Consider the following 118,649-nt stretch of genomic DNA (forward strand, 5'->3'; position numbering starts at 1 on the left):
AGCACGAGTGCGGCGAAGTGCACGATGCCACGATCACCGCGGACGCAAGTCGGCGGTCCCATTCCCGTGCCGTGTCGAACTAGACACTCGGTGACGGGGGCGCGCGCGCTAAGCAGTGTTGCCAAGATTCCCCTAGTCCGACGGCGGCGCTACACGCAAGGTGCACCTTGCGAGCCACTGCCTGTGGCCGATCGGCGGTGGTCTCGATACTCGAAGTCTCGAACCTCGACTGTAATACCGTACGGCGTACGAGAGAGCGAGTTGAACGACGTGCACAGCGGCTACACACGGGGAGGCCGGCACCAGCATTGCAGCGCACCGAGCACCACGGCAACGGCACTATCTACGGCGGCGGCGGCGGCGAGGTTGCAATATAGGAAACCACCTGACACGCCCCCACCGTTTTCCCAGTCGTCACAAACTCACAAAGGATCCGCCACTCTCTATAGCTGCATCTTCTAATCAAGCGCGCGCGCGCACGTCACGTACATACGCACACGTACACACATACACACACAGTACACACAGACACCACATACGCATTGGTGCGCACACACACGCGCGCGTGAGACGCACGTATTACATACAATAATATATTATAGTTACAGATACATTTTATTATTATCATTGTTTTTTTTTTTATTTTTTAAATTGTATTTTATTTTCTCTTTTGTACGCCACCGACTGATGTGAATAACTTATTAGCTCGGCGCTTGCTCCTCGCGTACGGCTGGCTGGTGGCGGTGGTGTCCCAAAAGCGGATTTTCGTCAAACAATAATAAATAATAATAATAATATCAATAATAACGCAATATCTTATTACCATTGTTGTTAATTTATTATAAAATCCGCTAAGATTTGTGATTTTGTCAGAATTTCGTTCCGCCGCCAACGTTGTGTTCCGTACGTATAATAATCCGTACGAATATTATTTGTGCCTTTTACATCGCAATCGCGTCAATATGGCGTAGTGCTGCCGTCCGTGTTCGTCTTCGTCGCCGCTGTCGTCGTCAAACCTCCGCCGTTAACGGTATCGTCGTAGGTAGTTCGGTAGGTAGGTAACCGTCGCCACTACCGTGCAGTGTCAGTGCGATATTATAATATAGCTTCAGCAATAATAATTACTATAACGATCATAAAGTTAGGGTATTTTGCCTACTGGAAATTAAATAAACAGTCCAAACGGGGTCTTGCCTTCGTTATTGACGTTATTGTATAGTGCTTTTCCAATTTCAAAAGCTTTGTGTGCTACTAAGTAGATACAAAACGCCAAGTTCGTTGGTGGTGCTTTCGTTACTCGTTAGCGTGACTGAAAAAAATTGTCTCTGTTCCATGACTTCGACGGATTATTTTCCAACGATCCGACAGCGGACATCACCAATTCCAGTTACCTTGTAGCGCACTAACGTCGCTCGTCAAAACAAACATGACCACGTCCATCAGGTCCATCCCGTCTGACAAGGTATGTATTGAGTTTAATTTTTTAGATACCTCTGAAGACATTTAAGACTAAGTAAATTATTAATAGATTTTTTCAATTTGTTTCTTTTCTTAATTGTTTTTAATATCATGAATAGGTTAAAAAACATTGTCTGTTTTATTAGAAAGTATCTGCCAATACATATTATGACAATATTATAATATACAATTTACATGTATGAAATTGGTTTTGTTCATTTACCTATATATGCCATAAAGTTAACTAGATATTTAAATTTTAAGATTTACAATGTAAGTTGTTGTTTGTAAAGTATAATATTTTAGTAGTTAGATTAATTTTAAGAAATCCAGGATGTTTAATATTTTGTAGATTGTGTAAACTAATTTAAAGAGAAAGTACCAGTTCTTTTTTTTTGTTATGTAGGTGTAGAAATTATTTTTTTCTATCATAAGTAAATTAAAACTATATAAATAAACTACTCATTTAGATATATCAATTATTTTTTCTACATTTTAAGTTATTTAAACAAACTAACAATAATAAATATTTTATATATCTATTGTAATTTGTTTTTGATAACTTAAAAGGTAAAAAAAGTACAAATTTTTCTCTTAATAACCTCATTCCATGTTCATTTTAATAAACTTCTTTTGTAGTTAATTATTATAATATTTAGGTAAGCCTATTGACAATATAATAATAATTTGTACAATTTATTTATTCTTATGTTGATGATAACTTGGTATATAATTCAATTTATAAAGAAAAAATCCATCAATTGCTTATTTTATGAGTTTTAGTTATTAATAATTATATTCAAACGTTTAAAATACCCAATTATAAGTAGACATTGTTTTATTATTATTATTATTTTAGGTCATGTTATAATGTACTTAATAATTACTTATTTTGATTGTGGATGGTAAAGACACATCTATGTATGTATCATAAAGCTGCCACATGTAATATTTTCATTGATAAATGATGACACTTTACAGTTATAACAGTTGTGTTGTTTAATGAGGTGTCTATACTGTCCTCGATACTGTTTATCAATTTATTATTACATTATTTATTGGGTACTTATCTAATTAATTTTTACTTTAATTGCATGTTATATAATTATAGGTAATGTAGGTCCCTAATTGTTGCTTATGCAGACATAATGTTGGTTTAGACCTCGAGATAAATGAGAATATATCTTAGACTTTAAATAAGTGGGTTTATTTTGAAAATTATTTTCATAATTAGGCAAGCATTTCTTAGTACATTGTAATATTTTTGTTTTTAAATATTTTTATATATTTTTATAACACATATTATTTATTTTACTACAGGAGCAATAAAATATTTTTGTAATACATAAAACTTAGAATATTTAGTATAAAAATTGTATTTTTGCTACTTGATTTTAAATTAAGCTATTAAAGTATACCTATAGGTAGCTTATAACTAATTAAAAGGTACTATTAGGTGTACCTATATTTTTATAATAACCATCTTGCATAGGTTATTGTTTTTATCAGATTTTGCTTTGTTTTTTTGACTGATTAAACAAGAAAATAGGTATGTAGGTACCCAATTTAATTTAGTACAAAGAATCTGAGTGGACAACGGAGACCGGTTATTTTTCTTATTGAAATATTTTATGAATTATGAAATATGAGGAATGTCAAATTTATTTTTTACTCAACACGGTACATTCACAAATTGTATAAGTGTATAACTAATGTGTGTGTATGTTCTAAAGTAGCGGTTTCCTACCTTTTTGAGTCTATTAGCCAAAAATTGGGTAGGATATTAGTGAATATACCCTTCCCCGAAAAAGCTAGGAATCGCTCGTGTGCCTGGCCTTACATACATGTGTTATTGGGTTATTGGTTATCATAACCCAAATAGACCGATTCATGGTATCATAATAAAATGTAAAAAATATTATATTTTCTCTTTGTACATAATATGTAAATTGATTGTTTGTTCTGTAGAAGACCACAGATAATTGAGAGTACAAATGTATAAATTATTTAAAGTAGTAAAGTAATAATTATAATAATAGGTATAACTGTATAAGTCACATTAAATAAAAATAATTAGTTTAGTCTTTACCCCTCAAAAAATCCTATTCACCCCTTGGGAGGTAATTACTCCCAGGTTGAAAACCACTGTTCTAGAGTTTGTCCTGTATATATAAATATAATTGAAAGTGTTAATGAAAACAATATTTTAAATTGTTTTAATATCTTATATCTAAATATTTTTGTTAGTAACCTACTATACTTGGAAACATATATGTTGTTTATTAGTTAAATTTTTAGGTATCTATTTTATGTTGTATTAAAATATCAACAGGCTGTTGATTGTAAATTATAATCAAATATAAATTCCATTAAACTTTTGTGAAATTAATATATTATTGTCAAAAATTGAGCATTTATTAATATAGTGACAGTTGTGTAAATCGTAATAATTCTGAACTGCTAGCAAGGTTTAATACAATTGTTATATTATAAGACATTTTAAATAGGTAACTTTATTCTTTATAATATTCAAAAATATGATTTATTGTTGTAAAATATTGGTTTAAAATTGGTTGTGATCATGATTTACAATTTACAAATTTACAATGTATCTAGGATTTAGGTACACTATAACTGATAAATAATTTGATTCTAGATTTTAATAAGTCAATCCCAATTCCTAAAAATTTAAATTTCTTTACTCAAACTTTATTACTCTTGTCTGATATATGTGAACATATAATTATATTTTGAGTTTTGGGACTATTTTATATTTAATACTGGCAGGTTAGTTAAATATATTCTTGTATTGGAATTTCAAAATAGTGTTAAGTATGTTGTTATTGATATTTTGTTTTGTTTCCATTTTGACTAGGATTTTGACCATACACTTTTTTTTTTTTTTATTAATTGTTTGTGGCATCAACTGCATGGCTATTAGCCGGCGTTACATATTAAATTTACATTAATTTCTTACATACTTGCTTAATTTCTACTTATTACCTATATTTAAAGATTTACATTTTAATCTAAGTTAGAATATTCAAATCAGTTGACGCAGTACTGTTGAGTTGACGAAATTGAGGAGTTTTCTTGGTCGTCTCAGGAGTGGGTGATAGCATCTCGTATAGTGTCTCAGGTAGTTTTAGTTCAATGCGCCTTTCACTGAATTTATGACATTCTGTCAGTATATGCTTGACTGTAATGATTGTTCCGCACGTCAGGCATGATGCAGGGTCTTCTTTGGCCATGAGATATCTGTGATTATTATGTTGTAATTATTATGATGCGCGTGTGGCCTATTCGTAGGCGGACAAGAATTGCCTCGTTTCTTCTGAACATCTCAAATGATTTGGGCCATGGTAGTATCGTATGTTTTATTTCCCTTAGTTTATTATTATCACATTTCGACCAAAGGTTTTGCCATTCATTCATGTACTTGAATTTGGTTGAGTTTATCAAGTCTCTGTCAGATGTGAGGGGGCATACTTCAAAAGCGGAGGTACCTGTTGTTTCTTTTGCTTTTAGATCAGCTTCTTCGTTACCTTGACCATACACTATAGGTATCATGTATATACAGGGCATGACAGGAAGACCTAACAAATTATATACATTTTGTTCTAACTTCTAATTAATGATTTTTATGTATCATTTTCTTCCGCATACATTACATGTATTATAATAAAATATATAACATTGTAAATTTTTAATAGGTTCTAAAAATAAAGAATTTAAAATCTAATTAAATTTTTTTTGAAAAATTCAAAGTAGTAAATTTGGTTTTTAGAAAACTTTTGATTGTAAAAATATTTATTTAAGTCAAAAATTTTATTTTTTATGAATGTCTACAATTTTTGAAGAAACCCATTAATTTAAAAAGTTTTTACTGTTAAATTCAATACGTAAAATGTTTTCTATGACTGGATCAACTTTAAGTATACAACAAAAATAATGAAATTTAAAAAAAAATTTAGAAAATAAACAACCTATATGACTTAAATAAATATTTTTCATATTAAACATTTTTCTTAAAAACCTATTTAAAAATTTGCTATTTTGAATATTTAAAAAAAAAAATGATTATTTCCAGTACCTATATAAAAATAAAAATAAGAAATATTACATTGTGTGTGTACAAGAGTCAATGGATTATACAAGAAATTATATGTATCGGTATGTATATAATATATTTGTTGAAACAAAAGTTATTTAATTGTTCAGGTCTTCCTATTATATCTGATATACTCGCCTATATATTATATGTAAATATTGTCGGGTATAAAAAATTAAGTACTTGTTTGTTATATACAAATGTAATTACTGATTGGGTAGGTAGATACTTAAAGATAGAGTCATCTTAATTGCATATTAATTATAAGTATATTGATAATTGTAATTAATAGGAGGATTTTTACAACATGTTATTACTCATTAATATAAGTAATGAAAATTTTTTAATTTAAACTTTAACTGTATAGTTATTGTACTTTGTAGTTTGTGTACTTAACTATATATTTATTTTTCAATGATTTTTGTTTTTATTCAAATAGGAGACAATGTAAGTTAGTTTGTACTTACAATGTTATGAACTTTTGATTTTGATTTCTCAAAATGTACATGTTTATAAAATGTTAATTTTCCATAAGTTATTTCACAGGTGTAACATAATTATTATTTATTAATTACTATAATTTGAAAAAAATATGTGGGGTTGCTGCCATAGAAATCCAACTAATTGTATGCTGTATCATATTTAGTAATGCTTGTCAATTTCTAAGTAGAAAAACGTAATATGCATGTAATTGTAACTGTACAGTTTTTACTTTATTTTAACTTTACTAAATAAATACACTATACACAGGTGTCTATTTTGGTTTACCTGATGAGTATTTTATGATATTCAATTTATATGCATTATATTCACCTTGATTGAAATATTATTTTGAGGGACTATTTATATTTAAAGTTAATAAGTATTGTAATATTATATATTATGTTAAATAGATAAATAATATTATCAATCTTATATTATAATGATTTTACTATCAAGTAAAAATTTGGTATCACTTAACACAATGTTTGTTTTCCTCTTTGACTCATATGCAATATAGGTAAAATACTTTCACTAAAAGAGTTTTATTTTTATTTTTGAGTAACTTAAGAATAAAATCACCTATTAAAAAACTAGAAAGTATACCTAATAATATATCGACCTTTAATAAAAAAACTGAAAAATCAACTAGTACCTAGGATAAAATATAAATAATGATTTCAAAATGTTTTCAGAATATAAACAGTGCTTTAAATATATGACATATGAATACATCTTATGTTTAATGGTTAAAAAAATAACAATAAAAAAAAATATATATGTTAAAGAAAACTAATATAATATGATAATATTAGTACATATAAAAAATAAATATATTGATATAATATAAATATTTAATAATAAATAGAGTACATATTATAATATAATTGTATAAACTATATTTTAATACATCCTAAACATTTTGGTAGAAAAAATTTAATTTTAAATTTAGTTTGCTCCCTAATTATTTTTCAATGATTTAATTAATTTAAAGTTTTATTTTACATGACCTCAATATTATATACTATCACTATATTATATAAATATTTCATTTCTAAATTTAATATTTATTGAATTCTGATACATTCAGAGACCGTTGTATGAACTATACATTCAATGATGTATTCAAAACTATAATTGTTCTAAAATATATTGTACCATGCTGTTATCCAGGAGGTTTTACCATTTGTATCTATTATTATTTATTTAACGACCCAGATGCCATTGAAATGTATTATTGTTGTGTAGAATATGTGTTATATTTTAGTGGGTATTTTAGTAACAGTCTGTAAGTTTTATTTGTATATGTTAATATACTGTATACAGTATATTTAAAAATGAACAAATAAAAATAAAAATATTGTGCTTAATTTTAATTAACAATGTATATACTATATAGTATAGACGCAGGTTGTGTATAATATTAAGAATACCTATCAAAATTTTTTTGTAGAATGCAAACATTTGTTATACCTGCAATCAGAAATCATTTTGGATCTTTTGGGATTATGAATCCTTGATTCATTTTCAAATATGATTTTAACTAAAACAAATATTATGCTGATAAATGATAATAGATCCTTGAATTTAATACTTGAATTTGATTAAGTATATTTAAGTATTTAAAGTTTTTTTATTTTATAAACACTAATATTTTATATTTATACTTACAAAGAACAAAAACCATTCAGAATCAGTTTTAAATATTATAATTATTCTCGATGATATTTATACGATCTGTATTTAAGATTTTTATTTCATTTTACGGTAAAGATAAATTAGCACACATTTTACAAGGCTACCAAATAGGTGTAGGTATATTGATTTCTTTTTTTAAAGAAGCCCATTCAATGTCAACGATATTTATGAAAATTTTTATGAACTAGGTTATGTCAGTTACCTAATATACTTTATATTTATAGATAAAAAATAAATATATTTTATTAATTCGTAGGTTAACCGTTTGTATTAAATTTTACGTCGGATTTTTCTCAATACATGTCTGTGTTTTTGTGTCCATTACGATCACATTGGTTACTATAGAAGTTAGAAGTGTAGACTCTTATATAAAAGTTATTTTTGTTAACATTTTTACTGTGGCCTACTTTGTCACATTTTAACAATTTATAGACAAACGTCCAACAGATCAATGTAATATCAATACATTTTTTATACAAAGCTATTAAACATCTATATTATTTTTACTGAAATATTTTCTTGATAATAATTTTTATATCCGTTTTACAAGAAGTTAATCATTATAATAAAAAAAAAAAACGTTAAAATGTAATATTTAATATAAAAAATAATTAGGTAGGTAGCTATATGTGTAATTGTATTAATTATGAATTAAATTAAATTTTTATTTTATTATTCAAGTAAATACAAAATAATTTAAATGAATGGTTCAATTTATTTATTATTTTCTTTTATTATCTTTTGTAGGTAATTTTTAGGTACTCGATATTGATCTACAAAATCCTTTAATCTATTAATAAATCATCTACAATACGTTCATATTTTATATTAAAGTATAATTTTATTTTAGTGGTATTTCATATTAAGTTACATAAATACTTTGTCAAGGAGGCATAATCTATTCAAAATATGTTAAGTATTCTCTTTCCTATTTTTAGAATAATTGAAAAAAAACCTTTTGTTGTCTGCAAGGTGTTTTGTTGACTGCTTGATATCAGCAGTTTTTCCCTTCCTCGCGTCTCTTAGTCTACCACAGAACCGTCAGAATATCGATTGTGCCCTTCACCCGGTGGGTTTCGCTCTTGCTCCCTCTGTTTTGCCTTGGAACTGAGCCCCGGTGACCCATTTCCGACTAGCAGGACCACCCTTTTTGCAACAGACGCATCCTATTTCCATGATTAAGCTACAAACGAATGCTTAAATAATATAATTAAAAACAACTAATAAATTGTATTTATTTTATGAAAAAACTATTCAACTGTATATTTTAAATGTGATGTTCCCTCGAGGTTATTTTTAAGAAATTACCACTCTAAGCGTAGATGACAAGTTTATATTTTATTTTATCAGAGTAAAGGCATGAATTACTAACTACTATGTGGACAGTAAATTATGTTTTGATATTTTTCAAGGTGGATACGATTGCGTCGGACGGGATTGGTCTTAAATGCTAAAATGGAATGATGTCAATATGTTTTACATAAGAAAAAATAAAGGAATAAATCAAAGAATTGAAATATTTATTAAATAAATAACTATGTACTTATCCATTTTATTAAATTTTTAAACTTTAGTCAATTTCAATTTTAGTAATAGTAGGAATTATAGTTTCGGGTGTATTATTACTTATTATGAATAAAATTATGGTATATCTACGAAATTGCTCTTAGAAAATAATAAGAATTGTATTAAAATTTCAATAATTTAATAGAAAATAGTTTAGATACATATAAATGTATTTATTGTAAGGGGATTTATATTCTAGTTTATATACTTAAATGTATTGTTGAAGTAGTTAATGAAAAATAATGTTTGGTTAATGCCTTAATAGTTAGGCCATGCTGTCGTCATTTTTATTTAGTTTTAGGTACGACCGTAGTACGTATAGTACTGCATTGTGATTGTGTGATCATATTTTTGTCTTAAGTATAATAATCTATTTTATTTATTTCATTATACAATATGATGATATTATTAAATATAATATTCTTCACCCAACACACGTACATATATCAATAATTATGTGATGTCCGTACATATTCTCGTCCTTGTTTGTAAACAAAGGCATACATTGAATAGGAGTAGGATGTGAATTTTACTTCCCAGTCTTCGATTGTTTATTTAATTTTGTTCTGACAGTCTGCTAGATCGTGAAATCTTGAGTTCCGATTTTGCGTCTTAACTATATCGACTCTAAGTTGACATTTTTAAATTAAAAAATGGTTTTCAGTTATACGCCAAAGAGCGATAAATTGTCTGTAGATCATAATTTAGTTGTTCTAGTGTCAATAGTTAATGATCTTAACCCTGAAGAATTGTTAAATACTAAGGTTTTTTATATCAAAAATAACTTAACTTAATTAATAAAGAAATTTGTTGGTAATAGACCCTTGCAGATATTTTTAATATTCATTTTTATGTTACAGATAAACCTCAGATTGATTCTTGTCAGCGGTAAAACTAAAGAATTCATATTTAGTCCTAACGACTCGGCGGGCGATATAGCTCAAGCAATTTTTGATAATTGGCCGGAAGGTAAGATTTTTTATATTAGTTAGTAGTATTAAATTTAGTATCTAATGGAAAATTTATATAATTAAAAATACTAAAAATGAATAAAATATTGTAAATCAATTGTATATGAATTAAAAATTAACAATCTACGACATTAAAGTTTTTGATACATCAATATAGTTTGCCGTTAGTGAAAATCGTCGTGAAATAATTTTTAACCTTCAATGGCTATAATAGAGACAATTAAGTAATTACTAATTATATTTTACGGTTTTGTACTAATCCAAAGCAAAGTTGGAGACTTATACCTAACCTTTTCTTTTTTAGTTAACAAATTATCGACATCATTTATAACAAATTAAATGTGTATATTTAATTCTCTCCATCACTTCATCTATTTAAAACAAGGCTTTGCACCCAAATGATTTATTCGGGTTATGGTTTCGGGTGCTTCAAAGAAAAATAGAGGTGTTGTTGTTTCAGGTTTTCTTAATTTTAAAGAATATGGGTTTTGTTTAGCCAGTATATTTATTCGGGTTATGGATTATTTAAAATCGAGTGATATAGCAATTTTGTTGTGCGTAAAGTGTTAAATTTGATTAAGCAAATTATAAAATTATAAACTCAACTTTTCAGTACTAACAACAAAATATTAAATAATAATAAAATAAATTATTGAATAAAATATTAAAATTTGATTTTGAATAAATACATTTATAAATTATTGTTTATTCCTTATAATCAAAATGTTGTAACTTTTTATATAACTTATAAGAGATATACGAAGATCGGTTGCAAATTACAATAAACTTTAGGTTTGAATTAAAATATAAATTATAAATAGATAAATTTAAAGTAGTTTTATTTAACTATTAAAAAGAAGTACAAACAACAATTTATGATAGTGACACCTTAGATTTAGAATTAATATAATTATTTCTTATTATTAGAATATTTTGTAAGATTTGCGGGGTTAGCGACATATGAAAATCACTGGCAATAAGCTTCAGCCCAAAAACTGAATTCTCCATGAAATATACATACAAATTCATAGGGCACTTGAAAATTTAATATTTTTTTATACGGGTTATGGGTTAAAAACCAAAATTTAATTTCGGTTTTGGGTGTTAGGGGTTATATGTCATTAAAATCAATCGGGTTATATAGGTTTACGGTTTTCATCATTTTTTCGGGTTTTTTAAGGGTTTTGGCTGTACGGGCTAAACGGGTGCAAGGCCTTGATTTAAAACATAAATTGTTTTTATCCTTCTAATTTATCTGAACATGATATATTATGTCGATTTTCGTTTTATTTTGTTGTTCGATTTTTTGCACTAGTGATATTCGTTTGCATTAATTCTTGTTTGATACAAAATGTATTTGTAATAGCTACTATCAGTGGCGAAACGACCGTAGTCTTTGAGAAGCGATTGCTTCTTGATTTTTTAAGGTTTGGGGGTGGGTGGGTGCCGTGGCTATAATATATAATAGATGCCTATAGCCGGTAATTCGGTGGTTGGGTGGGTAGGTGTTTAAATTGTAAGTTTGCTTATGGGTTATTTTAGGTTCGTTTCGCCACTGGCTACTATTGCGGATTATTTAAGATTCTAAAGATAACTATAACTCAAAAAGCTTGTACTAGTTATTCTAATAATTAAAAATTAAGAAACTACAATTTGCAAGTTATTGTGTTGTTTATTTAATTAAACTTGTGGATACTTTTTATTAACGTGAAAAAATTTTTTAAGTTTGTTTATAATAATACTTACTGGCTTCAAGGCTATAATTTATAAAAGTTTTGAGCAATATTTTAATTTATAGTAGTAATGGAACCTACCTATTGGAAACAATCAATATAAATAACACATTGTTATTGCTTGTGAGAATGACGTAAGATAAACGATTATTTGCTAAAAACAACACGTTGTATTTACGTCATAAAAATAAATTTTCATTTTTATTACAAATACCTACAAATAAATGTTCTATATTTACATAATAATCATGAGCCAAGTATAATTGAATTTAATGCTTAGTATTTATATTTTTTCTATATTGTACGTGTAAGGAGTTATAAAATATAATTTTAAGTTTTTTGTATAATTTTTAATTTTTTGTACCTATTAAAAATAAGATTGATTTATATTTAGGCGACATTAGTTTGTCGTTGTTTGTTCTTATATTTAAAGTCAAACAATTATATTAGTCTGAATCGTGTGCTTGTTTTTCAGTACAAAATCACTAGTGTTATGTGTTACTGGGTGGGACAATAAAACGGGATTTTATTTTATTAGTCAACATGTAAAAACAGATAATTTTATAGTGAACACTTGTAGGATATTTAATAGTTAATACTTTGTAGTGTGGTAGTTATGCAACTAATACGATGAAGTTTTCATTTATGTAAAATTATTAATATATTTGATCTGAAGTTTTAACATAAGCCCGGAACATAAATAAGTTTTGCTAAATTCAAAATTTATTAAATGAAGCATTATTCAACTAAAAAAAAATATATATATACGTTTTAAAAAATTAAATCATATTAGAATACGTATTTGCTTTCCATTATAAATTACCCTATCCTATTCATGTTTCTCTATAGTTTTATTAGTTATCCTCGGAAAATCATAGTCTCCTTCATCTACTACATATGAGATATAACACATATTTATATCATAAATAATACTTTCTAATATAGAAAATGTATTGCCCATCTTAAGTAAAAAATAATATTGATACATTTTTAGAATTTATAGAAATTTTTTTGAAGTTAGGTATATCTTGTCATTTAACATTGAAGTGAAAGCTTCCTCTTTAAAATTTATCTTTCTGATTGTTGTATTATAGACCATGTAAATGGGCCGATCGATCGGTGACTGAGTTTTTTAAGACTTTCTCTCACTTTGTCTTGCACTTATATATGATGTATCATATAAATAAAAAATAGCGTTTCAATCCAAAACATATCTTTAAATTAAAGAATTATCTATACATACTAAAAGTACATATAAATATAGTTTGGTCTTTACGGATATATATTTAATTTTTAAATTTTCTTTTCAAAATTTGTGAAGGTACTGAAGCCAGATTTTTGAAAAAATGTTCGCACTTTTAACTTTGAAATGTAAGATTATAGTTTTCAAATTGAAAATTATTTTTCCTTACGTTTTTGAAAACCACTGAGAATTTATACTAACATAATAGACGTACAAAAGAAAAACACGTTATTGTAATATAAATACATTCTAAGTTGAGAATTTAAAAGTTAGTACGACTTTTCTAGCATTCACTCCGCTCAAATTTTTTTTTTTTAAATTTAAAATACCTAATCTTTAAAACCTGATCTAGTTAAGGAAAAATTTGAATATAATATGATATTTTCGTACATAATTTTTTAAATATCATCAAGACGTGTCAACATTAGTGGTATAGGTACCTACCAACTATATATGTTACCGTTACATATATATTATTACCGTTAAATTATAAAATCCGTTATTTTATAATTTAACACTGCTAGTACTGCTTTAATTTAATGTTTGCACTAAAACTAAATTAATACTATATCTAATAATTTTATAGAATAACTAGTTAGTTGTCTTATACAATCCCCGATTGAGAATAAAGTTTAAATTTGGAAAAAAAAATGCTCATATTAAAAAATCGTCAAGTAGGTAACCACTTTACCGTACCTCATCATTGATTAGGTCACTGTAATGGGTATATTTAGTATGTTACATTTGAATTCAATGTTAAATTATAGTACAAGATGAAAAATGAGTCCGTCTGAATGAGCGAAGACGGTAAAATCCATTTGTTAATGAAGTTTAATAAAATCTTATTTATTTAAATAAAACATGTTCGTATTTGTTTAAATTTATTTTTTTTTGGAAGGCTCTGTAAATTTTTACCTTTGACAAACTTGATTATATTTTTACCAAAAACTACTTCCAAAGTTGAAAATTGAAACATTTATTCCACCGTTAAAAGTATCATTAAATACAAATATAAATAACACATTGTAAAATCAATATATTCATTGCATCGCTCGATGCTAATGCCCGTAACAATATATATTTAATATAATTTATTTACGACCTTTTAAAAAATTAAGATAATTTATTAACTGACTTTATTTTAAAGTGGATTATCTACTGTTGAATGTTGATGTTGAGTGCATATTGGTGACATTTTGAACTGGACAGTAGGTAGGTACACAATTTTTACGACAAATGCATTAATTTTGTGGTACCTACCTACATTTAATGATACACGTATATTTAAAAAACCTTGACAAAATGACAATTTCCATTTTTATTTTTAAAATAATCTGAATAAAATGTGATACTTAAATATTAGTAATATGTAAAAGTATGCTCGTATTAAAATATAAATATGTTATGGACGCGAATAGAAGTAAAATAGATTTATTATACAATGTATAATAATATGTTATACATATATTTATTGATGCGTATCGACAAGTGTTAAAGTACTATCAGGTATTCTGACTGACGACTGTGTTTATATTGTTTTATTATTATTATTTATTCTTAAATTAATCATAATAAATAAATTATCTAATATGCAATGATAAATTTAAGCGTGGTATCTGTTTTCGATAGCGAAAACGACACATCATAATATCATATGCCGCAAAAATCTAATTTTATCTGAAAAACTTCCTTTGTATAAATTATAACCAAACAAGCATGGGGAATTTATAAAATATCTAATTAGAAATAGACAATACATTTGATGTTTTATAGCCTTAATTTGGTTAATGTAAGTGCCGTCCATATTTTATTATTATTATTATTTTAACATTAAAAATCCCTCGGGGAAGTACGGTAACCACCAGTGGCGTGGCGAACATCTTTCAAACCCTAAGCAAATTATTTATACAATGACCCCCCCCCCCCTCATAAAGGTATATTTTTCGGTATACAAATTTTGAATGTTTGTTCTAGTGCTGAGCAATTGCATTAGGTAAATGTTGTTCACCACGCCACTGGTGACCGTGCTCTGTTGCCAAGTAGACGTCAAATATATAATAGTATTACTCTGTGGTGTCTAGTTACTAGGCGTATCTAGGGGGGGGGGGGCTTGGGGGAGTAACTAAACTCTAGTACCTATACCTTGTCATTGAGCAGGTAACTGCAATGTATGTATTGAATTTGAATCCAATGATACAGCATTGCATAATATGAAAAATGATTCTGATCAAAGGTGGCCACTCAGCCTATGTTACTATTTACTAAATATATTTTATGATATTATTGCAATTAAAGTAATTTATTTTACTATTAGTAATTTAATAGGTTGGATTAATTTTTTCCGAAAATATAACAATTTGTGTATAAAATTTAACAATATATTATATGTAAATGTTTTAAGTTCTTACGAATAATATTTTAAATTACAAAAAATTCTACACTCAAACCATACCGGGAAACCCTCGGCGTCGTCTAAAAAGGAACTGGTGCCGTGACTTGTTATAAATAAAAAAAAAAAGTTCTAGACTCTAGACAGCGTTAATTTTCAGCAAGTGTCACCGATGGGCAATGGGTGATTTCTTAATTATTCAAGATATTCATGTTACTATTATAATATCATATATACTTATTGACTTATTGTGCTATGTTGTATAGATTGTGTATTTCAAATTGTAAAATAATAATAATAAAAAAAAAAATACACAAAATAATTAGAATAATTAATTTTTGTTTAAACATATAATTTCATCAAAATGTAAAAAAAAAAAATATATATTTTAGATTGTTTTGTTTCATTATTAGCTACATTTTATAGAGAACCTTGTGTTAAGTTTTCAAGCTCTTTTCTATACAAATTGCTGAACATGAATGATTGTTTTATAAATTTGTAACTATGTTTAAACTAATTTTAAAAATTTTGTGACTTTGATGAATTTTGCAAAAATTTTAGCTCTAAAATCTAAATGCTTATAAAAATAATTGTGGCCATATGAATACATACATTTTTAAATAGATATAATAACAACTTATGAAGAATCTTAATTTACATTTTAAAGGTTTTTAACGGATCAAATAATTTTTTTATAGACACCTGCAATACCAAAAATTTTCAAAATTTCAAAGTCTATGTTTATAATTATTTATATATATAAATTTATACATAAGCTTCAAACATACAGGGTGATTCTTTTATCAAACAACACTTATATGGCGTTTGTGTGTAAATACCACCTAACATACACCTATAACACACAAACACCACCCAACTTTGGTAGGCTATATCTTGTAAACGGATTAACAAAAAATGAAAATTTAAAGTAAAAATTCATTGAAAAATAGCCTTTTTAGTTAATGAAATTTTAAGTATAGGTTGTCATTTGAAAATCAAAATTTGATAATGGTTAACCTGATAAATATAACGGTAAAAATATTTAAAAAATATATAGTTCTAGAACAAGATGGTTTTAAAATTTTGAAAAAAGTCAATAGTTTTTTAAATAATGAGTGTTGTTTGATAAAATAATCACCTTGTATAGTTAAAATATTTTGGATTAATTAAACTTGTAAAATTTGGTAGTTTCTAAAACTTTACTTTGCATTTTCATTAATAAATAAGCAACCTTGTACCTATTCAATTTTCAAATTTTAAATATGAATATAAATAGTTAAAAAATGTTAAGTACAAAATAATTTGTGAATTTTCGCGATTAAACTCTTTATACTTTTATAAAAAAAATATTATTTTTGACTTTTTTAAATAATAGACTCGTATGTTGTACCTACTTCGTTATATAATTGTATTCTAATGAATTAGTGATATTTTAAATTCTCGTAATAGTAACATTATTAAGATCCATAGTTTCGGTTCTAAATTTTGCGATTGACGTACCTACTTAATTGATATTTGAATTAAAGAAGACGGTATAGATTGTAGTTGTCGTACTCCAGTTGTACCTATATTAATTAATTAGTAATAAAAATAAAACAAGAATATATTTATTTTGTTGCAATTATTATTCTTACTTTCATGAATTTTGAGATTTTTGTTGGAAGAATAATGTAAAGACGTGTCGAAGATTAATATAGTTTTTGTGATAACACTGATATCACTAATTACTTCTATTTTTCATTGTATTTGTCATGTAGTTTAATTATCGCTGTATAACTTAGTAGTATGTATACTATCCGGTACCCCTATAATGATTTAGCTAACTAAAAAAATATTAAAGTTACTGTGATATTGCCACGTGCTCACACGTCTTCTAGTAGTAGACGACTACTACTACTACTAATTATAAATTTTTCGATGACAAACATACTACCTTTAATTAAAAACTTAAAGGTTCTGCTACTATGCCTAAATAAATCTATTTATTCATGCTAATACTATTGTCTATCACTTTATTATAATATTATGTCAATATATTTAAATATTTCATTATGTTTTGTGATGATTACAGATTGGGCGGATGAAGCAGTAGAAAAAGCTGAGATCCTCAGACTGATATATCAGGGTCGTTTTTTACACAGCAATGTTACATTGGGTGCTCTAGGCCTTGTGCCTGCCCGCACCACTGTTATGCATCTTGTACCAAGAGAAACACTACCCGAGCCTAATTCACAAGGTGAGACCATATGATGATTTCCAGTTATTGATAGTGGTATCTCGATGATACCACCACCTACTTTTAAACAAAAACATACATCAACTAAAAATTAAAACAATTGTTTATAATCTACTGAAAAAAAATAAATATTTTATCATGCTTGTGTATTTTTTTGCACATACAATAATTTACAGTTGTTTGATTTTGTGTATTTATATACAATTTTTTTAAATAAACGTTCTAAAGTATTTTAATTTTTAACTTTTCTTTTTCTATAAAAAATGTAAATTTTTTCAGTTGAATCAGCATTTCCCAACCAATGTGCCATAAAGTCTCATTAGGTGTTCCACAAAATATTCTGTTTATTAATACGCTTACATATAATTTTGATAGTTTTTATAACATCTTTAATATTACTAGTAAACCAGTAGTTTTAAGAATTATTGTATTGAATATAAATATTTCTAAAAGGATATAATGTTTCAATTTTTGAAGTAGTTTTGGTTCAGGAAATCATTTTATTTTCCTTTCAAATTTTCATAAATGCTCAATTTAACTCTCTAGATTTATTTAATTTACATTCTAATAAAATAAAACTAAATATACCTAATAATTTTATGTTATTATTTTTTTCTAGATCAAAGACAGAAAAGTAAAGGTGCAAGCAGTAGTTGCTGTTCAGCTGCCTGTTCTATATTATGAATGTGTACTACAATAAAGGAAATTTTGTGTATTTACTATTCAGTAAATTAATTTAAGTATGCTTAAAATGCAACTTTCAAAACAAATTTGTAGTGAGCGGTCTCACCATTTACCCAATAATGAATTGTGACCATTGGTGGGTTAATGTTCTATAGAATTTTTTTTTACTTGTATATTTTCAGGTATCCCCTCCAAATTTTTTTTAATTATTATTATTTTCGTTTTTTATTAACTATATCATAGATAGGTCTAAGGGCAAAAAATATAATTATTATACTTTACATTAGGTAGGTTTATTAATACATCACATATATGACGCGAATATGAACCTGCTTTATTTGTTGGTATTTTAATAAACTGTGTTCAATTTGTAAAAATTAACGCAACTAATTTACTCTACCATGATTATGGATAACCGAACTGTCCTTTATTTTGTATTGTTGCAATTCATAACGAAATCTGTAATCTTAACTATTATATGTTATTTAGATTTGTTCGGTCTTCCTTTAACAAAAAAAAATAAAGAGTTAATAAAAAATAAATAATAAAAATATTTTTATAAAAATATATAATATGTAAACATTTAAAAAATAAATGTTATTGCACGGTATATGATTACTGTTCTACATTTGTCTTTATGATGTATGTTTTGTGTAAATAGTAATATTCATTCGTACATTTAAATCATGTTTTGAATTATATTTTTGGGATGAAAGAAATCAACTTGCAATATCTCAGAGTCGTGCTTTAGTTTGTGCTCATTATTCTTAAACTATATGAAATATAAACTTGATTTTATTGTTGTATGGATATTAATTATATTGGTTGTCTTAAATCATAATGTTTATAAAAATATTATAGTATAATATACACTATTATCAAGTTACTCAAAATATATAAATATGATTTTTTTTTTGCTTCTACTCTTCTGTGATTTTTTCGTTATTATACAATTTTTTTTAGATAATGTAATTGTGTAATATAGTACGTATATACATGTATAATCTCACCTTTTTGATTCTTAATGTAAATTGTGTTTTATTTCTAATCTCCCTATTTTTTTAAACCAAAATTAAATTTAGGATTAGGTGTATATTATTATCGTTGTCGTTGTGTAAAGTATATTAAGAAAAACGAATACATAATTATATATATAAATTATATGATTATTTTAAATATAACGGTATGTATTATTATTATCAATATAGTATTATTTAACTGTTCGTAAATATTTTTATATTTATTTAATCCTTTAAAAAAAAAAAATGTTACTTATTGTCACAACAATCATTAATAGAATTGTACTGTAAAATATCATTAAACTATGTTAAATCATTAGTATAATATTCTCATAAAATAATGACTGATTAGTAAAAATTATTATAATATCTACAAGAGTAGGGAGTCTTTGAATGAAATTTTTTCTAGATGATAATTTAGACTATATTTTATTTGAATAAATTATTATTTAAATTATTTTTTTACAGCTATTCTAATAACAATTTATTTGAATAATTTTCAACTAAAAAATTATTCGATTAATTTTGGTTATTTTGTTTGAGTAAACATGATTGATAATTTAAAAAAATATATATTAAAAACAATAATTTATGGTATATGATAATAAATTGTATTTTATTTAGAATAAATGCAAACATATTATAAATAACATCTTCAATATTACAAAATAATTATTACTGTGGTACAGGTGCATAATACCAGTGGCATCCTTACCTGCATTTTTTTTTTTAGGAGAGGACTAATTTTTAAATTTGTTTTATATTGTATAACCTGACACCTGAACATAATAAAACATATTATTTTAAATTTTAATAATTTTAATAGACAAATAATTTTTATTCATGTTCTTATTTTTAATTGACATGTCATCCAATTTTTAGTTTTCTCATGATAAAAAAAAATTGAGGTTGGGGGTTTGTGTATTTGATTTAGTGTATTATTATATATCATAGACCTTTTACTAGTTTTACTTAATGACCCGCCATCTTCATGTTTTCACCGTGTTAAGATGTGTGGCTCTTTTCGGTTATTGAGTTACTTTGAAATGATACAATATATATCAATATATTTACTGCGTACTTTTTATATCTTTTCTACAGTGCTCGAATTGGGGGGGGGGGGTGCGCAAGGGGACGGAGCTCCCCTACTATTTTTTTTTTACTTAGACGGGGGACGGTACAAACTAATGTCCGAAATAAATTTTATTACAATATGGATTTTAGATTCTGAGCGAAGCGATGCGAATGTATTGATTTTACCATGATGTGTGTGTTTTTTTTGTCTGTCATCACGTTTTAGGGCAGTTAAAGCGCTTCGATTTTTGACTTCAGTACCTTGTTCGATCAGAAAGTGAATCTAGTTGGTACTTTAGTAAAAGATTTAAGTAAAAAAGTAAAAAATTCTTAATATTTTTCTAAATAATCGGGATAAACAAACTAAAACTTAAGAGAAAAACGGGAAATTTTCCTTTAAATAAAATGACCATAGATAGATGAAATTTTCACCTAATGCTTATATAAGTAAATTTTATCCACCATGCAATTTTCATAAATTTTTGACTTAAGTTGAACTATTCATACGTATTTGCAAAAATGTATTTGTTGGGTAGAAAAGTTTGAAAAATAAAATAAATTCAGTCACAATTTTTTTTTTATAAGCATACAAAGTTTGAATTCTGACAAAATACGTAAAAATCACAAAAATTCGCAAATTATTTTAAACTAGAAATTCATAAAAAAATTTCTTTTTAAATCTAACATTTGAAAATTTAATACAAGATTCCTTACAAGCTTGTTAATTTTTATCACAAAAAAAAATGTCTTCCGGAAATTCAAATTAAATTTTTATGAGCATTTTAAATTTAAATTTTTACAACATTGTATTTTCACCGGATTTCATTCTCAGCGATTTTTTTATTTTGGTGTAACTCTAAAACAGATGACCGCAGATACTTGAAATTTTCACTGAATGTTTATATAGGCATTTTATATATTTGATACAATTTTCAAAATATTTAAATTTCTTTTGAACTGTTTACTGATATTTTAATTTTTCAACTTTTTAAGTTTTTTTGTTTTATAAATAACGATAAAAATGTATTTGTTGGGTAGAAAAGCTTGAAAATTGGCTTCTAACACATTGTAACAATAGCAGTTAAAAAATATTAAAAATACATCCGCATGATTTTTTCTTCATAAGCATTTAAAGTTCAAATTTTGACTAAATACGTAAAAATCACGAAAATTCGTAAATTATTTTATGCTAGAAATTCATAAAAATTTTCCCTTTTATATCTAAGATTTGGAATTGTTTAATAATTTATAATATATCCTAGACAGATAAACCGTCTCCGCTCAGAATGGTTTTTCGTATACAATGATATAATATCATTGGATTCAAATTTAATTCTATCCATTACAGTAACCTACTGTACAGCAGAGCGACATCCACGACTTACCCACTTTTTAATTTATGTCAATTATATAAAAAATTTTCTATTATTCATATCAAAATTATTTTTGATGGAATAGTTTAATAATTTATTATATCTTTTCTAAACGGTTTAAGATGTACGGTATAATATCTACAGCCGTGCTTTTCTACGGTCCACAGAATAGATATGGTGCACAGATACTAGTGTGTGATGGTACTATCTAAAAAAATCGTGTTCTGAACATAGGATGAGATCTTATACTCTATGGTTCCGAACGAAATGTTATCAGTTTCAGTTATTTCTGTTATGGTTATCATTTATGGGTGTTTTGAATTTTTCGATTTTGTATTGTAATCGAATTTGACGTATTTCGACTTTTTTAGTCATTTTGTGTTCAATTAATTATTAAAATTATAATAATTGAAGACATTAAAAATATTTTAATATGTCTTCTTTACAAATTACACATTCACACAGACCGGAACTAGATTATATAACAATCAGAATTTTAATATAATTAAATATTATGTGTAGCTCAAAAGTGGTAGGTACCGTAAAATGGGGACTCCGGACAGATTTCAATGTTTTCTCAAAAATTAACCTCAATATATTGTTGCAAAAATTATGAAAAAAATATACAATGTTCTTTAGGTATGTTAAAATCATGTAGCAGAAGAATAATCATAAAAGTCATTAAAGTTCACACTTTTTTAAAAGTTGAAAACTGTCCCGGAGTTGCCCGCAAAATGGGGTGACTTCAGACAGCTTATGAATTTCAAAACGATGTTGTCAAATTGTACACAAGATGAATGGTGGGAAGGGGGGTGTGGGGGCTTTGCCCCCCACACGGTCTGCTTTGATTAATTGTGCACTTGGAACGCAGTTTTTAAATCGTTGGATTGAGCTCCTCTACTTAATTTTTCCCAATTCGAGCACTGCTTTTCTATGATATACTTACTCTATATTTTTATAAAAACGGCTGCATAACTACACCTTGTCAGCATGCGACTAATTACTATCAATTATATATGTAGCACCTAGAATCTAAGCGGTATAAGTGACATTTATATTTCGTAATAATCGAGTTAAAAATTCTAATCTAGATAATATCATTTGTGTATGGAGTTTAAATTGATTTCCTATATCAGATCGTAGCACAAAATTCACTTATATTTCTTTACCGCCAACTAAAATGGAAAACTAGTATTGTAGCTGTGCACTTATGTCAGATTTTTTTTAAATGTCACTTATAACTCTAGTGTTATTGGCGCCTCATATGGTATAGGATGGTTATTTATTTATGGCTCATTTCTTGTAACCATGTAATTATATAATAATATAATATATAGGTGTGTACAAAGCAATAATTGATTTTCGTTCGCTGAAAACAAATTTCTAGACTCTAGAAGTGAGCCCATCTTTAAAAAGTGAATTTTACACCCTTATATTCTGGTTTGAAAATACTTGGAAAATTTAAAGTCGCGAGGATCATCGTTTCAGATAAACTCGTTGATTAGTCAGTCAGGACATAGGTATCATTGTTTTTAGTGAGTTATTAACACAGTGTTGCAGGCGAATAATTAATTATAGATGATTAATTTATTATAGAATTTAAAAACCTAAATGTCATAATTCATTACTAAGTCTCATAAAATATTGGCTCAGTAGTTTTGGATGGCAAATAAGAGATGGCAATAACAATTTGTGTCAACCTCCTGAGTATATAGAAGAGCTATACTTTGCTCCTTTCAATAAAATAATAAACTTAACTTTTAATATGTACCTATGTATAAAAAAATCATCGATAAATTTATTTTTGATATTTTGATAATGGTCAGTTCTTGATATTACATATCGTTTGTTATTAGAAATCGCGATATCGCAGTGGTAGCGCAAAGATTATTTTTTGAGTCACTGGGTCCAAGCCTAATAAGGAAGATGAGTAAAATGTCTACCTACTGTTAATAATTTATCAGTTCATACCTATTTAATGTTCAAAAATAATTTATTACTACCTATATAAATGAAATGATATCGATTCTATGTAAATATCCTACTACAGTTTGAACAGTATAATTAATAATACTTTTTTTTTATCCAGATTTATGTCGGTTATAGTTAGAAAAAGATTAATTTTGTCGAAGTTTAGGTACGCTTTACAAAAATCCAATTGATGTATCCACTAATGTAATAACATACTAACACGTTACATGTATTGGAATATCTACACTTTTCGCTAATTCGCTTAGTAAAAACTGAAGCTGAAAAACTTTATTGACGAATGACTATCCAATCCTGGTATTGTGGTGCTATCCTGGTATTGGGCAACCCATATGGCTATATACACACAATTCTACTGGGAACTTAACAATTGCGCTTAAAATTTCCTTTTAATATACCAAATACCAATTTATTGGGCTCGGTCTTTTTTGGGTCTATATATCAATGATTGTGCTCGGTATTTTCTGTATCGATAGACCTGCAGTTGCGCTCAATAAAATAATGCATATTCAAAGAACGTCAATATTAATTATATTTGTAGGTACATTATAAATCTATACCTAATAATACACGTCGGTCGTATTCCTACATATCATATGATTAAAGTTTAATAAATTAATATTATAATATTCTACATTACACTTAGTGCCTATATACCTACTTTTATAAAAATGTGAGCCTAAAACTTAAGCAGCGCAATTGGTATACGAATGACCTAAAATACAAATTTTGTTTTAAGCGCAACTGGTCCATTCCCAATTCTACCATCATTATACATATAGGTATATAGGAAGGCAGATAAAATATTTTCGTTAAAAATAAATAAAAGTAATTGTTTGTGTATTGAGTGAAGCTATAAATATTATTTGTAACTTATATATTAAAAAATTATTTATAATAAGTATGAAAGGATCTTGAAAGATAATGTTTTCCACAGCCTTTCAAAGTTTTTGGTTATCAACACAATAAACTATGCATTACAATATTATGCTTGTATAGTTTTTCATGAATTTTAAGTGACGATATAGTGACTAAGGCAATATATGGTGTATGGTTAGTACAGTGTATATTATACATAGGTATATAATATAATATAATATGTAATGTACGTAAGCCACATTTGGCAAAATGCAATTAATTATCAATCTAAAAATCGTATATAGAAGCGTATGTATATAGAAACATGTGGTGAGTAGGTAAACAATTACAATATTAAAAGTAGTTTGCAAAAAAAAAAAAAAATGTTTTGTTAAATTTTGTTTTTTTAAGCGTAGGTACAAAGAAAAATAACTTTTGACACATAGTTTTCAACAAGTCTAAAATGAATATCACTTAATTCCTAGAAAAAAAGATAATATATTTTTTTAAATTATTATTTCTGTTAATTATTGTCGACCATAATATTTTAAATGTTGTATATAAGTTTCTGGAATACCATTTGTAATCCTGAAATAAAATGATTAATTCGTTATAAATTATTGGACCAAAAACAATAGTCTATAATATTTAAAGATCAGTCAAACCTTTATAATTTAGAGCTTCTTGTACCAAAATAAGTAGTGTTCGCCATTTTGAACAATTAGATCGTCAACACCAGTCGGAGCTACTAGCTGATTGCTTGGAGGATTTTGCGGGTCAGGACACGATCTCAGTTTGTACAATAGCCAAAAATGATAACTCATAGGCTCTTCTTTAAGTCCCGATAGGGTGTGCACATAATGACCATTCGGCCATTCCGTAGCTGAAAACCTGTATAAAAATCAATTAGTAGGTATGTACGCTTTAATGATTATAATCATATTTAATACGAATATTTCTTAATTATTCATACAATATACCATAGAAAGTAATAATCAATGGGTTTTCAATTTAGAGAGAAGATGGGATAACAGAATACATTAAAATTAGGTATTTACATGTATCTAACTGCAGTATCATATTGTTTTCATATTGTTGTGGATAATAATTTTGTGGGATGTTATGTCGACAATAATGATATCGCAACTAACCATAATACGTAGGTACATATTATTATACTATTATCACATGTATAATTAATAGATCGATATTGTTGTTTAATGGTTATTTTAGCTCAATTTAGTAGCCAATTGAGTAACGTATGCTCAATATTGTATTTTATTATGTTTTTTATGGTTTAAGTTTTCAATGCTGACTATATTAAAGTATTTATATATGTTTACTCGTACATTAATAATGAAAAAATTGAAATTGAAATAAATTGTGCACTATCATGATCATTATTCATTGCTATTTACTATTTTATATTTCTTTAGCCTTTTTAATTTAATAATTTTATCAACAAATCGGTACTTAATATTAATTCAATTGAAATATAAATTATTAATAAGTTCAGATGCCTAATTTTGAATTAGATCTTTGCAAACATTTAAGTGTCTCTTTATTTGTGAGTAGCTATTAAATACAATAATATCTATGTAGGCTCTTGATATCGTATTATATACATAATATTATAATAACAGTAAAATATTGTGTACGACGTACGTGAAAGCGCTGTCTAAATCAGACGCTCTTTGCATGATCTCGTAAAAAGTGACGTTATGGTCGGCCGTGATATTGATTGATCGTTTTTCCGTGATATTGCTACCGATCCACAGTGAATAGCTGACCGTCACATTGGTGCCGCTGTCAGGCATCTGTGGCAGATGCAATTCGTCGGTGGCAACGGGTTCGCTCACGTTGACCGACATCGTACGTTTGGTGTCGACGGCCGACGGGTGTGGTATGATCACCGCTGTACCGACGTTGTCCTTATCTATATAAATCGTTATAAATTCGCCATATTATTATAAATCCGGTGTGTTCATATCCCAATATTGATGACGAGGTGTATGATCATGAACTACGATGACAGCCCGTCATAACAACCCTGCAGACCCACAGGCGTAGCGCTATGATTTATTTTATTTATTGATACAAATTTATATGGGGGGGGGGGCTGTAGCCCCCTTAACCTCCTCCCCTATATTCTACGTCTATGCCCTGACAAACTATTTATCCCCGTCCCGCACGCATATATATCATGCTTATTCCCGAACACTCACCAGCTCCGGGGCGGACCTCGCAGTGGTCGGCTATCCCCTCGGCGACTCCGGACACACGCGCCAAGGCGATTATCACTTCGGCCGTCGTTGCAACATCGAAAAAAGCTCCGTCGGGTCCTTGATGGTTCAACAGCCAATCGACAGCGTTTGTTCGGTTCCACGTGGCTTTGCCTTCTTGTAACGCCTACAGGTATGGCAGAACGGATAACGAATTATTGTAATCATTTGAGAAGAAGCTTAATATTATTATATAAATAGCGTATAATGTATAAACAAGTCGATTCGGCCGTAAAGTGCCAGGTAGCACTCTGCATGTAGTACATCATGTACATCATGTGAATGGAGCCGAGAAGAGTTGTAAACATATATGAAGAGACAAGAGAGCAAGGGGTGAGTTTGACCTCTATACAAACAACACAATATACTTTTCTTCCACATGATTTTTTTTTTATTGCATTGATTTGTTAATTGTTTATATAATAGCTAAAAAATATCTAAATCATAATTGTAATTTAGTACGGGAGACCACAAGGCTAATAATAATAAGGCGACACTTTTCATGTATTTTTACCAAACATATGCCGATAAAAAAAAATGATTAGTTTTTCAAATTTCACTTTTTAGGAGCATAATATTTTGTGATAGATATATTTCAACACTCTCCTCTACACACACACACATACGTGATCAAAATCTGCATCTACTACTGGAACGATGAAATTTATAGATTTTTATTTATGGTACCCACTCGAATTGCAAGTGCAGTCGTGTGAAGACTACCAAATCCTCCGTCCAGCTGTTGAAGCGCTATTAATGTCGCTAATGGTTTCTTGAGTAACGGTTTCACGTTCCGGTTGCGATGATCGTGTTCCACGCACTGGAGCGCTAATATGGCCACACTCAATGAATCTGAAAATATAGATAAACGTTATTCGTTTGTATAGGAAATAGATATGTAGCCTTATTTCTATTAAAATTCATAATAATAATAATATCAAATATGAAGTATTCATTTCACAAAATGTTTATAGTAAAAATGATGTTATAGAATATAGATATTACTATATGTCGGGTTGGGTTACAATAACGATAATGAATTTACAGTGATGAAATTGATCGCCTGCAGTGTCAAGTATAAATATTAAATATAGATAGCCTAGGTAGGCGTACTAACATAAATATGAAATTCTTATAAATAATAACATTACTAAATTAATGTATACACCATAAACATTGGTCATTTCAAATATTTTGTATTTTGATTTATACATTATTTCGTACAAATTGATTTGTTTAGGTACCTAAGATTATTATTTGTGTTATACCATTTATACTTGTAATTTATTTTTATTCTTATTATTCGTCGATAGCAGTCTTTACATTAATTACTATAACCTAAATGTGGTTAGTTATTTAGATGTCGCAATTGATTAAATATCGAATTCAATGTATTTATATATAATAGTATATTATATTGTTTAAGCTAAATATTGAGAAATGCACACATATATTACGAGGACGTGATACCCGCATGTGTCGTCTCCGTCTTACAAGTGCATTATATTATAGTAAATTTTACGTTCAGCAGAACAGTAGCTCCGTTAGCTTAAAAATTAGAGTGAACTGAGCTCCTATAAAATTTGAAGGTATGATTGTTATCTAGACAACCTCATACGCTTTTTATTATATTTAAATTTTAAAGCAAGTTATGAGTATTTTAAGATGCACAAAAAATTTACAATTTTAAGATACTCATAACTCGCTTTAAATTTAATATTTATTATTTAATAAAAATCATATGAGGTTGTCCAGATAATAATCTTACCTTTAAATTTTATAAGAGGTCAAGTTCACTCTAATTTTGAAGCTAACGGAGCTACACGTTTTCTGCTGAACGTAAAATTTACCATATAATGCACTTGTAAGACGGAGACACCACATGCGGGTATCACGTCCTCTTAATAAATATTATTAATTATTATTCTATGGATATATTTTAGTATACGGCTACTAAACCTTTAAACAAAAGACATTATAGTAAGTTATTGTTTTTCTAATCCATTGTATTGTAACTGACCCACTGTGTGCTTAGTGTTGGCTATCTCCATCAGCCTTCTAATGTGCCTTTTTCTGACGTGCGTACCCGATTCACATGCCACCAGGGAGCTATACGAGAAATCCAGATCGGATATAGTTTCGTGTTGTAGCAACGAACCTGTAAATTAAACATTTAAATTCGGTGATACGATTTCAATTTTTGTTTAACCGCCTATCGTCATTAATTTATAGATTTTAGTAAAAACTTTTTACCAATCAAATCGTGTCCATGGAACTGTCTTGGATCATGACAAGCACTAGCCAACGCCATTGAGTACGTCGCTATGTTAGCTACAGTTAACGCTTCGTCTTCGTCGTCTTGTTGTTGAAGGGTAACCGAATCTGGATCGTGATGTTGCCATAGTCTGGCCAAAAGTTCTATTTCGAGTTGTTTGGCACTCAGTTCCCGTTCTAGAAGTCCTCCGGTCTTAGTCATTTCCATGGCCACGATGGCCTGAGCAGTGTCCGTCCCGGTTCCCCATCCCCAGTCTTTGCCCCTCTGTAAAGTAAGCCAGTCAATAGCTCGTTGTAATTCTGTAAAACAATAAAATACATTAATTTCGTTGGAACAAATTACTGCACAAAGTGTTGATAAACACTCCGACTTGTGTATTATTTGATAGTAGCTTATTTGTTTAGTGAGTATTGTATATTTTTCATTTTCCAAACCAAAACATTTTATCAATACACTGATTGTGAAAACGAATTATAAAGTTTAATATACCAATTGAATTTTGTTTCAGTATAGTGAAGGATTGAATCAATAAATAAAGTTCACATAAATGGCATGTGCACTAACCATGGTTAAAGCTCGATTGTTTCGTTTTGTATTTTGTGGTAAAACAATACATTTATGAGGCAATAAATAATATTATATTAATACGTTTATTTGTATACAAAATGTTTACTATTATAGTATATTTTATTTTACTATTTAATATTGTTAAATAAATAACAATAAGCTATTGAGATAAAATCATAATAAAATAATGAACGATTAATTATAAATAAACAGTTGAATATAGGCTAACCATTAAAATTAAATTGTAAAATGTTTGCATTTAAGGATATGGTATCTACTATACCACCATATCATGTACCTATTATATATTTTGAATTATTTATTAACTTAATATTAATATGATGGTGTATCATATTTTGTTACATATATGGTCTACATATAGTACATAGCATAATAAATAATACATATTGTGGTTGAATACGCGAGCCTATTAGAAATACATTTGTCAGTTTTAAAGGACGCATCTCTAATTTATTGCTGTGTTCCGAATATTTGTTGATATATATGTTACTGTGAATGTCCGCAGTTGGATGAATACTGACAGTCACCGCGCACCGGTTAATATCGCCGTACACCAAAATCATTGGTGAATTTTTGCTTATTGATTACATTTGCGATTTTAGTAAACGTTCACTAGTGAATGTCGATATTTATACAACGATATTGGTGAATGTTGGTAGTGCCGATGTTATTTAATTTAATTTAGGAATAATGGAAAGGCCACAATTAAAAAACAGTATCTTATATTATCTAGTTCCTACGCTGCAGTATAAGGTATTGTACAAATTAATAATTTTGATAAAATGTTTTATTACATATACTTTCTAGTATCTACTATCTAGCACCTACTTAAAAATGATGTTATAAATCGATAATACACCAGCAATCAATTTTCGGTGTGTAAAGAAAATTTATTATCAATCACTGATGTAGAAAGGGGTCAACAAATTTCCTTAAAGGAAGCTTCTACATCAAATTCATTAACTGGTGGGCAAGGATATACAAGATGTAACTGTAAAACAATGTGTACTACAAAAAAGTGTAGCTGTAGAAATGTTGGCGTTTTATGTAGTACACATTGGTCACATTGTCATGACAGTTTGTCATGCTGTATTAAGTAATAATATAAAATAATCATAATTTAAAAACTTTATATAATAGTAATAATACAAATATAATATAGTATATAATATTGTTTGATGATAATAATATTTTTTTGATTTAATTAAACATAATATGTTGTTTCTATTTTATGATATATTATATATTATGATATATTCAACTATAGTACTATAATACTATAGTTGAATATGTGTCTACCTATGTCAACATTAACCAAAACCTTGCTGTGTATATCATCATTGACCAAAATCCTAACATAAATGTCAACATCCATTTGTAAATGTCTGTATTATTTTAATTTTTCAACATTCACCAATTTATTAGGTGTATGTTAAATTGTTAACATTCACCTGGTGACTGTTAGCAGTTATTATTCACCAATTGCGGACATTCACAGTAAAATATACATAAGAGTATGTAAATAGTATTTAAAAATAATTCATTGAAATGTTTTAATAATCATTAATTTTTAAAGAATGTCTAATAAGCAAGCATATAAAATTATAAGTGGCAAGTATTGAATTAATTCATCACAGAAATATGTAGCTTAAAATCAACTCGCATAGAAATGCCTTAGACATTATGAATCATCCAGTAGATTGTAGATTGATATATATGCAATATTTACTTAGCTTATCAACGTCGATGTAGTTTGTATTACGTAATAATGGTAATATCATCCACTTATGTGTATTATAGGTAACGTTACCTCCGAATCAACGAAAATTCTTATAGAATGTAGAACATATAACAATACATATCATATTAAACGCCAACATTGCAGATGTGAAATTATTTAGTTTTAGTTATTGTGTTCACAACACTCAACATCACCATCTACATTTACTTTAATCAATTCATACATGAATCACTCTTGTCATTCACCATGTCTAATATTTGGTGATTTATGTGATGGATTTCTGTTATGGTATCATACTTAAGTCTTGTTAAGCTTTGTCAACTCAATATCGAACGATCAGCATGTATCGCATATGACTACACGCCATTCACATTAATTAATTTATTGATCAAAACATTTTAGAAGTTATACCTATTGCAGGCTATTACAATGCGCGTGCGTGATTCAACTTAATTGTATAGTTGATCGACAGTAAAAATTCTGATAATTCGAACAATATCTAAATTTGAAGTTGATAGTACATATTATGTATTGCTACAATTTTCTTAAAACTATAAATCATTTAAGTGATTTGATATGAGTCACTTATTTTTTATAATTTGAACGATGATATACATTTAAATTTATCATATTTACTATAACCGTTATAATACATTATGCCATTATGGTAACCTAACTATATAGTCTCCAACCTCGCCCATAAATGACAGATAAGTAATATGTGAGCATCGGCGGAGTACTAGTTTTATACCACTCATTAGTCGTTAACTATATTGCTTTAGTGAAGAATAATATTGTATACTGTACATTGTAATATTTGTTAGTACATATTTAATATTAAAATAATTTAAATTAAATCATGACTTCGTTAATCCAATCTATAATATTTCGTCTTAAACTGGCACAAGTAGTGAGTATTGCATTTAAAAAAAAATGTTTACATATATGATTTGATCAAATTAATATTTCAACTCTATTTTTTTGTTATACGACAATTGTCTTAATGCTATAATGAATAATGTAATTTTCTTTGATTTATTTTTAAAATATTGTATAATATTATTCGATAGTTGATATTATAATACTCCAGTAGCCAACCATAAAATTTAAACAACATTGGATTCATTCAGTTTTTATAGTTTTAAAATCAATTGTAATTGGACATTGAAATTTCCTCGTGAAATATATCAAAATATTATAACATGATGAATATATTTTAATGTATATGTTTGTAAACATCGGGTTAATCTAGTTGAAAACTATGTATTCGAGTTTCATAAATAGACCCGTTTTTACCAGCGTCTAAATGCCAGAGAAATTAAATTCTGAAATGTATAGTGTAACTACAGTACCTGTTGGCTGTTTCTTCTGCTTCGTGTATGAAGAGGATAAAAACATACTTGAGAGATTAGCAATTATAAATATAATTCTATATGCTCCACGATAATCTATCTGGTTTAACTAAAATTTTCCTATGCTATATGTACATAATGCTATACTATCTGAACTCTAAGTACCTCTACTCTCTTCTACTACTCATACTAAGCACTATACTAAAACTGTACTAATACTGACGATAATTTAAATAATTTTGATGAATACCTATCATATAAATAAAATAATAATATTGTTAAAATAATTTGTACATGGATATTATTTAAAAAATGATTTATTTTTAAATGCTTTAGTTAATGACAATCGTTATATTATGGCCCTGTCGATTTTATTATTATTTTCAATTAATTTGTATAATGCAATTTAATCTAATTCATATTAGTGCTTCATTTTATTAATTTAAACTTAAATATGTTTTTGATTTAAATATTGCATTAATTATGTTGTTTTGTTTATTAAAAATGAATGCTAACTGCGTATTTGTTCTATATTTGAATTATTATTAAAAAACATAATATTTACTTTTAATTTAAATATGATCGTTATATTCAATAGAGTTATACCGTTTATATCATTATACCACAATTAATGGCGTGCTTATTATTGGATGTGTTTTGGGAATTATAATAAATGTCGAGTAAAAATGTTTTCCTCCCTAAAAAAATGCTGGCCTCAGCTTGGCCCACCTGGTGTAAAAGTACCGGAGCTGCTACTCAATACTAGTGTGATAGTGTGATATTGTGATATGCTTCGTCGTTTCAGCATATAGGTAACAATAATTTATAATTTGTTTATATAATTTATATTTACAACTTGAAATTGAACGCAATTATAGGTATCTAATTATTAATTAACGATTATTAACATATACGTAATACATATACCAATACCATTCATTATATATTATTGTATAATGTTATTTAAATTGATAAGTGAATTAATTAACACAAATAAATATTCAGTAGGTATCTATTATTTTAGTAACATGATATACTTAAATACATATGAAAATATGAAAGGTTTAAAATTATCTTGTAATAATTATATACGTGATATGAATCCTCGAAAAGTCTATACATGTGATAATTTGTACAGATTCATATTGTATTAGGTACCTGAATAGGTTAACACGTATAGACAGTAGGTATTGAATAAATTCATAGTTTAGAATACGTATAAGAATTAAATAATTCCATCTATCGATTAAATATCCATGGGACATTAAATTTAAATATTTTATTGATAATTATCCGCACCTAAATAATGAAATAGATACCAAACAGTTTGTACTTAGATAGGACAACGACTAATGTATGGTCTGTGTTTATGGCCATAGTTATTTTATTATCGTCGTTGCAAGAGTCATGTGATTCTATATTGAAAAAAATATTTTTACAATGTCATTCGATTCATTCGAATCTTGTCTTCATTAATCTAGTTACCAATACTAACAATAATACAATACTATTATACTTTATCATAATCTATTTTTGTTGTACGCTTACAGATTGGTAAAATTGGTTCCATAATTGAATAGCCCCACTATAAGTTATAATTTTCTTGCAAATAAGTAATAACTCAAATAATAAAGTAACATTCAATGTTTAAAATCAAACAAAACCTTTGCACTTAAAATGTAATAATTATCGTGATGAATGATGATAATATTGTCTAGCTTGCCTAATTAAAAAATACAACGATATTCACAATAATACATGTGTGTATTGTAAAGTTGCACCATTGTGTGAATAATTACTGGATATAGGTACATTAATAATATTTATTTCTTAATGTGTATATTTTGAACACTATTATATAGTGTTCAAAAGTAGATAAGTTTAATATATACCTATTAAACATTAAGCATAAACATATACAAAATAACAATGTAATATAGTTTACATGTTATATGTTATTTGTTATATTTTCTCTGAGTTTCGCGTAGGTAAAATAGGTACCGTATTAAAAAGATTTTTATAGAAAAGTTATGTATGTATTAAGATACAACATACAAATTCAATAACAGCCAAAATATACATTCAAATACCTATTCGATTGTTATTAACGATTTCTAATGGTCAAATGACAAATATGGATAAAATTAAAATTACTCATTAAGATAGTAGATCATAATGATAAAAGGGTTTTTATTTTAAATTGAAATTCATGAAAATTGTATAGATATCTTCAATTGATTTTTTATTGTTTAAGATACTATGTGGTAAGTCAATGATCGATTGGCTGTTGTATTGAAAAATATAGTAGGTTTAGTAATTATACAATATATTTATAACGATATTGTATAGCTGTATATTATCAGGTAGGTACAATGTCCAAATATCGAGGGGAGGTGGCGGTATGTCAATGAGATTTACGTTTGTAATATATAAAGGCTACGTATTGTCTTTTCAGCTTAAAATGTTAACGCTAAGTGTATAAATCGGTCTTTGTACTTATTATAGTGTAAAAACAATACAATTTAACTTTCATGGTAGTCTAAAAAATTGTATACATATAAATAACTCGATATGTATATTCCAGTAGGACTTGTTAAATTTAGGACTGACCTATATAATTGTAAAATCTATTTAAATTTACAATTGTTAAAATGTTAAAATTTGGTTTATAAAATTATAATGTGTGATTTACAAATAAAAGTTATAGTATTATAGGTACATAAAACGAAATTTCTTTAAATAAAAAATTCAAAATTTTATTAGATTTAATTCAAAATTCGCAAAATATACTTACGAAATGGTTGGTGTAACATTTTTTTTAATCATGGTAGTCAATATTTAATAGTGAAAGAACACCAAGTTATACAACACCAAGTTATACAGAATCTGTAATACGGATCAGAATATGAAAAACTTTTTAATAAAAACACAAAATAGAAACTTGTATACAAAAAAAAAAAAATCAAAAACTGAAAGTTAAGTTTGAAAATAATAAATATTTTAAAATTAATCGAAATTTATAGTTACGATTATCAGTAAATACTTATATGATGCACAGTTAAAGTTATATTTTATTGTACAGTTAGGTTTTATTCAATTACGTATAGCATTATTATATTTTGAGATATAGATTATATATAGGACTCGGGTAAAAAGTAAAAGCACAATTGTATGCGGTGGGCATGTATACTAGTATTAGAACCATAAATCATTCACCATATCGTTGTAAGAATTTTTTTACATTTATGATATATATACCATATATCTGACCCCTGGGCCGCTCGAGATCATAATCCGAACTTGTATACACGGTTTAACAGAAGGACCTGATAAAAAACATATTGATACCAGTTAAACGTATAAAAATTGTATAGAAAATAAATAGTTCAAGGTTTATCTATTTATGGTAGTTATGAAAATTCTTTAGGTCTAATGTCTAAAAAATAATGTAAAAAAAAGTTCTCATCATTTTTTAAGTAGATCTATCGTCAAATAAACATAATGTTGACAACGATAGCTTAGAACTAGCATTTATGTATAGCCTGTATAGGTATAGTTACAACTAATCAAGGTATCTATAAATTAATTTTATTTATTCATTACGGCTCTGAACAATTGCAATGCACGTCCAATATAAATTTTACCGTTATTTCCTATTATTAGTATTCATATATTAACAAATCTTATTTTTAATCAAACAAGAGTCAAGAAAAAATTTTAAAAATGTTTACGAATATCTAAAACATATATGTATAATAATGGTTTATTTATTTTTATTTTTATAGATTCTTTCTATTGGAAGTATTGTACCAGTGTTCGCCGAAATATCTGTTACATTTTTCCATTTTACTACAGATTTCGTGTACCTAACAGTGTACAGTTACCTGGGAATTGGTATAATCACTCTCGTGAGCTTATGTATAGCTGAACCAGTCTCCGAAAAATTGGTAAGCATGTATAATATATATACATGAAGTGTACATTATACTCGAATAACTTAAAAGGCCAAGCGCGTATATTTATATAAACAGTCCTTAAAGACCTAACCTTTAACATATAATACACATGCATGGTAAATGTCTGTCGTTACAGGTTTAAAGTTTAAACGTTCCCCTAGAGAAACTCGGTTGAAATCTTTAACTCTCGTTAACCTATCCCCCTTCCCATTTCGTATTTCCTCTCTTATGCTTCCTATATGATAATATGCGAAGTTCAAAGTTTGAGTATATAAAGTAAATAGCCCGAAGGTTTTTGCCATAAATTTAAACTGAATATCTCATGTGTAAGGAATTATTAATGAACTCGGGGTCGAAAAATTCAACGATTTATTTTGCATAATATATAGCTATTGTACCTACGTTTTGAGATAATCCTTCAATAATATAGTTTTTAAAAACTATATTTACCATAAATGATTTTCATAGTTTATGGTGCTAAAAGTTTGAACTTGTAAAAATAATATGTATACAATATATATAGCTATAATAAGTTATAATCTATATATTTTTATCGATGCATCGTTGCCTAAATAATAGGTAGCAGGTACGAAGTATTATTATATAATATGGAAAAATATATAGCTTAACATTTTAAAATTAAATTTTATATTTTTTTTCAACAAAGGTTTTATATTTTCATAAAAAAATATATTTGTTTGGTGAGAAATATATATTATCGGCATCATTTAATCTCAAAGTTCTTCAATTTAACATTGTGTCGTTTGCAGAAAAGAAAAGTTCATTAAAATTAAATGAAACAAATATATTTATGTATTTAATACAAAATATAAGACCTAAAAAAAAAAATTATAAGTAACGATTATATTTATTATTGAATCAAGAGGAGGTTATACATAATAATTTAACAATGAACTTAAGACAAATAATTATTTTAACAATACACATTTGATGAGTATCTCTTGGATATTCGCGGGTGTTTAAATATTAGGGAATACATTGTTGATTGGTCATAATAACATTTTATATGACATACAAACGATTAAAACGTGCACAAGTAACGTTAAATCAGACAAGTCCATCTACCACACCACATAAATAGAACACGATACGTTATAACGTTTGATATAGGTCATAAGTCATAACTCATAATAATCAAAAACATACAACTAAATATTTATTATTTATCAAATACTTGGTAGAGTTTAGTACGTCTTAAACTAAAATACAAATAACTATTGGGTAAAATAGTTTTCCATTTAGCAGATAATTAAATTTCCGTTTCCGCTTTTGAAACTATTATTGAAACTCGGGCATTGTTATGTATTAATTTCATCAACTCAGAGGGCAAACAATTAAATTTAAATAGACGTTAAAAATAATTTATGATAAGAATGTGTTTTTAGTGTTATGTATATTTTATATTAAAAAATACACGATACTGTTATTATTTCATACGACCAAACGACCACTTTTAACTGTACAGTTTACTTTCAATTTTCAATTTTATCAGATTATACTCTAATTTATTTTCGTAATTTCGTCCCCTCTAAAAAAAATCTAAATTAAAACTTTTCAAATAAAAATGAATGACCCCGAGTTCATTGCTCTTTTAAATTAATATGAACCCACGACCCACCATTCATAATTTTTACATTTACCTAGGTAAAAATAATTGTATTGTAAGTTGTAGCCATAAAGATTTATGATTTATTCATAAAATATATAGTTATTATTTTGTATGCTTTAATCTTTTACCGGATCGGCTGTCTATTGATGATGAATTGATATTAATTAATAATCCACTAAAATAATTTAAAAAATGGATATTATTTTCAGAGACGGATTTACACAATTGCCGCCCCTAGACAATTTTTTTTTTGCCGCCCAATTACGACTTAGTAAAAAAACAAAATAACGAAATATGTAATCTATGGTTAGTATTTAGATAATAGATAATATACGTTCCGGCAGTCGTTCGATTATTTACTTGGACGTTTATTGTTATGTATTAGTATTATGAAATAATGAAGAAATTATAATAACAAGAATATTATGTTATACAAATATTAAACATTTTCATTTTCCATCCTTCAAAGTAATCACCGTACATAAGAAAGTCAAAAAGAAACCTAGAGTATATTTTCAATAAAATATTGGCCTAAAATTGCCGCCCTAGGCAACTGCCTACTTTGCCTGACGCTAAATCCAGCACTGATTATTTTATTGGGTTCGCATTTTTCAAATTAAATAGGTATCTATATGTATTACCGTACAAATTTTCTACACATTGAAATGTAATAAATATAAATTCCAAACTAGCACACCGTTGACATCATAAAACTTCAAACGCGAAATTACCCGAAGGTACTTGCTATATAATAATAACAATAATAATAATCCGGCTAATTCGACGACGTTATATACCTGCCATCGTTGCACACGCACACACAGGAAAAGAACTGTCGAAAACATAACGAAGGGTCGATTTTGTGACCCTATATATATATTCTATTATAAACACGCACACACATAAATTATACGCGTGTGTGAGCTAGGAAAATTAATGAACCGTCCTAGTGTAAAAAATTCATTGTCACACGACGCCGAGGGAAAAAACTCGCGTGTCCAACAATCGGCGTTGAGGAAGTAGCTCCGTTATAATTTCGTATGTTATCATTATCATTATTGTTATCATTAATATTATTATTATTATTATTATTATTATTATATTCTGCCGACGTGACAGAAAATTGGATGCGAAATATAATAACAACACGCGCGCGACCCACACACACACACTCACTACAGCTAGCCCGACGATCAATATCACCCGGCTGATTGTTGTACGTTTCGTAAAACTCACTGCAGGCCTCAGCGGTATGTTTGACATTTAATAAAATTATACATTTATACGTGTATGTATATATATTCTACCTATACTGCAGTTAGTTTACTTGGATAAGTCAAAATTGAAATTAAAACTTATGCCTCGGGATGTGTTTGCGGTATAATCAATCATATACTAGCTATCGGCTGACCAGTGACGTATTTAATAGAAGGCAACGAGTAAACTCTAATATATTTGATTTTTACGAAAATATAAAAATTTATAATTTTACGTTTTAAATATTTGGAGAAAAAAATTGACGTGTTTCTTATTTCTTGTTATATACAGGGTGATTCTTTTATCATGAACCACTTATTATTCCAAAAAGTATTAATGTTTTTGAAAATATTTTTCTACAAAGTTTCGTGTTGTTAAAAAAACAACATTTTTATTAAAAAATTATATTTTTAAATATTTTTCATCCTTATAATTTTTTAAGTTTTTTACTTTTTTGAATGATAACCTAGAGTTTTTAGAGAAGTGGAGTTGTGGACAAACATTTTGCGGGGTAACCCCATGTACCACCCAATGTACCACTCCACACCACTTCTCTAAACTTTAAATACTTATAACTCATAAACTACTCGTCCAAAATTCGATTTTTACGTATCAAAATACTGAGAAAAATATTCTGCTTTGGAATATGAAATTAAAATTCTAGGTTGTCATTTAAAAAAGTAAAAATAAATAAAGTATAAATAATTCTATAAAAAAAATTTTATGATTAAGTGATTTTCTAATATTAATACGGGTATATAGTGTTCATATACCCTATATAGAGAGAAAGCTCTTAATTGCTTTCGGAAAACTGTCTGATTAGTGAGGGGCTTCCAAATTAAACATTTCTAAATAGGTAATAATTGGACCTAGTCGTACTGAAAATCAAATGACCAGATCGGTTTCAAATTTAATGTTATGTTCACTGCCCCTCGGCCGAGTACTCACGTGCTCGGATTTGGTCACTGTAATTGTTGTCGTACTGCATATATTTATTACACAGTCAATGATGTTTATTGTCACTACATCGGACGTTATCGTTTTTCTAGAGCCTATACTCGGCGTGCGTGGCAGTGGTCATGCACTTGGTGTCGGCGGTTTTCACCATCAAAGACGTTTTCGGTTACGATGAGCTTTGGGGATTGCGTCTCATCAGCGGACTGTGCACCGGAGCGAATGCTGTGGCCTACGGATGGGAAGTGTTGTACACTACGAAATTTATACATCACTGATGACGCCGGACAAAGAAGAACGACGATCGGTTAAAAATGAATATACTTATAATGTTATAGGTATCTTTTTTTTTGTACTCTCCTATACTAAATTATTTAATTCTCCGTCGCCTTATTACATACGTATAGCATAATTATATGTAAATAAGACAGAATAAGCGTCACTTTTGTATTTGTACAGGTATACCAATATATATATACTATTTCTAATATAATTATAATATTATAATGATGTAAACATAGCAATTATTTATTAATTTCTCATTAATATATTATTATAATATACCATCGACCTTACCCGATTTGTCTTTGACTGCGTTTTGGGCGGCGGCCAGATGGGGTACGGCCGTGATGAAAACGGCTGCGATGATTATCGCGGCAGCCGGTGGCCACCGTCGTGGTGGTCGTCGTGTAGCCATATGACTACGGTGGTGCGACTACGCGGTGGTGCCGGGACATCGAGACGACGACGTACTTCGCGGCGTCAGTGGCGGCGTAAGTGAGGGCTCCCGACCAGTTGCGCCGCGTGCGCGTTCGATAAGCCGCCGCCGACGCGCCGAAGTCGCTGGCCACGCCTACCCCCACGGCGGTCAACGCGACGCCACCGCTAGGCATCTGTGGCGCCTATACGTCGCCCCCGCCGTTCGACAAGCGGCGCACGCTCCTCGAGGGGGTTAGTGGGTAGTAAGGGGTTGTAAGGGGGGGGGGAAACATAACCTAGATCGCATTACTTTTATTTCTTACCCTTGTCCCCGCCCGACGAGTGATGGTCGCTGCTGTTATACGGCGCTCGCACACCTCTGCTCATCCGCTGCGAACATCGCCGCATCAGCTAGCGCGAGAGAAGATGAAAATATAATAAGATTTGCCCGCGGAGGGATAATGCCTGCTGTATAGGACCTGCTGCAGGACGAAGTATGTATATTATATAATATTGAGTGTGTGTGTAGAGTTTAGGTGTGAGTAGTGGGGTGATGAGAGGGAATGCGTGCATATTTCCGGCACGATTGAAAATCAATTTACCCCCCCCCCCCCCCCCCCGCGCGGTTAGGTCGCGAATGCTGCTGTATTCGGTTATTGGAAGCAATGCCGATAATGCTGAAAAAAAAAAAACGAAGATTAATAATATATACGTATTCCGTTCATTAAACCGTACATAATATTTATAGATACACCGGCGATGATAAAATAAATATCCTTGAAAAATATGACTGGCATAATGTCGCAGTCGTTATAATATCTAATAATATATATTATTATATTATGAGTATAGGTACCGTAAAGGTGTACTTAGTTGGTCGAAATCCCTTCGGGGTAAAAAAAAATAGCTCTTACATCGCTAACGCCATATTGATGAATTCTGCCACTGCCACACCATGTACTACATATACACAAATTATACAATATATATATATAGAGAGAGAGAGGTTGCTTTGAATAACGAGAACCGCTGAGAAAATTCAATATCGACGAATATTATGGATAGCAGTGCTGCTGATGCTGATAGTACCCATATAATGTTATATACATATAGGTAAATATAGGTATATATATATATTTCATAGTAACGTATGTATATGTAAGTAAATTGTGTAACTTTATTGTATCTTGTATATGTATCGATACGTTATACCAATGTGATTGAGGCAACAGCTGTATACATCTATACACGTATCTTGTATTTAGATATATTCTATTTGAAGTAATATTTGACTACCCTGTTACTGGAGCCTTGCATATAGACTCAATATTATTATATAACCTCTGCAATCTGCTGTCCGAAGTACTATATATAACTTACGCATTTTAATGTACACGAATCACGAATAACATTATTTATTTGTACTAAGACTGCCGGAATAATCGCGAATACACATAATACGATAAATTTGAAAAAACCCGTCAAAATTACCACTCGTCGTCATTCATTGTCATCTACTGAATAGTATCACTTCATTATTTAAATATCGATTTATCAAATACATGATGTGTATTAAATATTTTATATCATTTATATGCTCAAAGAATTGGTTAAACATAAATCATAATATGTAACATGTTTTAGTGACTTCCGGTTACTTTATACAGCATACTGCAGTAATGAGTAGTTCGATCGTGAACCCAGGGTTTTCGGAGGGCTTATGGTAAACAAAACCCCGTGAGTGAGTTTTAAATTTTGGCGTGTACCCTTTAATCCCGAAAAAATACCAAACTATTTCATTTGACACAATAATGTAGAATGTAAATAGCATATAACACAACGGCCATATGAGTGTAAAGGGTTCAATAATATGAGTGTGTGTGAGTAGAAAACTATAATACCCTTAATACTTAACTTACACAGTAAAGAAACCATTTCACATCACTCGCAAAGATTGTTTTGTTGTTGTAGTTAAAAATATATATAAATAAAAAATAATATTATTTTTCAATGTATAAACTCCTAATGTCTGATAATATTTTATACCAGAACCCTCATTTTTCAAATGAAAACCACGATTTTTACTATAAATAATTAATCAAATGATTTTTAAAAAATATTGATGTATATACTAAATCTATTATCTTTATTGAAATTTTGATTTTTTTATAATTTTATTTTATAAGTGTTTTATTTAAATAACTAACAAAACTGTACACTATTTATTTATGTATATATATAATGGTAATTTTTTAAATATTTTTGATCTTATCAAATTGTGTATGGTAATTTTATATTTTTATTGATAAAAAAAAAAATAAAAAATAAAATATAATAATTTATATTTTATAGGTACATTAGAATTCAAACGAATAGTTTCTAACGCATTAAACTACTACATAAAAATAATTACAGTGGTTTTGTGCTGAGGGATGGTAACAGTGGCTTAAAATTGTAGGTGTGATAATAATTATGATTTCAAATTTTAATTTATAGCAATAACTAATAATATAATATAGTTGTTAACATTTTCCGAGTATACAATAAGTAAGTACATCCTATGCACTAATTTATATTACATACAGGGCGATTTTTTTATCATGAACCACTCATTATTTCAAAAAGTATCAATGTTTTTGAAAATATTTTTTTACAAAGTTTCATGTTGTTAAAAAAACAACGTTTTTATAAAAAAATTATATTTTTTAATATTTTTTATCCTTATAATTTTTTAAGTTTTTTACTTTTTTGAATGGCAACCTAGAGTTTTAATTTCATATTCCAAAGCAGAATATTTTTCTAAGTATTTTGATACGTAAAAGTCGAATTTTGGACGAGTAGTTTATGAGTTATAAGTATTTAAAGTTTAGATTGGCGGAGTGGAGTGGTACGGGGTTACCCCGCAAAATGTTTGTCCACTACTCCGCTTGTCTAAACTTTAAATACTTATAACTCATGAACTACTCGTCCAAAATTCGATTTTTACGTATCAAAATACTTAGAAAAATATTCTGCTTTGGAATATGAAATTAAAACTCTAGGTTGCCATTCAAAAAAGTAAAAATAAATAAAGTATAAATAATTCTATAAAAAAAATTTTATGATTAAGTGATTTTCTAATATTAATACGGGTATATAGTGTTTATATACCCTATATAGAGAGAAAGCTCTTAATTGCTTTCGGAAAACTGTCTGATTAGTGAGGGGCTTCCAAATTAAACATTTCTAAATAGGTAATAATTGGACCGAGTCGTTATATTACTGACTGAAATGAATACAGAAAATGTAGTAACACAGAAACTATACTGGTCTGAATTTTGATCTAGATATGTATCGACATTTTTCAAAAAAAAATCATATACCTAGTTAATGATTTACAGTAAAATCGAAAGTAAAAAACTTTTGTATCACCACATTTCACTTTTGAAATGTTATATAATAGCAGTATGTATAAGTAACAGGTACTTGGTATCTATTTAAAAATACGGTCTTTAAAAGTCCCAAAATTCAGAATTTGAATAAATGTATTATTATAAAAGGATAAAAGCGGTGCGTGAGCATGGTTGAAGAATCACCTTATACATGCGTTCGTAATAGTGTAATACATATAGAACAGGGGTGGATCGTAACTTTGCAGGACTAGTAGGTAGATACGTGGTTTTGTATTTTCGTTTATAGGATAGAGTTGTGTGAGATATGTTAATTTTGTTGGTATCGATCGTGTTTAAGCCTTGAGTCATCAGCCGTGACAAACATAATAATAATATTATTTATCATTAGTTTATATATTTTATATTTCACTTATGTTTGAACAATAGATATGACTAGATATTTTGCCATAATTGTTGTTATTTTGTAACGCACTTATTTAGAATTTATTGTCATTGACATCATTTATCAACACGGTAAATAATTACGATGAAGCATAATATATATATATATATATATATATCGAATATCTATGCGTTTTACCGATTAATACAATATGTTTGAATAACTTTAAAGTTCAATGTAATTATTGTAACTCCGATATGGTTCAAAGTCACTCTGAAAACGTAGGTATGACGTGGAACTTATTAATAAACTTTTAGGACTCATTCATGCATGTTGTGGATGTATACTACTCGGAAGTCGCGTGCCTTCTAAAGCAATTGAGAAATGTACGTAAATATTATATAATAATAATACAATCAAACAGTCAATGTAATAGTCAAGACTTTGGTGCCGTAGTTCTTATAGGTATCGCATATTGCATTAGCTGTGATAGATTTGATATGCCTATTTATATAAATGTATTACCTATATGCACATCTAGTTAATTTCAATTAACAATTCAACTCTAAAATGTCCGGTAGAAATATCCTTAAAATACATTAGTGCATTATCGTTGTTATTTATTAATATTATTTGAGAACATAGCGAATTTTATACAAAATTCCGTCAATATTATAATAAATTTAACCAAGATTATTATACATATTGTATTGCACTATTTCTAGTATAGGTTATTCGGGAATTTTGTCGACTCGATGTTTAAAGTTTAGTTTTTTTTATAAAGTCACAGAGAACCAAAATACGGTTATAGCCTAGCCTCAACACCCAGCTATATTGTCGCTGCAGTATAAGTGTATAACATGTCGAGTCGATGATAAATGTGGCGCCAAGAAGACCCGAGTGAGTGCAACGAATCGGATGAGTCAGCATCATTGCCTTTGCAGAGGGGACCCAGAGCTTTTAAGATCTTTTGTCGGTTTTTCAATAGTGACGCAAAACTGTACTGCAGCGATCATATACTATTAACCAGCATAACCATGGGTTTAGATCACAATAGTAATATTATTTACTAAATTTATTAAAATAAAATAAAATAAATACCATTATAGGCACTTAACTAATTAAAATATAATGTGACTATATAAAAATATTTTTGAATTATTAGAAAAATAAAACTGAAACTAAAGCAATCAAAACTCGACTTAAAGTTGATATCACGGGTTCACCTATAACTTCACTTCTAGACGTAGTTAGTTTAAATTTTAAGTAAAAGTACAAAATTATATATATTTTGGTTTCTGAGCAAAACGAGGAATGTATTGATTTTACCATTATGTATGTGTGTTTTTTTTAAATTTTTTTTTTATGTCTGTCGTCACGTTTTGGGGCAGTTAAAGCGCTTCGATTTTTGACTTCAGTACCTCGTTCGATCAGAAAATGAATCTAGTTGGTACTTTGAGGGGACAAAAGTAAAAAATTCTTAATATTTTTTTTAAATAACCGGGATAAACAAACTAAAAATTAAAGAAAAAACGGGAAATTTTACGCACAATCAGTTTTCGAAAAAATCGATTTTTATTTTTGATGTAACTTTAAAACAAATGATCATAGATTCATGAAATTTTTAAGAATGTTTATATTAGTAAATTCTATTCACCGTGCAATTTTCATAACATTTCCACTTAGTTGAACTATTTATAGGCATATGCAATTTTCGATCGTTATTTTTTTTTTTTTTTTTTTTTTATTAGCTATCGGTATAAAACCTTCGATCGTTATTAGTTTTTTTAAAATTAATATCGATAACAATTTATTAGGTGGGTAGAAAAGCTTGAACATTTAATACAAGGCTCTTAACATATTGTTACAATAGCAGTTGAAAAGTAAAAGAAATTCATAGTCACAATTTTTTTCATAAGCATTCAAAGTTTGAATTTCGACAACATACGTAAAAATCACGAATATTCGTAAATTATTTTATTCAAGAAATTCATAAAAAATTGTCCTTTTAAACCAAATATTTGAAATTTTTTAATAATCTATAATATATCCTAGACAGATAAACCGTCTACGCTCAGAATGGTTTTTCGTATACAATGATATAATATCATTGAATTCAAATTTAATTCCATCCATTACAGTAACTGTACAGCAGAGCGACATCCACGACTTACCAGCTTTTTTAAAAATAAATTGCGGTTATGGATGGGTAGTATCTTGTGTCGTTTTAATAAAAAATAGTAACATTTACAAAATAATCGTTGGGTTAAAAAATGGTTAAAACTTATTAAAATGTTAATTTTGTTCTTATAACGTGTATATATATCAAATTTGATTTATCCAATTATTACAAGAACCTACGATTCAAAGAGTTTCCGAAAGTCTGTACCTATACCCTAAAGTTTAGGGCCTAAACAGTAAACAGTGTAAATGGCATATAGATATATCAAATTATTCTAGGGAGTTGTAAATTAATTTTCACTTTTTTTTAAATATTGGCTCCATTGGATATACAAATGATCACATAAAATATATATTGTTTAAAAATATGTATAGTTTATGAATAATTATAATACTTATGTAGTTCTTGAGTCTCTAATCTTATTAAAAAGCATACATTAAAATGGTTTATATGTATTTTTATCGTGGTAATTTATGCATACATTACATTGTTATTATGTTGGTTAATGGTTTTGCATATTTTAAAGAAATTCTTAAAGTAAAAAATTTAACTTTAGAAAAATACATTCCAGCCAAGTGTGCCTTATGCATGGGGTGCTGACATAATATTCAACTTTAAGGGATATCCAAATTATAAATCTCTTCCCAAGTACTGAAAAGAAAAAAAATGATTATTCATGCCATCAAAATCCTAATAAAAAACACACGGTGCTCCTTTCCAACTTTCTATTATGTTTTTTGAATTTTGATTAAACTATTATGTGTAAAGTATGCCTCAGTTGCAGTTTCCTACTCCATCAATATTAAAATACTCAATAGATATAAAAAAAAAAATGTCACAATAGAATTTGTTTTCTGATCTGACTTCTTTAACGAACGCCTCCTTTTCCTTTCTTACCGCTATAAATTGCATGTATACATAAACACTATATAACTATATAGTTTTTAATATTATTTCTCTTATACTTGTATACTTATAGTTTTAATTACATGCAAATATGCAATGTAAGAAATAAGTATACGTTATTATTGTATCTGTTTACCTTATCTTAAAAGGTTTTCGAAATCATGGTTATTATATCAATAACTGCAATAACCATAATTAAAATTTATAAATATTTCCATCAATTTGAGGCATCTTCCATCACTTTTCTGAGTTGACTCCTGTCAGAATCTCATATTCACTGATCACGTGTACTTAAACCGTGCCAATTGTATACAGATTGTATAATAATTAATAGGTACCTATTTATACAAATAAAATAATTTAAATTAAATTTTTATAAAATAATATTGCAGTATTTATCATGGTTACTATTACAATGTAATAATTAAATTAATGTTACTTAAAGAAAATTAAAATAATCCAACCATTTTTTACACATCACGCGAATAATTTTAAATGTCAAAAACATGACATTATCCATTGTCCAGAAAAGTTAATGGATCAATGACCTTTAGAGTGCCTTTCAATGATACAATATTAAGATATAAGGAATTACCATAATATTATTCACTTACTGTATTTGAAATATAATTATGCCATACAAAATGCATTTTATATGTCAGTAAATTATAAAATTATAATAGAATGAACAAAAAAAAAAACACGCTTCTAATGCAGGAAAATAATAAAAAATAATGACTATACCTGCGGCCACAGTTTTAAATTGTTACCATAATTTATTAGATAAATGTCATAAATAAAATATAAAACAATAATTTTTATCGTAATGCCAGTTAGAATTTTATTATTCATATTTTATACATACACCGATGGTATATCTGTTTTCAAGCTATCTGGCGATAGTTTATACACATTTTTTGAGTTCACACGACATCACACAATACATTTATATAAGTACCTAGTTATTCCGGTATACTTTATATGCTTTCTAAAAAATTTTATTCTACCCTTGCAGGTGGCTTGGCTTTTTCAACTTTTCATTGCAAGCTTCTCACAAGTTTTTAAATATTCGCAAGGAATCTGTTCATTTATTATATTTATAACTTATAATAAATATATATACTATATAGTATATACATATATGTGTTACCTCGTGAACATTACTTTTACCCTAATAGTAATCTCTTTGAACTTTCAAATGAATAAATAAATTTGGTAGTCGCTACATAATGGTAGGTACGATTTCAGGTTTAATATTATATGAAATAAGTTAGAAAACTATTTGCTTCAATAAATTCCAGCGTTAAAGGTCACAACACCGTCGAAAAATCTAATTTTCACAATAATAGGAGAAAACTGAAAAAAAAATACAGATATATTACGCAATTTGGTAATTTTTTGGAATTCAAAAATTAATAATAATAAATATTAATTATAGTTTATAGCATTTTCTATACATTGTAGGGATATGGTTTTAAAAAATTACCTATCGATTCTTTTTGAGGTATTATACCTATTATTGAATTTTTTTTATTTTTGCTTATAGATTTTTTTTAAAGACAAAAGCTTGAAAAATATGCATGTATAATTCCTCAAAAGTTAATCTTATTGTAATCTAAAAATGTTGGAAATACATACTATGCTTAATTCGTATAGATATTTTATGTTTAAAATTTGAAAAATAAACAAAAAATAACAATTCTTCTCGAACTATTTTAGTTATTTTAATGATATTCAAAGAATATAGAGAATATAGAGACTTAAAACTTCACAATAGTTGATGCTATTTATTTAATAAACGCAATGCAATTCTTAAACCATTTTTTAGATTAGGTTTAAACTATGTATACCATAAACGTAATAACACCGGCTTTTCACAGTATGGTTGCATTAATAAAAATAAATATGAACCTATGGTTTCACAACATATTGATAAATAACCATAATATATGATATAAAACATAATATTAATGATAAAACATACGCTTAGTTTTTGGCGACATAATATTATAGTTTAATATCTATTGCAGCAATAAAAAACAACAGTGGTGTAGCTAAATTGCCTATACTTACCGCCGTGTATTTTGTAAAGTAATATGGGTGCATTATTTTGTTTTAGGGAATTTCAAGCGATAATTTTCTGTTTTTTTGTAACATACTTGGAACAGGAATCTAGACATGTTTTATTCCAATAAACCATTTATTTTAATCTAGTGTAGAAATAAGAATTATAAAACAAATTTTAATTTATCGTCATGTCTACTTGAGTCAACTAGCCCACATTTTTGATTTTACCCCCTAAATTCTAAAAAAATTAGTACTAAAAAAGAGAATTGAATTTTTAAACTGTTGAAAAAGTATAAATCAAAAAATTAAAAATAATAGTGAGTCGATTTCAAGTAGGTTTGACGAAAAGTTTAAATTTGATTTTGAAATTCTTATCGCTTGACTAGATTAATTGGTATACGTTAGAATTAAAACACAAAGGCATGCATAGGCCATGCTTTATAATTTTCTATAACAATATATCTTTGTATCATAATGTACTAAACTTTTTAATGTACTTACGTTTTACTACCATTTCTTAATCATAAATAAAAAATTAAATTAGAAAAAATAACACAGAAAACATTTAATGTATATATATATATATTTTTTTTTTTGTTGAAAAGCGCAAAGAATTTTGCCAAAACTACGTAATTATAATTAATGTAAATAAGATATGATTTAAATAAAACAGTTTTTTCAAAAAAAAAAATATAAGATAAAACTAGGTAAATATATTAAACTGTTAATTTTAACATAAAAATTTAAAAAATAAATATAAAATTAAATCTCGTTTTTTTCTACTTTGTTGTATTTATTTATATTCCATAAAGAATACGAATCTTCCGAATTAAAGTCCATAATCTTGCCTTCAGTGTACCAAAACGCTTCTAATTTCACTATGAACTTCTGTTTCGATTTTAGTTTTAGAATGTTAAATTTTTTTTAAGGTGACATTTCTTTCAATATTTCGTAGTCACATATAATATGAGTGTCAAAATAATCGGTATTTTATTTGTGGCTTAATTACTGGATTTAATAAAAGAAAAAAAAATCATTAAATATAGTTTCCCGAATTCTGGGTCAATAAATGTAAAATTTTAATTTTGGATCTAGTGAATCTCCTTAAAAAAAGTTATCCGGGCTTTCAAAATTATCTGTCATTTGTTTGGTAAGCCAGCTCACGGAAATTTACAAGACGCATTATTATACAAAGTAGTTTCAACAGACACAATATTATAATTATTTATTTAATAATGAATAATAAAATACAATTTATAATTTTGTTGAAGTTCAACTACGTTCAATGAACTTTTTCCGATTTAAAATGCACGGATGTATTAATAATGATGTTTGTTCTGAAATGTTGGGGTATATATTATGTATTTTTCGTCCTTTTATAAGTTGTAATCACGATTTTCTGTTACTCGTTCTGTAGTATGACTAAAAAAATCTAAGAATTGTATACAAATTCTGTAGCCATAGAAAATAATCTATAGATTAAAAACATCAGAACCTTTTTGAATGCGATGAATAAATCATTAGTTATATAATTATAAATATTTTAAATTTAACTAAAAACGATCAATACGATTGTGCTTGTTTCGCTTAAAAATTATATTTTTTAGAACATGCGTATATTTTATTGCAATGTACATTATTCATTTTTTTAATGACAATTCATTTCAATATACATATATATATATATTTTTTTTTGTTAAATAGATTTTATTGTAAAATATAAAAAGATGATTAACATATTATTAAAATGCTTACAATAAAATATATTATACCTCCTTTAAGCGCAATGATATATTTAGTGATATATTTAACTATGAAGAGTTTTTAGCCTAGTGTGCAAGTGATCGTAGTTTTTTCTAAGGAATATCGTATGTTCATCGCAAAATAAATACTCAGTATATTCCATTATATACAAACTCTGCAGTATGATTAAACACTAAAAGAATACAAACACAAATTAAATCGCTATCCATGATTTTTTGTATAACGTTTTCAATATTGTATCAAATTACATCAATAAGCGTTGGTATTTTTTTATTTATATATTTTCATTATTATTTTCCATAAAAAAATAACAACATAAATATTAAAAATATTACAACAGTTTTATCTAATTGAACTGTAAAATAACTGAAATAAGCCGAGTAATATAAAGTAATATTCTAATATAAGTTTTCCTGATAATTTTTTTAGTTTATGGGTATGGACAATTTTTTTCACTTCAACTCAATAGTTTTTATTTAATTTTAATATTAGGTAGACATACGTTTATATTTAACCACTACCCGCGTACTTTTTTACAAGGTACACGCTCATTGGCTCGTTTATTTAAATAGTATGTTCATATCAGTCATACCCAATTACACCCTTTAAAACATTTTCAGCTATTCGAATGCAATAGTCTTATTTCAATCGCACGCACGATTTATATTTTAGGACAATAATACATATGTAAACATTAGATATATTACTATAGGTAGTTACATTTACACAAGATTCACGTGAATAGATTCAAATTTTATTACACGCTAAACAAAAATTAGTTAATTAGGTATTAAAGTATTAAATTCAACGATTACACAAAGTCGCATATAGCATTTACCACGAATGACTAAACTTCCTTAACAATTTTAAATAACAATAACTACACAAGTTACATTATTAGGTATATGTAATAATCCTTGAAACCAAATACTGAAATATTCCTATAAAACAAAGGTAAATCGTATGTGCAGTAATCTTCGTCGTCGGCTTAACGAATTTTTGATGAGCTAAACGTCATAAAGAGAAATAAAAGAACATTTCTGAAGCTTCATTAACTCCTGCAGGTTAAATTATATTATACATATTATCTGTAATTAAATCGTTATCTACCTATATGTATACTTCAACATAGTTTTGGGATGTACCTATTGCAGTTTCCAAATTTCTCACGATTACAACCAAAGTTGCGTGGTGGGTTAAGAAAGTTATTTTTTTTTATACACACCTCAAAATGTAGAACCCTAAGTTTAGGTACGTTGTACAGAGTGTGTGAGTATAATTTATACATATACTTTATGAAGTCAGATTTAACGGCACCAAAACGTTTTCAACAAACAAATCATTTAAAAATTTCATATAAAATAACTAATTATTCCACTTCACTCGAAACATTGTTAGAAAGATAAATTAGGTACATATGTATATGATTAATATTTTATATATATTTATAACGTATAAAGTCTTTTATACACCACTATTTTTAAAATTTGTTAAGTTTGTTTAATAAAATAAATCCTAAAATATTTTAATGGTTTTATGCAATTCTAGGATATATCTGAAAGTATATATTTATTAGATTTTGTTAAAAAAATAATTAAAAATTTTAATGTTTCAAGGAACTGAAATACGAAAGTGAATTTGGCTGTGGTTCTTTGACCTTTAGTATGGGGCTATATTATATTATATTAAAATGTATCAAAGTTTTTAATTTTTTTAGCGTTTCCTTCCAGAATGAATCTATTTAATAATATATGTAGGTATACTAGTGCGCCGTAAATAATAATTTAATATGAGTGGGAGGGGGTTTACCGTGTAAAAATAAATATTTTAAAATATGTTAGTAGCTTACATTTACAAATACTTTCCTTATTGTAAGGAAGGTTGCAAGTTGAAATCTTTACTACCCGCAACTCGTATTCACAGCCCTACAGGTAAATGTATAAAATTATGTCATCAATAATCTCGTTATTTTTTTCGATGATCGAAAATCACATATAATTACTCATACCGCATAAAGACCAGAATATTTGGGTGATAATTGCATCCACTGCAATGTAAAAGTGATAAAAAGAGTAAAAAAAAAAAATATTGTAATTACTTTTTGATTGAAAATTAAAAAAAAATCTCAAGTAAAAAAAATAGTTGAGCATTAAAAAAAATTATGAGAGATTACGAGGACACAATATGCGAAAATGATGTATCACTAAAGACAACGCTGATAAAATAAAATAGGTAACTTATCGTTTTAATAATTACTATTATTTACTATATGGCTATTGCGCAATTAATCCAATAACAAAAAAAAAAAATTTAATTTAAAACTTAATGTTATATCCACCCATATTATTTAATTAAAATGGCAATTTTTACGACTTTTGGGGATCAATAATTAGCCACCCTCTCGTGGTGTCCTTGGAGAAATGCTAAATAGCTATCATTATAAAAATAATACTATTTATAAAATTTAGCCTCTACCTATAGAAGGGCTCGATTTACTAGGAATACAAATTACAATGTCTGCACAGATACCAGACATGTATACATGACATTTATTGGATGAAATTTATTATAAAATTAATGTAGGTACACCTACATGAAATTTACAGGAGACAATTTATAATTTTCTCCCTTCGTTTGGAGCAATAACTTACTTTTGTCCGAATATTGTAACAATATTATTCATAGTATTACACTGACGCCATCTAGTCCTTAAATATCGTAAATTTTTATCGTATCACATACGTTGTCCCCTCCCTTGTTTCACACAACCATCCAACCACAAGGTCGACACGCCGCGTGGAGACTGCGGTGCCCGGGCTATCATGACAATATACTTGTACATGTGATACTTCATTATTACACTCGAACATAATATTATAACTTTATAACGGTCGACCTCAATAGACGATAAAACAAAGAGCCGTGTGCGGTGTGCCCGACCCGACGTGCCCGTGTTGGAGCGCCCGTCGGATGTTCACGTCGCGATATCGAAAATTCCTCGCGTCGACGTCGAATATGCTAAACATATTTTATAATATTATTATTACGATGCACATATTATTATTATTTTAATACCTCGCCGATACGACGAAACGAACGCGCGCGCATTTCGCAGAAATCGATCGTAGAGTGCCTTTACCGCTTCACCTGCGAGATGACGATTTTTCGAGTGTTATTTACATTGCGATAAAACGCGATAAAACATATTATAATACTACAGCAGACTCAAGGTTGATGAGGTGGGTGGGTAGATACCTACTCGTAAAAGCATTACACATAATAATAATATATTATATATGTATCATACGTGACGATCAATGTAGATGTTCGTAGTATCTGTATCGATATTATTATCACAGTCGTCGTCGTCGACGTGTTTGATGTTTTCGCGCTTTTTACAGATCAGCCTGGTCCGACGCCTCTGGAAAGCTATCTCGATAAACTTATACGGCTGAGTCGCATCTTTACAGTTTATCACAACAGCAAACGAATCGTATTCTATTAATATAATATTATCATATTATTATACAATTATATTTATTGTCACCGGTCCAACGTCACCCGCCAACATGTTGATACTGTTAAGGATCGCCGAAATGGTAAGGACACCCACTGGAGAATATAGTTATCGATATAAATTAATTTTAACAACATAATTCATATTTTGAAATCAACCGCTATACCTACACCTACCTATTCTATTCTACAGGGTGATTCTTTTATCAAACAACACTCATTATTTCAAAAACTATTGATTTTTTTCAATTTTTTTTTTTTTCAAAATTTTAGAACCGTCTTGTTCTAGAACTATATATTTTTTTAAATATATTCACCCTTATATTTATCAGGTTAACCATTATCAACTTTTGATTTTCAAATGATAAACTATACTTAAAATTTCATAAACTAAAAAGGCTATTTTTTCAATGAATTTTCACGTTTAAATTTTCATTTTTCGTTAATCCGTTTACAAGATATAGCCTCCCAAAGTTGGGTGGTTTTGGGTGGTGTTTGTGTGTTATAGGTGTATGTTAGGTGGTATTTACACACAAACACCATATAAGTGTAGTTTGATAAAAGAATCACCCTGTATATTAATACTATAATATCGCGTAAAAGACCGCTCAAATTTTGATTTATTCTATAAACGCGTGGAAAATCGTCCGATGACTGTTTCACGAAGTAATAATTGATTACTTAAGAGGACGCTACACTCGCATACGTTGTCTTCGTCTTACAAACGCATAACATAGCAAATTGTACGCTCAGCAGATCACGTATAGCTCCGTTAGTATAAAATTCAGAGTAAATTGACCTCTTACAAAAATTAAAGATAACATTATTATCGAGGGCATCTCGTAGGCTTTTTATTATATTTTAATTTTAAAGTGAATTATCTGTATTTTAAAATTGTAAATTGTTTGTATATCTTAAAATACACATAATTCACTTTAAAATTAAAATATAATAAAAAGCCTACGTTATGCCCTCGATAATAATGTTACCTTTAATTTTTGTAAGAAGTCAATTTACTCTAAATTTTAAACTAACGGAGCTAAATGTGATCTGCTGAGCATAAATTTTGCTATGTTACGCACTTGTAAGACGGAGACAACATATGCGGGTGTAGCGTCCTCTTAATGTATTATTGAATCACGTGTATCGGACTCAACGATGTAGAAACTGATTGGTTGGTAAAATAAATCCAAATTACAGTACACATTGTCTAAACTCTAAAATCATACGATATAATCTTAAACTGAAAAAAAAAATCAAAAATCCCGTTATTATTATTATTATTATTATTTATTTGATTAGACGTTAGGGGGTTTATATGACTTAAATTATAATTAACATTTTTTTTTTTTACTTTAAATCAAAAAAATAAGTGAATAGGTATAAGACAAATTATAAATGAATGTATAGTAATTTGGTGTACAGCGTTTTTACAGTTATGTAGTAAACATAATATTATATTCAATTTTTTTTTATAAATTTTAAATTTTTTAAATATTTTTACGCCATTTAATATTCTCAGCTGAGCATTGAATATATTAATTTTACAATGATGTTTGTTTTTCTTGTGTGAAGAATAAAGATACTTTAAAAATTGCTTTTATCATCAAGTGTGTGAGAGTGGTTTCTATAGTTAAAATTGGATCTAGTTCAAACATTGAAAAAGGAGTAAAAAGTTCACAATACTTTTAAAAATAATAGGTAAAATCATTCAAAACGTTGTTTTGAAATGTACTGCAGGTGTGCAATAACTAAGTAATAACAATTTACCGCGCTAATATAGTTTTATTGCTCTTATTTATTTTAGATTCTGAGCGGAGCGATGAATGTATTGATTTTACCATGATGTGTGTGTGTTTTTTTTTGTGTCTGTCATCACGTTTTGGGTCAGTAAAAATGCTTCGATTTTTGACTTCAGTACCTCGTTCGATCAGAAAGTGAATCTAGTTGGTACATTGGGGCGTCAGAAGTGAAAAATTCTTAATACTTTTCTAAATAATCATTTGATACAATTTGAGACAATTTTCAAAATATTTATATTTGTTTTGAGCTGTTTACTGACATTTTAATTTTTCAATTTTTTTAGTTTTTTTTTCTATAAATATCGATAAAAATGTATGTGTTCGGTAGAAAAGCTTGAAAATTCAATACAAGGCTTCTAACACATTGTAACAATAGCAGTTAAAAAATATTAAAAATACATCGGCACGATTTTTTTTTTATAAGCATTCAAATTTTGAATTTTGACAACATATTATGTAAAAATCACGAAAATTCGTAAATTATTTTATGCTAGAAATTCATAAAAAATGTTCCTTTTATATATCTAAGATTTTAAAATTAAATACAAAGCTCCTAACATATTTTTACAATAGCAATTGAAAAATAAAAGAAATAGATAGTCACAATTTTCTTTACAAGCATTCAAATTTTAATGTTGACAACATCCTTAAAAATCATGAAAATTTGCAAATTATTTTAGATAGAAATTCATAAAAGTTTTACTTTTTAAATCTAAGATTTGAAAATTTTTAATAATCTATAATAGTTTCTAGACAGGTAAACCGTCTTCGCTCAGAATCGTTTGCGTAGGTATACAATGATATAATATCATTGGATTCAAATTTAATTCCATCCATTACAGTAACCCACTTGTAACCTACTGTACAGCAGAGCGACATCCACGACTTACCCGCCTTTTTTTAGTTTTTTTAAAATATATAATCAATAATTAACAATAACCGTTTTTAAATTTTTAAATTTTTAAATTATTATTTTCATTTTATAAATGATCCTTATAATATATCCTGTTCTGAAGTAATATGATCGCTTTGCTGTAAGCGTTTTAAACCTAACGTTCTCCAAGTTATTTTTAATTTAAAATTATAATATATATATTATATACACATTTATACACATTTATACGTTTTATAATAACGAGAGGAAACGAATATTAATCGTCTCAATGCTACATTAAACATTAAAATGCATGCGAAATTGCGAATATAAATGGTTATTAAAATCTACACGATGCTTAAGACATTTTCGGAATCGTCTTGTAGCTCAATTTTCAACAGACTTTAATCTTTAATAATATAGTTGGCATACAGGCCCGGCTCAAGGGGCAGGCGGCATAGGCCCACGCCTAGGGCAGAATTTTTTAGGGACGGCATTTAACATTTTTGTAGTCAAGTTCTAATGAAATGTTTACATTTTTATTATGTTTTTATTAATTTTAGATTCTAAGCGGAGCGATGAATGTATTGACTTTACCATGATGTATGTTTTTATTTTTTTGTGTCTCATTACGTTTTGGGGCATTAAAAATGCTTCGATTTTCGACTTCAGTATTTATTAATCTAATGAATTGTTAATTTTATGTAAATAAATAAAATGAACTCAAAATTAAGACTTTTTTAGTATTGTTTATGTAATAAAAAAATTTGATGTAGTATTTACATGTAAGTGGCGACAAAACTCAAGTTTGCCTAGGTGAGTTTAAGCACTTGAGCCGGGCCTGTTGGCATATAATATTTCGTATAATATTAGACCTTCTGACGTTCGCGTTAAACCACAAATCTTAATCACGCGCACGTGCATTGCGGCGACGAAAAAATACAATAAAATAATGGGTGATAGAATGACGCAATACATAATATATTAAAATATCATATTATTTTAATTTTTTTCTTATGATATCTTTGTTATAAATGCTGTAGTAATTCACTACCGCAACGCAAATTAATGTGTTATTGTGCTGAAACAAAAACAAAAAAAAAATACAAAATAACAACAACAAAAAAACTACGTTGTAAATTCGATTTTTTTTATGCCACCGCTCATATAATATTGCAATTTATGCATTAAGATGTCTTTAATGCACTATTTTATTTTGATGAATTTGAATTTTGATTTCTGTCTTAAATTATAAATTATTTATAATTGCCTATACTACTATACTACTATATGGTACTACCCATTACTGTTGCTGAACGAAAATAACGTAATAAAATAAAATAAAATAAAAACAAATAAATATTTAATAAAACAAAATAATACTACATAATAATCCACGAAGCTTACTTATATACCTATTCTTACCTTTTACCTATTTACCTATTATACTTACCAAGTTCCAATACATTACTTTATAAATTATTTTGTTTTCGATTTATTTATAAATTTAATATTATAATATATTTTGCTATGTTCTACTTCATCTTAATAGGTGGTTTTACCATAAGAAAACTAATAATTTTTGATTCAATGTTATCTATTTAACATTATGCAAACATACTTAATTATTTTCAAAGAAAACAAAGCGTTGTTAAGTTTTGCAATAGGTATTATTTTAATGTTGTAAACTGAAAATGTGCACACGATACTCAAATATTCTGTATTTCTGTGTAGCTTTCACACATCAATCATTATATCACTAAATCACTAAATATTTATGAACCTTATATATACTTTAATATTGTTAAGTTTTGACTAAAACTATTCTCTTGGCAAAGTTACTTAGTGGATAGGTACTAGATCTACTGTATATGCGGTATCGCACCATCGCGCAAGGTCTATTTAATTTATTTTTAAATCTATACCTATGTTTAAAGATGTCAAATGTAAATTGTAACGACATTATATCTATAGTTACATCAGATTTAAAAAAGTAATTTAACACAGCTATTTTTGTTTTTAGGTAACAAAAAGTATTCTAGTTGCAACCTTTTAAGTCTTAATATCGTAACTAGTATTTAGTAATGTACTTAGTTATTTTTTTTATAGAAATTTACTCGACGGCCTATACTTAAAATCAGAAATAAATAAACAGATGAGATTGTCATAAAAACGAATATATACTTTTATTCGTTTTATTATCATTATATTAGTTATATACTATATTTTAGTGTTTATTATATCAAACATAAAAAGTTTTAAAATAGTACCTACTCCTAAAAGTATTAAAAGTGAAACCTTAGATGAAAAGAATTCAATTATTATCAGGCGAGAGAGGAAAGTAATTTTTAGTGAAAGGAGTACCTACCACCCATACAGAATTTATAAAGATATTATATTAATTGATTTTTATTAAACACTAAAAATTGTCACTTTAATAGCAACGCATAGGGAAGAAGTTTATTCGTGACTTTGCGTTTTTATTACCTACCTATTTGTTAGCACTAACCAATAATTAAGTGAAAAAAAAAAACGACAAAAGAACCCAATATTCTTTAAAACTTATAACTTTAATTGTATTTATGTCATCCAATTAATAAAAATGCTTCTTCACGGATAAAATTCATCTCTATGCGTAGTGGAATTTCGTAATTAAACTTTGAATACAGAGGGTGTAAAGTTGTTGCGCGCGAAAACAGTTTTTGTTATGTTGCGCTTTAGTAAAACGAAATCAACTCATGACGGTAACAGTATAACGTCCTCTAAGTTAAGATCATATTCGTTCACAATATCTTCATCTATAATTAATTGAATATTTTTTTTGTTTCATCATACGGTATATATACATTGATTTTTAAATAAAAAAAGAGCCAATACATATTGGATGACTAATTTATTAATCTAGCTGACCCAAATGTATAATTGCCTAAACATGCTAGTGTTATGAGTTGGTAAACAATGATAAACAAGTCAATCAGGAACAGTAGCATACTATAGGATGCCGATTTTATGAGGATGCCAATATTGTCGGTGCACTATTTGCACGTTGTCTTTTTCACGATGTTTTTATTTTAAAGCTATGTGTAATGAAAGAGATTTTGAATTCAAATATTTTATATACTTTAACATACATACAAATATCAAAAATAATTCAACATACAAATTACACAGATCATTTTATTAGTTTTAAGATTAATAATAGACCAATAATTAAGTATTAACTCTAATACTAAATACGAGAGCTATAAATAACGCGCACGGACGCGGTTCTGCTGAACTCAAATTTTCGATATTACGCATAGGTCAAACAGAGAAAATAAAAAGTACAGTGATTTTAATTAATATAATTGTTTGTTAATTCTTTTTTTTGTTAACTTTTAATTTATACATTCTTAACGATTTAATTTATGCAACTCCGGTTAATTTTTTCAGTATTTTATAACTATTTGATATTAGCACAAGTAATCTGTTGTTTTTGATCGCTACGTTATTAATTTTTTTATCGCCACCTTGCATTTTCGTCTTTATATTAATTTTATTTTTTTCGTTGTAGGAATATTAATACATTATTACATAAATTAGTAAATGTTTGAACAAAACTGCACGAAGAATCCTTCAAAATGACCTTTAACTTATTAAAATCAGATATCAGTTAAGAATAGAATAGACTATCCTGCATACCAAATACCTAAGTATTTCATATTTTCGTGGAGTTAATACATATCCGTTTTTTTAATATTACTCTGTAAATATGTCAATCTACAAAAAGAAATATTCTCATTATAAATTATAAAAATAATTTATATCAATGGACTTATTTGATTAATTATGTATTTGATTTATCTATCGATATACCTATTAATGTATTAACAAATCGTTTAAATATGTTAAATGTTTAACACTTAAGGATATTTAAACGTATAGTCATAGTCCATAGATTTTTAAATGTTTAATAATTTTCTTATTGTTCTATTGTAACTGTTGTATAGCCACTACTCACAAGTCACAACAATACATGCTTATTGGAATAATAAATATTTTATAATATAAACCCTTCACTGTTCACACGTTACAAACATAACACGTAGGTATCCTGACCAATGGTGCACTGAAATTATAAATTAATACTTATACATATTTATCATACGATGACGAACATAATATTAACACAGACCTATCTACAAACAACGGTTGCCATGTATAAGTCTAATATTTTTACGTGACATTGTACCAATATACAATGGTATACCTGAAGATATAGCATTCCGTTTTGCACAAAAACTGTTAAGCAAAACATATACATAATATTGCTGTTGTATAAAAATATAACTATGTACATGAAAAAAAAGAGTAACACGATTGAGTACTTTTTACCTGAAAAAACACAACACGACTGCGCAGTTTTTACCTTTTCATAATTGATCAAACACAACTAGATTGTGTAAAATAAATATTTTATAATGTAGGATTTAAAGAAAATAACAATAATAAAATCGAAATAATAATAATTTAATACGTTTACCAAGTAGGAAATATTGATATACCTAGTAGGTCACACAAAAATACAAATTATAATTTATAAGTTTATAAATTAAGTTCATGCAGTTCAAAAAATTTCCCAACATTTTTAATAATGTAATACTATAGTCAAAAACAAATAATAATAATAAATAATATTATACATCACAATGACAAGTCTTACAACTTTTTAGCACAAAAACGAGGTCCTAATGTCAGTAAATAATTATTAAACGACATTTTTATATTTTTTCCACGTATAATTAAAAATGTAATATTTTCTTCTTGTTCTTTACGAGGTTTGTTAATATTTTGTTTTTTTATGCTATATATTTTTAAATAAGATTCGCTTTGAAAATTTAATAAAATTTGTATAACTTGGTGAATAGGTGCGTGAGATATATAAAACTGCGCATTATAGTGGCTATGGAAAGATTCTGTCCCATTGGTCGTTTTTGTGCCTCTGTTGAAGGTTCAGTTACCCATAAATTCGGCGAAAAAGTGACATCAGATGATATGTAATTGTTCAGTATATGTATAGTATATAATCAGCAAATTCAAAATTATCAGAGCTATTTTTGATTAAATAAGCAAAAACATCTTCTACGTATTCTGAAGGTAAAAATCCAAGTGCAAAAAATGGTTATGAACCAAATACCTAGTTCAGATTTTGAATTATAGTTTTTTAATAAATAACCGTCACTTTGAATTTTCCTGAACCAAGATTATTAATATAGGTATTATTAACCAAGGTATTAATAACAAGGTATAAATAAATAAAATAATTTTTATGCCCAATCATGTTGTGTTTGTTCAAATATAAAAAGGTAAGAAGTGGGCAATTATGTTGCACCGTGAAAAATTAAGCGAACAAAAATCCGTCATTTGCGTTTTTGTTTTTTAATTATTTTATACGGGATAGGTACTGCATAAATATGTGAATTTACAGTGAAATATTAAAAAAGTATTATCAAACTACTTATTTTAATATAAATATAATATTATTTTAACCATGGTGTATTGATATATTTTTATATGATTAAACATATTTTTAAAGAGTATTATAACTTGTAAGTAGTATAAATAAAATCAATTCAGTATTAAATTTTAATCATATTTGTATTTATCTTTTCGCCAATATATTTATATTTGATCACATTCATTTACACATTTTGGTCTGCTCTTTTTCAGTATAAATCCAATTCTCTAGTACATTTCACTCACATAATCTCCGTTATAAAACTTCTTTGCATTTTGAAACTTACTATTTGTAATTTAAAGTTTTTAAAATAAAAAATATGGAAGGTACTAAATACATAAAATATTCTTTTTTCAAAAATAGAAAAATTATAATTAATTATGATTTATTTTCAGCTGATACCAATTATGATATCCATTTGTATGATGGGATTCAAAAATAAAAATGTTTCTGATTATATCAAGATACTCCAACTACAAAACCATGACTCACACTGGTTTTTCAAAATTGTTTTCACCCAAGTTTCAATTTATGTAAGTTTGTTTTTTACCATGCTTGTCATATGTGGACTATTGATAAAAGAACAAATTCCTAAGAAATTGGTGAGTAAAACAATTATTTTAGAATTGTATTTAGTTTACAATTAAGCTAGTAGATATAAAATAAGTATACAATGTAACTATGCAGGGCCGTATTTAGGGGGGAGCTACAAGGTACTGTTGCCCCGGGTGGCTAATTTTTTTATAATTTAAATTTGTATTTTGTATAATGATTAATGAGGCGTATTTTTTTTGTTACCCCTTGGTGTCAAATTCCTAAATACGGCCCTGGCTATAGGTCTATTGCCGATAAATAATAAATATTAGATGAATATACAATATTCATGAGAACGTCAGTGCCTATTATTATTATATAATATACTTGTATCAATATTATTACATATTCTAATCAATTGTTAAAATAATTAAAGGTAATATAAATATAAAAATAAATATTTTTTAAAAGTACTCTGTTATAGTTTATGATACAAAAAGTAGATAGGTAAATTTCCTTAATGATCTATTTGATACGAATACGACTATCAAGAGAATCTGAAAGTTTTGAAAACATTTCATCTTCATATACATATAATCAAAATTTTTTTTTAAATATACAAAAATGATTGCCGTTAATTTTTATGAATTATTTTTTTTTTGAAAAACGCGTTTTATCTTGTGAATTATTTAATTAATTAATGATTATGTATATTATATTATGTTATAATTTTATTTTACATATTGTGATACTCTGCAGGTTCTCATTGGCTCAATCGTACAAGTACTTTTATGTATTGTATCTTCATATTTTCTATTGCAATTTCATAAAGATATGGGCAAGTTTGAACTAGTCTTATGTTCGTCAGCATTCGGATTTAATGGCTTGTTGTTTACAATTGATGCTATAATAATGTTTCAACAAATTGTGTTTTCACGTCCACGGTAAATTTTAATCCCAGTATTATCCTATATTTTTATTATTTATGTATACCATATATTATTATCATACATTATACCTACATATTTGTTTTTTTTTTCTTTAAGTATAATGTAATAATTATTTTTATATTATATGCATATTATATAAATAAATCAAAATTTGAATACCTAAGTAAAGTATTCATCGACGTTTTAAAATTATTTACCTACCTAATAGTGTATCTACCCTAATACAATCTATTGTAATGTGGGCTCGTATTTAATGTCTAGTCACACTTCGTCGGTTTTAAAATATAAAAACATAAAACTCCTATCGGATAAATATAGTACAAACTACAAAGTAGGAGTATCGCAGTGTGAGTTATTTTTTATAATTTTTTATAATTTATTCTAATACTTATTGTCTTGTTTCTATTCATAATGCATTAATGCCACTCTAACATATTATATACATGTATTACATATTCATCACATATTTATGCAGAAAATACATATACAAATAGGCAAATAGCCTAACTTCGACACATATGTCTTATGAATTTATATCTAAAAGCGCCGTATAAAAATATATTATACTGATAGTATTGTTATACATTTATGATTCATTTTTTCATAAACTTCAGAGTTAAATCTTGTCACGTTCCTATCATTATTATGTATTTATGTTGTAAACTTGTGCTCCAGTTTGCTGTATCTACTTAGTACTTGCGCAACAGTTAGCATCCAAAGGGTTAGGTTAGTATTCAGGGAGAGGGTGAAAAAATGAAACTAGATTCTAAAATCTATTATTCAGTTCGACCATAAGATTATTGCTGCACTAGTTATGTGATGATCATTAAGAAAAAGCCTAAATGGTATTAAGTATATTTTCATTAAATATGAAATAAAAATAATTAGTAGAGATGTTACGAACTGTTCGATTTTCGAACCGAACCGAACCGAACCAAATATCTAATAGTTCCGTTCGATAATCGAACCAGAGAAATAAAAATAAAAGTCAATGGAGTAACGGCTAAAATTATAAATTATTATTAAATAATTAATAGATTAATATTAGTTGTTTAATGTTTGCTTGTTTTAAATATTGATGTTTTTCGCTTTTTCTTATTCTTATCAGTTATCATCATATTAATAATTAAAAATCTCATGCATAATAATTATTAACTATTAAAATATTTAAAGTATTTAAGTAAATAGTTGTAAAATCTTTATTCAATAATTCTGAGGTATGGTGGCTAAATGATAAATAAATAAATATTAAATATTAAATAAAATAATATCCAATTTAACTTTTAATGTTCGGTTCGAGTTCGATAAAATATTTGAAGAGTTCGGTTCGGTTCGGGTTCGATTAAAAGTGTGTAGGTTCGGATCTGTTCGAGTTCGTTAATTTAAAGAAAAGTTCGGTTCGGGTTCGGTTCAACCTTAAATATTATGGTTCGTAACATCTCTAATAATTAGGTTATGGATTATGAATTCAAAGCATATAATTATAATTATTTTTTTATACTTCATTATTGTCTAGAGTTCACCCTTGTCCCCTCCAAATGGGAGCCCTTGCTTAGGTAATACGTACGTATGACCGTATTTATATAAAAGTACTTGACCAATTTGTTTTTAATAGGATAAAAAATTTTGGTTACTATAACAGCATTTCAAAATAAAAAACCAGTTTACAATTTTAAAATGATCATAGTTCGCTTTAAAATTAAACTTTAAAAAAATATTTTGAGATTCACTTGTCAATCTCAATAATCTTAATTCTAAATTTGATAATATGTTAGTACTTATGTCTTATAGTTCATTTTAATATTAAACATAACCCTTTAATAAAGCTAAATGGATTATTCACAACATACAATTTGATATATTATACATTATTTCGGAAGACGGCATATAGTAGGTAGATTGGCAGAGTGGCGAGTGATACGGGGTTACCACGCAAAATGTTTGTCCACTACTCCGCTTGTCTAAACTTTAAATACATATAACTCATAAACTACTCGTTCTAAATTCGATTTTTATGAATCAAAATACTTAGAAAAATATTCTGCTTTGGAATATGAAATTAAAACTCTGTCATTCAAAAAAGTAAAAAATTTAAAAAATGATAAGGATAAAAAATATTAATTATAATTTAAAAATTATATTTTTTAATAAAAACGTTGATTTTTTAGCAACTGGAAACCAAGTAAAAAAATATTTTGAAAAAAGTAAATAATTTTCGAGATAATTAGTGTACCCACTTAAAAGAAACACTGTATAATTTTTGTACAGCGTTTCAGAATGGATCAAGAGTACGCTACATCTGTATGTGTGTCTCCTTCTTACAAGTGCGTAACATAGCACATTTTATGTCCAGAAGATCACGTTTAGATCCGTTAGTTTAAAATTTAGTGTGAATTGACCTCTCATAAAAATTAAAGGTTACATTATTATCTAGGGCTTCTCATAGGTTTTTTTATTATATTTTAATTTTAAACCGAGTTATGAGTATTTTCAGATATAGAAACAATTTACAATTTTAAAATACTCATAACTCGGTTTAAAATTAAAATATAATAAAAAACCTATGAGAAGCCCTAGATAATAATGTTACCTTTAATTTCTATGAGAGGTCAATTCACACTAAATTTTAAACTAACGGATCTAAACGTGATCTTCTGGACATAAAATGTGCCATGTTACGCACTTGTAAGAAGGAGACAACACATACGGGTGTAGCGTCCTCTTAACCATGAATATAAGTCGTAGGTATATGTGACACATATGCTATGTACACTATCATTGTGTTTGGTGTACCATGTACCTAATTGTTTAAAACTACCAATAAAACATCATAAATGCTTAAGGTGGACGGGTGAATATAGCCTCGTATATATGACCCGACGATCGCTAAGTAGACTCCAGACTGCAGTCTACAAAATCAAATACTATATACACGATAAAAGGGGACTTTCAATACTAAAATATTAAAGAAAAAAATCGTTATCATCACCTCCTGATATTTCATATAATTTGCGTACACTTTGCATAATATATCTAAGAAATATTTGTTATATTTGTTCTTTATTATAATATTACGTCTTAAATAATATTTAGCTAAATTGTTAATATAAATCTAAAGGAGTAAAATAGGCAACTATTATAACAATTTCGAGGATAATAATATTGTAATGGTGGCTTGGTGAGGCGCGGTCGTACGCTCATTCTGCGGAAACGCACTGAGCGTAAGTACCGGCCGCAGTTGCTAGCTCCCGGATGGGTGACCATCCGGGATTTTTAGCAACATACCTTTGCCACACATACACAAACACGTGTTACAACCCTACCCACTTAAAAACTTACTGACAAATATACAAAATAACCCCACCCGTACCACCCCACACCCAATGGCCTATGTTGCCGCGGGTTCCCCTTAGAAAAAAAAAAATATTGTAATGATGTTATATTATACCTAATTATGATACACGAAATATAATTACATATCCAAATTTATTCGTGGTATGATCTAAGGTAATATTTTGATAAGAAGTTGTACGTGATGCTCTGATGTCAGTCGTGTGGTGCATTTATTGCGTTTATATAAATAGAAGGTTAGATCATGTTGGATGGGGAATAAATACCAGGCGCGGGTTAAATAATAAAATGAATAATAATACAATAATAAAATACCGTATAATTTAAACCAATTACTACTCGAAACTATAAATGGTAGCGAAATTGCGAAATTAAAAATGAATCAAAAACAATAGTTGTACTTATTCGATTTGAAAAATTACAAAATATATAATATTATAAAATATAAATATTGTGTTTTTCTAAAAATTTAAATACTTAATTAATTATGCAATTGTTGATGAATTATAAAAATCGTCTTGTTTAGACTTCTTCCAATGTTGTTTTCAAAATACGATATAATTGACTACTCTAAAAACAGATTGATTATGAAAAAATTAACAAACCAAGAATATAAGTAAAAATCTGTACATTTTTTCAGCCATTAGGTGCTTCTTTACTATAATATACTATAATTAAAAAAAACTTTAAAAATGCTTGGAATGAATTGTGCTGTTACAGTCTGCGAAAATAATAAATTTAAATTAAAAAAAGTGGTAAAGATTTATTTTTCTTTACATTCCCCAAAGATAGAAGAAAAAATTGGATGATTAAATTTAAAAGAGCCGATCAATTTAATTCTGATACATCTAACAGTTTGGTATGCTCTGAATATTTTACAAAGGATGATTTTGAATTTAACTATAAAATACAAATGGTTGGTGGTCTAACAAGGAAAAAATTTCAAAATTGTAGTAAGTCAAAAGCAATATTGATTATACTACCAACTAAGATTCACCAAGCTGCAATTAGCATGCAAATATTTAAAATGTTGAAAATTTAAAATATTATACATAAAGACCAAATCATTTTTGAGATATTTATATTACTTAAACATAATTGTGTTTAAGCTGTAGATATGACTAATGATTTTTTCAATTTATTGACAACATAGCGAGTTTAAAATTGACGGCAACAAAATCCATCATCGGCGCGCCGTCGCCCAGGATATCAAGTACCTAGGTACTCGCCTGAAATTTTTGTAATTTTTTTCGATTATTTTAATTTAATTTTATAGATATATTTAAATATAAATATCGTATCGGATTGCCTACCTAGGTGGCAAACTTAAATGTAAATCGATTTTCACTTAAGAGTTGAGGTGACTGACTTCTAGACTTCTAGACACATATAGACACCAATTTCGAATTTACCTTTTTTTTTGCATACGAAAAAACACCAAACATGCGACGGGGGACCGGGACCGTACTATTCCATTTTTGGTTCATTATTCCATCCGGTTCCATGGGCAATGTAAGATTTTCAGACACTGAAACTTGAATTTCAAACAGTCCAAGAAAAAAAAAATAACACAGAATTAATTTAGTTGTGGTTCAGCGAGTCCAAACCTTCGTAACGAGATTGGCCTTATCACAAATCCTTATCACCTTCTCAAATGTTTGTTTATTAACTAACTCGTAACTGTCACAACAAGATCAACTTAGCGACTTTTACAATATGAAAAATGTCAACTACAATACTAAATGTCTACATTGACGTCTCCAGCATGCACCAATCACCATCAATTCAAAACTTGTCTCACGAGTTTCATATAGCAACTAATAGACATAATATAGTGTATACATAGATTAAGTTATATAATATTACAGAATATTCTGTTTTTGCCTGCTATTATCCAAGTACCATAAATATAAACATATACATCTCATACAAGTACGTATTATTATTGTCGTCGTTCTTGTTTAAAATTAACAAATATCCAAAAAACAAGTAATATTCATCGTCTATTTCTAGATTCGTGCCATTCAGCTCCATCAATACTGGCCAGCAGAAGTGTTTTCGGTTTTGATTGCATTCACCGAAATAAAATTCTTTGAAACTGTAATCCTTCCATCTGCCATGTTGAACACAATTACTGTCGTACAAGACAGACTTAGAACAAAAATGACTACACCAGAATCAAAACGAATAAAGTGAGATTTCTAACAGTTATGTCCGAGGTTATATTGTGCAATGGTTGGTGGTAATGAAAGGCACTGGCTGATACATATATATTTTTCTTAAACACTAAGTATATATAATACAGCATAATATAATAATATAATCTTTTAATTTACCTAGGTACAAAATCTATAATTGTATGTTGATCAACTAAAAAATTAATACTCAGGATAGTAGGATACCGACTAATTCAACTGTAAGAAGTAATTATTCTAAAATTAATATATCAAATTAATCTAGTGTTGGCAAAATTGATTTGAGACTTAGATAAATTAGGTATCTACTTGGTAAAAAAAGTGTATTTATATGTAAATTACCATTATCAGTTAAAACCTCTATTTCGAGGAAGTTGAAGGTTAATTATTGATTACTTTTATTACTTTTATTACTTGATCTTACTGCCATTGATATGAATTAGAACTTCTGTAAAAATGTAAAAAATATACTTTCTACATCAGTAGAATCACATTACCAGTTATACTTTATTGTATGCCAATGGTATAGACCGTGATTGGTACTTAAGTAATTAGGTAGTTAAAAAATGTCAGTGATATTTTTTTGAGAATTTTTATGTAACTAAATCAAATATTGAGAGAAAAGTTTTTGAATTATGTAACTTTGTATACTAAGGTCTAAGGAATATCTATGGAAATGTGTTAACTAGATATGGGGACTTAAACGATTTGAAAAAGTTAGTAATAACTATTGATCTAACAATATAAATAATTTGTAAAAATTATCCTATTAAAATAATTAATAATAGTAAAAATGTTATTATCAACGATTGCTTTCTTCTTTTTTGCTGATGATCTTTAATTATTTTTAAGAATTAATTCACTTAGTGAATGCCATTCAATGCAAAATTATATTAATTCTTTAGTGTCTTGGGCATATGTTCATGGGTTGGAACTTAATTTCTCTAAACGTCACTCAATGTATTTTTATAGATCCCAGGAGAGATTTAATTATTCCTACTCTATAAATTCTAATCCCTTATTACCAGTTGATGATGAAGTATCTGACTTAGGACGTAAGATTCATGTTTGACCGCACATTAAAAGTTTCATTCTCATTTGAACACTATATTATGTAATCTTTAAAGTATTTTTATTGTACCTATGTAAAGTCTGTTTTGGAATACAGAGCTATAGTTTGTGATACTTTTACTTTTGGTAAAATTAAAGTATGAAAATTCAAAGAATTCAAAGCAAATTCCTTCAGTATACAGTTTTTGTTTTAAATATTGAGCTTTCTCTTTATGATTATTATCCAGTTATAGGCAAGATACTAATCGTAATTTTCTCAACTAACTAATTATTGGGTATATTGACTCTCGTGCTGTACTATCTTTGATTGACTTTAAAAACTTCTGTTTGTCACATGCAATTATTTTTTATTCCTAAATGCAACACTACTTATTTTGAGATCCAGCCATTTAGAATGTTGGGAATTGTAAATAATGATCATCTTTTTAGTATTTTGATATATATTTATTTGCTGTTAGTATTTTGATATTTACTTATTTGTATTCATTATGTTGTATAAATATTTTATGTTGTTGTTATATTTCAGTGTAAATGGGTTCAGTCCATATTTTTGAAAAAAAAAAAAAATAAATAAAATAATAGTTTAACAAACAAAACATACTATATTTTTATATACTTATAAAATTATTTTTAAAGATTATTATCCTTAGTGAAAATATTCCAATAACTCGGTACTGATCATCAGAATTTTGATTAAGTTACATTAGGATTTTCAAGAACATCATTCACTAAATATGCAGTAAAAAAGGGGGAAAGTTCTCATTTGAAAAAGATATTTGTATTACCACAGATCACTCCTTTAATAGTATTAAAAAATAGTAAAAATACGAATTAGAATTTGAACAAATATACTATTAAAGGGAAAAATATGGGCATGCATACTTAAATATACACCTTGGATAGTTATATAATATATATTTATTATTTTGTTTTGATAGGTACTAAATAATTATAAGATTTCTAATGTTAAGAAAATAGATAAATAATAATTGTATGTAAGTATCTGTCCATTTAATTTTTACTAAGTTTATTTTATAGGAATTTTGAATATTATAGATACTTGATTATTTTTTACCTACTTATAACATAATTATAATTTTTTCATATTCATAGACTTTTTTCTCAAGACAGAAAATATAGCAAATGGCATCGAAGAACAAGCTAATATATTTCTTGAAGTACCAATTTGTATATGATCCAAAAAAGTTGATGAAATGAGAAGGTAATTTCTTACACCTAATTTAAAAATATGTTAATAGACATTGTTTTAATTTTACTAATTAAATTTTCCACTATAGGAATAAAAAATTATGTGATGTAAATATAATTGTCGAACATGGTGAAGAAATATGAGGTCATAAATTTATTCTGGCAGCCAACAATGAATATTTTAATATTATGTTTAATGTTCAATCTAAAGAATTGGGAATCCTGATTCAAATATTAGATCCATACATAGGCGCACATAGGGTGTGAATTTAGGGGGTGCTGAAATAATTTATAGTTCACAGATCCATGGGGAGCAAAGTCCCCCACACCACCCTAATACTATAATAATTGAATTGCGATGTTTATAATTTTTTATTAAAAATAAAATAAAATATTTAAAAGTAATTATATTACAAGTTATAACAACATATAATCATTAATTAATAATGTTAGACAAGATTTAATTTCTGTTTGATATTGCAAATTTTTGCAATATAATTTCCCCCTCTATTTTATTGGTAAGATCTCTCTCAGTGCTAAGCGTAGATCACGATTAAAGATAGTATGGTGGCGTGACAACATATGATAATGTATAAGCAAGAATCAGCCACAAAAATGCTTACAGTCAATCTGTACTAACAATGTAAAAAAAATCTGCAAATATACCTGTAAAATGTGTTGACTTTTTAAATTATTTTTTGCAATGTTAATACTTCTCAAAAAAATTCAAAATTCTAATATGTGTGCCAATGTGTGTATTTTTCTATATGACATGGGGAAATATATTTATTTATAGTGATGAATGTAGAGCTTATTCGTCATTAAAGAATGGACGTACACAGTATTAATATAATACACATGTATGGTATTAATACACAGTACTATGAATCATCAAAAATGGTTTATTGATCCTGATACAAATGCCAATACTCAAACCATAGAATGTTTGTGGAAAATAGTGAAAAGCGATATGAAATATAAGAGTAAACGGTGCATCTCAATTATTACCTAGACAACTTAAAGAGGAGTGGTGGAGATCCATTCACTCAAACAAGCAAACTATATTTGACGAATTTTTATCAGACATAAAAGATGCTTTTATGACATAAATTACGATGAATTCTTATAAGACAAGAAGGATAATTAATTATTAATTAATTAATAACTATTAATATGGATAAATTTAAAGGATACAATAATAAATTAATTAATAATTATAAAAAAATGCAGTATAGGTCTGACCTATATGTAGGTCGCACACTGGACCGTGGGGGCCCTAATAACTACAGTAATTTACACATCTATAATATCACAGTATTGTATGTAATAACTCGTATTTTCTACATATAACCACTAGATGGCAGCATTAGGTAGTCAGTTAAGACGTAAGCACTTTAATCGCCGCTTTTTTGGTCGTCGTCACGCAACTATACTATCTTTAATCGTGGCGTAGATAGCTTAGTAAATCTTTCTATCTTTCTTGGCCCATATTGGTGCGTAACCAGTTTTTCAATCTACGCATAGCTGAGAAGGAGCGTTCACACGTTGAAGAAATTGAAATTGCCATTCCCACTTGAAATAGCTTATAGACATTTGGAAACGAACTTTTATAACATTGATTTTTCATGTCTTCAAATATAAAGCTAGCTGGTAGACTATTCTTCACGATTAAAGATAATATGGTTGCACAACGAAGCATAATAAAGTGACTCTTCGAGTTTCCTTGTTATCACAACAAGTAGAACCGAGAACTGGCGCTCCAAACGTTAAAATATTGAATCACAAATTTGAATAATTTGAATTGATAATATTATACTACCTTTCATCATATTATCTTCATATTACTAATTTAGTAATTTATGTATGTTATAAAAAGTATTAAAAACACAGAATGATAGATACTGTAAGTCTGTAACACATTTATATTTTATTTATATTATGTTTTGACACAAATTAAAAACAATATATTTTTAACGATTAATTAATAAAGTACTTAGGTACGTCACTTTCTGTATGTAATGTAAATTATAATTTTAGCTAACTACCTACGAGTTTTGATAATTTTTTTTTAGTTTTATTTTGTTTTTTATTCATCTGATTTTTAATATATGTATACTGTCTCATTCTCATTATGACAAACGTACTACATATATCAGTTAGCATATCAGTTTGATGCACGTTACATTCAAATGTCAAAGTAAAACACCAAAAGTAGATATTTCTTTACTAGAAGTACAATTAACACTAAAATTACGAATCACGAAATCACAATTGTAAAAATCGTTGAAAAGTTCGTATTTTTAATCACGTTTACTTTTTCATATTTTCGCGGGAAAATATTGTGCATTGTGCATATTATCACTTATCACAGAACATTATTGAATTCAGATGCCTAGTACTTAATTCATATTCTATGAGCGCTAGTGAAAGTTTCTAGGGTATCGTTGATAATAAAAGAATTTATGAGCTCCATTAAATTGTTTCTTATCATAGTTCGTTGGGCAACCATATTATCTTTAATCGTGCTATTCTTTAAGACCAGCATTTCTGCTGATAAACTAACTGTTGATATTTTCAAAATATCCTGATATACGAGGCGTGTCCAGAAAGTAAGTGTACTGAGGCTCTCACGGCCATAGGGAATATTTTTTTACTATGTTGGCTACACTGCCGTATAGCTTTACTCCTAACCTTTAAAACAAGACCAGAATAAGTTCAGTACGTTTAAAACTGTGGTCGCACGAATTTTTCTTGTTAAACATGTCGATCGAGTCTGCCGCCAAGTGCGAATTCCGCGCCGTTATCCGTTACCTTGTTGCGAAGGAAAAATCTCCACATGAGATTTTTAATGAGGTACGAACGGTTTATGGTGAAGGCCATATGAATCGTACCAGTGTATAAAAGTGGTGTAGGGAGTTTAAAAACGGCCGTAAAAATGTACATGACGATCTGAGGAGTGGGAGACCGTCGATTTTGACTGACGACATTGTGAAAAAAGTCGAGAATGCGGTCCGTGACGATCGCAGATTGACTCTGGATGAACTTTCTCCAATGTTTCCGCAACTTTCAAGGTCTCTGCTCCACGAAACAATCACAGAAACACTTGGATTTCATAAACTGTGCGCAAGATGGGTCCCAAAACAGCTTACTGAACAACACATGTTGAATCGAGTCCAAGCCTCTAGAGAGTTTTTGGAACGCTATGAACTGGACGGTGATAATTTTCTCAAGTCTATTGTTACTGGAGATGAAACTTGGGTTGCACACTATACACCTGAAACAAGAGACAGTCCGAACAGTGGCGTCACACCACTTCACCCTCAACCAAAAAGTTCAAAACCACCATTTCAGCCAAAAAAATCATGGCATCAGTGTTTTGGGACCACAAAGGCATCATTTTGATTGAATATTTATCTCAGGGGGAGATTATCAACGCAGCAAGATATTGTGAGACCCTAAAAAAATTGAAGAGAGCTATTCAAAATAAAAGGAGAGGTCTGTTAACGAGCGGAGTCTGCCTGCTGCACGACAACGCCAGACCCCACACGGCCAATGTCACGAAGCAATTGTTGGACTCATTTGGATGGGATGTTTTGAACCACCCCCCGTATTCCCCCGACCTGGCGCCTTCAGATTACCATTTGTTCACTTCCCTGAAGAAGCACATGGGTGGAAAAAAATTTTCAGCTGACGAGGAAGTGAAGGGGGCGGTCGAAAAGTGGACAAAGGAGATGGCGGCAGAGTTCTACGAGGCAGGCATAAAAAAATTAATCTGCCGTCTCACAACCTGCATTGAAAGAAATGGTGACTATGTAGAAAAATAGCACACAAATATATTAATGTAACCACGTTATTTTTTTTTTTTAATACATTTTTTTGAAGCCTACAAAAATTGAGTACACTTACTTTCTGGACACGCCTCGTACATAAACAGATTTATATAATAAGATATGACTATGTAATAAATATTTTAAATAGTTAATGCGGTGCTAATTTTAAACCAGGGAGTGCTAAGCACCCCCCTTAGTGCACCTATGGATCCATACGTATTAAGTTTCTTAAAAGATTGTATTTATACATCTGAGATAGTTGTAAATTAACAAAATTTCCAAGTAAATTAATATCTAACAATCAAAGGTATAGGCAAATATAGGTTAGCTAATACATTCTTTATTTTAATTTCTTGTTAGAAATTTTAAATGGAATCTGGTTGTTACAATTGGATGAAAAAATTTGTAGTGAATGCATTTATTATATTAATATTAAATCAATAATAATTGATCCCACTAATTGTTTAGGTATAAAAGAAATGGCTGAATGTCTTGGATTATGCGATTTTGACACAATTTGTTTTACTTTAATTAGGCATACTAAACTTTCATGTTTTTCTAAAAAGCCTGAAAATACACTTAAATATAGTCTAAGTAATTCAAAACTTGCATTGAGTATAGAAAATGCTAATTTAAGGTATCTAACAACAGAGTGTTGCAAGTTTCTAAAATTTATAATTTTGGATTAAAACAATAGTTTAAAATTATTTGTCGAGAAATCATTATTTTACGCTTAAAATATCCAATCTTGTTTAAATTTAATCTTTGAAAATATTTCGGAATAAAATTACTCTAAAAGCTTTTTATAACTTGTTTGAAAACTTATATTGAACATCGTTCTAAATTTTCAATATTATTAAGGGGTCAGTGACTACCACTGACTTGTACATAAGGTGATGTCTTGTGGGCATAAGCGTGCGTAGGTATTCTTGGCAGGGGAGGCAATACTTTAGCTAAGTAGGTCCAGACTCCAATCCCCCCACCCGATTTTCACCAATTGGTAGATATAATATAATATTTTGGTGTAGAGGAAAATCTCGCAGGGGAGGCAACCGCCTCCCCTGCCTCCCCCGTGCGCACTCTTATGCTTGTGGATTAATATACTCTTCAATAGATTTTTTAAATTTGAATTCAATTCAATTATACTTTTAAAATTATTTGCGATTTTAAAGAATTTTGTCATAATTCTTAATTTCAAACTCCCATACAAGATTATTGTAGATCTACAATAAACTTTTATCATATTTTTAAGCTTTTCAACTTAGAATACATTTTTTCTACTACGATTCAAAATTTGATTGAAAAAAATTAAAAATTTCTAAATTCAACAAAAAAACTCAATAAGAATTAAAATATTTTGAAAATTATACCATGCATACAAAATACCAATATATGGCGGCGTGGTCAAACGCTCAACTACATACTGGAAGGGAGCTTGTATTTCATCAGGTTTCCAACGTACCAATGACCATTTACTTGGGTAAAATACTTTTTAAAAGTATTTCGATTACATATTCCGAATACTTTATGTCTTATGATTGTGATATTCCCAAGTATTCGTAATATACCAAAAAAGTATTTCAAATCGAGTACTTTTTTTTTAGTACACTAAGTGATTTTTTATTAGATTTCAATAATAACATTATTTTTTTTTTCAATTTAATGTTTATAAATGAACATTATTATAATATCGATAATACACACACCTATCTTGCTACATATTAGTTATACATTATATTCAAATTCAGTGGTGCAACTAGGATCTATTATTTATATATATAAAAGTACAAAAGCAATTTCTATGACGGAAAAAGAATGAAATTATTTTTAAAATGTGATTGGACGTTCAAAAAGCGAATCTGATTAAGTACTGCATTCAGAATACCCGTAAAAGTATTATACCATATTGAATACTTAATAAAAAGTATTCCGAATATTACGCAAGTCTGCCAATGACATTTGAATTTTTCGACGAAAAAGTATTACAACCAAAACCAACAGTTGGAAATATCCTTATAATATATCGAGAATATCGAGAAGTGGAACCACCCCGACTCACAGAGGAAGACTACATATTCCTTTTCGGAAAAAGACTGCTATTCTTGGCTAGGTGCTTTGGTCTATGGTCTACGTCATCTTGAAAAGGGAAATCATATTTATTAAATTAACGATCACATTCGAACAACGGAATCGTTAACAGCCGGCGGGCGCCTAATTCGGATGTAATCATCATTCATCAACCATCGTGTGCAGGTGCAGGTAGGTACTAGGTAGGTACTTGCCTGTGAGGTATGGATGGAAATTAATTTTTATTATTGTTATATAGACATCGTTGTTGTAGAATATTATACTTATTGTTAAATCACCGTCGGCGAACAGCGATACGACGATAACTCTTCATCATTATTAATTTATCGTCTGATTCGATGTAGCTATACGCTGTAACTCGGTTATTATTATTATTATTATTATGTCTACGAAAATATTATCTCATGACACTTAAACTGTACCTATATAGGCAATACAAGAGCCAAGAGCGGAGAGGCCATTGAGCATGGCGCGACTCTACAAAATTAAACCATAGTTTGTACTTATCATAATATCATATAATATAATAATGTGTACCTACCTTTACACTATATCAGTGATTCTCAACCTTATTTCCTCAACGGGTCACTTAGGTAAATAATTATCTTCGAGCGCTGAGCAGGCTAACAAATATAAAAGCTTGAATAATTTCAAACTTAATCTAATAATAAAATCATGTTACACTGTAGGTAGGCGTATAAAATATACATGTAGGTGAGTATTGGACTTGTTTTCTGATCTTTTGACTATTGAAAAGTTTACAAATTGAGGTTAGGTAAACATTTTTATTTTATTTTTAAATATATAAAATAATTTTAAAGCAAATTTGTAACGGGCATTATAGAATACACCCGTGAGCCGCGGGTTGGGCACCACTGTATTATATTAACATGTGCATGCGTCACTCCTGGCCAGTGGTTGATCTATCTTGATCGACGAACTTGTAAAATCCCTTGGGTGGAAAGGGGGCTAGAGGCCCAGCCCGCAGACATTTTATGTTTCCTTCATTTTTTATTATAATACTATACCTAATTATTACTTTACGTGGGTACTATAATTTAAACCAATACTTATACAAATATATATTTCTATTAGGTACTATGTCTATACTTTATGATAAGAATCTTTTAAATGCAATCAATAATTTATTTATTTATTTATTTTTTTTGATTATATTTAGATTATATTAATATAAATAATTTTAAATTGAGAATAAAGTGTATCTATACTGTACATTGTATTAGTGTTGTAAAAAAAAAATATAGGTAACATTCCGTGAGGTTCTGCTGATGCTGTAAAGTGCAAATTATTGTCGAATCGTTAGTATATAATCCATGTAAGTCGTACAGCAGTGTATAATATTCTATAACCGTAGGTACCAACGCGATTACCGGATTACATAGTATAACAGTTTATAAGAATATCACTCGGAACAGTCGAATCCTTTAGAACCTTTCTCGTCCTTTCACGCAATATGTTCATTCTCCTCGGCCTCGGGTCGCGTGTGCGCTCATTTATATACTACCTACATAATATTGTACATATAATCGAGGAATTCTCATTAGTGAGACGTATACACTCATCTCCTCAAGGTCGTAGCATACAAACATTATATTATTTAGATATACCAATACCTACCCGAGGGCGTCTATATTTTGACGACTGTCGCAGCCCGTGGGTCCCGAAAAACGGGGAAAAAATTAATAAGCCAATCATAATCATCTATTTTTACATAATTAATTTACACCATCTATAATGTTATATATTCAATACATACGGCGGTCACACGCGGTCTAAGGCACTCTGAGTACAACAACTGTAATATTTTTTGCGTACATAACGAAAATACGAAAAACAACTATTATATATTATGCAATATCGAATATTCTCATAAAATATTATTAATATCAAAATATATTTATTTTTTTTATACCAAAATAATCGTTGTAGGTATGTATAGAGTTTACCTCGACGTTTTTGCAGACCAGAATCGCATTTGTGTAGTACAGCTGTTTGCAAACTGCGTGCTCCGCGGAGCCTTCGATGATACTTCGCATGGCTTACCAAGGGTTCCGTTCGTAACACCATAAAAAATTTTGTTATTTAAAACGAATATAGGTACATGTATTTCATGAAGACTTGAACGGCAACGGACGACCCGTATCGTAAATAAATGATAACACGGAGTTTATTAGTATCACGTATTTCTATTTCTATGATTTGTTAATGTATATTTACATATATTTAGGATAGTGAAGCTTCGATTTGCGCCGACCGGACTTAAGTAAACGAGTCATCAACGCAATCGGGGGCGCTTGTGAGTAGTCGGGTGGATACCGGACTCTATATTCACAATATGGTTTTAAAGTTGGCCTATATATTAGTTTGTATAATAATGGGGAAGGAGTCGGCCGTCGTTGGTACAAGTTTAATTAAGCGGTATTCCGACGGCGAACCGGGTCAATTTATATTATAAGCAGTGGCGTACCCAGGGGGGGGGCTTAGGGGGCTTCAGCCCCTCCCATTGGCCATGTTTTGGAATACATTTTATATTAAAAAAGACAAAGTACAAACCATGATATTTCTAAAAAACGGTATTGAATACAACGTATTATCTTTAGTAACAATGACCTAGTATAAGCAAAGCATAAACGTTGTGTTTATTATGGTACCGAATACCGATATAGATTTAGCCCCCCCCCATTCGAAAATCCTGGGTACGCCACTGATTATAAGTGTCGTGCCGAGGTTAGGCGGTAGCCCTGAAAAGGGTCGTTTTCAATTGTTGTTGTTGGGCGTTTTGATCGGTCCAGGTCTGCGTCGGTCTCTTTCCGCTGGCTGTCGGCTTGACCATCTTGATTTGCAGGCGTCAACGGCTATGCGATTCGAATCGTCGGTGCAATTGTATAGTACTGCAAGACTCGAGCTGGTGATAGGTGTTTTTATGATAGTCGTAGTCTATTTCTTGTTTGATATGCCTTCTTGTCGCCGAGAAGGTTGATCCGGAATTTCTTGCTGTCTAAGCTTGATTTGGTATAAGCTATTGACAGTTAGAGAAGAAATGAAATAGAATGGTTAGTTGACGTTTTGTTGGTTTAACGAATAAAAACCACACCGTTGCCTGGCTGTTTTTCTTTAAGTGATGTGTTTTTATCCGTCATAACTTTGGGGCATAATTGTTTAAAATACACTTTTGTAAATGTGTTTTTTATATCAAATGTGTTGTACTTGTCTGTTATACTATTCGATTCGGTGGTCTTGAAAAAGACCTTTTTGGTGTCGTATTGATTTATTCCGTAACACCTATACTGTGTTGTTGGTATCTATACACGAAGAAAAAGTGTATAACAATGAAGTAATAAAATGAGTAATAATATAATATTCCGTAAAAAACCTATGTGTAATCATCAGGGGCGGCTTAAGGCGTAGGCGACGTAGGCACAAGCCTACGGCGGCATTAAAAACATTATTTTTTAAAAGGCGGCATTTTTTGACATGAAGAAACACGATTAGTATACAGGGGCGGCAAAATTAAGTTTTGCCTACGTATAAACAATCACTAGAGCCGGCCCTGGTAATCATAAAATGTTACTTTAATTTCAGCATCAATTAGCAACTCGTTACTGGAAAATGGAAACCGTGGTGCATCATGATGTTTTATTACAATATAAAAGTATAAATAGGTGCATATATAATATTATTCGATTGATACGTTTCATTATCGTCCATTGGCGGAAATCAATTACAATTTCTAGAAGGGTTATAACTTACAGTTATACATCAATGTAAAGGAGGGAGCTTCGATCACCCACAACTATAAAGCAGTCTGTTTTTATACATGGACGCCTTATACATGAGATATTTGGGGGGGGATGCTAAGCCTCCCTACCCATCGCTTATTAGGCCATATTCGGTTTTATGATACCGTTCTATATCATTTTAAATTTGTTTACAATAATAATATCAGTATTCAGTACTAAATATCTGCGGGCGCTCTGGGTAGGCAACTAAAATTCATAAGTGCATTAGTGTATCGTGTTTGGTCCGAAACCTCAATAAGTTAGTTCTGATACAGCAGTATTGTAATTGAACCAATGATAGATATATTGATACCCGTCTTAGTTAGGTACGAACATTATTTTCATGTCATTTAATATGGTAGTATCACTGAGAATAGATCAAAACATACTTAATGATAGTATACTTATAAATGCTTATACAAATGGAACTATGCTCGAGCTGTTGGTATTTGTATTTTTTATAATAGTTGACTACTATTATAATACATAAGTATGATGAATTACTGTGATACATACGAAGTAATTAGACAAATCATCATCATGTGTAATAATATATATTGTTTTCGTGTTTAAAAGTAGTCGAATTTTTGTGATATTAAATTTTGGGCATTTTTGAAATTTAAAGACGTAACTTTGCTTTTTAAATACAACTTGAATTTTTTCATTGGTATTATAAACATAATAAATATTCTTATTAAATTTAGAAAAAATATAGTTGATAAGTTTGACTTTATATTCAAAGCTTATAACGTTTATAAACTTAATATAAATAAACATATTTACTTATTACTTATCCAATTTTAATGGTCTAAAATTAGAAATAAAATAATCACCGTATTTTCCTTTCATCAAAATAAATTACAAGTTATAAACTTTACACAAAAACAGTAATTGATAGATTGATTTCAGGTGGCCCCAAAATTTCTATCTTGGAAACTTACTAACATCGCGACGTGACTATAACATTATTAATCTGATAACCAGTGTTGAGACCAGATAAGTAAAAATTATCTAGATATAGATAAAAGATTATTGCTCTAATATTATCTAGATTAAGATAAGATAGCATGTATTTAAATTATCTCAGATAAGATAAAATACAAACAAAATTTATCTAGATAAAAAAAAAGATGAACATTTAAATGTTTAAAATAGTTTAATTTAACCAACAATTAAATTTATATTTTATCGTGGAAAATTAATATATCTACTAATAATTGAAATCTTAAGATTAAGAATACAGATTTTTTAAACATAACATAAATAATGACCATCAATATTCCACAATTTTCTTTATATATGTTTACCCATTGGCCATTTGTCATTCTTACTTACATAATTTCAAAGATTAATATAAGTATAGTTTGTGTTTTAAAATGAATTAAAAGTTGAACAATGAGACTTATTAAATTAAGTACTCTATCTTATAGTACCATAAAAATTAATCAATTTTGAAGTTTAAATTGTTAATAAATAACTACTTCCATAAACCATTTTTAAAACATTTATATTGTATTTAATGACAATACAAAATAAAATGTATGCATAAGAAACATTTTAAATTTTAAGCATTATAATTCAAAACATAATTCTTCCAAACAAAAATCTCTTTTTATTAATAACATAAAAATTCCAAATTAAAATTTTACATAATGCATAATAATAATGAATATTTTTAAATAATTAATAAGTGTAATATTATATTTTATACATAATCAGTTATTACTTTTCAACTTTAAAATAAAAAAAAAATAATAATAATAATATATACATGTACATATACAAATGTTGGGATTTTTCGATTTACTTATATTATCTAGATAATTACTAAAAAGATAACGATTTTTTTATCTTAAATAATCCTTAGATACCTATCCACATTTTCATCTAGATAAGATAAAATATAAATAAATATTATCTAGATGAAATATCTAGATAAATTTATCTAGATAAGTCTCAACACTGCTGATAACTACCTACGACATTTTTCACTTGACGCAGAGTAAGAATGACATGATGGTAAATAAAATATTAGGAATAATATATATTTATACAAATTATAATTAAACTCACAATCGATTATGTAAATATATATATATATATATATATATATATATATATATATATATATATATATATATATATATATATATATATATATATATATATATAAAATATATAATATATAATATAAAAATCACATTACCGCACGTCAGACTTTAAACGTATTTTTCGTTTTGGTAAAGCCCTTTCACTATTTCTACAAGCGTTAAAAATAAATGATCATTATTATTACAGTTATTATTACTCATTTAAGTGTTAGATAACGACAAATCTACGATAGCCAGCTGTGGTGACGGACAAGTCTGGCGGTGGTGGTTAAGTCTGGCGTTTTCTATATATTATATTTGTCATCGTTCCGTGGACGGTCAGATATTTTTAAAAAGCATATACACATTTTTTGCCAGAATAAAAATAAAGAATTCACAAAGATCGTAAGGGAGCACAATCGAATAAGTACACTCATCGCGGATTGAGATAATATATAGTAATATAGTTAGTATACATGAAGTTTCATGCATGTAAGGTTTTAATTTATGTTTTTGTTTGTATATTGAAAAAAAAAATCATCATAACATTTTCCACAATAATCTAGTTAAATAAAACATTTTATAATTATATTTCACATACCTATGTTCTATAATCATTTTACTTAAACATTTTCCCTCGTTTGGCTCAGTGTCATGTTCATTGAAAAGATAAATACATTTAAAATGATTAGTTGATTCATAACATATTATCTGAATTTAAGTTTTGTATTTCTAAATCGCCATACACGCATATACCCGTATAATATAATAACCATAGCAAGTAGATAATGTAACAAGCTAAAAAAATATTGAAGTGAAATTTTCCAATACGGTACGTGGGCGACAGGCGTACACTGTACAGCGCTGTATATATACAGAATGATTCATGAGGCGTAACACACTAATTATTTCTAAAAAATTTACCTTTTTAAATTTTTTTTTTAAAAATATTAAATCCATGCTGTTCTAGAACTATATATTTTTTTTAGTATTTTTCACACTTATATTTATTAGGTAAACCACTGTGAAATTTTTAAATTTAAATGACAGCCTATACTTAAAATGTCATGAACTAATAAGTTATTAGTTATTGGTAATAACTAATAAGGCTATTTTTTAATGAATTTTCACGTTTAAATTTTCATTTTTCGTTAATCCGTTAGTGAGATATAGCCTCGCAGAGTTGGATGGTTTTGAGTGGTGTTTATGCGTAAATATCTAGTCAGTAGATAAGAGATAACCTAGCAATTAGAATTTTTATAGCTCGGGGTAAAAGATATTACACTTTTCAAATCAATTCATTAAATCAATATGTTTTGTAATACAGCTCGTATATCCACCACAGTTATCAAATATCAATTTATCGCGACAAACTTTCACGTATTGTTCGGTTTTTAAAGCCTACATTACATATTAGGTACACACTATAGTATCATACTGTAACGCGGACTGTGGCCAGGGGCACCTAATTACAGTGTCAGTTACCCTGCAGGGAAGAATTTAAATTCCTTGTGGATAAGTTTTCCGAAGCTGAGGGTTTGAGCACTTTGGGAAAAGGTTTTTATCGATAAGCATATAGGTACCCGTTTGGTATGTAACTCTAAAATTATAATATAATATTTTAATAAAAATTTCTTTGATTAGATACACTGTAAAGTGTAACTTTAATTAATGTAATTACCTTAGGTTTTGTAAAATAAATGATAAATATAATTTATTACATTCAACAGTCAACTATAGACATTCATCAGCAACACAAGCATTCGCTTTTAATATATAAAGATACAGTTATTAAAGGCCATGATATTCTATTTACGTATAATAATATTATTATTATTACTGATATTATTTAATGTATAAAATGGCCAATAATAACTGTTTCTTTGAGTATTTTAAGCGAATGTTTGTGTTGCTGATGAATGTCAATAGTTGATTGCTGAATGTAATTTTAACGTTATATATGGATATTAATTTAGAGTTAATAAAACGTGTTGAGTGTGTAATTATTGTTGTCTCGTATCTAATGTAATCGTTTTAAAAGAAAAAAATTACTATTAGTAGGTGTATGGTCATCACGTAATAATTCGGGTTCGTCGTTCGTCGTCGGATTAGTCTGTCGCAGTGTCCCATATGTGACTCGTCGTAATATATCACGGTTTGTTATCTCATCGAGGAGAATCGGAGATCTCCATCTCCTTTCCTCTCTCTCCCTCTCTCTCTCTCTCTCTCTCTCTCTCTCTCTCTCTCTCTCTCTCTCTATATATATATATATATATATATATATATAGTATCTATGTTAATTAATTGGAAAGTCAGTAGTCCTATAGTTTACGATGTTGTACAAACTACGAATATTTGGGTACAGTTTTTTTAAATCTAATATATAGACATATAGTATGACATACATAGCATACTGGCATCGTAAAATGTAAGCCATTAGTCATACATTAGTACATAAGAATATTAAGCAAAACTAAAATATTCGTACTACATACAAAATTATTATAAAATACAAATATCGATCGAATAGTTTTTGACTAAAAATAAGCATTTAATAAAAAAAATATTATTAAAATGAAACATAATCTCATCCTCGTCAAATCGTGCGTTCATGTCTTTGTATATATTTGAACGGAAAATGTTTAGAAACTGATGCACAAAATATCACAGAATGTTACTAAATGTAACATATAGACCAACAAGCTTCATGTGGGTCCCCTCATACATTGGGATACCCGGAAATGAGAAAGCTGGACTCTATAGCCTATGAAGCAACCACATCTCCTTCCTCCACAAAGATAAACACACTAACCTCATCCGAAAATTTCAACATTATACATCATAAATTAATGGAAGAATGGCAACAATTCTGGTCTAACCTACCCCTCTCTTACAAACTGAGAAACGTAAAATTATCTATTAAAAAATTAAAATACCATCCCAACACCAAACGAAGAGATGAAGTAAATATTACTCGAGCTAAAATAGGCAACTCACATTTAACTCATGCTTATCTCATAAGAAAAGAAACAGCCCCAGTATGCGATACTTGCAATGAGACACTAACACTAGAACATATCATCATAAATTTCACCAAATACACGGAAGCCCGCAAGATCCTCAAAAACCCCACCTCACTCCATCAAGCACTCAATGAAGACAATACGGACGCAATCAATGTATTCTTCCATAGTATAAACATAAGTCATAAATTGTAAACACATATGTAAATACTTGTAATAATTATAATGTTCACTTATTTATATTAATTTAATGCAGGCTAAAGACCTTTGATGTCGAAGCCTTAATAAATTTAAAAAAAAAAAAAAAAAAGGTAACATATCTATTTAAAACATGAAATGTATACTTTACAGTGAGAGTAAATACGTATACATTATTTGTGTGAAATCGAAGAGAATAATAAAACCAACTTTTGATTTCTAATTTAGTGTAGTCTAAGTTCTACAGCCAAACAATAATATACTCGTATATCTATCGATAACCTAGCTTGGCCCTGCCATTATACATATTATAATATGTATCATAATATATAACACACACACACTGCAGCAGTATTCAAATTTATAATATCGTCGTCGTCTTTGTTTCGTTATAACCAATGACCGGTGTGTGTGTGTGGTTCCATTGAAAATATAATAATATATTAATAAACACATCCGCGAAAATGTGACGCAATTATCGTGCTTTTTGTTGTTTGTTGCTGTTGTGGTGTTGTATCATGACGTACAATGACCTACTATTATAATATTATAAATTATTATTACTATTATTATTGTGTGTATACACAGACAGACGATGCTAATCGTGAAATGCGATTACGATCGGTTTTTTGTTTTGTTTAACGTTGTGTTGGCGGCGGCGAACAACAACGCGCGTATATATTTTAGCGAAGATTATAATGATACATAGTAATAATAATAAAAAAACAAATCTGTAACACAATCGGTCACTTGTATATAATACTCGTACCTTTACATATTATATATTATGTATATTTAAGCTTATATACACATAATATACGTACAGATTGTTCGTCTTGCGACCAGCGGCAGCGGAAAACACAAACGCGGGTGAACACACAGTGTAACTTTTTAGATGATATACAGGGTGATTTTATTCTGAATGTAATAGTATATAAGATACATTATTTTTTATTTTTTGAACATTTTATTATTTTTTAGATGTATAAAGGTAATCTCATCTATCCAATATTGTGTAAGTGCTGAATATCTAAATAATATTTAATATACTATAAGCTTATAGAAACTTGTTTGAATTATTTTATTTCGTAAAAATAGTAAATGTTGTTTGCATCGGCGTAATCTGGTGCTCTCAGATATTTAACTTGGTTGGCAATAATGTAATTCTAGTATTCTACCTTATGGATTTTTAGTTTTACAGACTGACCACCAGGAACTTACTCCAGAGTCCAGATTACGGCTATGGTATTGATGTTTTTTTTTTGTAAATTTTATATTTTAGTGGAATTTATTACAGCACGTTCTTAATTGGGGGGAAAACATTAAATTAATACGTCGTTTATATACATAACGTGTTGACATTAAACATCTGTGAGAAAACCAATAGGTACAAAAATGTAGTGTGCTACTAAAAAAATAAATAATTTTTTGCGTTTCAAGTGCGTCAAAAAAAGATCACCCTGTACACCACGAAACAAAAACCAGCGGATTAGGTCTCGTTTGAAATTTTCGTTTATTATATTATACATTATTTACATACAATGGTGCCGCGTGTATAATATGTATATATAATATAATCAAGCCGAAATAATAACAACACATATATATCTATATCTATATACGTTTCTATCTATTTAGCTATATACGACTATTATACTCATCTGTAGTATACCTATAAAGGTACGTAATGTCGTCTTGTAATATCGCGCGTGCACATGTCATAGATATATATTAATACTCACGACAACGAAGTCTGAGACGTGATATAATACAAACCACGTCAGTCGCCTTAGGGGAGGAGGTTACGCGCATTATCATTCCAATCGTCTGTGCGCAATAATGATAATAATAATAATAATAATAAATAAAAATATTAATTATTATTACTATAATCATATTATCTACGAGATAATAAATTGTAATAAATTAATATTATGCGGCGCACCGATATTCGATCGCCGCTCTGTTGTCCTATACCACAGAAATCGCACCGTCGTCGCGGTCGTCCGTCAAACATTATATTTTATAATATTTTACACCACCACATTATATTATTATTATTATACCTGTACAACCACGCTGCTACAGTCAAACTGAGTCACATATTATATTATATTATAATATATTATATTATATAGAGGAGAATGGCGTGAGATTTCAGAGCCCGAAGAGACGCTAAACAAAAGTTGAGTCAGGCAGTCGCATAATACGAGTCGAATGATGATGTTATACAATGATGCGTGTTTAAGAAGATTGGATTTATATACTTTTCCGAGTCGTATAAGGTTAGGTGTAACGATATAAAGTGTGTTAGTATAATACGTATTAAAAATACAAATTGATAAGAGTCTTATTTCATTCGTTTTTTAATTATTACCTTCGACAATCGTGCTGAAAACATGTCTATATAGACGTTATGATTGCTTACGCTCGTACGTTCCATTTAGAACATACTTACATGTAATTAATAAAATGTGTAAATAAGGTGTATTACACCTGAGTGTGATTTTACTTAAATTTTAAACCAAAACAAGTAATTATCAAAATAATCAATAGAAGATTCAGAGATGAAATGAATCAGACTTTCTTCTATCTAACTCAATAGCTCCCACACTCCTTAATCTTCTACCTAGTCATATTTTCCCAACGCTCAGCAAATTTACCTTTTGCATACGTTTGATTAAGTGGCGGCGCCAGGATTTTATACCCGGTAGAGTCGAATTGAGGCACGTAATTTCATTGAAGGCCCAATACATAATACCTTAAATATGATATGAAATCTTTGCTCTACAGTTCTACGCCAAGTCGCCAAATATATACAATAAACTACCTATGTACATGCGTAATAAAATAAAATAATATTGTAACTCCTCGTACTGCACATATACTAATAACAGATAATGAAAAATATTTTATAAACCATTATTGATGTAAATATGAATATTTTCAATGTTCATAAGATTTCAGAACTGGCTAGGGATTTTTCGGGGAGTGCAATGACTCACCCATGGCCGTCCTTGGCATCGCCACTGGTTTGGTTTGAACCTCCTGCTTTTGCTAATAAAAAATATACTTTTTAAACAATATATTATCAAAAGAAAATTTATTAGTTGTGAAAAATTTGATAGCGATATTTATATGAAAAACATTTTTTTTTATTTCAGGCGCCTCAAAAAGAGTCAAAATATAAATTGAAAATGTCATCACGTAAAGAAAATGCTAAAATAAATATTTGGTGAAAATTATAAGTATACAATCATAATATGATATAAATTTCAAGTGTTGCGGCCAGTTTTTCATTTTTAAGTTATAGCTGTTACAGCAGAAAAAAATGGACTATATCAAAATGGAGAGAGAAGTGACACTGGTAGACGCCTGGCGGGAACAACTGATCGAGTGGTAACTATTATCAGTTATCGACCGTCGAGAAAAGTATTTTTTAATCCTAAATTATTATAAAAAAATGTAAATAAAAATTTTTGTCCAAAACAGAAAAATAAATATTTGGGTCGGACCACTTGTTTATCACTTAGGTGTATGAAAAATAGTTTAAGGCCAATTCTCAGATCTACTGAATATTGAATATATACACACACAATTTCATAAGAATCTGTCAAGCCGTTTCGGAGGAGTTTTGTTTCAAACACCGTGACACTAGAATTTGTTAGATATAGATAATTAATATTTAAATTGTTGTCGTTTGTGGCTATATCTTATATATATAATTAGAATAATGAATGTAATAAACTTAAGAATTTTTGATATTAAAAATACAAGATATTCTTCCGTCCATCGAATGATGTTCGTTAATAAATAGGTTTTATGTAATGAACGGATCGAATGCAAATATATTGGAACATTAACCTTCTCACCTTCCAACCACACTAACCATCTTCTGCCCTCACTCCCGAGTGCAATTTGACCTTACCGTAACCACACTATATATATTATAACTGGTAGGTATACGGTATACCTATATACTATCTACATTTCTAAAATCAAAACGTAATTTATTATAAAATGCTCACGTAAGATTTAAACACACAAATATGTCGATCCAAAAATTTTAAATGCTGGTGCGTCTACTTATAAAATATTATAATAAACAAAAAAAATGTATAAACACCGTTGATGGTGCATTAACCATACATAAACTATCATTTAGGATCCTATTTACCGCACAGTTGTCCACTTGTCCGTCGTCTGCGGAGATTTAAATAAAAATAAATTTGCCGTCCCGGTAACTTATATATTATAAATATTTATTTGGCATCCATTATTTACTTATACGGTATACTCAAGTGTACCAGTTGGGTTGCAGTTAGTGTATTGATATATTGTTTAATATATATATACCTACAATATACAATGTCTTTTCACCATAAGTTATGTTTAAGTGTATTATTATTAATTGACAATATATAAATTATTATCTATCATCTATGTGCAGTTATATTATACAATGCATTACGTCTATATATTTATTAACACAGTTTTATTTATCATGACATGACGTGTTGTTTAGACGTGTATTTACCGTTTAAGAGTAATATAATTTGTGAATTCGATTACGTACCGCGGTCAGACGGTAAAATACAATGAAATATTAATGGTAATAGTTATTATTGGTTGTTATATTTCACGTTTTAGACGCGCACAAAAAACGTATACACATATATTCATATAATAATGTATAATAGAAACCGATGAGAGTTGACGTGTTCGCAATTAGTGTATTATTACTTATTTATCTAATTTGAACATACAGCATTTAAAAGTATAGATTATTGTCATATGACGTATTATCACGTGTATTATATGTACACAAAAATAACGTATAGGTATCCGCATACGAATACGTAACGCACGCGTGAATGCACCTTTAACCTTTAACATAATTATCAAGTATATTTATTTTTTCACCATTGTGATTTATAATTTTACTGTAACGCCGTTAAAAAATACATTAACTAAGTATTGAATTACGTAAAAAATTGGACAGTTTAACTGAACTATCACCATCACGTGGTATATTTCTGTGTCGAATATGCTATGATAATTCAATTATCGTTAATATGGCGGTATTTAAAAAAAAAAAAAAAAAAAAAACATGAAAGTGAAAAAGTTAATACAATTTAAATCTTAAACTATATAAATTATTCAAAATCTCGATATAGAAAAAACATTATTGCACTTAGGGAAAAGTATAATATTTTTTATTTCTTTATTATAAGTTGTTTGTTTATTCGCTTTTTTATTATTTTCTTTATACCTATCTAAAAAATTAATGCTTAAAAATGTTTAGATTAGAATGGGTTAGGAGGTTAGTAAGCAAATATATTATTTTAATGGTTACATTTAATAACTTTGATTTAAATTAGTAAGTGATGAAAAAAAATTCTAAATACATATTTTGTTATTACAACTCTTTATAGGGCATGGGATTTATGAATTCCATCTAAAAAAAAAAATTCCCTAACGTCTTCTTATACTAAAAAATATATAGTTTTATTAATTAAGAAGTTGCATAAAATACCTGGTTAGTGGTTATATATAGACAGACTAAAGACCGCAAGCCTATGTTATCATAAAGTGCAACAAAATAAACGTCCTAAACGATACACTTGGCCCGTAACCACAGCTAGTGGGGCCTGGGGGTCTTAGCCGCGGTGGTTACCTGACCTATTTCAGCATCACACCGGCTGATCTTAGGGTTATTTGGAAAATTCTCATGTACCCTATTTAATTTACAATCCATTCGGACCACAAGATTCGGCAAAGAAACACAACGCCTCTTCAGTGGATCAGTGAAGCTGGACTGATGCACAATGCACATTGCTGCAGGTTGACGGCTTTACCAGCGCTGTAGGTCGTGGTGAATTCATAAATTTCTGATATTGTGTTGCCGACGACGATGGCAAACCGATATTAAATGCATTGTCCCGTCCCGAAGCCGTTTACATCGCGATGTTCGGCATCGAAGCGGTACGCCACGTCGGTCGCGGATTTGTAAAACCAAACCGGAACTGCCGCACGTCAATTAGAACCCGGCCATTGTACGGGTCGAAGTGCAGCAAAACTTCAGTTTTCGACATACAATCGTCGTAGTCGCCGGCAGGCCGCGGCTGCTTCATCGATATCGTTTCTTGTGTGGTCGACGACGAGGGCAAACCGATATCGAATTTATCACCCGCATCGGAATCCACCTTCGCGGCGAGGTTACCGGAACTAGAACTAGGAAGCGCTTTGTGATCACCACAACAAAATAATAAGTGTCGGCCGACGAAACGTTTCGTACGTTTCCATAAAGAACGGCGCTTGGGAGGCTTAGCACCGGCGCAGGCTACCGGACATGCAGCTGTTCCGTCATCGCACCGGCGGCGGATCATAGGCTCATGATGCAGTGACGAACTCGACTGCACCCTATCGAATTCAGCGGATATGATTTCGCAGGTCGGGCCATTTATCTGCACCTTTGCAAAAGAACCGTTGAACACGACCGATTCGGTGGACATTGTATTCTGTAGCGCAGCAGTATTTGACACGATATAAATAATAATATATAGATAATGATATTTACACTATACTATTAAGAAAAAATTATATTATAGGGAAAGTCGTGAAAACTTTTAGAATGCGTATTAATTAATCGTATAGTCTTCGTTGAAACAATGACAGAGAAATAATGTTTTGAAACTGACCGAACAAATAATACTTTAAACACACTTTATGTAGTTACCCATAACAACTATATTTCAAAAAAAAATATATATGATTATTTATAAATTAAAATTTATTAAGCTCTTTTTTTTAATAATAAAATATATGCATGTGGTGACGTGGTATATATACTTAAGCACAATTTTATTTTTAGCGTCTTATTAACCTACCATATAATATGTATAATGTATAAACACCATCGCTGATGCATAAATATTAAAATATATTATAAAAATCAACAATGTGTAAAATATAATATATATTATATATTATATGTATATATATTTATTTAGATACCTAGGTATAAGTGATCTGTTTTTGGTATGCCGTATATAAGCACGTTAAAACTTAAAGGCTATTTCCGACTTTTAATTTTCCAACTTTTTTAAGAAGCTTTTTGCGACATTATATAATATCGATAATGAACAAACATTATGGCGTATTATATACAATATCAAAGATAATGTTTGAAAGGCATAACATTTTTTCTTACATTAGAATGAGATTTCAATTATACTCTAACTCTATCAAATATTTCAGATAGGTACGCTCTATGCCTAAGTCAGTAAAACGTATATTAATTGGATTTAAATTATTTCGTTTTTTTTTTTTTTAAATATATTATACCTACCTATAGCGAACTATTATTTTGACAAAATCGACAATTTGTTATTGAAAATATTGCAGTTTAGACAAAACGATTTAATGAAAAGCGAGGTACCTACCTATACTAGTCGATTGGTTAATGGGGCGTGGGTGAAGCATAGATAATAATATTTAGATATTATCTGTGGGGTGAAGTTGATATTCTGTTATGCCACTTCAAGGTTCCGAAATCTAACCACTAAAATTGTGTTTTCCGTTTTAATTTTTGTCTTTTTAGCCATCATCCTCAAACCATGAATTTTAGTTCATCACCTGAAGTTTGAATACTATTATATGATATAAAAAACCTGTATAGTACATGTTTTACATTATAATTTTCGATTCCAGATTGAAATTGCATATTCGGACATTGTCTTAAATCGGATATACTTGATAGTTGATACCATAATAAGGACGTTTCTTTCTTTTGTACCTATAGGTACTTTCAAAAAAATCAAATACGTATTTTCATATATTATTACTTATTATATTATAGACAATAAATAACAATAAGCCTACGTGCCACGTTAACGTAATTTTGAAACGTCAGGCTATAGATATATTGTATGAATAGGTTATATTATTAGCACCGAGGTAGTTGGCCAAAATAGAAAACGCAATTATTTTTGAATTATATTGCTGACCATTATTTTAACGTGACACTTGATTTGTAGATATGCGCAGCATCATTCACAATAACTAATCAAAACAAAAATAATTGTTTTCTTTTCAGCACCCACAAATCCAATAGGTACTTTCGGCTACAAATTAACTACTTTAGAAAATATGTATCCAATCTGTATAATACTGATCTGTAACACGAATTTCACCGTCTTAAACCTATTTTTATTTTTTATTTATTATATTTATAATATTTCATTAAGCATTACATATTATTATAGGACTGATTGTTATTATTATTATTATTAGCTGACTTAACTAAAAGCTTCACTTAAGAAATGTATGAAATATAAATTTCGCTTTGCAGTATTACCAAAAATACATATTATAAAAAACCGACTATATGTGGAAAATGAGTATTACCATTATTATTACCTAAGATTTTATATTTATGTATATAAAGATACCTACAATAATGTTATCAATTGTATAATTTTATCGGCAATTACCATTAATTGTTTTCGACAAATTTCTCAAAAACCTTGGAGTATACGAGTAGTTTATTTTTGCTTGAATAAATTACACCTTTGTTTTGGAGGTGAGATGGAGGGTGGGGAGGAAGCTCTCACAAGTAAATGTCACAAAAATAATATTTCAATATTTGTACAAATGCCTACAGTAAACATAATATAACCTGCCTTATATACCATCCAATTAATCGTTTCAATATTATCATGTGCCGGTGGTATTATAGGCATATAGGTCCTTAATCGATGTCACGCGTTCTATTTCTCTAAGATAATTAGTTAATTCTATAGTATTATTATAATTATTAATTGTTGATCGACTACATGTCATAACTCAATAACCATAACACAATGTCGCAAGTATACACACAATAAAAGAACTTGTTTTTAAAATTTAGGATTTCCCGTGTATCGTAGGTATAGGGGGATTTTACACCAATATATTTATTTTGTTAAGACTCTTGGGACTTCGAATTATTGATGTAATACAATCCAATGGTTTTGGTTTTGTTACATCGTATGCGAGGAATGTTTACGAGAGTATATAGAATTTAACATTAGACATTAAACATTGGTCAAAATGTGTTGCCTATAAAGTTTGAATTACAACATTTATTATTAAACATCTTCAGCATAAACGAAAATATATTTTAACATAATATTTATGCATATTTTAGGTTTTTATTATAACATGATAATTACATATCATTATTTCACAATTTTATTTTATAAATAAATGTTGCATAATTTTTAATTTTTGCATATTTCGGAGTTTTTAAAGCATAGTTCGCCAATTATTAATATATAAATGCATGCATATTTTATACGCAACAGGTTTCTAGTGCATTAAACTCACAGATGTGTTGCATTTGTGGCAATATGACTCTGATAAACACGTATACTATATTACCTATTATATAGGTGCAGCGACTTAAACGCCGAAACGGACAATGTGAATAATTGCTGTGTTTCACCTGCCATCACATTTCACATAACACTAATAAGTAATAACTAATAATATATCCCATATAACATACAATAAACGCGACTCAGGTCCGGTTAGATCAATCAGTTTACGCCTTATAATAGTTATTGAGAGTCGACTACCGCACTTTATTTTTTAACACGTTGCATTATATTGCGGTCATCTAATACGTTCATGCATGTGTAATGTGTATAGTGATTTATTTTTTAACGTCTAGCTCAGAGTTTTCAAACTGTTTGAAAAACATCAACGGCTTGAATATTGTACACGCGTTATAGGAACCTATATAATAATCTACTCGAAAACCATTAAGTGCCTCTCTACGCGTTATTACGTATAATAGATAGGTACATCATAAGTCGATGTTTTCGTTACGATCTACAGTGGCGTAATATTACAACGGTAAGGTAATATTATGCACTTGCTACCCCTTATTTTATGTTTTAAATATATAAAGCTGTGTAGAGTGGACTAAGATCGACATCCCCGATTAGTAGGTATGTACTTAATTTATTTAGATTTTAAGACGTTCGCAAACATCGCATTAGCTGATTATGCTATACAAAATAAATGGGCCTATACTGGTTATACTCTACAAACATTTCTTAATGAAAAACAAACAAAAATTCAGTTGATGAAATCAATATTTTTTTATTTAATGAGCCCTCAGCAGCATAGGCCATTGTATTTACATGAAATCAATATTTATTGTCACAGAAAAATTAAATTTGTCATAAAAAAATATTTTACGGTACCACTAGTGCGGTAATAAAAGTTAAATCCTAAAATATTATTCCCGCAATAAAGGGAACACAATTAAATTAGATGTTAAAAAATATGTCATTGGTCGATCGTTTGATATTTTTGAGAAAAATTATCCGGTAAATTATCCAATTTTACAATTTAAAAGAAGTGTTCTCTTTTGAAAAATAGAGGTAATTATCTTCACAGAATACTAAGTAGTACAAAAATAAAGTTTTAAAGCCAGCGTATTTAAACATTTCAAAAAACAGATTTTTAAATGATTGCATTATTGAAGAATTAAAAAGGGTTGACCATCAATGCTTGGAAAATCACCCTGTATACTGAAGTATAGTTCTTACGTAAAAAATATACTTTTTTAAGTATTAACTTTTCGAATATTGTGGTGAACCACAAAGATTTCACATAAAAATTGATAAAACAATACACCGAGTGCTTCCGACGACAATACATTGGTCATAAGCGTGCGTAAAATTATTCATATATCTGTAATCCAAATACTGTTATTTCAGGTTATATATTCCTTGCTTATTTTTAACAGCCCATCTAGATTAAATATATTTTCTACAATAACTCGTAAATAAAATAACATTGTATGCAATTTTTTTAATAATTTTATTAGAACAAGATAACACCGAATCTACGTCAAGGAAATTTTTAAGGTTTTTTAAATGTGGGTAAATATTTCTGCCATCACTCGTAAAATGTATTTTCTGAGATAAAATTGTACATCTGTGCGAATTCGATTCCAAGTTAGATTGTAATAAGCTCGACCTTTACTATTCGCTGAAAAAACGTGTGCAGTGTGAACTTTATTATTATTATAATACCATTGGCATTCAACTTGCTTCAGGACTCGTGAGTATATTATACCTACTTTTATGTTCTCAGATTTGGCCTGAAGGTGAACGAATTACGCCCAATATACGGCGTGACTGTATTAATTATTTGATTACGGACAAATTTTAATCGAGATCATAATATACAGTTCCACGCAACGATCGTTTACAGCGCCGTGGATGACCTTCGACCGCAGCTGTGGGTTCGCTTTTGAATTGAACTTTTGATTTGACCACACTATCTATTATTATATTACATATTTAGATACCTGTGTCATAATATTATAATTATTAATTATAATATCCAAACACGCTGTCCTGCCTCCTGCTATTAAAACATATTTTTTACACGAACGTTTTTGTGTGATGATGGAAAATTGGTCGACAAAAATAACTTGGAAAAAATAAATCGCACCGAAACATCATCATCATAATAATATGATACAGATGAAATAATTATAATAAGTTTTCTAACATTACGACAGTTCGGGTTATTTTTTTTTAAACTAAAACATTAATAACGCACAATGTTAAATTATGATTCGTGTTTCTGTTTTTTAGCTTCGGTTCATTAATACATTCAAAGACCGGGACAGCAATCTAATGAGCGCGAATGCTTCTTTTTAGCATAGGTATGTAGGACGAAGTGATTTTATTTTGTTATAAAATTATATATAATATAGGTAACATTATTTGGGTTCCGACCGGATTCCTTGAACTGCGTGCACTTCAGTATTATATTATGCTGTTGCGGTATACTGAGATGTGTAACGGAGAAAAATAATTTTCGGCCTCGGAGTCTATGCGATATTATAAAAATATTATAGGTACATAATACATATACCTAATGTCTATAAATATAAGTGTCCAGTTGCCACGATAGTATTTAAAATACACATTTCTAATATTATGTTACGATGGCAAAAACTGAATAAAATATATAGGTAAAACAAAACAATAATACTATATGTACCTATGCTAACAAAATATGTTTATAATTTTATTATAGAACAAGAATATAATATAATAGGTTCAACACTGAATCCATGACAAAGAAAAAATGTACAATTATTTCAAGTTAATACTTCAATATAGGTTCTTAAAAAATAATAAAGAATACATTATTATAACAATTTTGGCCGTTGATCATTTGCGCATCGTTTGTTTACCTGCACCAAATTATTGTACATCAATTGCGTATCAATATTCTGAACAATAAAAGGGTATTAAAAATGGTATTACATGATAGATAATGAATAATTTAAGATTTTTAAACTTCAAAATAATAAACATACACAAACATTGCTTTGGGTTTACAATTGGAGTACACCTTTTTTTAAACAATATTGATGCGCAAATGTTGTATAACCCAAAAATCAAACGATGCGCAACTGCCTTACAAAAAAGGTCAAAATTAACAATAGTGATGCGCAAACGACAACCGGTGAATAATGTTATCAAACAGATATAGATTGGCGGAAACAGTAGGTACATACCCTTTATATATATTAATAAATATTTTTTTAATGATACAATTAACAATTAATAAAATGTTTTATTTTTTTACAGATAAAAATTGATGGTGCTAGAGTATGATATAATATATTATATTGATGATTATTGATTACTAGCGTTTTCAATGGTGTAGTAAATTATAATATTTACACATCATATTAGATATATCGATGTAATAATAATTGTTGTTATTAAAATTATATTATGCATCAATAATTATCCTATTTAAATTTTCAAACGTTGCAATATATTTTCTTTATTAATTACTTTATTGCATAGAGTATACAAGTATAATGTATATTAATATATTAATAACTGCATATTATGTAGATACCTAAGATAATATTTTATAGGTAATTTGTTACTACCTATGCATAGCGTTCACCTTCACAGCAGTTCATTTAATTAATTATCATAGTTTATAATTGTAGGTAAAACCTATGTACAGGCATAATTAGATTGAAATCACGTAGTAATACGCATCTGCAGTTTTTTATAATTCATTATAATACGACTCACCATGCGTAACTTGTACTAGTGTCCGATTAAAAATACATTTACTCGTATTTACATTAAATAAGAAAACGAGTTGATATATTAAGTACCTATTTTTCTTTCTAATTGTATACATACTATATTATTATAACACGCCTATGTATGATTATTGATTAATCATGTTTTAGTATTAATATGAAAAAAATAGTAATAATAATAATTTAAATGATATTTCTAATTTAATAGCGCATACCCATACAATATATTATATAGGTAATATTATGTTTGTTATACCATAGAAGTAGAAGCGTAGGAGTCATACCGATAGGCGATAGCTGGTAAATTAAGAACACGAAATAATAATAATTAATAGTAATGATAATAAACGATTTAATGATCGTAGTGTAATATTATAATATTATGAATTATGAGATATGCCATATGCGCTACGAAATATGTGAAACTATTAGTAGTTGCGTGTTTTTGGTTGCACGCGCTTGGACGCATCATGTTCATTTGTAGGTATTTTGCTTTTTATCCACTATTAGTTGCGACTTGTTGTTAATTATATAAGTATACAATATTTTCAAAAACATCGTAATTTACAGTTTTTAATTATTTTTTTTCGATTTTACGAAAACGTTACACCACCGATGATCCTATAATATAATATTATTATACGTTATAAGTTATAACCTTATATAAGTGTTAGGTATAACGTGATGAGAACTGCATAGTTTTATAAGCATAGAATGATATCGTCCGTACATTATTTTTGAAAATTATTTATAGATAAGTAATATACTTTTAAATTTTTTATAAAATATTTTTTTGCCTTATATAAATTGACTGAATCGATTTTCGTACATTACATTAATTTTTACAGCATTTATTTTATACCACATTTTTTGGTGGAATTTTAAAATACACAACCGTTTTCTTTGTCGAAGTGTTTAATTTTCGGTTGAGTATACATTCACAGTAAAAAAAAATAATCATTATAAATATTCTCAATTTTTTATTTATATTTTACGTGATAAAATTAAAATAGAAAATTAAAACGATCATTAAAGTATTTGAAAATTATTATTTTATTTTAAGTACAGGCACTTCAAGAAATTAATTTAAAAATTAAATATTTTCTAGGAGTCCTTTTTTCAAAAATATTTAAAACACGTATTTAGGTACTTAATAAGTATTTGAATATACTTTTACAACATTCAGATGCCGACGAGCTTCGTAGATTATTGAATATGCGTATATATAAATCGTGTTGTTAATTAACGTGATTATTATATCCAAGACTATCTGTCCCGCAGTTAGTGAGCTCAGTTGTGGGTGACTGTTCACGAGGTTGAAGATTTTTCATGTACCTATACTACCTATGTGTAATAATATCTTAAACTATCATTATTATTTTTTTTTTTATTATACACCACACGCCACGGCCACATGCGATAAACGTAATAATATTTTATTACATATTATACAAATTAAATGTACAGATAGAGGTTATAGGTTCACCTATATGGGTATTAAGTATTAATCTAAACCGCTAAGACAACACACGATCATAAACGAGTTATTTAATAAACCATCATACATTTATAACTTTATTCAATAATCGTAAAAATAATAATACCTAATATATCAGAGCGTAATATACTAAAACACTGGATACCTATATTTATTACACGCAAATCACGGCTGTACTGGTATATAATTTACACTTTTTCAATAAACTATTATATTATACACGTAGTGCACTTATTAAGATTTAATACATACATCCATACATACATTTTAATCATAATGCGTAAACATTGCAAAATTATACCAGACATGACAGGCGTTTACAATCATATAAAACCACGCGTATTAAAAAGGTGAGCAAATGATTATCGTTCTGCTGTACATTATATTATGTGGGTCACTGTTTAATCTAATGGAAGTACTCGTTCAATTTGAATTCAATTTTATAAAAACATTGTGTACGAAAAATGATTATGAGTGAAGTCTATCAGCCTATATTAATAATAAGTAAATTTTATGGTATTATAACTATTGAAGTAATTTATTTTATTATTATGTATATAATATAGCAGTTATTGTAATACGTGTTTTGGGTAACATCATCAATGCACAAATTATTTTAGCTTATATATAACAATATAAGTTTGTTGAGTGGTTCATTCAATGATAACTTAATTTCATAATAATTGAAGGAAGAGGGCATATAACATGTAACGTCAAGTGTATGTTGAGGTCATTCGTTTATTTATTATTATATATTATGAAATATATGGTCAGTGGTTTATAGGGGATATGCCCCTCGTGTATTGTGTGCAAAAGCTCAACTGCACCGCCGTCCGAACACTCATCAGTCATCTTCGCTCGCAATCACATCTTATGTGATAATAATTTTAATTATTTATTTAGTGTATTAATTACCAGCCTCCCACCAATTGTCCCCAACGATGACGACGACTGATTCATGCCGACCTGGCCAGTACGTTTTTCTTTCTTCTTTCTGCCCCCTACGGAATTACATCGGCGCCACATATTTATCATAATAATATACCAAAGCGCGCGCGTAGTTTATTTATGCAAAACATCGAGTAGTGGCAACTGACGTTTTCCCCGGCGATAATACCCGTGCAAAGAACGTTATGATTTAAAGGATGATCAGATGTTGAGTCTTAAACCTTATAGTCATGATTTATCCTGAAGTAATATCTCATTTCACATTTGGTATTTTTACGAAAATTGTGTACTCACTCATAATATGCGAAATCCGCGTCGTGGGAACTATATACGAAATACGAACTACAGGGTCCGTCAGAACAAACGCATGTTTTTCAAAATAATGCTACTCAAAGTAATTTCAGTAAAAAATGTTTTATTATATCAAAAAATGCAGACGCATATGCAGTTTTTTTATATGTAACAAAATTTAGGTTTTGATAAATAATGTCATACATATGGCTCATTTCGCGTTTTGGGGACATTCCGTGGCCTCCTTGCTCCCTTGACTTGAGAATATGCAATTTTTTTTTGGTGGGGTCACATACAATCAAAAGTCTACCGATACAAACCACGAACCCTTGATGAATTGAAAGACGAGATCACTCAAGTGGTGAGACAAATTTCGAGACAGATGCTGATTGACACGATAGGATCGTTTTGCGAGTGACAACACCCCTACTTAGTGATTCAAGGGCCTGACATTATTTTCAAAACCTAAATTTTGTTACATATGAATAAACTGCATATACGTATGCATTTTTTGATATAATAAAACATTTTTTACTGAAATTACTTTGAGCTTAGCATCATTTTGAAAAACATGTGTTTGTTCTGACGGACCCTGTATAAACAAAATACATTTTATGAGATTTAAAAAGACGAGAAAGGAATAATCAAGATACCTGTTGTAATCTGTGCGTTATTGTAATATAGTGTGGATGATAATATTATTTTAAAACGTTCGTTTTATTTTTAACCACTAAATTGAAACTAAAAACAAAAACAAAATAAGAACGTGTAAAACGATGCGTGTTGCAAAAATTTTGGATAGGTACTTGCAGTGTAACCTAATATAAACTTACATAACAATAATAATATAGGTTAGGTTAGGTACCTATAATATACATCAAAAAATTATTATAATAATATTTTCGAACGTTGCAGGTTCGCATATAATAACTCCATGTCAGGTGCGAGGAAAACGATTCACTCGCATCATTTTGCCCACAGTAATCTGTGCATTATATTATTATATTTTTTATTCGTGCGTTACTCTCCATACCTGTTATATATATATTATATTTAAACGTATCAATTTTGAATTTTAATACGGTTTTTGACGCTTATAATACCTACGACGCTCAATAGCGCATACTATATTATTATTACTATCGTACGACTTGTTGGTGGTGCAGAGAGGAGTTTACCGAAACGTTAGGATGATGGCGTATTATACATGGCACAAAAATTCGGTGTATACCCGCGGCGCCGGTCGGTGTTATTTTTAATAAATTCCCGTTGAGCGAGCGCGCAAATCAAATTATGCACGCACGCGTGCGGGACGATTTCATTTGGTAAGGACACCCGACGAGTTAAAAGTAGGTAAGGAAAAATTCAACGTTGGGAATAAAATATTATAATAATTTTATATTGTATATAAAAAGTGTGTGAGCACGATTGCCTTGGCCAACTCGTCTCCACCTGCTACCTACGCCGCCACCGTCGTTAATGACGAGATTAATGTCAGCGCGAGACGTCTCATTAAACCACGTCCCCGTTAGGAGTATAAGTGTATAAAGTCAAGTATGATAATAGTAATAATAATAATAAATATTATTGTAATAATATTATAATTATTATTACAATAAACATAATATACATACCGACTATAACAGTTGTTGATTAGGTAAATATTATTACGAAGTTCGGACTACGGTTTCGATGAAAAATATATCCGAAATAAAAAATATAGTATTTGAGTAAACATATCGTAGCCATATATATATGTATATAATTCGTAGGCAAGTTAGCGACAGATAAGTTAAATTATGCATAATACATAACAAGAGGTATATCACAGTGTAAATACGAGGATTAATATTATACAGTTTGAAATCGGGTGGAAATAAGTTTTTTCAAATCGTTTTAGCTCGACTCTATATGACAGCTAGGGGACTAAATATTGTTAGGAAATAATGTAAAAATAAATATCATTTGGAAAAAATAAAGTTAAAAAATAATTTAGTTGGAAAATTTTCAAATTGTTTGTCACAAAACATACAGGTACCCTACCGATATAATATTACCTATACTTATTTCTTATATATAAAATATATAATATTATACCATACACTACTGTATTTACATTAGATTTAGTGCCATCAGTATAATAAGTTGAATGTTCATGTATAGCTCGAAATCTTGTTTACAATGCGTTTTTTCTATCAATCTCTCAAACTATATAATATAATTACCTGACGCTGTTATTTTTTACGTACAATACTGCGTCACTGCGATGTGTATGTTTAAAATGCGAATGTAGTTTGAAGTAACAAGTTTTTGCGTACCAACTGTACATGAAATTTAAACGGTTGGGTGCATTCATATTACTTAGCTTAAAGCTTAAATTTTATAATTCCTTAAAAAAATATTCATTAAAATTTTTTCACATGTTCGATAAAAAAAAAAGTAAAAATGTTTAAAAAGTAAGATGAAAAAAAACCATTTTTAGGTCAAATAATTGCTATAATGTTAATAAAAATGTATGTGTATGTAGCCGTGTAGGACAATTATTTTATAAGGCTGGTCTTCGAGAGGTAATATATTTATAAGAACCACACATCGATGCAATAGTTTATGGTTGGTGTAGTGATCATGCGCTTATTAAAATAAATCCAAGACCCGTTCTTATCAAAAAATCTGCAGATTACGTGATATTATAATATTATAGTAAAAAAATTTTAAATTTAAAGTAGGTAAGATCAATATATATTTTTATATTTTCAACTTCTAAAAAAGATCAAAAAATTAATAATTCCTGAAAAATCTCGTTATACCTACCTAGTAATATATGATTCGCATACAACTATTAGAAAGTAGTATTTAAAAATATGCGATTGCATAATTGAAATCCTAGCAAACTCTAATAAATTTTATGTAGTGCTTTAAAGTTATTAATTTTATTAACCTCTAGGAGGAAAAAAGTATTGCGGTTGTACTTTTGTAACAAATTTATAAAAGTTATAAAGTGCATCGTTAAGTTATAAAATGTTTTTTTAATTGAAAAAATTTAATAAAAATATGAAAAATTAACTGGTTTGATTATTCATGTATGAATAATAAATAATATTATATTGTAATATAATTTACTCATTACTCCTAAAGAGCATGACGTTTGACGTAATGGACGATAATAATTTTAATGCACTCAACGAAAGTCTGAAGATTTTATATAAATTAGCAAAATATAGACATTTTAAATAGTCGTTTTATTGCTTGTTGGAAAACATTTAAATATTATAAATATATACTTCTATTATACGTGTTAAATGTATCGTACATATTACTAATAAAAACTCAGATTTTCAAAACATAAAGATCTAGAACTTTTTAATATATTAAAAACTTTAATGAAGACACTTGAACACAATTAATAATTTATTCAACATGCTGTTGGTCTTTCTCTTATACCTTAGAGACTACTGCTATTTAATGCTATTCGTGCCATGATCTGGTGACAAAAAGGTCTGGCTCGGCTAGTATTACGAACGGTACATTCTAGTATAAAATTAATAAGATAACATTCATATATTATTAAGATTTCTGGAATTATCGTTGCGCATAGTATTAAATATATTATATCTTATATATTTATACGGATAGATCCACTGCTCTTGTTGCCTGTTGGTGGGTAGTCAGAAGGGGTGGAGAATTGTTAGCCAACTGATCTCAGACAATTATTTGTGATTAAAATTATTTTTTAAATGCTTGCATTGTTGATTAGACTGCAGTAATTATTATATTATAACGATGGCTACATTATGATTATTATAATTTATTAGTTGATTACATTAGATAGATTTACGTTGCTTGTTGAAAATATAGTGTTTGAACAAAAAGCCAAAACAAACATTTTTAACTCATTTAAAATACTATTAGCTTTTAGCTTATGATAAAATTATTTTTACTATAGGCACGAATTATTTTACAATACATTTTAACAATCTAGTTATTAATAAATATGCAATTGCTAGTATAGTAACTCACTAAAATAAATATAACACAAGTTTGACTAAGATAGCGACATGTGGTGTCTCCATCGCCGGTCAGGATAAAATTACGAACATAAAAATATTATCTAGAATCTTAGTATAAAATATAGTGGAAAAATTAATTCGTAAATAACTAAAATGTACAAAAAAACCGTACTTAAAAATAAGAGCATAAATGTATGCGTACATACTCGTATATAATATGATTATCGATATTGCTAATTATTGCTAATTAATAAGCATAATGTACAAATAGATATTGGGTATATAATATTATAATTTATAGGTCAGTAGTTTTAACATAATTTAAAAATTTAATTTAATAATAATAGAAAATTATAATTATATAAGTAGATAGGTAATTAAAAACTATTCAATTTGGATTTAGATGTTACTATTTTTACTTTTGAGCAAACAATTAATGGGTTAGGTATAGAATACTTTTTACTATTACTCTAACAATTTAAAATCGTTATTTTTTGACATAAGGTTCGTCTTATATAAACTAAAATTAGTTTAAAAGGAGTCGTTTGTCTTAAATAATGAAATCAAAATAAATACTACACAGCATTGCACTCGGATAGTTGTTATTTGTTTGTACATTTTATATTTGATAATTCATCAAGTATATGGTTGAAGACGTTGAAGTATATTAGTATATTAGGTATAGTATATAGTATACCTAATGCATATTATAGTTATCGGTTGGTTAGTAATGTTAGTATAGTAATCGTAGATCTTCCAAGGTAAACTTGAAACAATTTTCATTCAAAAATATTCTTTTCAATATTTAAATACAAAAAAATAGTTACATCGTATAACAAAATATATTGCTATCTGTTGACACCAAAAGTAAAACACATAAATTAACAAGAAGAGATTTAGAAAGTAGAAATATAGGTAATTTTTTTTTATTATTATTATAAACAGTAAACATAAGATATTCCTAGCCTAAGGCTATCTACATCTAAGGGATATTATATATTACTATTGAAATTAATTTTTTTTACTACTTATAATAGTTTTGGTTTGGAAAAATAAAATGTATAATATGTCGTCATATAAGCCAAACCATAATATTCTCATCACCTATATTATAACATCATTAACATCTATCGTCGTTAAATTGCAACAACTACATAATATATAGTGTAAGTTTAAGATTAAAAATCGATCATTAATATTAATTATTTGACACGGTAGTTTGTAAAGTATATCTCTGTAGTATGATGGAATTTATTTTATTTCAGTGAATTAAAATTGCATTAACTAATAATTTGCAAAATAATATGAAAACACGAAGTAGGTGTTCATTCAGCCGGACTCTGAGGTTTTGCTATAGATTCTCATAAATAATTTATAGCTTTTTTTGTGCACTTAAGTACATTGTTTTAAAACAGTGAACCCAAATAACGGTGGAGAGTCCACTGTCTATTTATTGGTTTAAACGCACAGAGCACAACGCAAAATATATTTTCATCATATTATTGCTGAAAATAATATTCTATTAATTCGTCGTATGAGTAATAGGTATATATCAATATTAAGCAAAGTAGATATCTATAAAAATAATATATACAACTGAGTAGACCTAAACAGTCGAAATTTTTCGAGCTTAATTCGATGTGACTAATTGATGATTATTCGTAAACGTTTATTGAATGTGTGTGGCAGATGAACTATTCACCATAAAAAATTGTTTTTAATCATAGAGCTTATTTATGTATTCATCGTTGTATATGTAGGTAGTAGTACCCCTGAAGGCATCACCATCATTTTTAAATCGTACGGACGCGTCTTAAATAGGTATCGAATCAAATATATTTTAAGGACGTCCGAAAAAATTCATTTTCAAATTTATATTACCAACTGACAGAAATTAATAATATATTCCAAACGCAATAATTCTCTTTCACGCCAAAATAACAGATACTCGTATTTATCATAATATTATATTATATTATTAGTTTTGAGTGATTTATTTTTATTTCCAACGTTACCTACTCATTTCCTCGCGATATTTCCTCATCTGGACAATAAAATTGCCGATAACCATCATCACGGTGACTTTGTATGTTTTAATGATATTCGGCATTGATTTTTGTATAAAAAATAACATAGCAAGACAATTCTTTTCATGATACCTTATCGGGGCTTAAATTTTTGGAGGTTACGATTATTTCAAAATTATATAATATTTAATATTAATATACCTTAAACAAACATTTTATGTTTAGAACTATTGCATGAAAGTATAATAAGTACTATTTAAAACCATTAGATAAGAAGGATTATTACTCTCAGTATAATATGTACCTACATAAAAAGTTAAATAACTCAGAAACTACTAACATTTATTACAACACAAAAATCATATATACTCGTATAATATAATCTACATAAAAATCGGTTTTGATTTAAAAAAAATGTATTGACCTAAACTAAGAGGACACTTCTTCAAATTGTATATACACAAGTATAATACAGATACTAACGAAACAAACATATAATTTTTAACTGTCATTACTGGGAACCTATTCGGGTTGCAGTGAATGGGTTTATCAGAAACCGATACATCACTCCAAGTGATGACGTACTGGATCTGTTGTGTGGTCCCGCCGATGTTCCGGTTAGCATGAATGATCGAATACAGACTGCAGCCTCTCAGCGTTCCACACATCAGGCCTTCTACGAAACGGTTGAAGACATCATATTATATGCTTAGTCGCAAGGAACAATATGAGAGGCTAGCCGAGGCTGAAGTAAGAGGCAATCTAATAAGGGTAGCTGCTCCAAACGACTGAGCTGCACATTCTGGACAAACGGCAGAACGGGAAGTCAGACTGGCGGGTGTGTGCGCCGTCGGGCCAAGAATGGTATCAACTAGTACAAGAGACCGATATCTATTTGTGTATATATTGGGAGATGATTGAGCTCTATCTAAAATTGGCAGATGATGTTACTTATGTGTATTATTTATTTGTATGTCATATATTGTGTGTCTTTAAATTTATTCGCCAAAAAAAACGATGACAGCAGAGGAATAGTATTGTTAAAACAGAGTCTCATTTGCTGATTTTGCTGTCGATTAAATATGGAAAAAAAGGATGTGGAAAATGACATTTAAGGGCAATTGTTTACTAGGTAGTTGTAGAGTTGAGAATCCCGGGTATTTAAATAAATTCGTTATTAAGAGGACGTGATATACCCGCATGTGTTATCTCTGTCTTACGAGTGCATTATATAGTAAATTTTACGTTCAGCAGAACACATGTAGCTCCGTTTGCTTAAAAATTAGAGTGAATTGACCTCTTATAAAATTTAAAGGCGTGATTGTTATCTAGTCAACCTCATATGCTTTTTATTATATTTAAATTTTAAAGGAAGTTATGAGTATTTTATGATGCACAAAAAATTTACAATTTTAAAATACTCATAACTCGCTTTAAATTTGATATAAAATAAAAAGCATATGAGGTTGTCTAGATAATAATCTTACCTTTAAATTTTATAAGAGGTTAGTTCACTCTAATTTTTAAGTTAACGGAGCTACATGTGTTCTGCTGAGCGAAAAATGTACCATGTTGCGCATTTGTAAGACGGAGACAACACATGCGGGTATCACGTCCTCTTAATGCGGATATATATAATTATGTTGCGCTGAGTGTGTGTGTTTGGTGAATCTCCCGCGGTATATCATACTTTTTAAACACATTAACATATTTTGTATATTTTTATTTTATAAAATTACAAATTTCACGCTATGACCTATCGGCTATCACAGTACCAATACTTTCCAGCAGCATGCAGATTGCATTAATAACGACGCTGCGGTGGATTGGCAGAAAGAGCATTGCGGTATACTATTATATAGATATATAGACAGGTAGGTAGTATAATATGATGCGACTCAATATCCTAATATCATATATTTTATTATGTGATTTATGCATATAAAAGCGACGGACATTAACTCACTGCGTTATAAGTCCGTATATAGCCGCTATATAGGTGATAGTTCCGACAGACGCGTTAGTAGGTATAGGTATAGTTGGATTATATATATATGTACTACTTTTTCCGATCGTTATTACGTGATAATCGCGAGACTGGCCGGCGGCGCGGCTCTCGCGCGTTTGTATAAAATATTAAAATGTAGTAATACCGCCGTGTGTTGTATAATCGCATTTTTTATTCCTTGTGTTTTATTTTTTCATTCCGGTACCTACACTATGTAATATGATTATGATGATAATAATTTTAACTGTATGTGCCACAGTACAAAATGTTTGTATGGATATCTCGAGGCACGTACCATACCCGCGTACATCTGTTTGGTACAGCACCAGTCGGTAAACATTAATGTTAATATTAATCCATAAAATGATGTGTAACTACAACCATATACCAGACGCGGTAACTATATATGAACGTGTAATGCGCGTTATGTACATGACGACTGTACATGATTAAAAAAATCGCGTGAAATTTACTAAACAGCTGGCGGCGCGTGACGTGCAGCTATCTTGCAGGAAATGCCTCGATGACCGAGCGAATCGCGGTTATTATAAATATTATTGTTATTTATCAAGAACAATTAATATTCATCTGAATTCTGAGTGATATATTGCGATTCAGAGTTCAGATGATATGCCGGTGACAACAGTACCTATTACCTATAATCTTATACTATGACTTCATATTTTATTATACTATTGGACCTACTATTGTTTTGGCAGTAAAATCATTGTATAACTATACTACAGTCGTTAATTAAACTTCAATCTCATGACAATATTATTTTTTATCGTGCGATATTGTATAACACGGTAAACTTTTAAAGTGTATAAACAAGTTAGGTAAAAGATAAACATAATACTATATTAGTTAGCTATGTGTAAAAATTGAAAGTTATAAAGACACCAGCAAAATAACATTTTTTTTCTGTGGCGGATTTTGAATTTTCCTCTTTAGGTAATTGTTTTATTTTAAGACAGACGGTATTGATTTTATCATTTTAACTGTAAACTGTTAAGATATAAATATACTTAGGGTATTTTATAAGTACAAATTAGGTTTGATTGGGAAATATTATTGTTTAGGTTACATTGTTACTAACCTAACCTAATCTAACCACCCATTCTCTAAATATGCCACTGGTCAGTTGTAGTCATAATACCAGCTACATAATATTATAATATTATATATTATTATGCGATATCGTAATACAATATATGTGGCGATCGTCATCGTGTCATCATCGTCATCTGGACCAAGAATGCAGTTTTTCGGGTTATAACTATTACAAAATCCGAACGCACTGGTATATAGATACTAGGTAGGTTGCAGGTATACGTGAATATGCTATACAATCAAACGGGCGACAAAAACATCGATGCCTATTCGCATATCGTTTACACGGTGCTCGAGACGAACTACGCTTATCGGTAGCCGCGATAAACGACTTTTAAACGAGTTAATGTCTAATGCATAATAATATTGACTATTTATTATGAAGGAATAGAAGTGATAATAATACCAGCAGATGTGCAGGATATTACATTGGCTTATTATAATACGAGTTATGCGATGAACGTTTACTGTGATATAATAATATGCGTCTAGGTAATACCTATAGGTAGGTATATCATACTATGCGTGTTTTACCACCGTGCGATGATGTTTTATCATAAATTATTGTAATACACACAGATCATATAAGCGTATAATATTAATAATAATAATATTCTAAGATCGCGCGTGTCTGAAAACCATTAAATTACGAATATCGTTTCGAACGTTGTATGCACATTCGACCTACAGATTGTTTTCTCACGTGCGGTGATTAAACGTAGGTACTACAATAATACTACAATAATAGCTGATGTATTTGAATCTATCGAAATTCATCACTGAAAATTCATGCACACTTTATTATAACGATAATAATAATAATAATAAAAATGTTCGATGCACATGAAACGGGAAACGTGACCACCGAATATCATACCTAGTACAGTATTACCCATATACTATAATATATTAATACCACATATATACATACAAAATAATACGTGTAGATAGTATAGGTAGTATATTATATTCAATATCGGTATATAGGTCGGTACGCCCGGTACTCAATACTGTATAAAGACTATAATGCTGCAGGGGTTTCATATTGCAAACGTTTCCGTGGAATTAAAATGCATTTTTATATACCTAGTATCTAATATAAATAGTAGAGATGAATAAAAAAAGCGGGTAAGTCGTGGATGTCACTCTGCTGTACAGTAGGTTACTGTAATGGATGGGATTAAATTTGAATGCAATGATAGGTATCATTGTATACGAAAAACGATTCTGAACGGAGATGATTTGTCAGTCTAGGATATATTATATTTTAATATTGTCATATATTCTATTTTGAAATAAATATTTTATTTTTCAATTAAGTCGCATTTTGTATAAGGCATAATTATTAATCAATTAGTTGTTTATCATGTAGTTATCATAATTCATAATACCTTATATTATCATAGATATACGAATACCTGGTTTGAGGATAAATCGTTATCATCATTACGCGATTTCATAAAAATTTAAAACTCAAACGCTCAAAACATTTTTCCTATAATGACACTTCAAATTTTCTCTATAGCTATTTGAAGCAAAACTTATGGAAAACTTGGTGTTAAATTTTATAACCTTAGATATAAATACAAACAATATTATTAATTTTGAACTACAAAATAATTTGCAAATATTCATGGTTTTGACGAATTTTTGTCAATATTTGAAATTCAAATGCTAATAAAAATGTAATTTGAATTTCCGGTGGACATTTTTTTTGTGATAAAGATTGAAAACTTGTAAGGAGCGCCTTGTATTAAATTTTCAAATCTTAGGTATAAAAGGAAAATTTTTTATGAATTTCTAGAATAAAATAATTTACGAATTTTCGTGATTTTTACGTATGTTTTCAAAATTAAAATTTGAATGCATGTAAAAAAAAATGTAGCTATATATTTCTTTTATTTTTCAATTGCTATTGTAAAAATATATAATGAGCCTTGTATTAAATTTTCAAATCTTAGATATAAAAGGAAAATTTTTATGAATTTCTAGCATAAAATAATTTACGAATTTTCGTGTTTTTTACATAATATGTTGTAAAAATTCAAACTTTGAATGCTTATAAAAAAAATTGTAACAATGTATTTCTTTTAGTTTTCAACTGCTATTGTAAAAATATGTTAGGAGCCTTGTATTAAATTTTCAAATCTAAAAATTAAAAAGAAAAACTTTTATGAATTTCTATCTAAGATAATTTGAACATTGCAGTAATTTTTACGTATTTAGTCAAAATTTGAACTTTAAATACATATAAAAAAAAATCGTGCCTACGTATTTTTAATATTTTTTAACTGCTATTTTTACAATGTGTTAGAAGCCTTGTATTAAATTTTCAAGCTTTTCTACCGAACAAATAAATTTTTATCGATATTTATAGAAAAAAAAACTAAAAAAGTTGAAAAATTAAAATGTCAGTAAACAGCTCAAAACAAATCTAAATATTTTGAAAATTTTATCAAATATATAAAACGCCTATATAAACATTCAGTCAAAATTTAAAGTATCTGCGGTAATTTGTTTTAGAGTTACACCAAAATAAGGAAATCGCTAAAAGTGAAAATCCAATGTTGTAAAAATTTAAATTTCAAATGCTCATAAAAATTTAATTTGAATTTCCGGTGGAATTTTTATTTGTGATAAAGATTGAAAAATTTGTAAGGAATCTTGTATTAAATTTTGAAATCTTAGATTTAAAAAGAAAATTTATTATGAATTTCTAGCTTAAAATAATTTGTGAATTTTCGTGATTTTTACGTATTTTGTCAAAATTCAAACTTTGAATGCTTATAAAAAAAAATTGTGACTATGAATTTATTTTATTTTCCAACTGCTATTGTAACAATATGTTAAGAGCCTTGTATTAAATGTTCAAGCTTTTCTACCCAACTAATAAATTGTTATCGATATTAATTTTTAAAAAACTAATAACCATCGAAAATTGCATATGCCTATAAATAGTTCAACTAAGTCGAAATGTTTTTGAAAATTGCATGGTGGACAGAATATACTTATATGAACATTTGGTGAAAATTTCATGTATCTATGGTGATTTGTTTTAAACTTACATCAAAAACCAAAATCGATTTTGTCGAAAAATGAGTGTGCGTAAAATTTCCCGTTTTTCCTTTAATTTTTAGTTTGTTTTTCTCAATTATTTAGAAAAGTATTAAGTATTTTTACTTTGACCCCCCAAAGTACCAACTAGATTCACTTTCTGATCGAACGAGGTACTGAAGTCAAAAATCGAAGCATTTTTACTGCCCCAAAACGTGATGACAGACACACACACAAAAAAAAAAAAACACACATCATGGTAAAATCAATACATCCATCGCTCCGCTCAGAATCTAAAATTGTTCCTACGTATTCTTATAATTTTTTAATCACTATAATAATAACTTATAAGGAACTTTGTATTAAATTTTCAAGTATTTTGATAGGGCCAAAAAATTTTTATCGACACTTCAATAAAAAATTTCAGACAAATTGAAAATTTCAGTCGTCTATAAATATCTCAAAAAAAGTCAAAATATTTTGAAAATGAAATCATGTTAAGAAAATGCCAATCTAAATAACTGATAAAATTTTCACGTATCTACGACTTATACTTTTTGAATAATAACAAATGTTTAAAATCATTTGAGGATAAATCGTTATCGTTACGCTATTTCGTAAAAATTTAAAATTCAAACGCACTTAAAATTTTTCTTATAATGATGCTTCGAGTTTTCTCTATAGCTACTTGAAGGAAAACTTATAGAAAACTTAGTGTTGAATTTTCAATCCTTAGTTATAAATGCAAAAATTTTTATGATTTTTCAACTTCAAAATCACTTGCAAATATTCGCGTTTTCGAAAGATTTCGTAAAAATTTGAACTACAAACGCTTATTAAAAAAAATTGTGACTTACGATTTTTAATTTTTTTTTTAGCTACAATAAGAACAACTCATAAGGAACCTTGTATTAAATTTTCAAGTTGGTTTGGTCGTCCAACATTTTTTTACCGACACTTCAAAAAAAAATTCTCAAAAAAATCGAAAATTTTAGTGGTCTATAAATAACTCAAAAAAAGTCGAAAATGTTTGAAAATTAAACTGTATATAGATATCACATATCACTAACATTAACATTTGGTGAAAATTTCAAGTGTTTACAGTGATTAGTTTTTGAATAACAACCATATAAAAATATCGATTTGGTCGAAAACGGGTTTTGCGTAAAAATTCCCGTTTTTCTGTCATTTTATTTTGTTTTTCTCGATTTTTTTGAAAACAGTTGGAAAATGTTTACTTTTGACCTCTATAATGCACCAAGGATCTTCAATTTTACATCGGAAACCACCCCCAAAGTTTGAAATCGAAACATTATTTCGACTAGTTATGCTGTACACAGACACAAAAAAAAAAACACACATCATTGTAAAATCAATACATTCATCACTTCGTTCAGAATCTAAAATCAGAAATCGATGAATGAAATAAATAGTAGAGATGATTAAAAAAATCAGAAATCGATGAATGAAAATAATATATTATTTTAAGATTAATGTTTAGATATTTTTTTTTTAATCATATTATGTTACAATACGGTCATATTATACGATTCACACCATTTTATGTACCCAAGTCCTAATTAATAAAGTATATTTTCAAATATGTGACATTTTTATAAATCCTGTATTTACATATAATATGTTACAGTTTCCTTCTAAAATGATTTCATTCCAGAATTTTTTTGAAAATTAATTCAATGGAATTGTACTTCTGAAATGCAACCACGATTTATAAATTGATAGATTTGCTTAGATGTATGTCTTATAATGTAATATTATGATGAAATACAAAGAATTTCACGAGATCAAAGTGCATACAGCATACTCACAAGTATTTCACGAATGACGCATGCGTGAAAGATTAATACTTTTGAGTGGTATTCTCGGGAATGTACCAAAAATCATATTTTTGTTAAATCACTGTGGCCTTCATTTTTCAGAAGTAACTATTATCTGACAAGTCAATCCATTTATTCGAGAATCATTTTTGATTAATAGTGGACACCATGTGTGAGGTATTTTTCATTAACCCCAAAAATAAAATACATATTATAATACACATATGGTATAAAATATAGATGGTTCCTTACTCCTTGATAAAATTACAAAATAAACATTTGATCATTTTTAAAAACTATATTATTATTTATATACACTATCTTTCTTCCGATCTATTTTAATTTTGGGTTGTCACAAAAAAAATATAACATAAGTAATAA

The 118,649-nt window shown here is 28.4% G+C and overlaps 4 protein-coding genes across 8 annotated transcripts; 3 read left to right on the forward strand and 1 right to left on the reverse strand.

The window, feature by feature from the left end:
- Positions 1-293: 293 nt before the first annotated feature.
- LOC107166614 (ubiquitin-like protein 3) lies at positions 294-20,432 on the forward strand. Of its 2 annotated transcripts, none has more exons than XM_015515358.2 (4): positions 294-1,462; positions 10,174-10,282; positions 17,721-17,885; positions 18,505-20,432. In XM_015515358.2, the coding sequence occupies exons 1-4, from the start codon at positions 1,427-1,429 to the stop codon at positions 18,567-18,569; spliced, it is 375 nt and encodes a 124-aa protein (XP_015370844.1). In that variant the 5' UTR covers positions 294-1,426; the 3' UTR covers positions 18,570-20,432. The 2 variants fall into 2 exon arrangements, with proteins under 2 accessions (XP_015370844.1, XP_015370843.1); XM_015515357.2 differs by lacking the exon at positions 294-1,462 and adding an exon at positions 9,920-10,077.
- Positions 20,433-24,847: 4,415 nt separating this feature from the next.
- LOC107166631 (uncharacterized protein CG3556) lies at positions 24,848-41,698 on the reverse strand. Of its 2 annotated transcripts, none has more exons than XM_015515385.2 (8): positions 41,494-41,698; positions 29,418-29,738; positions 29,185-29,322; positions 27,856-28,016; positions 27,108-27,291; positions 26,548-26,818; positions 25,548-25,773; positions 24,848-25,470 (listed from the first exon to the last, which is right to left on the reverse strand). In XM_015515385.2, exons 1-7 carry the CDS (start codon positions 41,612-41,614, stop codon positions 25,557-25,559), a joined length of 1,413 nt encoding a protein of 470 aa, XP_015370871.1. In that variant the 5' UTR covers positions 41,615-41,698; the 3' UTR covers positions 24,848-25,470; positions 25,548-25,556. The 2 variants fall into 2 exon arrangements, with proteins under 2 accessions (XP_015370871.1, XP_089078484.1); XM_089222358.1 differs by lacking the exon at positions 41,494-41,698 and adding an exon at positions 35,915-35,934.
- LOC107166632 (uncharacterized) lies at positions 32,518-41,433 on the forward strand. The gene is made up of 3 exons (XM_015515386.2): positions 32,518-32,678; positions 36,906-37,067; positions 41,013-41,433. Exons 1-3 carry the CDS (start codon positions 32,628-32,630, stop codon positions 41,193-41,195), a joined length of 396 nt encoding a protein of 131 aa, XP_015370872.1. The 5' UTR covers positions 32,518-32,627; the 3' UTR covers positions 41,196-41,433.
- A 13,488-nt stretch (positions 41,699-55,186) lies between the features above and the next one.
- Positions 55,187-65,653, forward strand: LOC107166605 (uncharacterized). 3 transcript variants are annotated; one of them, XM_089222360.1, is made up of 4 exons: positions 55,187-55,634; positions 55,711-55,908; positions 64,394-64,600; positions 65,292-65,653. In XM_089222360.1, the coding sequence occupies exons 2-4, from the start codon at positions 55,879-55,881 to the stop codon at positions 65,478-65,480; spliced, it is 426 nt and encodes a 141-aa protein (XP_089078486.1). In that variant the 5' UTR covers positions 55,187-55,634; positions 55,711-55,878; the 3' UTR covers positions 65,481-65,653. The 3 variants fall into 3 exon arrangements, with proteins under 3 accessions (XP_089078486.1, XP_089078487.1, XP_089078485.1); XM_089222361.1 differs by having other exon boundaries at positions 55,187-55,548; XM_089222359.1 differs by having other exon boundaries at positions 55,187-55,908.
- The last annotated feature ends 52,996 nt before the right edge of the window (positions 65,654-118,649 follow it).

The sequence above is a fragment of the Diuraphis noxia genome, unplaced genomic scaffold (genome assembly GCF_037042655.1).
Source record: "Diuraphis noxia isolate RWA-SAM2 unplaced genomic scaffold, SU_Dnox_SAM2 contig0003, whole genome shotgun sequence".
Lineage (NCBI taxonomy): Eukaryota > Metazoa > Arthropoda > Insecta > Hemiptera > Aphididae > Diuraphis > Diuraphis noxia.

What these genes read in the sequence shown, in the direction of transcription:
- LOC107166614 (XM_015515357.2), top strand. Translation starts at nt 9,967, where the DNA reads ATGGTTTTCAGTTATACGCCAAAGAGCGATAAATTGTCTGTAGATCAT. An exon ending in TTTTGATAATTGGCCGGAAG is followed by an intron (nt 10,283 to 17,720) that starts GTAAGATTTTTT and finishes TGATGATTACAG; the next exon opens with ATTGGGCGGATGAAGCAGTA. An exon ending in ACCCGAGCCTAATTCACAAG is followed by an intron (nt 17,886 to 18,504) that starts GTGAGACCATAT and finishes ATTTTTTTCTAG; the next exon opens with ATCAAAGACAGAAAAGTAAA.
- LOC107166632 (XM_015515386.2), top strand. Translation starts at nt 32,628, where the DNA reads ATGACTTCGTTAATCCAATCTATAATATTTCGTCTTAAACTGGCACAA. An exon ending in GTCTTAAACTGGCACAAGTA is followed by an intron (nt 32,679 to 36,905) that starts GTGAGTATTGCA and finishes TTATTTTTATAG; the next exon opens with ATTCTTTCTATTGGAAGTAT. An exon ending in AACCAGTCTCCGAAAAATTG is followed by an intron (nt 37,068 to 41,012) that starts GTAAGCATGTAT and finishes TCGTTTTTCTAG; the next exon opens with AGCCTATACTCGGCGTGCGT.
- LOC107166631 (XM_015515385.2), bottom strand. Translation starts at nt 41,614, where the DNA reads ATGGCTACACGACGACCACCACGACGGTGGCCACCGGCTGCCGCGATA. An exon ending in CCATGGACACGATTTGATTG is followed by an intron (nt 29,323 to 29,417) that starts GTAAAAAGTTTT and finishes TTTAATTTACAG; the next exon opens with GTTCGTTGCTACAACACGAA. An exon ending in CAACACTAAGCACACAGTGG is followed by an intron (nt 28,017 to 29,184) that starts GTCAGTTACAAT and finishes CTATATTTTCAG; the next exon opens with ATTCATTGAGTGTGGCCATA.
- LOC107166605 (XM_089222359.1), top strand. Translation starts at nt 55,879, where the DNA reads ATGTTGATACTGTTAAGGATCGCCGAAATG. An exon ending in TGTTAAGGATCGCCGAAATG is followed by an intron (nt 55,909 to 64,393) that starts GTAAGGACACCC and finishes ATTTATTTTCAG; the next exon opens with CTGATACCAATTATGATATC. An exon ending in AACAAATTCCTAAGAAATTG is followed by an intron (nt 64,601 to 65,291) that starts GTGAGTAAAACA and finishes GATACTCTGCAG; the next exon opens with GTTCTCATTGGCTCAATCGT.